A 120,493-nucleotide genomic window follows, 5' to 3' on the forward strand; every position below is an offset into this window, starting at 1 on the left:
ACTGCCCCATCTATGCGGGCCCCGAGCTCTGGGGGATGGCCTGACTGGCCACACCCCCAGCAGACCCTGGGACTAGGGCATGTGTTTCGTGCCACCTGCAGCGACACAGCACGAATAAGTTCAGTCATTTCAGCCACCCATGCAGGCTTTTCTGGCTCTGGGCTGCTCTGCCCCCCATCCCCCACAGTGGGTCTGTCTCCCTGCACCCCCACTGAAGCCCCAGCTGAAGCCCCAGCCCAAATGAGCTCCCTCTCCAAAGCCATCTCCAAGGCAATCTGCAATGACTCAGGATGAGCCAGCTGGGTCTGTATGCGCAGCTCCGTAGGAGAGAGCGCCTGGATGAACTGGTCCCGTGCTAGCTCGCTCTGCACGGAGGGGGGCATGTGAGCATATGCCCGCCGAGAGAGGCTCTCAATGTCATTAGCTAGCACCCGTAGCGGCTCTCCAGGCTACCTGCGTCTATTACTCGTTTCGGAGTGCAGCAGCCCAGGCTGTACACACTGTCCAAAGTGCTTCCTCAGTGCTTCTTAACAGATACGGAGGCAATCGGGAACTGAGCGCATGTTTGTTTACAACCTGAGCCCCAGATTCCTTGTCCCGCAGGATCGACGTCACCCCTTCGGTCTTCCCACCAGAATCCACTCGAAAGCACAGTCGACGGAGCACTCATACCCGCTTCAGCCGCCATCATTCGAGCGGTCTCCCTCAAGCGGCCTCTGTGCTCCGATGCCCTGGTGATCTCCTCAGCCAGATCCTCCGAAGTCCATGCACACGCACCTCCTTGGCAATAATCGTCCCTTACCTCCACCTTCACTTTCGGATTCCCTCTAAGCATTTTCAACCCCCGTTCTCACGTACGTTAGCTAGCCACGGTAGTCAGCTAGCTATCTGGCTAACTTTTATCTACGTTTTAATGACCTGGCTAGATCATAAAGGAACAATTGTCCAGACAGAGGCTTGAGTTTACGAATTCACGGTTTATTAACCCAACTCCACATAGGCTACTGTTTGGCCGTAGCCCACACCAAATAAATGAAAGATACCTTGTGAAGCCCAGACATAGGAGGGAGAACAATGGCTAAACATGTCCTTAAACGTCCAATGCTCGATCCCCCTGACAAACCCCTGCCAAACCCCCCACCCTCCCCGCCACTCCACCAACCACCAGGATGCCCAGCATTAGAACATTCCAGGCATTCCCGTGATTGGCAGATAGCAGGTTGGTTGGCATGTCGGACCCCATGAACACTGGGTACTGGTAAGTACAACACAACCAACTAACCGCATAACACAACACACAGCTGTCTGTGCGGGTCGCTACAATATATATATATATATATATATATATATATATATATATGTGAAATTATATAATGCATTTTGATCATTTTGATCATGTTGCAATATTATTATCAAAAGAATAGCCTAATATATTAAATATTCTGTAAATTATTGTCTTTTAGAAACAGTTTCACTTTTTCATCCCTCATCACCCTACTTACTATGACACACCCCTCATTATGGTGATTGGTGTCCTATGTGGCTCAGTTGGTAAAGCATGGTGCATACACCCCTAGGTTTGTGGCTTCGTTTCCCACAGGGGACCACTGTAACTGTTTTCCTGTTGTGAAGGAGAAGTGGACCAAAATGCGGCGTGATTATATTGATTCATGTTTAATAACAAAAAGGATAAACACGAACACTACAAAAACAACAAACGTGGAAAACCAAAACAGCCCTATCTGGTGCAAAACACAGAGACAGGAACAATCACCCACAAACACACAGTGAAACCCCTACCTAAATATAGTTCCCAATCAGAGACAATGACTAACACCTGCCTCTGATTGAGAACCATATCAGGCCAGACATAGAAATAGACAAACTAGACATGTAACATAGAATGCCCACTCAGCTCACACCCTGACCAACCAAAACATAGAAACATACAAAGCAAACTATGGTCAGGGTGTGACAACCACTTTGTAAAAAGTATAAACATTTATGCACTCACTAGTGTAAGTTGCTCTGGATAAGAGTGTCTGCTAAAATAAAAATGTATTACACTCTTTGTATACATAACCTGGTTCAAGCATTCATGATATTACCCTGAAGAAGGCACAGGGATGCTGAAACTTTGGTGTTTTACCCAATAAATTACTGGGAGCTCGGAGTGTGCGACTCTATTTTTATAGCCTATAGTTTACTCACCATTAGTCAGCACCTCCACTAACTTTTTAGGTGTGCGCCACCTCATGCTTTTCACCAAAAACATGTTTTCAAATGATTTCACATGTGGAATTTCAAATATGAAATCATGAGTTTCTTCCATAAGGGGAGTACACAAAAGTGTGTTTGTGCTCTGATGGGACATTCATTGTTTTCTTTTATTGTGTTATCGACCAAATTGGGTTAAGGACGGTCACTACTGTAGTTAAATATTCATAGAGAATGTCTGTCGTAAAAATGTTGTACCGGGAACAAACACAATATGCAATCGTACATGCATGTGTGTGTGTGTGTGTTCATCATTGACTAAATTAGGTGGAATTTTAAAAAAGACAATCTTTAGAAACTAAGTCAAATATGGGCCTCATGTGAAGCTGGATCTTTGTCCAGGATTCATCAGGCATCCCCCAGGTGACAATCCATTTGTTGGGTTGGGTATCGATCTGGAGGCCCAAGGATAAAGGACTCCTTCCACCCAGGGAGCCTGAGCAGGGGACGGACCTGAACTGGTACTCCAAGATGAAAGCCTCTTGCTGTAGGTCTATCTGAGGGAGAACAGCCTCGAGGAGATGGATGCACTGGATGGAGAGGCTGAGGCTAGCAGGCTGGAAAGGGCACCCTCAGGGGGGAACCTGCAGCCCTTACTGTCATCTATGGCCGTAGAGTCTCCTCCTGCTGTCCTCACCGATCCCTCACCTCAAAGTCATGGAACAAGGTAAAATAGAAAACTGACAGATGCTTAAGCTTACAGTGTCCATAGTAGGACAGCATGAGGCTGACAACTCCCTGAGAGGTTGACACCTGATTATGACTCTGAGGCTATTCTTGTATGGATACCATATACTGTATATACAGTGCCTTGCGAAAGTATTCGGCCCCCTTGAACTTTGCGACCTTTTGCCACATTTCAGGCTTCAAACATAAAGATATAAAACTGTATTTTTTGTGAAGAATCTATCAGTTTTGCACATCGAGAGACTGAACTTTTTTCCCATTCCTCCTTGCAAAACAGCTCGAGCTCAGTGAGGTTGGATGGAGAGCATTTGTGAACAGCAGTTTTCAGTTCTTTCCACAGATTCTCGATTGGATTCAGGTCTGGACTTTGACTTGGCCATTCTAACACCTGGATATGTTTATTTTTGAACCATTCCATTGTAGATTTTGCTTTATGTTTTGGATCATTGTCTTGTTGGAAGACAAATCTCCGTCCCAGTCTCAGGTCTTTTGCAGACTCCATCAGGTTTTCTTCAAGAATGGTCCTGTATTTGGCTCCATCCATCTTCCCATCAATTTTATCCACCTTCCCTGTCCATGCTGAAGAAAAGCAGGCCCAAACCATGATGCTGCCACCACCATGTTTGACAGTGGGGATGGTGTGTTCAGGGTGATGAGCTGTGTTGCTTTTACGCCAAACATAACGTTTTGCATTGTTGCCAAAAAGTTCAATTTTGGTTTCATCTGACCAGAGCACCTTCTTCCACATGTTTGGTGTGTCTCCCAGGTGGCTTGTGGCAAACTTTAAACAACACTTTTTATGGATATCTTTAAGAAATAGCTTTCTTCTTGCCACTCTTCCATAAAGGCCAGATTTGTGCAATATACGACTGATTGTTGTCCTATGGACAGAGTCTCCCACCTCAGCTGTAGATCTCTGCAGTTCATCCAGAGTGATCATGGGCCTCTTGGCTGCATCTCTGATCAGTCTTCTCCTTGTATGAGCTGAAAGTTTAGGGGGACAGTCAGGTCCTGGTAGATTTGCAGTGGTCTGATACTCCTTCCATTTCAATATTATCGCTTGCACAGTGCTCCTTGGGATGTTTAAAGCTTGGGAAATCTTTTTGTATCCAAATCCGGCTTTAAACTTCTTCACAACAGTATCTCGGACCTGCCTGGTGTGTTCCTTGTTCTTCATGATGCTCTCTGCGCTTTTAACGGACTTCTGAGACTATCACAGTGCAGGTGCATTTATACGGAGACTTGATTACACACAGGTGGATTGTATTTATCATCATTAGTCATTTAGGTCAACATTGGATCATTCAGAGATCCTCACTGAACTTCTGGAGAGAGTTTGCTGCACTGAAAGTAAAGGGGCTGAATAATTTTGCACGCCCAATTTTTCAGTTTTTGATTTGTTAAAAAAGTTTGAAATATCCAATAAATGTCGTTCCACTTCATGATTGTGTCCCACTTGTTGTTGATTCTTCACAAAAAAATACAGTTTTATATCTTTATGTTTGAAGCCTGAAATGTGGCAAAAGGTTGCAAAGTTCAAGGGGGCCGAATACTTTCGCAAGGCACTGTAGCTTTCTTATTGTTATTTTATTGTATAACTATTTCCTTTTTCTATTTCTTACTTTTTAACTCGTTGTTGGGAAAGGGCTCATAAGTAATCATTTCACGGTAAAGTCACCGTTTCAATTCGGCGCATGTGACAAATACAATTGTATTTTATTTGATACCAGCTAGATAAAATGTGAATTATCTGTCTCACTTCTCCGCTCACCATATCAGCGTAGCGTTTGAGAACTGGGTGAATCTCAAGCTCCATCAGCAGGTCTCCCAGCAATTTCCTCCCATGGTACCACTCCATCCTCAACCTCCTCTCAAGCTCCAGACTCGGGTTGAGGCCCAGCTCCTCTGCCTTCCTCTCCCCCACCTCACTGACCTCCTGCTGGGCCTCATGTCCTATCATCAGCCTCTCCTGTCGGAGCTTGGCCTGGATGTCCTGTATCCTGTAGGTGGCCTTCTGTAACTCACCTCCAGAGCTAGCACCCACGGCTCTTTCCCAGCCAAAGCCATAAGCTCCCTGCTAGACTTCCTCAGTCTGGCTTGGGCCTCTCTGGCTATTCCCTCCCTTCTCCTCACAACCAGGATATGCTCATCATTCCCTTCTCATCTCCCGCCGGTAGACCTCTGGGGATATCTGGATAGCCTTCAACCCACCGCACCCTGCTCTCCTACCCATGTGTCAATGCTGGTGCAGGTCTACCCACTGGTAGTCAAGTCGGGCAGCCCAAGAGCTCTTATAGAGGATATCCGGTACAAGCCATTGAACCTTGACGAAACACTCAGTCCCATCAGCATTGGTCAGTAGACCGAACTTCTCTGCCTTGATTGGACCAGGGACAAACATCAAAGCCCATCTGCATCGGAGAACAAAGAGCTAATTGGCCACCTTGGTCGGAAACGTAGGGGGTGGGCCTTAAGAGTCAAAGGTCAAAGGGACATTCCAAACAGAATTGGCAGTGCTCTTGTCTTCGTCAATGACGTACATGTTTTTGCAGAGAGGGACTATCACTTTCTCGCCAAAGGTCTCTTTCAAGGTACACAGATGTTCGACGAAAGAGAGAAGCCACGTGATGCAGTGTTTTGTGTCTGAGCCTCTGTAGCCACTGACTACCACCACCAAGGCACCTCTGTAACCTCAAAGAGGAGAACCCACAGCTGCTCCAAGCTGTTGATTCATCCTGGCGTTTCATGGTCAGGGCACACAAGACTGATTGAAGAGTGTACATATTGAAGGAGTGTTTGCGGGGTTGGACATGGTCCTGGAATGAGGCACTCTCTCTCTTGAGGCAGGTGTACAGGTTATCCATGGTTTCTGCTTTCCCGTCTAGCAGCACCTATCTGAGGCAAAATTTTCCATTACACCAATAAGACACACTGTCCAAACAACACAGTTTTTCACTTTCACAAACAAGTATTTTCAGTGTGGACCCTGTGCCATCTGTATGTTTGCCCTGACTCTAACGATATTATGCAGACAACTAAGTGAAATGGAAATGTTTTCATATGACCATTCCTGCACATTTCACAAGTAGCTAATTGATTATTATTATATTATGTGTATGTTGCTTAGCAGCTTGAGATGGATGTGCATTAGCGAAATCATTGAATCATCACATTTTGCACTTAGGGGAAAAATACACGACGGGGGTTGATGAAAGGTATTTTCACAGGACTCCTGAAAGATTCATCTGTCAAGTGGTCGTCTAGTCGAGGCACATGAAACACCGCACAATGGTGTTCAAACTTTCCATTGCTCACTCTTGAGTTTAATTGAAAGGAGCAGAGTGAAGAGAAGGGCGCTGTTTTGACAAAAGTTAACACCCAAAACAAAAACATTTGACTGATGAGATGAAAGGTTTGAGGGTGAAATTTTCCAGCTTTGCTTTAATTGCTTGTTTAATTGTAGAGAAAGTGGGGGTCTCCAAGTTTAAAGGCTTCATGAATAGCGGCCATTAGGCTTTAAAAAAAATAATAATAAAAAAGTAAGTATGTGTGTGATTGTGTGTCTTAGCCTCCGTGTGTGTCCATAGTAGGGCTGGATGCTCATCAGAACATTCGGACAGTTGTGATCTGCAATCCAGGCCTCTTGCCATTCTTCAATCCATCTCGGGAACATTCCCAGAGTGCTGCATTCCGGAACAATTGTTCTGAGACCCGAGATGTTTTTAGAACAAGAGAGACTTGGAAAAGTTCAACCACTCTCTCCTAGGAAACAACTACTGGCACAGCCATACAACCCTAAACAGTGCTTTTTTTCAAACTTGTTTAGACACTTATCCTTCATAGTTTATGGAACAGATCACATTACCTTTTGGGATTTAAGAATAACATTTGACATACATTATATTACAGAGGGTTCTATATTATTGTGCTAGTGGCTGCCAAGCCATAAATATGTCAACCTCACTCTGGCAACCATAGGCTTAAACATGCTGTCACTAAGCAATGCCATAGGGGTATGACAGCTACAAGTCACTCCTATTGCACTAGCTCTGGGCCCTGTCAACGTGTTGCGAGGCGAGTGTCACAGTCTGCAGGACATCTACAAGCTTGTCTGTTTACACAGCTCTACGTCGCTATTCGGTGTTTTAGAAGGTAAAGAAAGAGACAGGCAGGCACGGACATAGACATTAGGCTCGTGAGTAAAGGTGGCTACTTCACATAGCAGTACTGCTCCTTTGGCTATAGTAGTCGATCAAAAACAATGACTGAGTGTTGTCTTAAAAGTTGTAGGACATGAGCATTTTTAACAAGTGGTTAAAAAGTCACAGCATCAAACAAAAAAATATATTATTGAGAGTTTATAAATAAACGAGACGGTTAAGTTATAATCCTTTTTTTAAAGGCTTCTCTGGAGCATGTTGACTACCAAAAGGCTTTATAATTACAAGTCAACTCTTTTGCTTGATTGTAGGATTGGGTTGCATTTGGCACCTTCCAGTATCAGGATTGAGAAACTCTTGGGTGCGTAACAGAACTTCATCCATATCTGTCAGTGTAGTATGTGTGCCGAGAAACAGCTTGCCTAATGCTGTGTGTGCATGAAATATATATCTCACCGTAGACAATCCAATGACAATAAAAAAGGTAATGCAATGATGGTGGCGGTTGTAGCGCTAAATTGAATTAAACTGTCTACACACCGTATTTTTCCTCATCCACTACTGCAGATAGATCTTGGGCTTATTTAGGCCATATACAATGTAGTTCAAGTTTAAATCAAGTCACAATACACACGGTTTTACTCGTGACACACAACAACAATGCTACCCATTGTCCTGTGCCTTGCTATTAGCCGGGAGACACCGAGGGGTCAAGAGCAGGTCTTAGAGCAGATTTATGGCATGTAATTACTCAGGAAATATCAGTAGGGGGAGAAAACTCAACACTGTGTTACTCCCAGATAAATCTATTGCCTCTCCCTGCTGTCCAATCTATTCAGGTAATATAGAACTGTAATACGATGCTTGAAACAAAAAAAATATGGACATGAGGGGAGGGTGACTTTTTTAGTGGAACTAGGTCATCAATTTACAGCTTAACAAAACTATTTAATTGGATGCTGTCTGTATGTGTGTGTGCATCTCTGTCTGTCTGTATGCACTTCTGTGTGCCTACAATAGGGATGTGTTGTGGTCACTGTATGTGTACTGTCTGTCTCTGTCTGGTGTGCAGTGTGTGTCGGTTACCCCAATACATGTTGCTAGTTAAGGGTAGAGAGCAGATCACCAAGCCTGTACCCTCTCTCCCCATCCCTTCTTCCCCCATCTAGGCCCTCCATCCCACCCCAACATTAATATACTGTACACTTTAACATACCAAAATGTTGCTTGTCCGTTTCACTTGGGTATAGCCGGAGGATGGGGTTTTAAGTATAGAAGCATGGGAAAGGAAGCAGCCTGACAGTGGTTTAGAGCTGGGAGATTGCATAAACACAACTCCCAGTCCCACGGACTGATAAGACCCTGAATCCCTAAAGGGGTTCTCATTCGCCTCAGCCATGAAACAATGTTTCCTTGGTTAGTTGGTTTTCAGCAGCGACTCTACTTCACAGGAGACCGACTGGGCTCCAGATTTTGTGTGTGACCTTCCAGGAACAGAAGATGAATTAATCTACAGATATAAGTCAAGGTATTATCTTACCTCATTTGCACACACTGTATATATACTTTTTCTACTGTATTATTGACTGTCTGTTTGTTTATTCCATGTGTAACTCTGTGTTGTTCTATGTGTCAAACTGCTTTGCTTTATCTTGGCCAGGTTGCAGTTGTAAATGAGAACTTGTTTTCAACTAGCCTAGCAGGTTAAATAAAGGTGAAATAAATACATAAAAAATGTATCCAGTTGTGTAAAGTACTTAAGTAAAAATACTTGAAAGTACTAATTAAGTATTTTGTTGTTGTGTATATGCATTTAGTTTACTACACTACATCCCTAAAGAAAATATTTACCTTTCACTACCATACATTTTCTCTGACAACCAAAAGTACTCATTACATTTCGAATGCTCAGGCAGGACAGCAATATTGTCAAATTTACACACCTATTAATACAACACATTGTCATCCCTACTGCCTCTGATCTGGCATATTCACTAAACACAAATAGTGTGTTTATAAATGAGTGCTGGCGTGTGCCACTGTCTGTTCATAAATTTAAAAAACTAGAAAATCATGCCATCTGGTTTGCTTAATATAAAGAATATGATATATAGCTTTATATATTACTTTTTACTTTTACTTAAGTAAATCGGTTGAGTGCAGTCAAATGCTGTACTTTTTAACTAATTGTTTGGTGTTTGTAAATCTACTCGCAACTCCCAGTATAACTTTTAGCTTTAAATGACAAATCCATCCTGGTTGTACCATTGTACCAGTTTTGACAGTATACGTAGACACAAACCGTACATTAGAACATTTAGATGGTACATTTGTCTGCATTCCTCTCCACATCTGTTTTCAGTGACTCCCATGTCCCAAGAGATAAATTCATTAATTTAAAAAATATTCAGTAACCAGCTGGCCATTCACTTTTTTACCAGCTATTAGAGATGAAAATACAAATGTTTCGTGTCAAACAATACAAAGCAACTTGATATTTCAATCATATCAGAACATAAGCGGATGTTCTCTTTCCCTCTTCAGTCATCTATTTTTATAGAACTAAATGACACGACAAGCGATTATCCGTTTGAGTCACTTTTCTGCACAGAAAGAATGCTAGTATGCTAGGGCGAAGTGAGGTGATAGTCTGGCAAGGCAGGGCATGGATTAATAAGTAATTTTTCAAACTGCCACAAGTTGAGGGAAAATTATGTGTAAAAGCAGTTGCTGGCATGCATTTGCCAGACTGTAATGGAGTTATCTGTAGCCTGGTTCTGGCATAAGCCGGTTTCAAACCCTATTGCTAGTGTACCATGTGGTCTTAATGATGCCAGCCTGAGGCCTGAGACCTTTACTTTACATTTGCCTTGTATTCTATCAAATGGTGGGAAGCAACATGTTGATGGTGACGATACTCAGTAGGACACACTATCTGCACACCTGATAGGTAGTTGCAGGTGCAAACATTACGTATTGCCATTACTGAATTGTCATTGTTTGATTAACTATGGACAGTATCTATTTCTGACAGATGGAGAATCGACAGACTATTTTGACCTGCCTTATTGTGATCCTCATGGCCTTAACACGTGAGCAACAATTACACTACTTCGCTTGACTTGGTCCTCCAACCTACTTTTCAATGCCCTTTTGAGGACAGTTGAATTTTTATCCTGATACAGCAATGTCTACAGCAGTCCTCTAGTTGTCATGCTACAGCAAAACATATAAGGCCTTTAAAAGTGGGGGAGAAAGCAATACAGTGCCTTGCAAAATAAAGTATTCATCCCCCTTGGCGTTTTTCCAATTTTGTTGCATTACAACCTGTAATTTTAAATGGATTTTTATTTGGATTTCATGTAATGGACATACACAAAATAGTCCATATTGGTGACGTGAAATGAAACAAATAACTTGTTTCAACAAAAAAAATGTAAAAATGTCAAATTAGTGAGTGTATATGTATTCACCCCCTTTGCTATGAAGCCCCTAAATAAGATCTGGTGCAACCAATTACCTTCAGAAGTCACATAATTAGTTAAATAAAGTCCACCAGTGTGCAATCTAAGCGTCACATGATCTCAGTATATATACACCTGTTCTGAAAGGCCCCAGAGTCTGCAACACCACTAAGCAAGGGGCACCACCAAGCAAGCGACACCATGAAGACGAAGGAGCTCTCCAAACAGGTCAGGGACAAAGTTGTGGAAAGGTACAGATCAGGGTTGGGTTATAAAAAAATATCTGAAACTTTGAACATCCCACAGAGCACCATTAAATCCATTATTAAAAAATGGAAAGAATATGGCACCACAACAAACCTGCCAAGAGAGGGCCGCCCACCAAAACTCACGTACCAGGCAAGGAGGGCATTAATCAGAGAGGAAACAAAGAGACCAAAGATAACGCTGAAAAAGCTGCAAAGTCCCACAGCGGAGATTGGAGTATTTGTCTTTAGGACCACTTTTAAGCAGTACACTCCACAGAGTTGGGCTTTATGGAAGAGTGGCCAAAAAATGCCATTGCTTAAAGAAAAAAATAAGCAAACACCTTTGGTGTTCGCCAAAAGGCAGGTGGGAGACTCCCCAAACATATGGAAGAAGGTACTCTGGTCAGATGAGACTAAAATTGAGCTTTTTGGCCATCAAGGAAAAAGCTATATTTGGTGCAAACACAACACCTGTCATCACCTCAAGAATACCATCCCCAAAGTGAAGCATGGTGGTGGCAGTATCATGCTGTGGGGATGTTTTTCATCGGCAGAGACTGGGAAACAGGTCAGAATTGAAGGAATAGTGGATGGTGCTAAATACAGGGAAATTCTTGAGGGAAAACAGTTTCAGTCTTCCATAGATTTTAGACTGGGACGGAGGTTCACCTTCCAGCAGGACAATGACCCTAAGCATACTGCTAAAGCAACACTCGGGGAAACATTTAAATGTCTTGGAATGGCCTAGTCAAAGCCCAGACCTCAATCCAATTGAGAATCGGTGGTATGACTTAAATATTGCTGTACACCAGCGGAACCCATCCAACTTGAAGGAGCTGGAGCAGTTTTTCCTTGAAGAATGGGCAAAAATCCCAGTGGCTAGATGTGCCAAGCTTATAGAGACATACCCCAAGAGACCCCAAGAGACTTGCAGCTGTAATTGCTGCAAAAGGTGGCTCTACAAAATATTAAGCAAGGGGCACCACTCCTTGCACACACACACACATATCAAGTTCTGTTTTTTTGTCTTATTTCTTGTTTGATACACAATAAAACATGTTTTGCATCTTCAAAGTGGTAGGCATGCTGTGTAAATCAAATGATACAAAAGGCAACAAAGTAGGGAATATGCCAGGGGGGTGAATAATTTCGCAAGCCACTGTATATCTCCGAACTGTCCTATTCCAAATACAAGAGCTTTGTGGTCCAACAGTTGTTTCGCTGTCCGTTTTTATACCACATATAAATCATGGAAAAACACATTCTAACTAGTGTCTACTGATTCAGTAGTACTAAAAGAGACATGCGAGACTGTGGAATATTTCACCGCCTCCTCCTTCGCTCCGTAATGGTCTGGGATTTATATGAAACGTAATGTTATGTTGACACATCCTTAACAGACATGAAATCACCAACCCACTGCCGAAAATCTAGTTCTATTGAATGGTTGATGTTTTTTACTCTTATTTTGTAATAGATTGGGAGTTGGGATAAACGGGTCTGCTGTCACGATGTGTTTACTTTTCACCAACTCTTGTTTTTTTTCTAGGGCTTAGCGAGGGTGGCTACGTTGCACAGTGCAACAGGCTGACGTTCGACCACTACGTGCATGGTTACTGCCTCCCAAACTTCAACCAGAGCATGGAAGCTAGCAACTATCAGCACAGATGTCCCTGGCCCACCTTTAAAGGGTGCGTGTGTGTACCCCTACAACAGAGGGGTTTGGTGTACAGCCTGACCTGTCTCTAGCCTTCCTGCCTATTGTATTTTGTATTGAGGGAGTGGGGGGCCTGAGCTCACATCCCCTGGCTGATGAGTGAGAACAGAGGAAAGGGCTAAGTATAGCCACGTATGACCATTTTTAATGGCTATATCGCTAAAGATACGACCTTTAGTCAGTCATGGGAGAGTCAGACCTTTCCCGTCTCCAGGGTGTTTTTTGTGTAACTTCATGTTAGAGCTGATTCAATGTTTTGGGGTGGTAGCCTAGTGTACATGTCTAGCCACACTGCTCCACTCGTATTTCTCCGACATCACATGTTTGTTCAGAGCGAAGATGTAGTGCTAGCCCATTAATTACACTGTAATAATTCATATATTACTGTTGACATCGCCTGCAGGGCCCAAACCCTGGAGAACTAAATGGTGTGTTTGGGTGGTGTCTCTTTAACACGGGGAACAGATCAACCGGTTACACCCTGAAATTTGAGCGATTGGTTCACAGTAGTCCAGGCTGTTTAGTACATGCTACTTTTATTAGTCTGTTTTGACAGTGGCTCCGGCCCATTTCTCTCCTCTTTCTTAATGAAGTGTGCACTTGTTCACTCCCCACTAGAAGGAATGGAGTGAGTGAATGCCCACTTCAGGAGAGAAATAGGGAAATGGAACATTACGTTTTTTCTCCTTTTCACCATCAGCTCCTACATCATTTTGAAGCACTGTGTGGAACAAGTAGCCACCAGTACCAGGTGTGTGGAGCCTTCACTGAAGGATGACATCTTCCTAGAGGTGCACCAGATGTTCTTCTCACTCTGCTCGCGTGTGGAGGACCCGGCTTTCGCTGTCCTGATGTTGCTGATTCTGCCTTGTATCATCACCATTCTGCTCCTCCCCCTGCTGTGTATCCACATCACCACAACCACTGGGCTCTGAGAGCCAACCCTCTTGGTGGACAAATCTTACAAATGCACACACACACACATACAAAATACACTTTCACGTGAGACACACTAGACGTAGCCAACAGAAAGTTGGATATCTGTTTAACATTCAGAAACACACATTTTTGTACACCCATATATTGTATGCTGAATAATAGTACTTATAGTATTGTAATACCCTGTTATGTTCTTAAATAAGCCTTGAATAAAAATGTGATAGATTTATTTGAAACACATAAATATTTATTTGAAACACATAAATATTTATTTTCAGACAAAAAAATAACAATTTGTTTTACAGTAGTTTGAAAAACCCTTTTACAATAATAACAGGCTGAACCGCTATTCAAGTATCCACATAACATAAGTATCTTTCAGTATTGCTAATGCTAAAGTAATTCATAATTTATCATAAAATTAACTCACATACTTTTTTTTCTCAGACAGACAAACCCCACTTCATCAGGTATCGTTTTCAGAGCAGAAAGACTTATCTTTGTGTGTGTGTGTGTGTGTATGTGTGTCACTATATTTGTGTGTGACATGGCTTCAGGATGATTTTAACACAGGTATAGCATGTATAAACCATACTCACCTTCTTAAGAGTGACACTAAAAACATTGTCCTTCATTGAGAGATATGTCATAAGTTCTTCATTACAAGTGAGCTGCAGAAAATCCTTTAAATGCCACAAGACCGTCAATTAAAGTCAAATTCCCCTACCTAACAATAAACCCGTTATCTACTTCCCCAGAGTCTGATGAACTAGTAGATACCATTTTTATGTCTCTGCGTACAGTATTTGCGAGTCAAAGCTAACTAGCATTAGCACAATGACTGGTGCTAATGCTAACTGTTCCAGTAGACTTCCAGTCATTGTGTTAATGCTAGTTAGCATTGAGGTAACTAGCTCGTAGCTTCATTTTCAAAATCTTGAACTATCCCTTTAAAGGGGACCTCACCTTTATAACTTTATATTCATTACATGGTGCAAACTTGTAGGACAACTTGGGAATGACCCATTAATAAAAATTAAAAAACTGGACATACAATAGGATGTTGCCACAGGGTTAGCAGTGCTATCTTATTACTTATGAAGGTAGATACATAAAAGATATACAGGTAATCTAATTGCATACATTTCTGATTGTCTACAGTACTTCTTAACGCCTTCACAAATGTCCTAGTCATCCAATCAAATGAAGAAAAAAAAGGTCCCAGAGACTTCAAGTGAGAGACGGGTAAGTAGCAGCGGCTAAAAAATAACGCTATATTCCTAGATTTTGGGTGGGTGGTCTGGTCTGTGCTAGCATGGAGGTATCAGGCGACGAAACATTGTGGATTCCCAACATCTAACAAGCCAGGCCTTTTTCATGGGCCTAGAACTATTTTCTTTTCATGTCCCTGCTCCAAATCTTGAGGAATCCAGACAGAACAGAAGAAAGTGGCTACACTATACCTTTTTATTATCTTGAATAATAACCACTCTTCCAAATCGTAATTTTTTCCCCAGTGACTGAGTGATTGTTTTACTGAGTGTAGGCATATCCACCACAGGGCCACGGGGATCTATGGTAGCCCTCAACACACCAGCAAGCCCGTGTTCTCAAACAACAAAGACCTTTCCCCGTTTTTCCTTCACATCAAGTGAGGGGGAAGCTTTCTCCCCTTGCCCTCTTCCCATTTTCATGTCTGACGCCATGGTAACTGTGATACCTTTTGCCTTTGACATGCCAAATACAATGCCAGTAGCTGTCTATTACTCCAAGTCCAGAGTAAAGCACGGCCACTTTGGTCTGAGATTCTATTGACTTAAGTCCTTCCTTCAGAAGCCAAGTTGACGCTAGCATACCTCCAGTTTAACAGAGCAGCGGAAGAGACAGTGCAGACAAAGTAGAGACTATCAAAACAACATCCCTGGAAACTTACTATATAGGCCTGTACATTCAATACGTCTCACACGGTAGGGGCTAAGTAAGTTGTCTATACACAACATGCCATTGCAATCCCAGTATCTACACTCTTAGGGAAAAAAGCTGCTAAATAGTAGTACCTTGTAGGGTTCTTCGGATTGTCCCCATAGGGGGAACCCTTTGCAGAGGGTTCTATCTTGAATCTTTTATATAGTGTTCGTTATAGAACTCCCTGTATATGGTTCTACCTAGAGCATGCTGGGAAATACTGTATGATATATGGTTCTACGAAGAACCCTTGCCTTCCAAAGTACCCTTCTTGCCATCTAAAGAATTATCAAAGAACTCTTTCCTCCAAAAACGGTTCTTAGAATGTTAAAGGTTCTAGGTAGAACCCTTTCCCTTACAAACCCTTGTCTTCCAAAAAGGGATCTTCAGATCAAAACGGTTCTTAGAATGTTAAAGGTTCTAGGTAGAACCCTTTCCCTTACAAACCCTTGTCTTCCAAAAAGGGATCTTCAGATCAAAACGGTTCTTGGTAGAACCCTATCCCTCCGCAAATAACCTTTTTAGAACCTTTTTTTCTAAGAGTGTAGTGTTTGTACGACAAGAGTCAATAAGACATGTGATGTTACACTTCTCTAGTGGGGTCTATTTAAAAAAAAACAGCAGAATCAAATTATACAATACATAATTTCGTCAAATTCAGCAGATGTTTCAATATTTGAAACATGGTCTCCACTTCACGTGTATCAATTTAAACCTATGGTTCTGCAGCACTGTTCATGATAACATAGTCCATTTTAAACAGACAAACATTCTGTGTGGGGTAGAAACCTGAACCTTGGGGAAAAGAGTCCATTCCAATCACTGTACATGTTAAACACATGCCAAGTTGTATATAATCACTTCTGAACCACCTGTGTGTATAATTTTAAATATTTCCTTGAATGGTTTGTGTGCACAACAGGGACACAAAACCAATGATCAATGATCTATTTGCTTTACAAAGGTTAGTTTTACCTTATGCTATAGTACCCTTCACATCCAACAGTTGCCTACAGAACATGGAAGTACACAATGACAGTGGTGCTACACAGTGATTTTGATACCTGTGGTATAATTCCAGTGACTTTGACAAAGGTTTTGAATAATGTTAATAATTGCAAATTCCTCCAACTAACAGGCATTTAGAATGCATCCCATTTGTCAATATCGCTTCATATAACTTTGGCAACAACAAACTAAAGTAAATAGGTAGGCTAACATTTAATTCGGTAAGGTCACAAAAATACTAAAGAAAAATTTAAACATGTTCAAGGTCAGCAGATCTCAATGTGTTTACTTGTATGCATCCACAATCATTGGATTGGCCTGTTGGGCAGAATATACCTTATAAAGTAACATCTCTCCAAAACACACGTAATCCTCATGTACTGTATCTTCGTTTCCGGGAGAACTGCATTGAGAGGGGATCAACGAATGTATCTTCTCCTGTTATTGGACCAGGGAACTGGTGTGTCGGTGCAGGTGAATCACAAAGGTCAAAAGTGAACGTATCCTGTGAGGAGCACACAACTAAAAGGGAGTGCACACAGTGAAAATAATGCCGAACTTCCTGTTTGGTTAACGTGGTCATTGAATTCCACTGATAATGGCTACAGTACGAAGAAGGGTAAAAAGGCAGTTATGCTGAGGAGGGCAGTGGAGTATTGGCTCCCAGTGAAACCAGTGTGGCTGTCATACAACCAGTGTTCATTCCACCGGTGCCCCAAATAAATGGGACTCCAACACTGGGAGGGAAAACCAACCTACTGGAGTACTTGGGGTTGTTGTCATTGCACTTACGCCCGGAACCTGTAGAGAGCTTGACCGTTAAAAGCAAGAGGAAGAACCCATGTCCAGGGTTTGAGTGGGTACGAGTGTTTATGAATTATTGGTCTGTGTTTAAAAGGTGCAATGTCCATGTCACGCACTTGAGGATTCCTGACTCGCTCAGCAACAGTAGGGCAGCAGAGCTACTGACCTCTTTGAGAGGAAAAACTGTTGCAGCAGGAAAACCAGAAACAAATTATAACAGTGGGGTTATTCCTTTACATCATTTTTAGATCAAAGTACAGCAGAATTTGAATATAATATATGTATATACAGTATATATACACATAATGTTTCTCTGTTGGACGAAAATCCTACCGTCATCTGAGTGTTTTCAAGAAACAGCTCCCAGACGTAATAAGAAACATGCTCGTGATTGGAAGATGGAGAGAGCCTTGGAAGATGGAGAGAGCCGATTGGGCCTACCCGTGTGACGTGTCTACACAAGCATGTGAATCTCATTATACTCGTCCCGACCATCCTCGTCAAAGTTGGGGGAGTCCTCATTTTCCCCGTCGAGCTGTAAGAGCGAGAGATGTTGGGATGTCATCAGAATCTTCATTCATAGTGTCTCGATGCTTTGGCCAATATAGTGAAACAATAATAGAAGAATAGGCATTTAGCAGACATTTTAATCCAAAGCGATTTACAGTCATACGTGCATACATTTTACACGTGGCTGGTCCCAGGAATCTAACCCACAATTCTGTTATTGTCACACACACACACACACACACACACACACACACACACACACACACACACACACACACACACACACACACACACACACACACACACACACACACACACACACACACACACACACACACACACACACACACACACACACACACACTATTATCCTCTGTGTTTTGATCAAGTCCGTTCTCCAGGACCCCTGCGTCCTGTTTTCGTTAAGATCATGTGGTTTAGAGACTTGACTTCGAGGAGATAAACATTTTACAAATGTATTGTTAACTGAATTAAAGTACTGTGTAGCATGCACATTTCACAAATAAACAGAAATCCCCTTGCGAACACAGGACATCAGTGTTATTATTTGTAACGTGTGACCCAATGTTGCCTGGACCAGATGATTGTGCCTGAATTCAGAGAATTCCAGGAATGTCCACCTACCGCCTGAAGCTCACGCTCCTCAAAGATCCGGGAGAGGATGAGGCGGCGGAGCGGCACGGTCATGATGAGGATGAAGGGGAAGGCGAGTGAGGCCACGGTCGACTTGACCACCCACAGTAGCACAATGCAGGCCAGCTGGATGATGGTGAACATGTTCATACGCCACGTCTTCACCTGTGGCCCACGCACACACAAACATGTAAATGGGGTTATACTGCTTATGCTTATGACAAGTCTTACAATGCATCATACCTGCAGACTTTAAGTACAGCCTTACCCTTAATTGAAATAAATTGAATTCATATTTTATATTCATTTGTTTAGGAATAATGATCTGGGCAGGACAATTAACACATACTGTTCATAGAGATGTGACAGACAGACACTGAGTGTACAAAACATTAGGAACACATTCGTCGGGGCATGGACATTACAAGGTGTCGAAAGCATTCCACAGGGATGCTGGCCCATGTGGACTCCAATGCTTCTCACAATTGTGTCAATTTGTCTGGATGTCCTTCGTGTGGTGGACCATTCTTCATACACACAGGAAACTGTTGATTGTGAAAAACCCAGCAGAGTTGTGGTTCTTGACACACTCAAACCAGGGCACATGGCACCTACTACCATATTCCGTTCAAAGGGACAAATATTTTGTCTTGCCAATTCAACCTCTGAATGGCACACATGTACAATCCATGTCTCAATTGCCTCAAGGCTTAAAAATCCTTCTTTAATCAACCTGTCTCCTTCCCTTCATCTACACTGATTGAAGTGGACTTAACAAGTGACATCAATAAAGGATCATATCTTTCACCTGGATTTACCTGGTCAGTCTTTGTCATGAAAAGAGCAGGTGTTCCTAATGTTTTTTTGTACACTAGTAAATACATGTTATATCACTGTCATAATTCAACCCCATCCTGTCACCGAGTTAAGATTTGCTAACCTGCCTATGGAAATTATTATATAGCAGGGCAGCAGGTAGCCTAGTGGTTAGTGTTGGGCTAGTAACCAAAAGGTTGCTGGATCAAATCCCTGAGTTGACAAGGTAAGAATCTGTCATTCTGCCCCTGAACAAGGCAGTTAACCCACTGTTCCCTGATAGGCTGTCATTGTAAATAAGAATTTTTTCTAAACTGGCTTGCCTCGTTTAATAAAGGTAAAAAAAATAGAATCAGATGGATTGAGCTCCATCTAGTGGGTGGATCCCCTTCTGTCTTTCACTAACATTGACAGCCTGCACCTGACTAGACACGGATCAAAAACATACCTATTGCAATACCGACATTAGATCAATGTCTATGGTCAACTTCATCCTTTTATCATTTGATTGCAAAGTGAGTCCACACACACAATCCCACTCAAGTCCGACATCATGCACAAATAAACTCACAAACAAACATGCAAAACCAGGATAACAAAATAGATTGGGCACAAATCTATAACAAAAACAGAGGTCGAGTAGACTCTCCATCGTATTCTGCTATTGGGCTCACCTTGGTCACGTATATGTGGTCGGGGTGGTGCTTGGCGGGCGTGAACATGAGTGTGATGCGCTCGTAGAGCTGGATGCCGGTGATCGACGTGACGCCCATGTAGAGGAAGATCCCGAACAGCACGGCCAGTGGGATGTTACGGAGCACGTCCGTCATCACGATAGACATGCCTTAGGAAAACACAAGTCAAAGGTGAAAGGTCAAATGTGTGAGATCCAGGTCGCATGGGGATCTGTAGGTTGGATGAATTCAGATCGACTGAGCCAGTTCAGCAGTAATCTCGGTTAACCCGGAACTCAAATCTGGTTATATTATATTGTCCACGAGTGAATAGTTCTGGTGTAACACCATTCAAGAACGTCTGTTACAGTACCTTGCAAACGCATTCATTCCCCTTGGTGTTGTTCCTATTTTGTTGTATAACAACCTGTAATTTAAATTGATTTTTTATTTCGATTTCATGTAATGGACATACACAAAATAGTCCAAATTGGTGAAGTGAAATGAAAAAAATTACTTGTTTCAAAAAATGATTAAAAAAAAATTAAAAAATAAAAGTGGTGCGTGCATTACTGTATGTATTCAACCCCTTTGCTATGAAGCCCCTAAATAAGATCTGTTGCAACCAATTACCTCACATAATTAGTAAACCTGTGTGCAATCTAAGTGTCATATGATCTGTCACATGATCTCAATATATAACCTGTTCTGAAAGGCCCCAGAGTCTGCAACACCACTAAACAAGGGGCAGCACCAAGCAAGAGGCACCATGAAGACCAAGGAGCTCTCCAAACAGTTGTGGAGAAGTAGAGATCAGGGTTGGGTTATAAACAAATATCTGAAACAGCTGTAATAGCTGCAAGGGGGGGGTGAATAGTTATGCACGCTCAAGTTCTCTGTTTTTTGGTGTTATTTCTTGTTTGTTTCACAATAAAACATATTTTGCATCTTCAAAGTGGTAGGCATGTTGTGTAAATCTATTTTAATTCCAGGTTGTAAGGCAACAAAATAGGAAAAATGCCAAGGGGGGTGAATACTTCTGTAAGCCACTGCAGGTTTAACCACAGAGAACGCTATATACACAGATAAACTACACCACTGGTAATAGAACATAGTCCCTATCAACCATTGACTGTTTATTTTCCTATTTCTTAGTTTGCTGTCCATGTTACATTTCTGAGTGCAACAGTACAGTACACCTTACAAGATACTCTGGGATACACTAGTGACCATATCCCCCATGCATCCCGCAAAGAAGAGGTGTTGCTAACATTTACGACAACAAATGTCAATTAAAAAAAAGAAAAAAATGACTGCATCTTCATCTTTTGAGTTTCTAGTCATAACATCTATGCAGTCTACTCAATCACCTTTTACAGGATTACTGGCCCATATACAGCGTTCCTCACTGAGTTCCCTGAATTCCTATCGGACCTTGTAGTCATTGCAGATAATATTCACATTTTTGGTGACTTTAATATGGAAAAGTCCACAAACCCACTACAAAATGCTTTTGGAGCCTTTATCGACTGTGTTTTGTCCAACATGTCTCCGGACCTACGCATTGCAACAGTCATACCCTGGATCTATTTTTGTTCCATGGAATAAACATTGTGGCTCTAAACGTTTTTCCTCATAATCCTGGACTTTCGGACCAATATCTTATTATGTTTGCAATCGCAACAAATAATCTGATCAGACCCCAACCGAGGATTATCAAAAGCTGTGCTATAAATTCTCGGACAACCAAAAGATTCCTAGATGCCCTTCCAGACTGCCTCCACCTACCCAAAGACGTAGAGTAATCTGTTAACCACCTAACCTAAATGTAACCTTGCGTATTACCCTAGATGCAGTCACACCTTTTAAAAACAAAAAATATTTGTCACAAGAAATTAGCTCCCTGGTATAAAGAAAAATACCCAAACCCAAGCAAGCTTCCTCGGACAGGGCCACAATGTCTCCTGATCCCTCCTGTCTCAGCCTCCAGTTTTTATGCTGCCATAGTTTGTGTCGGGGGATAGGGTCAGTCTGGTGTATCTGGAGTATTTCTCCTGTCTTATCCGGTGTCCTGTGTGAATTTAAGTATGCTCTCTCTAATTCTTTTTTTTCTTCTTCTCATTCTCTCTCGGAGGACCTGAGCCCTAGGACCATGCCTCAGAACTACCTGGCCTGATGTCTCCTTGCTGCCCCCAGTCCACCTGGTCGTGCTGCTGCTCCAGTTTCAACTGTTCTGCCTGCGGCTATGGAACCCTCATCTGTTCACCGGACGTGCTACCTTGTCCCAGACCTGCTGTTTTCAACTCTCTAGAGACAGCAGGAGCGGTAGAGATACTCTGAATGATCAGCTAAGAAAAGCCAACTGACATTTTCTCCTGAGGTGCTGACACTGTTGCACCCTCTACAACCACTGTGATTATTATTATTTGACCCTGCTGGTCATCTATGAACATTTGAACATCTTGGCCATGTTCTGTTATAATCTCCACCCGGCAAAGCCAGAAGAGGACTGGCCACCACTCATAGTCTGGTTCATTTAAGTTTCTTCCTAGGTTCTGGCCTTCTATGGAGTTTTTCCAAGCCACGAAGCTTCTACACTTGCATTGCTTGCTGTTTGGGTTTTTTGGCTGGGTTTCTGGACAGCACTTTGTGACATCAGCTGATGTAAGAAGGGCTTTATAAATAAATTTGATTCCAGAAAATTGGAATGGTAATGGCGCTCCACCAAACTGGAAGACTTCAGACTATCTTGGAAATACAGTACCATGCAATATCGTAGAGCCTTCACTGCTGCACGATTAGCATATTTTTCCAACCTAATTGAGAAGAATAAAAACAATCAAAAGCATTTTTTTGATATTGTCACAAAGGTAACTAAAAATCAGCATTCCCCAAGGAGAGGATGGCCTTCACTTCAGCAGTGATGAATTCATGAACTTCTTTGATGAAAAGATCATGATCATTAGAAAGCAAATTACAGACTCCTCTTTGAATCTACATATTTCTCCAAACTTCAGTTGTTCAGAGTCTGCACAGAACTGCCAGGACCTAAGATCAATGGAGACACTCAAGTTTTTTAATCCTGTATCTCTTGACACATTCACAAATATAGTCATGGCCTCTAAACCTTCCAGCTGCCTACTGGACACTATTACAACTAAACAACTGAAAGAGCTACGTCCTGTGCTTTGGCCCTCCTATGTTGAACATAATTAACAGCTCCCTATCCTCCATATGTGTCCCAAACTCACTAAAGGTGGCAGTAATAAAGACTCTCCTGAAAAAGCCAAACCCCCCAATCCCCTCAAAAATTTTAGAAAAAGCTACTGCCGTCCCGAAGAAAAATAATGTATACGAAACGCTCCAGTATGGTTTGAGACTGCACTTGTGAAAGTGGTAAATTACCTTTTAATGGCGTCAAACCAAGGCTCTGCATCTGTCCTTCGGCTCCTAGACCTTAGTTCCGCTTTTGACACCATCAGGCACAACATTCTTTTGGAGAGATTGAAAACCCTAATTGGTCTACACCAGGTATTCCCAAACTGGGGTAATGCCGTCGAGGGTACGCCAAATTAAAATATATATTTGTGGAGGACTTAATTCTTCCTGCTGCCGAGGATATGGTTGGGACAATGCTGGGGTAAAAGGTCAACAAAAACTATACAGACAATATCTTCATCAAACAACACTGTTTCACGACGCATCAGTGACATGGCAGGAGATATTTTGAAACAATTACTGCTTTGCATACAAGCCAGTGAATTCTATGCATTACAGCTGGATGAGTCAACAGACGATGTGGGCCTGGCACAGCTCCTGGTATATGTCCGTTACGTTTATGGGGGGGACAATTAAGGAAGACATCCTCTTCTGCAAACCGCTGGAAACCAGGACAATAGGAGAGGATATTTTTCAGTACTGGACAGCTTTGTGACATAAAATGGACATGGTGGTCAATATGTGTTGGTACTGATGGCACAAAAACCATGACAGGGAGACATGGTGGAGTGGTAATGCGCGTGCAAGTGATAAATGTATCGGTCTTGACCATTATGTCTTTACTGAAGACTCATCTCTTCAATAGGTCCTATGATTGAGTTTAGTCTGACCAAGGGGTGCAACCAATGGACTGGAGTGACAAACCGCCCTTGCTGTCTCTGCCTGGCCGGCTCCCCTTTCTTCACTGGGATTCTCTCCCTCTGACCCTATTATGGGGGCTAAGTCACTGGCTTACTAGCGGTTTTCCATGGCATCCCTAGGAGGAGTGCGTCATGTCGTGCCACGCTTGTTTCGCTATACTCGACTTGAGTGGGTTGAGTCACTGACGTGATCATCCTGTCTGGTTTTGCAGCCCTTCAGGCTTGTGCGGTGGAGAAGATCTTAGTGGGCTATACTCAGCCTTATCTCAGGGTAGTATGTTGGTGGTCTATTGATATCCCTCTAGTGGTGTGGGACCGTGCTTTGGCTAAGTGGATAGGGTTATATCCTGCCTGGTTGGCCCTGTCTGGGGGTATTGTCAGACAGGACCACAGTGTCCCCCGACCCCCCCATGTCTCAGCCTTCAGTGTCTATGCTGTAATAGTCTATGTGCTGGGAGGCAAGGGTGAGTCTGTCCTATCTCATGAATTTTTCCTGTCTCATCTGGTGTCCTGTGTGAACTTAAGTATGCTATCTCTAATTCTCCCATCTCTCTATCTGTCTCTGTCAGAGGACCTGAGCCCTATGACCATGCCTCAGGACAACCTGGCGTGATGGCTCCTGGCTGTCCCCAGTCCACCTGGTTGTGCTGCTGATCCAGTTTTTGCTGTTTTGCCTGTGGCTATGGAACCTTAACCTGTTAACCAGACGTGCTATCTTGTCCCAGACATGCTATTTTTGACCCTCTCTCTCTCTTTCTCTCCCTCTACCGCACCTGCTGTCTCGACCTCTGAATGCTTGGCTATGGAAAACCAACTGACATTTAGTTCTGAGGTGCTGACCTGTTGCACCCTCTACAACCACTGTGATTATTATATGACCCTATTGGTAATTTATGAACGTTTGAACATCTTGAAAAACGATCTGGCCTTAATGGCCATGTACTCTTATAATCTCCACCCGGCACAGCCAGAAGAGGACTAGCCACCCCTCAGTGCCTGGTTCCCTTCTAGGTTTCTTCCTAGGTTCCTGCCTTCATAGGGAGTTTTTCATCGCCATGGTGCCTCTACATTTGCATTGCTTGCTGTTTGAGGTTTTAGGCTGGGTTTCTGTATAAGCACTTTGTGACATCTGCTGATGTAAAAAGGGCTTTATAAGTACATTTGAATTGATTTTGATCAATGACACCTTCCTTCACATCACACCAGGGCCTACACCCAATCCTTTCCAGAAAAACAGCATCCTCCTCACCCACGAGCACGGCAACTACCAGGCCCGTCACCCGCTGCTCCTTCACCTCCTGGATCATAGGCTTCTCGCCAGGCGCTGTGGCCTTGCTCATGACAGTAAGGGCGTTGACATGCGTGACAGAGCGCACAGTGGCGGCGGTGAGCCAGGGCAGGCCTAACAGAGGGCACATGGCGCCCAGCGTGACAATGAGCAGCAGGTCCAGGTGGAAGCCCGATCCCTTGACCAGGCGACGCTCCTTCTTGCTGACGATTAGTCTAGGATTGGAGGATGGAGGAAGAGTAAAGAGAGGGGGGGTAAGGAATGGGTAAGGAAGGTGTAAATCACACACACCTGTACACATACATTCACACATGCATCCACATGCATGTTTACACATACATGCATAAACACATATGTGCAAAATCACATGTATGTTCACACACACACACACACAAGTAAACACCCAGCACACGTATGCAGCCCAGGTCACCACATATAGAAACAAGCACTATTTTCATGTTCTTATTTGTTTAGTATTGTGCCTGTGATATAAAGTCAGTAATCTTCACTCTACTCCAATGTGATTGGTAAATGCCAGAGAAGGAACAGATGTCAGTTGGTTAATCATTATGGCCTGCAGCCAATTGATAGTTGACATTGTTGAACTTGCAGTACCTCCAACTCTGTTTATAGATTTGCTTCACAACATCATCCTACCAAAAACTGGTTTCTCGATAGCAACCCCTACACTGATATCACCATGGTTACCCAACTAGCACGTATGAGACAACATATATCCTCATCGCCCAGACGGCATCCCTAGCCGTGTCCTCAGAGCATGAGCAGACCAGCTGGCTGGTGTGTTTACGGACGTATTCAATCTCACCCTATCCCAGTCTGCTGTCCCCACATGCTTCGAGATGGCCACCATTGGTCCTGTACCAAAGAAGGCAAAGGTAACTGAACTAAATTACTATCGCCCCGTAGCACCAACTTCTGTCATCATGAAGTGCTTTGAGAGGCTGGTCAAGGATCATAACACCTCCACCTTGCTTACCACCCCAATAGGTCCACAGACGCAACACTGCCATAACACTGCACACTGCCCTATCCCATATGGACAAGAGGAATACCTATGTAAGAATGCTGTTCATTGACTATAGCTCAGCATTCAACACCATAGTACCCTCCAAGCTCATCATTAAGCTAGAGGCCCCGGGTCTCAACACCGCCCTGTGAAATTAGGTCCTGGACTTCCTGACGGGCCACTCCAGGTGGTGAAAGTAGGAAACAACATCTCCACTTCGCTGATCCTCAACACTGGGGCCCCACAAGGGTGCGTGCTCAGCCCCCTCCTTTACTCCTAGTTCACTCATGACTGCGTGGCCATGCACGCCTCCAACTCAATCATCAAGTTTGCAGATGACACACCAGTAGTAGGTTTGATTACCAACAATGACGAGACAGCCTACAAGGAGGAGGTTAGGGCACTAGGAGTGTGGTGTCAGCAAAACAACCTCTCACTCAACGTCACTAAAACAAAGAAGATGATCATGGACTTCAGGAAAAAGCAGAGGGAGCATCCCACCCCCCCCTATCCACATCGACGGGACAGCAGTGGAGAAGGTGGAAGGTTTTAAGTTCTTCGGCGTACACATCACTGACAAACTGAAATGGTCCACCCACACAGACAGTGTGGTGAAGGTACAACAGCGCCTTTTCAACCTCAGGAGGCTGAAGAAATTTGGCTTGGCACCTAAAACCCTCACAAACCTTTACAGATGCACAATTGAGAGCATCTTGTCGGGCTGCATCACCGCCTGGTACGGCAACTGCACCGCCCACAACCGCAAGGCTCTCCAGAGGGTGGTGCGGTCTGCACAACGCATCCACCAGGGGTAAACTACCTGCCCTCCAGGACACCTACAGCACCTGATGTTACAGGAAGGCCAAAAAGATCATCAAGGATAACAAGCACCCGAGCCACTGCCTGTTCACCCCGTTACCATCCAGAAGGTGAGGTCAGTACAGGTGCATCAAAGCTGGGACCGAAAGACTGAAAAACAGCCATCACTAACACAGAGAGGCTGCTGCCTACATACAGACTTGAAATCATTGGACACTTTAATAAATGGATCACTAGTCACTTTAATAATGTTTAATTATCTTGCATTACTCATCTTATATGTATATACTGTATTTTATACATTCTATTGCATCTTACCTATGCCACTCTGTCTTTGCTCATTCATTTATATATATTCTTCTTCCTTTACTTAGATTAGTGTGATTAGGTAGTTGAAGTGGAACTGTTAGATTACATGTTAGTTATTGCTGCACTGTTAGAACTAGAAGCACAAGCATTTCACTACACTCGCAATAACATCTGCTAATCATGTGTACGTGACCAATAAAATGTTATTTATTTTATCTAGTCTAACAAATGTGACTGGCATAACCATGGTAATTGACTCCCTCTTCACTTCTAAAGTGATACGTTACCATAGCAACAGGCAGCACTTACGAGGTGATCTGTGTCTCCATGAAGATGAGGATGAAGACAAGGAGGGCAGGCACCACCGAAGCCCCCATCATCCACAAGGGAAAGGGCTTCTTGTCACCGAATGGACTGATCAACCAGCCCCGCTTGTCAGGAGACGTGACAGAGAAACCAGATGGTACATTCAGCTTCTGTAAAATCACAGGCAACAGACACAAGATCAGTCAGGGCAAAATTATAACGAGCAAGAACAGGACAGTTTGTTGTGAGTGACTTTGTTTTAAATGTTCAATGTGTATCAGGGATGTAGTTATCAGGGATGTAGTGGAGACTTTAGATATGTGACTTGTTTCAGGAAACTAGGCATTTGTCGCGCGTCACTACTTCACAGGTGAGCCATTTGAACGTAAACTTTTTGGGGAGCAGAAATGCCTTCTGGAACATGCAAACTTTCATGTGCCTTAATAACAAACTTGTAAGCCATTAGTAGATACGAATACAATTGTTAAATTATGAGTCTAGATGGTTTAGCCAGGGAATAAGTCAGCAACCTTCCCGCTGGCCATGATTGGCTGAGATAATGAGTGGGCTGGACATCCTGAGAATTGATTTCGGATTGGTCTACCAAGTAGCATGCTTCTGTCTATAACACGAGCTGGTCAGTATGTGTACGTAATCCTTTCTAACCCTGATTTTTTGAAAGATATCACGTAGTAGAACTGCATAAGTGTTGCTCTCCACTTTCTGTCTGGAGGACCAAGTTTTGAAATCAGTGGAATTAGACTATGATAGCTAAGGAGACAGAGAAAATTCTGACATTTGATTGCAAATATGCAGACGGAGTCGAAAAGAGAACACACTGGTGTGTATAAAACCTGCCTCCGGATTACATCTTCAAACTAAGGGCAACCATGGCATCCGTGACAGAGATGGTGAAGCGTCCATCCATGTATATGGTAAGATAGTCTAGGTAGCTACATTTTCAGATAATTTAGATTTTCAGATTTTCTAATTTTGTCAGAAAGTCATTTTCATTTTAAGTTAAAGTCTATGTTAGCCAGCCAGCTAACGGTAGCTGGCTGTCTAACGTTACATGTTTAATCTGTGTAGAAATATTATTCATATCTAAGAGCCATTTGCATTGCTTGTTATAGCCTAATGTTAGCTAGCTAACATTGATCCTGGTTGGTTAGCTACCTGCAGATTCATGCAGGGTAGTAACGTTATGAGATGGGATTATGGTTCATTGTTTAGCTAGCAGGCTAAATGTCTAAACAAAATACTCCAGTATGCAAGTAACCATTTAAATAGAATGTTCATAATGTCACTGTGACAACTGTCGATAGACATAGCTGGTAAATTCGCTCTGGCTATCTACTCCGATTTCAGAGTACTCTCGTCTGAGTGTGCTAGAGTGCAGAATAACTGACACATTTACGAACGCTCAACACACGATGAATATGGCCGGTGTCAGTAAACGTTGGCAAATTAAATTGTTACCAGCAGCACAGTTGCAGTCACCAATGCTCTGGATAACATAAAAACAACCTAACCATCTCTGCTAGGGCGAGTAAAATGGTCAGAGTGAGCTGTTTACTCATTTGTGTCTGGAAGTAGCTAGCAAGCTAGCCAACATAAGCCAGTCAGCTTGGGTGCTTGACTGCTGTTGTTAGGGAAGAACGTTCAAATCAACCCTGCACCTCGGCCAGAGCGTCCAAAGTGCGCTCTAAACGCTCCAAGAGCAAAACGCTCTGAATTTACAAATAGACCATCTGACAGCACTATGAATTTACGAACGCCCAGAGCACACTCTGCACTCCAGATTAAATTTACGAACAGACCCGTAGTATAAACCAGCCTTCAGTCTTGAAATCTTTGGTTGTTTAGTACATGGCCTCACATAGATGGGTGGGGCTAAAGCTTAAAAGGGTGTGAACGATGCCGAATGGGTGTAGACAAAGAAGAGCTCTCAAGTATGTGTACCAAAACATTCAAGGGCCATTTTATCAACTTTCAAAGCAGAATTACTTTCCCATTGTTCCTCAAATGCAGTGTATGCTATACCATTTTCTAGTCTCTACTTTTATCCAATGTAAAAAACACAATTTCAAATTTTGCAACATAAGACCGAATCAGGCCGGTCAGTCACATATACGGATGTAGGTGTTGGCAATGGCAGTTATGGTTACCTGGGTGTACGTGTCGGGGATGGAGTAACTCAACAGTACAGAGAAGAGGATGGAGATGGGGATGCCAAAGTCTCCGATGACTCTTCTGGCCTGGGGGGATCACATGATAAAACAGAACACTCTCCAGATCATAGGGTCACTAGTATAGATTATACTGTATACGGTAGGTGTAAAATAGGAAGCCTATATTCATACTGCATTTTGTGATAACATTGTTATTGTTATTAGTAAGGGAGAAACACTTGGACCAAAACCTATACGTTGGATTGAAATGAGCCCAGAGAAAACAAATGAGGGGTTTCTGAGAAAATGGCTGCCATAGGTTACCTTCCCGCCCAGGAAGCGACTATTGCGCAATTTCCTGAGGAAGAAGGCCACAAAGAAGGTGCCAAGCATAAGGACGAGAGACAGCAAGGCTGTGTTGGGTTGGTTTAGGACCGGGCCCCCGGGGTCTGTGGGGTTGATGAAGTCCATACCGGGCAGGCTGAGAGCAGGCGGGTAGCTTCTCATCAAAGGATGCTCCTGGAATACCTGTAAGATGGAAAAAGGCTAAATACCACATCTGATGTATCAGACTGTCCTCATGTAAAACATTACCCATTGGTTTTTACCTTGATGAGCTTCGAGAAGGTCTCATAGATGAAGATGAGCGAGATGAGGAAGGCGAAGATCTCCTGGGTGAAGGGTGAGATGTATTTGACCAAGAAGCTGCCCTCGGCCGCTACTATCAACAGCACTATGAAGACGAGCCAGAAGCCAATCCACACCCGGCCAGTCAGGTACTCAAAGCCCTGGGCCTGGCAGAACTGAGGGTGGAAGAGGGAGGGAGAGACGGAGAGATAGGGAGGAAGGGAGGGAGGAAGGGAGAAAGAGAGGCAGAAAGGGAGTGAGAATGGAAGGGTTAGGGGCAAATGGGGTTTCAAATGGGCTGTGCAACATGAAGTAGCCTATTAGATACACATATCTAACGCTCTTAAGACCTCTTTTTAAAATGCTTTTAATTATCATGATTTTTGGATGATTCCTGTCCACCATCGCCCTGCTGTAAATGTGTTTATTTTCAGTCACCTTGTAGAAGGCCTCCTCAAACACCAGCAGCGGTCCTGAGAATCCGATGATGAGCAGGGGCTGTCCGGCCAACAGCGAGAACAGCACCCCCAGGGTCGCCGTGGAGATGATAAGCTCAGAGACTCCCATCATGCCCTCTGTTTTCTCTCCTGATTAATTGGAAAGGATATTGACTGAGCTGTAGTTTTTAAACTTCCTTTATCTTCTCAGTCAGTAACAGCTACTTTCAAGTTAATGAGAACACTATTGAATATTGTACAATATTAGTGAACTAATCAGTATCTAAAACCTACAGTGACATGTAGAGGTACAAGTAAATTGTGAAAAACAGCTAGCTATGTTGTCGCAAACGTTTTTTGGCAATGGGGTGTTATATTAAGCTAGCTGGTTATTTAGTTAGCTAGCACTTTATGGAGTACACATCCTCTCAGGACAGCTAGCAAACATTTCATTGTTTGTTCTGAAACGTCGGTGAATCACATTCTTGAGGTAGAAGGAAAACAAATATGTGCCGGCAAAGCTCTCTTACCCAACAGTCCTCCGAAGGTGATGGTGGGCGAGAGGGCTGCGAAGTAGATGAAGATGATGGCGGCAATGCACTGTGAGTCCAAGGCGTCCTTGATGTCACTGGCGTAGCGTGGGTAGCGTCGCCTGATGTCATGGATGAGGCCCCCGAATGGGATGCCTGACCGCTTCATGGGGTCCACCTCTTGGTCCTCCTCTTCTTGCTCGTCCTGGCTCACCTCTGCAGTGCAGTGAAACAGACAGACATCCAGTAAGCCTGTGTTTTTCAATCTACTCCTGGGGAACTCCAAAGGGCTGCAAACAAAATAAAGAAATAAATACAATTATGATCACCTTTGGTCTCCTGGTCTGTCCCGGGGGTGGCATGGGTCATGCCCTTCTTAATGTTCTCTCTCTCCTTCCTCTTGCGCAGCATCTGCTTCTGGAAGGAGGCTACCGTCTTTAGCAGGTCCTTGCCCTCCACGTCCGACGGGGGGATAACGATGCTGCAGTCCAGGAACTCATTGATGCCGTTCAGCAGGTCCTGCCGGTCATCCGCGAAGTAAGCCACCTCATGGAAGTTCTGGGGATGTTTTGAAGAGATGAGTAATTGTCTACAAGATCTCACTGACCCAGACTAAACCTCTATTTTTTTCCCCAGGACTTTTAATCTGTCTGGGAAACCAGACCTAAATGTTTGTACTATTTGTACCATTTACAGCTGAGAGGAATTATGGGAAAAGTTGTGTGCCATGTTTTTTTTCAGGTCAGCTACCTTGTCAGACATCAGGGTGGAGAAGGAGCGTCCGATCTCGTGATAGTCCATGTTGGACTGAGCGGGGCCGAGCAGGGCAAAGAGGAAACGGACTGGCACCGGCACCTCCAGGACCGACTCCAGCAGCACCGCCTCACTCAGCCTGATGAAGGCCATGGCCGGCTGCTCCAAGAACTCCACACACCCTGAGGAATGACACACAGTTAAGGATATTTGGAAACAATGCTAATGCTAATAGGTAAGGGGTAATTGGTGAGGGCTAAGGGTTAAGGGAGGCAAGCTAGGCTAATATTGCAGCCAATGGGTGTTTCCAGGGCAAGCCATTTTGCCTGAGAAATAGCACCACACATCTGCTACTACTGTCAGTGGAGAGATGAGTTGTGCCAATTAGAAATTAAATCAACGCTAACAATTGGTACACACCGCCTTAAGGCTGACATGTGAACGGACAGAGCCAATACTTACACAGGCAAATGTAGCCGTGAAAATAAATGTACAGTACATCCAAATGCATGTTTCACACACACATACAGTACCCGGAAAACGTTTGGACACACCTATTCATTCAAGGGTTTTTCAAATTTTTTAAAACTATTTTCTACATTGTAGAATAATAGTGAAGACCTCAAAAGTAACCAAAAAAAGTGTTAAACAAATCAAAATATATGTTATATTTGAGATTCTTCAAAGTAGCCACCCTTTGCCTTGATGACAGCTTTGCACACTTTTGGCATTCTCTCAACCAGCTTCACATGGAATGCTTTTCCAACAGTCTTGAAGGAGTTCCCACATATGCTGAGCACTTCTTGACTGCTTTTCCTCCCACTAAGAGCAAACCAGATGGCGTATCTCTGCAGAATGCTTTAGTAGCCATGCTGGTTAAGTGTGCCTTGAATTCTAAATAAATCACTAACACTGTCACTAACAACAGCAAAACACCTCCTCCTCCATGCTTCACAGTGGGAACCACACATGCGGAGATGTCTATTCACCTACTCTGCATTTTTGGTTGGAACCAAAAAACTCACATTTGGACATCTGACCAAAGGACAGACTTCCACCGATCCAATATCCATTGCTCATGTTTCTTGACCCAAGCAAGTATCTTCTTCTTATTGGTGTCCTTTAGTAGTGGTTTCTTTGCAGCAATTCGACCATGAGGGCCTGATTTCGGCAGGGTAGCCTAGTGTTTAGAGCATTGGACTAGTCACCAAAAGGTTCCAAGTTTGAATCCCCGAGCTGACAAGGTACAAATCTGTCGTTCTGCCCTGAACAGGCAGTTAACCCACTGTTCCTAGGCCGTCATTGAAAATAAGAATTTGTTCTTAACTCACTTGCCTAGTTAAATAAAGGTTAAAAAAATAAAATAATTCATGCAGTCTCCTCTGAAAGGTTGATGTTGAGATGTGTCTGTTTCTTGAACTCTGTGAAGGATTTATTTGGGCTGCAATTTCCGAGGTGCAGTAAACTCTAATGACATTATCCTCTGCAGCAGAGGTAACTCTGGGTCTTCCTTTTCTGCGGTGGTCCTCATGAGAGCCAGTTTCATCATAGCGCTTGATGGTTTTTGCGACTGCACTTGAAGAAACTTTTAAAGTTCTTGACATTTTCCGGATTGACTGACCTTCATGTATAAAATATATTTTGCTTAGATTTAAAAAAAAAAAAATGTAGTTACTACATGATTCTATTCTATCTGTTATTTAATTGTTTTCCTGTCTTCACTATTATTCCACAATATATAAAATAGTAAAAAATTATGAAAAACACTCATGTCCAAACTTTTGACTGGTACTGTATATATACTCCTTGGGCTTACCCACTAAGACCACGGTTGCTTCGGCGTCCTTGGGAATCTTGGCTAAGAGTTTTGTGTGTTTGGTAACCTGATGGTCGTGAGCTGTCGGCAGGGGGGGGTGATGTGATTTCTGAAGTCACAAACCAGAAAAATGTTAACAGGCGAAGCGTAAACATAAGGATGTATTTCATGCTAAGCCTGTGTAAGGCCTGTGCTAAACAAAAGCTTTGCCAGACGGTCACAGAACATCCAAAGGCTCTCTCCTTGGTATTAGTTGATCCAAACCCTACATTTGTCAATTTTACAGACTGTTATGAACTTCGAACAGTCGTACAGTGTCTATCTAGCATTCATCTGCAGACACAAATCAACACAACGTCAGTGACAAAAGTACGAAATGGTAAAATCACTTTCAAATATTTTAATACGACTGGAGTTTTAGATTTTTATGGGCTGTTTTAAATTTGCCAAAGTTTCAAGCCACAGGGAACATTAAAGTTTCACAGTTAATGCATCAAGAAGTTTTAACAAGGAGCACCTGTAAGCTGACTAAGAACATCATTCATCTCATGTGGGTGGAGTGGCTAATGGAAGTTTTTTTTTGTCTCCGATTCCAAGCAATATCTGGGGTTTTCTGTTTCCCACTGTGGCTGCATTACTGAACTCGACGCATATCTCAGATTTGTTTTTACACTCTAATATACACTGAGTGTGCACAACATTAGGAACACCTTCCTAATTTTGAGTTGCACCCCTTTTGCCCTCAGAACAGACTCAATTTATCAGAGCATGGACTCTATAGGGTGTCCAAAGCACTCCACAGGGATGCTGGCCTATGTTGACTCCACAGTTGTGGCAAGTTGGCTGGATTTCCTATGGGTGTTGGACCATGTTTTATACACAATGGAAACTGCTGAGTGTGAAAAACCACACATACACAATCCATGACTCAAGCATTAAAAATCCTTCTTTAACCTGTCTCCTCCCCTTCATCTACACTAATTGAAGTGGATTTATCAAATTATATAAAAAAGGGATTATAGATTTCACCTGGATTCACCTGGTCAGTCTGTGTCATGGAAATAGCAGGTGTTCCTAATGTTTTGTATACTCAGTGTGTGTGATATACAGTACTATACAATGGAGAAAAAAATTGAATATGACATACAGTATTGTATTTCTATTTCAAGGTGGAATTTGAGCAATATCTCTGTGCCTCAGAACGTGAAATCATCTACTCAGACCATTCTTCGTTTGTTTTCAAAGGAATTGGACAAGGCCATTGAGCCAAGAAAAGGTGTATTATGTCCATCTGAATAAATATTCAGGCTTGTAACTGAGACACAAAGACGCAGACACAAATATCCAAAAGGCTAACAGTATCGGACCAATAGCTTTAAAGGCCCAGCGCACTCAAAAACTTTGATTTTCCTCTGTTTTATATATACTGTACTTCCACACTATGAGGTTGTAATAATAATGTGAAATTGTGAAAATTATGATATTATCCTTTTAGTGTAAGAGCTGAAACGACCACCTGAAATTTCAGCCTGTTTTGGTGGGATGGAGTTTTAGCCTGCCTGGTAATATCACCAGGCAGTAAATTAGTTAATAGACTAATAAGAGAATTCTAAACCTCTCTGCAAATAACAGCTGCTTGTTTTCCATTTTCCACTCCCCACTCATACCACTCCCAGACAGTCCTAGAGAAATGTTGCTTGAACATTTAATTTTTACCCAGAAATCATTTCATATTGAGATTAAAAAACGGTTGTATTGGGCCTTTAAACATACATCTCCAGTCCAGCCTATAGATGTGCACAAGACTAAACAAAAAAGCAACACTTTGCCCATGCCCCTCATAAACAAGCTCACAAACACCTCTTTGTCATGGTCTGGTGCTTTGTTGTCATGGTGGTGGTGGTGGACCGCTGCATGGTCTTCGGCCACAAGGGGCAGCGCAGTGTTGGGAACGTGGTTGTGGTTGCGGTGGAAGCTGCCTTGAAGGCTGTTACTAGAGTGGTTGCGATGGAAGAGGCCCTCCTTTTCGTCGTTGGGGTGGCTGGAAGCAGGAGACACAGGAGGTTGTATTACAGTCGGGAGTTGCCATGCAATAAGACTGGAACTTCATGAAGGTTGCTATACAATATAAAGTGGTTATTATGCACTGCGATGTCAAAATGTATTGCGTCCATTCAAGAAGTGGATGATAGTTAATGGAGTCAGTATCAAAAGAAACAAATCCTTCATATCCTCTACATACCGTCCAACGACTCTTATTAAGGATATGTTATGAAGGCTCTTATTAAGGATATGTTATGAAGACTCATATTAAGGATATGTTATGAAGACTCATATTAAGGATATGTTATGAAGACTCTTATTAAGGATATGTTATAAAGACTCAAGGATATGTTATAAAGACTCTTTAAAAAATTGACTCAACCTATTCAAGTGGGTGACACACTGGTGGTTTTCTATGTATTCCATGGAACACACTGGATTGTGTTAGGTGTGCTCCTCTAAAACAAGACAGCAATGTGTGTGTGTGTGTGTGTGTGTGTGTGCTTGCGTGTGTGACCAGGCCCCTCACAGCACACAAGACAGTTTGATCACACTCACACTCCGGTCCAGAGGTGACATCACCTCCATCATTAGGTCCGTTTGGTCTTGTTACCCGTCTCCCGAGTTGGACACAATAGTTCAACAAAACAAAAGAACAAGGTGTGCCACCACACCGAATTGTGCTCAAGCAGCACCCAGAGAATCTTTAAACGGGAATGAGTAAGCGATGAGCTAAATTCTACAGCCACCTTGATGCATTTCTTTCCACATCATAAATTCCTATCTTGGACTGGCTCAGCCAATTCGAAGGCTTTTCCCATGGAAAGCAGCTGGTGACATGGTGGAAAATGTTGCTGAAAGGTTGCAACTGACGGGGTGTGTGCAACGAGGCCTGGTGGCGGAGTGTTGATGACCGTCTGTTGTGTGTGTGTGTGTGTGTGTGTGTGTGTGTGTGTGTGTGTGTGTGTGTGTGTGTGTGTGTGTGTGTGTGAGAGAGAGAGAGAGAGAGCGAGAGGGAGGGAGAGAGAGACATAGTTTAATATATTCAACCAAATGTGTTGGTCTGTGTGTGTAAGTGTATGCATGCGTGTGTGTGTCTGTGTGTGTGTGTGTGAGAGAGAGCCATAGTTTAATATATTCAACCAAATGTGTTTGTCTGTGTGTGTGTGTGTAAGTGTATGCATGCGTGCGTGTGTGTGTGTGTGTGGTGCTCTTATAGTGAATCTGTCTAAATGGTTGACAATGGTTCAATCTGGCCCAGAGTTTGCTCTATGGTTGGTGACAGACTGCCAGGTGACTTGTCACTGACCCCTGGTGTAACATGGCTTACAGGGAGGTTGACACTTGGCACCATAAGAGACAGACAAGGCAGGTTCCAGTTCTGGGATGAAACCACAAACCATGTTTTGACAACAATGCCTGGGATAAATATAACTGCAAGTACATTTGTCCTCAAGCTTCACTGTCAAAATGAGAAAAAACAAACAATTTCTTGTTTTCCATAAGAGACAATAGTGACGCTATTTACATATTGTCCTTTCTGACTCTGAAATGTGTAGATGGTGACCTGTACCAATTTAAACATCAAACAGCATAATAGGAACAGGTATAAAAGAACACACTAATATAACACAGCAATCGATCAACTTCAGAACACAATAGGCCTAGTAGCCATTACTTCATCCCATCATCCAAAAGGCATACATACCATTTAGATAAAAATGGATGATTGCTTGAAGCAAACCCAGGAACACACCACAACATTAGTAAGAAAACCATGGCTGCTGAGTCTCTGCAAACCATTCATGTTCCACCAGAGTACCTCAAGGCACCATGCAAGGTGAATACTGTTATGGCCAAACATGGTACCATTCTGTCCTCTTCTTTACTGGGGGGCTTGTGTCGGGATCAGGGACCAAGCTGGGCCTAGGGACCAAACTGGGCCTAGGGACCAAACTGGGCCTAGGAAAACTGAATCTGAGTACAGAGACAGATAGAAGAGAGGGTTCACACAAATTTGAAAAGTGCGTGCTTGTGTGTGTGTTTATGCATGCGTATGTTGGAATGAGGCCACATAGGCCTGTGTCCCAACTTAAGGTGACTTCCTGGGTTGTATTCAACTATTGCAAGCTACCACATTGAAGGCAACAAAACACATAGGAAAAGTCCTCCTCTATCCTTCAGTCATGTACTCATACTGCTCATCCCTCAGCCTTAAATTTAAATTGACTGCTGACACTCATCAAGTCTTTTCTCCCTATATATGGGGTGGCAGGGTAGCCTAGTGGTTAGAGCGGTGGACTAGCAAGTTCAAACCCCGAGCTGCAAGAAATGGTTTCAATTGTTTGTGATAATTTAAAACAGTGAGATCCTTCATTTAACCAGGGAAGTCACATTGAGATTGACATCTCTGTCAAGTGAGATTTTGAAAAATGTTTTAACTGGGCTATGTATTTAGTATTAATCTCCCACTACTTATTCTATCATTTGGTTGTAGGTCCAACTATAATCACTATATGCATCCCAAATGGCACCTTATTCCTTAAATAGTTCACAACTTTTGACCAGAACCACAGAGCCCTATGTGCACTAGGTAGGGCAGGGGTCTCCAACCCTGTTCCTGGAGAGCTACCCTCCTGTAGATTTTTGCTCCAACTCCAGTTGTAACAAACCCGATTCATCTTACTAACCAGCAGATTATTAGAATCAAGTGACCTATATTAGGGTTGGAGGTTACCTATATTAAGGTTGGAGGTGACCTAGATTAGGGTTGGAGGTGACCTATATTAGGGTTGGAGGTTACCTATATTTGGGTTGGAGGTGACCTATATTAGGGTTGGAGGTGACCTATATTAGGGTTGGAGGTGACCTAGATTAGGGTTGGAGGTGACCTAGATTAGGTTTGGAGGTTACCTATATTTGGGTTGGAGGTGACCTATATTTGGGTTGGAGGTGACCTATATTAGGGAACCGTTCTGTATTTTATCTAACGGATGGCATCCCTAAGTCTAAATATTGCCGTTACATTGTACAACCTTTAATGTTATGTCATAATTATGTACAATTCTGGCAAATGAATTACGGTCTTTGTTCAGAATAAATGGACTTCACACAGCTCGCAACGAGCCAGGCGGCATATTGGAATATTGAAGACTCATGTTAAAAGGAACCACCAGCTTTCATATGTTCTCATGTTCTGAGCAAGGAACTTAAACGTTAGCTTTCTTACATGGCACATATTGCACTTTTACTTTCTTCTCCAACACTTTGTTTTTGCATTATTTAAACCAAATTGAACATGTTTCATTATTTACTTGAGGCTAAATTGATTTTATTGATGTATTATATTAAGTTAAAATAAGTGTTCATTCAGTATTGTTGTAATTGTCATTATTACAAATATATATTTTTTCTTCAATCGGCCGATTAATCGGCATCGGCTTTTCGGGCCCCCAATAATCGGTACCGGTATCGGCGTTGAAAAATCATAATCGGTCGACCTCTAGTACAGTGCATTATATATACAAAAAAATATATATTTAATACATTTTAGAATAAGGTTGTAACATTGGAAAAAGTGAAGGGGTCTGAATTCTTTCCGAATGCACTGTGTTATTTCATGTGGGATAGCTCTCTGAGCTAAAGCCCGGGCAGCTGACCACTCACTGGTGTTTGAGCAGCAGGGCACGGAGCACGTTGGCCCGGTCCTCCGCTCTGATCTGGTCTGAGATGATCATGGTCTCCACCACCAGGTGAGCAATACCAGGCAAGGTGGTCTGCTCCAGGTCCAAAAGGACAGCACCTTATGTGGGATGGCAGGGTGAGAGTGAAGGGCACAGATTTACTACCTATTGTAGTGGAATTTCAAAGTTGTATCAATAGTCAATTTGTGACTGTGTGTTTGTGTGTGTGGTGAGGGCGTCACCATGTGTGATGGTCCTGCGGAGCTCCAGCAGACTACGGAAGGAAAGCGAAGCCACGTGGGGTTTTCCCCAGCGGTCTGTCTCCTCTTCCACGTCCTCCTCAAACTTGATCCAGCGGGCCGTCTCCTTCCAGCGCATTTCCTGGTTCTTATCCACTATCAGCTCATTGAGTTCCACAAACACCTATAGAGACCAAACAGACACCTAGTTATCCATGACTTCCCATATGGCTCATCTTCTCTTTTTCTTTTCTTGGTTTGTTCAAGAACTGAGAAAAAAGTTGAAAATCTATTGAATGGAAAAATGTCAAATTCAATTATATTAAAGTCTATGAAGTAAAGCAGAATGTTTTCTTCTTAAGTCTAAGGAAAAAGCTTTTGGTCTAATTGACATGTGTGCTTTGCACTGTCGGAGCCTTATTGAAATGTTTCGGCAAGGAATGTTCTTGGAGCACACAGCGAGCTAACAGAGTCGATGTTAGCTCCAACCTTCCTGGAACATTAAAGGGACCAAATAGACGGCGATCACTCCTTTGCCAGACTATGACATCATACGAATGGGACACAAGGGAGCTACTCAGATAACACTTTGATAGAAATAGTACACAAAGTTAGAAAATATGTTGCAAAGGTCACGGATTAGATTATACAGTCTCAAAATAGATCTTCTAAGTGTTATGACTGAGGGCTTCGGCCTACAGTACGTCGTGACAACTGTGAAGTGAAGTTCCCTGGCTTTAGATCTGCTAAATGTTTAGTAAGCAATTACTAGGAAGATCCTATGTTTTCAATGATTTAATATTTCCAATTAATCAATTGACCAATCAACTGGTGCCGTGGAGTCTGTTCTCTCACCTCATGGATCTTCTTGTCAGCCGTCCTCTTCTTCTTCACGCTGGACAGTTGAGAAGAGCTGTTGGTGGTCTGGAGGAGCTGGCATCGAGATGACTTCTTCACCAGGTGACGCCTCACTCCAGGGTTGTCCTCGAATCGGTGACCTTAAAGCACAACAACAGGAGCAATTATTAATGACACTGGGAGGTCAGCTGCAGAAAAGGTAAACTGTGCTCACTCGAAGGCGTAGTATCGTACACACTCAGGTTGTGTGAGGCATTTGACATGTGTTTTTATTTGTCTGCACAACACAACCGTTGTGCGGTGTCACATTTTGTTTTTGCAAATATCACAACTGTTATGTCAAATGTGTGTGTGTACCAGGCAAAAGACTGGCTGAGTACGGTCTCTATGGGGGAGCTCTGTCTTATGACAGAGAATAATAAATCAATCTGATTATAGATGTCTATTAAAAGCGCAATAAGCAGTTGAAACAAGAACAAAACGCACTCCCTGCCCCTGTTTCAGTTCAAATCTGCGGGATAGGGCTGGAGAAATGTAACCACTCTCAAATTTATGTTTTGAGGCTTTAGTGTTTATTTACATTTACTTTGCTTACAAACATTGGAGCAAAACAAGCTTATATTTTGGGTTCTGACTGGGTACTTCAATGGGTACATATCATGATGGTCGATTGCCCCTTTAAAGTTTCCATGGGAAATAAAGGTAAAATACGGCACACAGTAGGTACATGGGGTAACAGAGGAGCTGGGCAAACAGACGGGTCGTTATGTTGGGTGGTTTTTCGCCCACCACAGACCTTTAGAGAATAAAAAAAGCCTGATTCAATTTGAAGCTCTTCAGGCCACAAACCATATTTTATTGAATTTTGCGTAATTGATGCTGTCTACTCCTTAGGAGCGGGGCCTGGCGATGTAAGGTGGAACGAGGAAGAGGACGCTCTAAGGACAAGGGTGTGTGTGTGCATGTGTGTGTGTGTGTGTGGGGGTAGATGCTAGTTACACTGCCAATCAAAGGGCTGGTTTTGCAGACACTCTGGGGAGAAGGCCTGGCCAGACCACCTCTAGACCTCAGCTGTTTTGTGTTGTGTTGTAGTCACACCCACCACAGTCTAGGAAACAGGTTGTTTTGTTCCCTCTCTCATCCTCCATCCCTCTGACCCCAAGTTCATCCCTCCATCCTTCTATTCTTTCATTCTGTGGTGTTGTTCAGGCAATATAATCATCATAACAAATGCTCTATGCTAACAGGTTTGGGAGTGTGCTCCCAGGGGTAACTCGGTATTGAAGTGGAAGAGACACCCTTTGGCTGGACTCGCTCTGAGCTTTGCTAACTAAGTAAAAGTTATTCTGCTGCTCGTAAAGTGCGCAGCAAGTTCCCCAGTGTTGAATGAACACTGAAAGTGTGAACCCATATAGACACTGAACTGTGTTGAACTAATAAACTGCTTAGTAAAGCTTTATTTGCATATTTCCCAGAGTGCCTTCCTTTTCAAGTAAATTGTAGAGTTACCACCCATGACTGAATTTGTTAGTGACAGAGACATGGTTGTTGCATTCATAACTTTTCAGTCCTATGAACTTTACAAAGTGCAATCCTAAGTGAATGTTGTCATTATATTATATTGCAATCTATTTCATGAGGCCCTACACTCTAAACATAATAATGAACTCTGTAAGTGTTGAATTAACACTTATTGGAGTAAAATAACCCCTTGTGTTGGTGTTAACACTTTTCAACATGGAATTCGAACCCGGGTCCAACAACTGTCAACCCAACATCTTAGTCATTGCGTCAAAAGATCTGAACCTCTTGATGAGGTCTATAGGTGTTGGGTTAAGGTCGCTACAATATCCATGTAACTTTTGTATATACATGTGAATTCAAGTCATCATCATCATAACTTCCCAAAGTATTGCCTGTGATCTTGAGTAGCTTCTGAATGCCCCGTCTGTAGATGCTATCTGCACTCTGTGCCCCTCTAATACCCACTCTATGCCCCCCTCCTATGCCCTACATAACCCCACTTCTCTCCCTCTGTGCCCTATTTGTGCCAATGAGTATGGCCTCGACAACCCCACTTTTCTCCCTCTCTGCCCCCTTTGTTTTCGATTCTACAATTACCAGTCTGGATGGAAAAGATTTGATACAGATTAACACAGTAGTGAACATAGTGTATGCCCTCGGTAACCCCAATTATTTGCCATAGTAAGCGACCAGTGTCTGTCTCTCCAATGTCCTCTGTAGCACCCCGTGCAGCTTCACCCTCTGTAAATCCTCTAATGGCCCTTAGTGTGGAACTCATGTCATTCTGCATTCTGCATTCCACTGCTCTCTCTGTAGCCCCTCTTTTAGTGAGTAGTGTGTATATGTGGTTTACACATCTTGTATATCGTCAATTCCTGGCGGTAGCGTGACTTTCCCAATTAGGACAATTGAGATATTGATCAATCAACATCATCATCTTTCAGCTGCAAAACAGTCGACCACAAGTTTCCTCCAGTAGCTATGGTCACTAGCGAGGTTTGCAATTTGACGTGGTTGTGAATGATCAATAGGTGACTCTTCTATGGGCCCATTAGTAACCCTTGTCCCTTCTCTTTTGCATCTCTGGGAATGCTCTGTAGCTAGTTATATCCCTTAGGTAACCCGCTTGTGGCATCTATATGAACCCAGCAGAAGGTGTAATGTATATTCAGTATGTATTATCTATACAGAGGGGCAGAGAGCCATCACCAAAGTCAAGCAAAGAAACCAGATGATGAACCAGAAAACAGATGACACTTCTCTGAACACCTGTCCCCTTTCTCCCTCTTTCACTCTCTGATGAGCTCTTTGGGTCCATTTTGGTCGTCATTGGACACCAGTGCCCACACTGTCATTGCGACCAGCACCGAGGTAACCCTCACAGCACTACTGCAGAAGTGTCCAAATCCAGTGCCAGTCATAGAAACAACAGTATAGTTTGTCTGTGGGATTTCTTTCTGCTCCAGTAAAGGAGGGGCCCAGTACCGAACAGGGGCCACATGATCAATAGTTTAGCAGGGGACAGCGAGGGATAGAGAGGGTTCCAATTCACCCAGGCCAACCAAGCATTGGCAGAAATTAGCTTGTATTTATTGCTCCATACAATCAATAAAAACAACTCTGAATTCTCACTAATCAATTACCAATGTCAGGGCTTTCCACCAAAAGAGTTGAGTGCTACTCCTCCACTTTAGACATTCTCCATTCGTTAGTATGGAAAAATGTACAGTTGCTCTGAAGTACTGTAGATGAGTGAATGGGAACACTGATGTATTTCAGCAAATGGAGCCATTTATAGCCATGGGAAACAATGTAAGCTGAAATGTATGTCAATGGAAAAACAATCAAATACTAACTAGCTGTATCAATAGTCATACTTTATCTCAGGCATAATTGATTGAGAACAAGGTACTGTATGTGCTTCTAAGAATAAAACAGATTCTAATATTGGCAAATATGAGCCTTATCTGGAAACAGTATACAAAACAAAACAAAAAACAAATTCATGATTCAATTTTCCAGTCACATTTCATAGGCCTCTACGAGAGTAATTACCTGCAACATAACCTATGTACAGTGCATTCGGAAAATATTCAGACCCCTTGACTTTTTCCACATTTTGTTACATTACAGCCTTATTCTAAAATGGATTTAATAAAACATGTTCCTCATCAATCTACACCCAATACCCCATAATGACAATGCGAAAACAGGTTTTTAGATTTATTTGCAAATTTATTGCAAATAAAAAACAGAAAAACCTTATTTACATATGTATTCAGACCCTTTGCTATGAGACTCGAAATTGAGCTCAGGTGCATCCTGTTTCCATTGATCATCCATGAAATGCCCTTACAACTTGATTGGAGTCCACCTATGGTAAATTCAAATGATTGGACATGATTTGGAAAGGCACACAACTGTCTTTATAAGGTTCCACAGTTGACAGTGCATGTTTGAGCAAAAAGGTTGCAGTATCTGCTTGAGGGGGAATGTACACGGCTGTAACTATAACCAAAGAGAATTCTCTTGGGAGGTAATACGGTCGGCATTTTATGGTGAGGTATTCTAAGTCGGGTGAACAAAAGGACTTGAGTTCCTGTATGTTATCACAATCGCACCCTGAGTAGTTAATCATGAAACATACACCCCCACCCTTCTTTTTCCCGGAGAGATATTTATTCCTGTCTGCGTGATGAACTGAGAACCTAACTGGCTGTATGGACTCTGTATGGACAATAAATCCCGAGAGAGACATATTTCTGTGAAACAAAGTATGTTACAATCCCTGATGTCTCTCTGGAAGGAAATCCTCGCCCTGAGCTCGTCAACTTTATTATTCAAAGACTGAACATTAGCGAGTAATATACTCAGAAGTAGTGGGTGGTGTCTGTGCCTCCTGAGATGGACTAGAGTACCATTCCGAGTACCTCTTCTCTGCCGGAAATGTTTTGGGTCAGCCTTTGGAATCAGTCCATCAGAAAGAATATTCTCTGGTCTGCTGAAACCAAGATTGAAATCTTTGGCCTTAATGCCAAACGTCACGTCTGGAGGACACCTGGCACCATCCCTACGGTGAAGCTTGGTGGAGGCAGCATCATCCAGTGGGGATGCTTAACAGCAGCAGGGATTAGGAGACCAGTCAGGATCGAAGCAAAGTTGAACGGAGCAAAGTACAGAGAGATATTTGATGAAAATCTGCTCCAGAGCGCTCAGGACCTCAGACTGGGGCAAAGGTTCACCTTCCAACAGGACAATGACCCCAAGCACATAGCACACAAGACAAAGCAGGAGTGGCTTAGGGACAAGTGTCTGAATGTCCTTGAGTGGCCCAGCTTAAGCCCCAACTTGAACTGGATCCAACATCTCTGGAGAGACCTGAAAATAGCTGTGGAGCAACGCTTCCCATCCTACCTGACAGAGCATGAGAGGATCTGCAGAGAAGAATGGGAGAAACGCCCCAAATACAGGTGTGCCTAGCTTGTAGCGTAAAACCCAAGAAGACCAGAGGCTGTAATTGCTGCCAAAGGTTCTTCAACAAAGCACTGGGTAATGGTCTGAATACTTATGTAAATGTGATATTTCATTATTTTTTTAAAAGAAATTAGCAAACATTTCTAAAAACATATTTTTGTTTTATCATTATGGAGTATTGTTTTTAGATAGATGAGGGAATTTAAAAAAAATCCATTGTAGAATAAGGCTGTAACCTAACAAAATGGGGAAATAGTCAAGGGGTCTGAATATTTTCCGAAAGCCCTGTATGTTGCAGTATGTTGTCCCCTTACACAGTTATCCTAACCTAAATTAGGTAAGAGAATATAATGTTACCATTGCTGTATTAAAATGAGAATGATGATAATAATGTGATAACAATCCCAACCCCTGAATCCAAGTGCCGACACTCTAAACATAACAATTAACTCTGTAAGTGTTGAATTAATGCTTATTGGTTTAACATAACCGCAGTGTTGGTGTAAATAACCAGAGTTGAAACAAAGCCACACCCATCATTATCATATCTCCCAGGATGCTCTATTTGCACGTTGAGTTTCACAACTGTTTGTTTCAATATCTATGTTTTGATTGATTGATTAAACGTATGCTTCTCAAATATAAATGATAAGTATTTTCTAAACTAATCCAATTATGTTACTTGGACTTATTGCACCCATTATTGAAATGGTTGTTCCAGTTTAGATGCTTTAGGTAGTCTCATATTGCAATCTTCCTGACCTTGGCAGACATTCTGAATCCAGGTTGCGGGTGATAAAACGTTCCAAAAATTGGTTATGCCCACGCTGGCTGGCTTTCGATAGGAATTACACATATATCTGTCAGGTTTGGTAAATAACCCAACATGTTGTGTTGTTCAGATTACCCAAACATGAGTTAATTTAACCACCAATTGGGTTTTCATTCATTTAATTCATTAACTTTTAACAAACTCATACACTTCTGTAATCTTCATTAAAGCTACAAAAGTGTCAGTGTTTGACCGTAACATGTAAAAACATTTCAACAGAACTGATGAACAGAACTACACTCACATGTGGCCAAAAACAACTTCCTGAAAGTCACACCCCTACTAAGCCACGCCTCCAGTCTTCTAATCTGACCCGCTGGGTCATATCTCAATAACCCAGCATCAACAAACCAACCTTGCTATTTTTAAAAATGCCTGCAACCCAGCAGTTGGGTCATCCAAACAACCCAGTAGTTTTTTAAAAATAAGGCTTAAGAAATACACTGTAATGGGTTAAATAATTAAATGTCTATGATAACATACTCACTTAGGATCTCACTCGGGGAAGTCCATAAGACTGAAAATGGATGAATGCAACAAGCACTAAGCAGTGTGTTAAAACAATACTGTAAAGTGTCTACCCGGGTCCACACTCTCAGTGTTAATTTAAAACTTGGGAATTTGTTGTAAAGTGTTGTCCATTCTTCCATGACCACACACTGCTTCCCTTGGGGGGTGGGAGCCCTGGTACTTACGGATGTGCTCCAAGGGGTCTGGGTTCTCAGGGGACCCCGTGTGGTCATGGATGGACTCCAGCAGGTCATAGTCATCGAAATCAAAAACAAACTCCTCAAAGTCCTCCAAGCCCACCATGTTGAACTTAGAGGCGTGGTGCACAACCTCTGCTCCCTCGCTATGCTGGAGGAGCACAGGGGGACACACTGGGGTGTCCAATGTCCCCGATCTGTGAACGTTGGTGGTTGCCTTGGTGTTGGTCCCTTCTGAATAGGTGTGTTTGTCTCCAATGACCTCCTCCGAAGAGGGGGCTGGTGGTCCCTTGTTCTCTTGCCCACCGGAGTCTGTCATCTCCTGGGTCGGCGCCGGTGTCTGTGGTGCCTCCTCCCCACCCTGCTCCAGGTGGGCGCCCTGCTCATCCAGGGTTCTGGCGATCTCTCGCCTGCCGTCTCTCGCCGAGGGGTTGGTGTTAGCTGTCAGCCAAGCCTGGGCGTCTTCTGTGTTATTCGTCAGAAACAGGAACAAAAGCAAAGCTGGAATAGTGGTTGCTGGTTACCAAAACACTATGTCCACTCTGCAGACTACTATGAGCTCAGGTGGAGGTTTTTGAATGTTTTTTGGCAAGCGTTTTCTCGCTGGCTGCCCCAGAGTTGATTCTATAGGTCCTATTCTGCACTAGCTGTTGTCGCTGGAAATCCACTCTACCAAGTGAGGATACCCTATGGAGTACGAAGAATGGAAATGAGGAAAAAAGTGTGGGAGAAAAAGACTAAAAAAGACTAAAAACAGATGTTTATCTTCTCAGCGTCCTCCTAATTAGCCCCAATCCACCTCAAAAGCGGAAGAGAAATGTCACACTGCTGCTATCCTCCCATCGACGCAGACGGAGGTGTAAGTGGTGACGGTAGTAGAGTTAGTGGTACAGCCTCAGGCAGTGCAGGCTTGAGCAGGCAGAAGTGTAAAGCTCTGAAGGCCCCCCCGTGCTGGTCCTACAGCAAGAATAACAGCGGGCTCGAGCTGTCATTCCAAAAGGAAATACAGACACAAACTGATCTACTTTTTTTCAGACCTCCCTCTAACCTATTGGGCCAATTCAACCGTTTCAGTGACGCTGGCTGTCCATTGATCCTGGGATGGACACTTGGCTGGGTCGGGGCATGCTGGTGGGGTGAGGGCAGGCAGCAAGAGCAGAGTCAAGGCTGAATCAGAGGATCAAGAGGAAAGCATTGACGTGATGGCTCTCTTCTTCTCTCAGAAAACATCCACACATCTGAGAAAATCATAATTCCGCAACACAGACACACAGTCACATACAGACAAACAGTAGGCATACTGCTGTTACACAGCATTGTACTCTGCTTTGGAGCAATAGCCTGTCTCCAGCACAGGTCTCCATGGAAACTGTGATTATTTCTAGTAGTCTGCCACTATTCATCCCACAACGGGTACCTGAGCTGAACACTGACCTTTCCTCAAATGTGTTTACAGTGTGTGCGCGCGCGCGTGCGTGAGCATGTGTTTCACTTGCTTAGAGGCATTCTGAACATAAGCACCAGTTGAATCTTCAAGACATTCCTGCTCTATAACATTGTCAAGCATAGTCACGAGTAATCCATATCACAACTATGCTCTAGCATTACCGAGCAGGGTCACTGGTAACCCACATCAGCCATGTTACTCTCAGTGAATGAACAAGTACACTCTCAGTGGGGCAACGGAACTCACAGTGCCATGGGCAAGATAGGCCAAATCTCTGTGAACATTTTAAATATATATCATGAAAGCGATAGTACTAGATTCAAATGCAGTGCTACAGTACATCCTCTATGTTTTACCACTGGACGTTTTAAAGTTATGTCCTGTTAAAAAACTATATCAGGGCTTTCCCTACATAATGCCAGTTAACAATCATCAAACGTCAAACCGTAAGCCTGTACCACATCAAACTATCATTGTAAACCACAAATATACTGCTGTGTGCTGTTACTGAATGACAATATGGACTCGTCGGAGTGGAAAGTGACGGGGAGGAGGTGGAACGGATATGAGCTATACGATATATGTGCTATAGCCTGACACCTTACTGTCCTATCGCCTACATCTGATAGCCTGTCTGTTTCATAGTGGGTGCCCTGTTTCTTGTTCCATTTCCATCTGGTCTGAGCATCTGGTCAAGGCTTCCCTTGCTGGGTGGGTCATAGCAGGAAGGGCCTGGGGCAGGGTTGCTGTCAAGGAGAATCAGCAACTGATCTCCTCTGTTAATTATTGCCCAGGGATTGTGGAATGGGCCAGGGAGTGCTACCCATTTATTTGTCATAAAAATAAAGAGAGTCGCTAACCCTATATATACAGTACCTGTCAAAAATGTGGACACACCTACTCATTCAAGGGTTTCTCTTTATTTTTACGATTTTCTACGTTGTAGAATAATAGTGAAGACATCAAAACTATTAAGTAACACATATGGAATCATGTCGTAACCAAAAAAGTGTATATATTTGATATTTGAGATCCTTCAAAGTAGCCACCCTTTGCCTTGATGACAGCTTTGCACACTCTTGGCATTCTCTCAACCAGCTTCATGAGGTAGTCACCTGGAACGGATTTCAATTAACAGGTGTGCCTTGTTAAAAATGTATTTGTGGAATTTCTTTCCTTCTTAATGCGTTTGAGCCAATCAGTTGTGTTGTGACAAGGTAGGGGTGGTATACAGAAGATATCCCTATTTGGTAAAAGACCAAGTCCATATTATAGCCAGAACAGCTCAAATAAGCAAAGAGAAACGACAGTCCATCATTACTTTAAGACATTAAGGTTAGTCAATCTGGAAAATGGCAAGAACTTTGAAGGTTTCTTCAAGCGCAGTTGCAAAAACCATCAAGCGCTATGATGAAACCGGCTCTCATGAGGACGGCCAGAGGAAAGGAAGACACAAGAGTTACCTCTGCTGCAGAGGATCAGTTCATTAGAGTTACCAGCCTCAGAAATTGGAGCCCAAATAAATGCTTCACGGAGTTCAAGTAACAGACACATCTCAACATCAACTGTTCAGAGGAGACTGTGTGAGTCAGGCCTTCATGGTCAAATTGCTGCAAACCACTACTAAAAGACACCAATAATAAGAAAATACTTTCTTGGGCCAAGAAACATGAGCAATGGACATTAGACCGGTGGAAATCTGTCCTTTGGTGTGATGAGTCCAAATTTGAGATTCTTGGTTCCAACCGCCTTGAATCGATGATCTCTGCAATTGTAGTTCCCACCGTGAAGCATGGAGGAGGAGGTGTGATGGTGCTTTGCTGGTGACACTGTCTGTGATTTATTTAGAATTCCAGGCACATAACCAGCATGGCTACCAAAGCATTCTGCAGCGATACGCCATCCCATCTAGTTTGCGCTTAGTGGGACTATCATTTGTTTTTCAACAGGACAATGACAAAACACACCTCCAGGCTGTGTAAATGTTATTTGACCAAGAAGGAGAGTGATGGAGTACTGCATCAGATGACCTGGCCTCCACAATCACCCGACCTCAACCCAATTGAGATGGTTTGGGATGAGTTGGACCACAGAGTGAAAGAAAAGCAGCCAACAAGTGCACAGCATACGTGGGAACTCCTTCAAGACGGTTAGAAAAGCACTCCAGGTGAAACTGGTTGACATAATGCCAAGAGTGTGCAAAGCTGTCATCAAGGCAAAGGGTGGCTACTTTGAAGAATCTAAAATCTAAAATATATTTCGATTTGTTTAACACTTTGTTTGGTTAGTACATGATTCCACATGTGTTATTTCATAGTTTTGGTGTCTTCACTATTATTCTACAATGTAGAAAATAGTAAAAAATAAAGAAAACCCTTGAGTAGGTGTGTCCAAACTTTTGACTGGTACTGTATATAAACAACATACCTTAAATAGAATAACACACAGATAATATTATTATACAGATGTGTAATATATTTTTACATCAATAATGCCCTACAATTGCATTTTTCTCTCCACTTTACCCCTTCAGGTACATGCTCTATGGCAGGGTTCCCCCACTGGCTCCGAAGTTATTTTAATTTTGGAAATATATTCCAAAATATTCCCACGCATAATAGAGAGATATATGTGATAGTATACAAATGTAAACAAGGTTTGAAATGATGTTTAAGTATATTATTATATTATTATTATTATTATAATATTATATATGTTTGGGCTTCTTGCGGTCAATTTGCAGTCAACAAATGATTTGTAATTATGTTCCGGCCCCCTGACCTTCCATTTAAGAAAACATCTGCCCGCGGCTGAATCTAGTTGATGAACCCTGATCTACAATAATACAGTACCTCTCTCTCTCTGGAGTGCAGAACTGAGAGAGAGCTGCAAAAACAGATCACGTGACTTGTGACGTTGCTGGATGCAAGCCTCAGTCTGCTCCGTTGTCAGTGAAAGCATGATTCACAAATCTGCGAACTGTGGATAAATTAATTGTCTTATTGAAAGCGTACGTCCGAATGAGCTATTTTGCATCAGTTTTAAGTCTGGAAATGTGTACTTTTCCACCTAAAATATTTGTGTTATTTTATATCATTATTTTACGTCACCAACTACCACAACAGCAGAGATGGGTAACAACTGTATATAGAGTGCCCTCGTGAGGGAAACGTCACGATATGCCCTTATAAGGAGTTTGACGTCACTGATTTTTTTAATTTTTAAGTAGAAGTAGTGAGGATACTGAAAGCTGCAATATGTAACTTTTTGGGCAACCCCAAAAAATCCACATAGAAATGTGAGTTATAGATCTGTCATTCTCATTGAAAGCAAGTCTAAGAAAAGGTAGATCTGTTCTATGTGAGCTATTGGTCTGGAGCCCCAACCCAACCCCAGCATCAACACAGACTGGTGGTACAGTTGTGGCAATTGTGCTCCAATGTCTACAAATGAGGAATGTTTGTGCTGCAGAGAATTCTAATATGTGACTACAATTGTTACAGACATGGAGTAACTTATTGATGATGAGGAGCAGTTAGTTTGCTTTTGCGACCACAGGGATTTTGCTGCCAACAAAATCACTGGTGTCCTGGTAACATTTTCTGTATTCCAAAAAGGAATTGAAGACACAAACCTGTTCCTGCTTCGCTAAATGGACAGTTATCCAACTGGAAAGTAGCTAAACGTTACTTTAATGAATGATCACTTATCATAAACTTCTATGAGCAAACCATTAGTTGGTTTATGTTTTCACATTAGCCCAAACCACTATATGGCCTATGTTTATTTCTCACAATGTTTTTGGGATATTCTATTCAGCAATATAAGGTGACACAATGTCTATTATCTCCTCAATCATCCTTGTCATAAATACAGTGCATTCAGAAAGTATTCAGACCCCTTGACCTTTTCCACATTTCTTTACATTACGTTACAACAGAGTGGGCTGTTTTTAACCCAGCAATTTATTTTTGTGTACTGTGGCATTAGTACATCATGCTGTGTGTGGTAAGTGATTTATGATTGATATTTTATCCCTGTACTTTTATCCCTTCAATCTTCCCCCGCAGAACAACTGGGAAGGCAACTGGAGCCACCTGTTTTTGTGAGGTATGAAGGATGCTGACTGGGTTTTGTCCTCCTTGTCCGTCAAGGTGCCGATTGTGGAACCGAGAGTTTGGCTAAAAATGTATTTACTAAGTTCCAAGTCGCAAGGTATGGCCTAGGTTCATTTGAACCAGCACAAACTAAAAATGGTATGCCTTTCAGAAAACAGGGGCTAAGCCATGCATGGTCATCCCGCCTCCAGGAGCTGAGTGTGCAGGCTTTTGCTCCAGCTCTACATAAATACACCTGATTCAGCCAATCAAGGTACCCGAGAAGCAGCTGATTAGTAGAATCAGGTGTGTCTGATTAGTGCTGCTGGGGGTCAGCTCTCCAGCCCGATGGTTGGCTAGAGTGGTTGATTTGGGGACTGGTCCATTCTCTCTGTTTAAGTATGTGTGTGTGTGTGTGTGTGTGTGTGTGTGTGCCTTACTTTTCATGTCGTCCAGATCAGCGCTAGCCAGCATCTCAGCCTCAGCGTCGTCAGTGGGCACTTTCTGGTACACGGCTGTTTCCATGGTCGTCATACTGCCGATGCAGATGCGCTCCCGCAGGTCGTAACTGGTCCTCGGTGCAGGGTGGAGGGGACTCCTCCTGAACCAGCCGCAGGTGGTCACACTAGGGGGGTCCACAGAGGGGGGGCACCTGGGGAGGGGAGGACAGTGGGGTTCACTTGAGTATGTGTGAAAATCCATTGTAAAGATTCTTCCAACATTTGCTTTAGAAGTATGTCAGGTAAATATCTGTAATCCATTGCATCAACAATCATGAAGGACAAACAGCCATAAACCATTACATAGTGGTGCTTTTTATCCCAAAGTATTAGAACTCGAGTATCTACTTTCTACTTTTTCTTCTTCAAAAATTAACATGAGCTCAGCCTATACAAATAAACATCTTGACTGGCACACACACACAGTATGAATCATCTGGGAGCGGTCAGATTGTTGGATGTAGTGTGGTCCATCTTGCAACAGAGGGCGCCAGAACACAGCACAGCAGCACAATATCTTCACCACAACACTGGCTTCCTCACAGGGTGAGTCGTTGGCTGCTTTCACTCAGGCACCGATGGCATAACAGTACATGACATTGTTACTACGTCTCTTGTTCACTGCAGCAATAATAATAAATCAGTGAGATTAACCGCCCTGCAGAGGGGAGAGACAATACCTGGTTTGCGTTCATTAGGCTCCAAACGGAAGAAAAACTCATTTACAATAAAAAATGCTCATGTTTCTTTTCTGTTGCAAAAATGTTTTGCTACGTTGTGCCCTAATGAATATGTCCCTGGGCTCCACACAGTTCCACCTCCCAGGATGCTTCCATACATAATTCAAACCATTACCAAATAATTCATATTCTCATAGCTGTATGTGTTAATGAGCCAGATGCGTTTACTCATACAGTACAGATCATATCTAGGGTCCATGCCCCCACCCCGAGACATGATTGTGACAGGCACACTTTGGCCATTTGAGACACATACAGTGTGTGTCTTGCAAAAGTATTCAGACCCCTTGGATATTTTCACAGTTTCTTGTGTTGCAAAGTGGTATTAAATATTTTTTTATCAACAATTTACAGAAAATACTCTGTAATGTCAAAGTGGAAGAAAAAAAGAAAAAAATACAATTCAAATACATATATATTTTTAAATGTAATAAAATCTATTAGTTGCATAACAATTCAATTCCCTGGGTCCATACATATTAGAAACACCTTTGGCAGCAAGTCTTCTGTGAGTCTTCTTGTGTAACTCTCAAAGAGCTTTGCACACCTGGATTGTGCAATATTTGCCTAATATGCTATTCAAAATTAGTCAAGGTCTTTCAAGATGGCTTATACAGCGATTTTCAAGTCTAGCCATAGGTTGTCAAGCAGATTTAAGTCAAAACTGTAACTTGGCCTCTGTCTTCTTGGTTATTATTCACTGTCTTCTTGGTAAGCAACTCCAGTGTATATTGTCCTTGTGTTGTTGGTTATTGTCCTTCTGAAAGGTAAATTAATCTCCCAGTGTCTGGTTTAAAGCAGATTGAAGCAGGTTTTGCTCTAGGATTTTGTCTGTGCTGAGCCCCATCCTGATAAACTCCCCAGTATTTGCTGATGACAAGCATACCCATATCGTGATGCAGCCACCACCATGCTTGAAAATCAGGAGGCAGTGTCTCAGTGGTGTGTTGGATTTGCCCCAAACATATGGCTTTGAATATGGGACAAAACATTTATTCCATTTGTATATTTGTGTTCTTTGTTTCACTTCATTTAGGTCATAATTGTGGAGTCACTACAATGCTGTTGATCCATCCTCAGTTCAAATCAAATAAAATTTTATTTGTCACATACACATGGTTAGCAGATGTTAATGCGAGTGTAGCGAAATGCTTGTGCTTCTAGTTCCGACAATGCAGTAATAACCAACAAGTAATCTAGCTAACAATTCCAAAACTACTACCTTATAGACACAAGTGTAAGGGGATAAAGAATATGTACATAAAGATATATGAGTGAGTGATGGTACAGAGCGGCATAGGCAAGATACAGTAGATGGTATTGAGTGCAGTATATACATATGAGATGAGTATGTAAACAAAGTGGCATAGTTAAAGTGGCTAGTGATACATGTATTACATAAAGATGCAGTAGATGATATAGAGTACAGTATATACGTATACATATGAGATGAATAATGTAGGGTATGTAAACATTATATTAGGTAGCATTGTTTAAAGTGGCTAGTGATATATTTTACATCATTTCCCATCAATTCCCATTATTAAAGTGGCTGGAGTTGAGTCAGTGTGTTGGCAGCAGCCACTCAATGTTAGTGGTGGCTGTTTAACAGTCTGATGGCCTTGAGATAGAAGCTGTTTTTCAGTCTCTCGGTCCCAGCTTTGATGCACCTGTACTGACCTCGCCTTCTGGATGATAGCGGGGTGAACAGGCAGTGGCTCGGGTGGTTGTTGTCCTTGATGATCTTTATGGCCTTCCTGTGACATCGGGTGGTGTAGGTGTCCTGGAGGGCAGGTAGTTTGCCCCCGGTGATGCGTTGTGCAGACCTCACTACCCTCTGGAGAGCCTTACGGTTGTGGGTGGAGCAGTTGCCGTACCAGGCGGTGATACAGCCCGACAGGATGCTCTCGATTGTGCATCTGTAGAAGTTTGTGACTGCTTTTGGTGACAAGCCGAATTTCTTCAGCCTCCTGAGGTTGAAGAGGCTCTGCTGCGCCTTCTTCACAACGCTGTCTGTGTGGGTGGACCAATTCAGTTTGTCTGTGATGTGTACGCCGAGGAACTTAAAACTTACTACCCTCTCCACTACTGTTCCATCAATGTGGATAGGGGGGTGTTCCCTCTGCTGTTTCCTGAAGTTCTCTCCCATCACAGCCATTGAACTCTGTAGCTGCCCTACAATCACCAATGTAACATCCCTGAGCAGTTAAATTCCTCTCCTGCAGCTCAGTTCAGAAGGATGACAATATCTTTGAGGTGTCTTGATGGTTTAATACATAATGCACAGCATAATTATGAACTAAAACCATGAAGATTAAAGATATTCATGTCGGATAAGTTATTGTTAGCCATCAACCAATCACTTCCCTTTTTTATGAGGCATTTGAAAAGCTCCCTGGTCTTTGTAGTTGAATCTGTGCTTGAAATTAAATGCTTGACTGAGGGACCTTACAGTGCTTCCGGAATGTATTCAGACCCCTTGACTTTTCCCACATGGTTAAATTACAGCCTTATTCTAAAATGTATTCAATTGTTTTTCCCTCAATCTACACACAATATGTTGTGTATACTGTTGACAGAAATGACAATTGAATCCATTTTAATCCCACTTTGTAACACAATAAAATGTGAAGCTCTGCGGCCAGCTAGCTCCGCCCTAAAGTTCCGGACTTGTATCTGTGCTGCTGTGCTGCTTGTTACTACTTGGCTATCTGCCAAACTTTTCAGTTTATACTTTTAATACACTTAGCAACGTCTTCATTTCTTCCTCGCTCAACTTTTTTCATTTCACTTTTTCACCCCTGATGCTTTATTGTGACATGGTTCGACAGGACCTCCACCAGCTGAATAAGCTAAGTAGTAACATTAACATCAGCACTATGCCATCCAATTGCAGTCGCTGTACTCATAATATACACAGTAACTATTGCCTTATGGTGAGAATAGACGTGTTGCAAGCACAGCTTCAGAAGCAATCGTTAGGCAAGGGCAATTTAAGTGTAGGAAAGGATGAAACAGTGTTTATGCCACCAGTAAGTACAGATAGGAGTAGACATCCCCTTGCACAGTCCCTGCAGCCTAACAAGTTTCTTAATGCTTCTGCAAAGCAATGGTGTTGGCGTGCTCAACCTGTGTCGCTCATTCAGCCAACAAATTTTAATTTGGTTCCCCCCATTAAGCAACAAGTCGGAGTCAGAGGCCGCACCTTCTCAGGTCTCTCCTCCACCCATTACTGGGTCTGAGCCGCCGAAGCCTCCCACATTTGCTCAGACAAATTGAAAACCCTAGTCATTGGCAATATCCAGCCATACACTGTTTACCAGGGTGCAGTGCTACCGATGTAAAGGCTAATCTGAAGATGGTGCTGGCTAAGGCTAGAATATAGCGATATTGCTCTCTACCTCGGCACCAACAATGTTAGGATGAAACAGTCAGAAGTCACCAAGCTCAAAATAGCTTCAGCGTGTAAATCAGCTAGAAAGATGTGTCCGCATCGAGTAATTGTCTCTGGCCCCCTCCCAGTTAGGGTGGTGATGAGCTCTACAGCAGTCTCACAACTCAATCGCTGTCTGAAAACTGTTTTTTGCCCCTCCCAAAAGATAGAACTTGTAGATAATTGGCCCTCTTTCTGGGACTCACCACAAACAGGACCAAGCCTGGCCTGATGAGGAGTGACGGACTCCATCCTAGATGGAGGGGTGCTCTCATCTTATCTATCAACAAAGACCCTGGCTCTAACTCATCTCGCTCCCCAATGAGATAGGGTGCAGGCCAGGCTGGTAACCAGCCTGCCAGCTTAGGTAGTCTGCCACTCGCACAGTCAGTGATGTCAGCTTAGCTATCCCCATTGAGACTGTGTCTGTGCCTCAAACTAGGTTGAGCAAAACTAAACATGGTGATGTTCGCCATCACATCTCACAATTTTGGCTACATAATGTTAGATCCCCCACTTCCAAGGCAGTCGTAGTCAATTAACTAATATTGATGTGATTGGTCTGACTGAAACATGTCTCAAGCCTGATGAATTTACTGTGTTAAATGAGGCCTCTCCTCCTGGTTACACTAGTGACCATATCCCCCGTGCATCCTGCAAAGTCGGAGGTGTTGTAAACATTTACAACATCAAAACAAAAATCTAAACATTTCAAAAAAATAAAAAGTCTACGTTTTCATCTTTTGAGAATCTAGTCATGAAATCTATGCAGCCTACTCAATCACTTTTTATAGCTACTGTTTACAGGCCTCCTGGGCCGTATACAACATTCCTCACTGAGTTCCCTGGAATCCTATTGGACCTTGTGTAGTCATGGCAGATAATATTCTGCCAGATAATTTTTGCTGACTTGAATATTCACATTGAAAAGTCCACAGACCCACTCCAAAAGGCTTTCGGGGCCATCATCAACTCCGTGGGTTTTGTCCAACGTCTCCGGAACCTTGGATCTAGATTTGTCCTGTGGACTGGCTGACTTTTTCCTCATAGTCCTGGACTATCGGATCACCATCGTAACAAATAATCTGCTCAGACCCCAACCAAGGATCATCAAAAGATTCCTAGATGCCATTCCAGACTCCCTCCACCTACGCAAGGATGTCGGAGTACCAAAATTAGGTTAACCACTTAACTGAGGATCTAAATTTAACTTTGCGTAATACTCTAGATGCAGTCGCACCCCTAAAAACAAAAACATTTGTCACAAGAAATTTGCTCCCTGGTATACAGAAAATACCTGACCCTGAAGCAATCTTTCAGAAAATTGGAACGAAAATGGCACTCCACCAAATTGGAGGTCTTCCGACTAGCTTGGAAAGACAGAACCGTGCAATATCGAAGAGCCCTCACTGCTGCTCGATCATCCTATTTTTCCAACCTAATTGAGGAGAATAAGAACAAGCCAAAATGTATTTTTGATACTGTCGCAAAGCTAACTAAAAAGCATTATTCAACAAGAGAGGATGGCTTTTACTTCAGTAGTGATGAATTCATGAACTTCTTCAATTAACTTCATTATCATTAGAAACTTCATGATCATTAGAAAGCTAATTGCGGACTCCTCTTGGAATCTGTGTGTTTATACAAAGTTCAGTTGTTCTGAGTCAGCACAGAATTGCCATGACCTAGGATCAATGGAGACACTCACGTTTTTTAATCCTGTATCTCATGACACATTAATGAAAATAGTCATGGCCTCTAAACCCTCAAGCTGTATACTGGACTCTATTCCAACTAAACTACTGAAAGAGCTACTTCCTGTGCTTGGCACTCCTATTTTTAGTTCCGATGTACTGACCTCTTGCACCGTCTATAACCACTGTGATTATTATTTGACTCTGCTGGTAATCTATGAACTTTTGAACATCTTGAAGAACAATCTGGCCTTAATGGCCATGTACCTCCCCCCGGCACAGCCAGAAAAGGTCTGGCCACCACCCAAAGCATGGTTCCTGCCTTTCTAGAGAGTTTTTCCGAGCCACAGTGGTTCTACATCTGCATTGCTTGCTGTTTGGAGTTTTAGGCTGGGTTTCTGTATAGCACTTTGTCACATCTGCTGATGTAAAAAGGGCTTTAAAAATATGTTGATTGATTGATTGAAGAAATCCAAGGGGACTGAATACTTTTGCAAGGCACTGGAAATGCTTTGATGTTTTTAGATGTTCACTTAAAACCAGAAATCTACTGGAATCGGGCATAATGAGCATTGACTGTTTGAAGTGTACAAAATGAATAGCATTGTAGGACGAGCTGGTATTTGCATTGTTTGATGAGATTTTAAAGATCTTAAAATGTTAAGTACGGACCTCTGTCACACAAAACAAATATTGTAGGCACTGTACTATTTTAGTGCACTTCAGTTTTGCGTTTTCTTAATGTATCATTTATTATGCATATAATCTAGCTAGTAACATCCTAGTTTCACCTCGTGCCTTACGGCGAGGTGTGTTAACAAAATATGAAGTGTTGGATGGTTACTGGATATCGTAGTGAACAATACAATTGCCTGATTTGAAAATACTAATTGTTTCACACCACAGCCAATATACTGCCTATTGATTTGCTAGCTACTGAGCCCACCTGTTGTTGGACTCTTCATCACCTTCCTCATCCTCCGGTTGATCCCGAACCTCCTGTTGCTGTTCCCCCTCCTCCTCCTCCTCCTCCACCACCACCTCCTCTGCCGTGGCCAGTGTGGCCTTCTCTGACGGCAGATGTTGTTCGCTCTCCATGTGGAAGGAAGTGAAAGGGAGAGCCGGATCCAAATCCTCCTCACTCCCCAAGCTAAACTGAGAGGAGACGTAGTTGGTTACAGTGGTCCTAGTACAAGGAATCCCTAACAGCTTCATCTGAAGGTTCAATCTAAAGGCCAGTTGATTGAGTTTAAGTGCCTGGACCGTGAGTGTCAGTTCAAGTCAGGTGCTGTCCTGTTCCAGTCAGGCGAACAAGGTGTCGAACATAGGACTCCTAGCTCTCCCTCTCTCTCTAGGGCACCTGTTAGACTAGTACTTGGCAGATCTTCATCTTTCCTGTGTCAGCTACTGCCCGCTTTTTATTAAAGGTCTCATATTACACAGTAGACCAAAATTCCCAGCCAACTTCACACATCACATGTTGAGCGTGACGGACATTTTTCTCTGGATCGGCTTTGAAATTAATATACTGAATGAATATATATAACAGATTAATATACTAGACTTCGACTTGCAACACTCAAAACATTGTAGCGCACTGTATAAATAATAAAGGATACATAACAATAATACACAGCAAATTATCCAGTGTTAAATCAACACTGGGGAATTTGCTGTGCAGGCATTCTCATTGGCCGTCAGACATTATCCCAACTTTCTTTGTTAAATTACCTGTGGTTGGTTGCCAGGTTGCTCAGTGGGCGTGGCCTCTTGGTCCCGCCCCTCTGTCTCAGACTCCGCCTCCTCCTCCTCATCTACCTCATGAATGGTGGGCGTGACCTCCGAGGGCGGCATGGAGGTCTTTTTTTTCTTTCGTTTCTTCTTGCGCCGGCGGTCGCTGTCCATGCTGAGCACCCGCTTGCGTAGGCGCTGGGGTGGGGGCAGGTGGGTGGACAGGGGGTGGTGAGTGTGGTGAAAGGTGTGCCGATGATCTGTGAAAGGGAACGTAGGAGTTTAAGTGAGAATAATGGCAAAGCATGCCGGCATAGTGCATTGTGTTTGTAAGAAGTGTTATGAGCATTTACAGCCCCTTTATAACATCTTACAGGTTGTTTTCAATAAAACGTCACTATATGGTGTAGAGTGTTCAATTTCCCTGCTTTGGGGCAAGCAGACCCAGAGCTCCGCTAAAACCATTGACAACTGCGTGCCGTTTGTTAAATAAATGTTAACTATTTGGTTGTAATGTCATCACCTCATGAAGAGCAAAAGTCAGACCTACAGATTTCAGATTATTCCATGCAAAACAATTGCTCACATTTAGCTCTATCATCAGTTAAGCAGCAAGTAACTGCATGCTTATGTGTCGGTGTATGCACCTAGGGCGTGTTTGCCGTGGTGCTGTTGGTTGATGTTTACTTTGCAAGCTACAGGTAGAAATGTTGTACAGTTGGCTGAACATTTAGTGTTAAGTAGACCAAATGTACTTTTCTTCTCCAACTAGCGCAGTTAAGTAACAAGATTGTTCAATTACGATTGCTGCTGACAGGCATGATATAGGCTACATTGATTGATGGACCATGTGAAATTGGCTAGCTAGCTATTAACAGATCACTACAATCTGGCAAGTTAACAAGGATAGTTTTAGGGGATAAGCTACACTATATCCAAATATTGTTTCATTTGCTTGCCATCTATAGTGGCGATGACAGTAGTCCAACTGACAACTTTACTAGGATGAGGACTTGCCGGTATCAAGCTGTTACCAAAAGCATTATACCGGCAGGCTTAAGGAACCCCAACACTGATTTATGTTAGCAAAAACTGTTAAAAGCAGACATCCTGGGAACTTTTCCCCTGTGTTCTACAAAAGCATACCAGTATAGAAGTCTACAGATTGGTGAAAGGGCTTACACTCAAAATCCTTTTCGTTGTAGTTGCGGCCCATTTTGTCTCCGCTGCTGAACACGGACTCAGTGATGATGTCCCCGAACCTCTCCACTGATAATGCCTTCTCCCAGTCCTCCTCCTCTTCCTGCTCCTCTGTGGAACCTTCCTCATCCTCCTCCTCCTGTAGGAGAGAGAGAGAGAGAGAGAGAGAGAGAGAGAGGAGGGAGAATGAATAGGGGAGTTTGTGTATATGTTGTCAATGTCACAAACTCTGCAGTTACCAAGTGGTTTATAGTCAATCTACATCAATCGCGTTCCTACATATGTAATTACTCCAATGTATTACAATGGTTACCTAAATAAGCCAACTTTCAGTGTGTCAGTGAGTCGTCACAGACAGTGCAGTCCATTCACCATATGTGTGTATGTGCATGTGTGTAGGGTAAGTGATAGGAGAGGTAAAGGTATGTAATAGTAGCATGACCAACTGTGCCAGATAAGACAAACCAAAATACGTTAACAGACAGTATCAGTGTCCGCTCCGTAGTACTATGTATATACAAGAGGACCTGTCATTAGCCAATCTACTCACGTGCAGCGGATCGATGCAGCAGAGCGCTGAGAGAGGGTGAGGCTAGCCTAATGCACTGCTGGGCTCTCTACTAACACTTTTTCATTGTTGTCATGTTGTGTTGCTACCATGTTGTGTTGTCATGTGCTGCTGCCATGTTTATGTTGTCGTCTTAGGTCTCTCTTTATGTAGTGTTGTCTCACGTGTCGTGATGTGTGTTTTGTCTTATATTTTTATTCCATTTATTTTTAAAGCCACCATCCCCACAGGAGACCTTTTGCGTTTTGGTAGGCCATCATTGTAAATAAGAGATTGTTCCTAACTGACTTGCCTAGTTAAATAAAGGTCAAATAAAAACTGTAATAACACACTACTGTCGCTAATGGGCTTACAAAAAAAGAAGACACCTGTACCGTGTCAGATATACAGTGCCTTGCGAAAGTATTTCGGCCCCCTTGAACTTTGCGACCTTTTGCCACATTTCAGGCTTCAAACATAAAGATATAAAACTGTATTTTTTTGTGAAGAATCAACAACAAGTGGGACACAATCATGAAGTGGAACGATATTTAGGTGCATTTAGTGCAGGTGCATTTATACGGAGACTTGATTACACACAGGTGGATTGTATTTATCATCATTAGTCATTTAGATCAACATTGGATCATTCAGAGATCCTCACTGAACTTCTGGAGAGAGTTTGCTGCACTGAAAGTAAAGGGGCTGAATAATTTTGCACGCCCAATTTTTCAGTTTTTGATTTGTTAAAAAAGTTTGAAATATCCAATAAATGTCGTTCCACTTCATGATTGTGTCCCACTTGTTGTTGATTCTTCACAAAAAAATACAGTTTTATATCTTTATGTTTGAAGCCTGAAATGTGGCAGAAGGTCGCAAAGTTCAAGGGGGCCGAATACTTTCGCAAGGCACTGTAAATAATGTGGGAAATGGTTGGTGTGGCTCTAAACAATAATCATGTCATCAGTTGTTGTTTTGTGATATCATTAAGGACGGTATAACCAAATAACGGTATCTCTACAAATGTATACGTCCCAGTTATCAGATGTACATTTAAATGTTGTGGAAGTTAAATGATTAAATATGAAACTATTTGTGAGAAGATGAAATGTGATTTTAGCTTTCTAAATGAGATTGTTTTTCATGTAAAGTTTTACCCAGTCAGTAACTACGCCCACGTGAGCACAGACATTATCCCGAGAGTGTTTATGAAAGGACTCCTAACAAAATGTACATTAGACCAGACAGCGTGGTGCAGTGGCTGCACTGTTGAGAAATGGTTTAAAACTAAAGACCAGTATATGTGCAGCGCGAGCTGAATGCTACCATAAAGAAATGGTATAAAGACTTCAATACCAGAAAATGTTTATACCCTCTGAAGCTCTCTCTCTCGAAGAAGAAGAAGACTGCACAGGAACATTCAGCTTACAGCTGTTTATGCACTGTTAGCCTAGGAAACTCGATTGAAGACCAGAGTCAAATAAGGGAAAAGGGGATACCTAGTCAGTTGTACAACGAAATGCATTCCACTGAAATGTGTCTTTCGCATTTATCCCAACCCCTTTCAATCAGGGAATTGCGGGGGGCTGCCATAATAGTCATCCACGTCTTCAGCGCCCAGGGAACAGTAGGTTAACTGCCTTGCTCAGGGGCAAAATCACAGATTTTTGCCTTCTCAACTCAGGGATTCAATCCAGCAACTTTTCGGTTACTGGCCCAATGCTCTAACCACTAGGCTACCTGCAATTTCCTCTCACCGCTATAGGTATCTCTAGGGTATCTATTCTAAATAATTAGAGTGAAGGACAAGGCCCGCTTAACACAGTGGTACAGCTCTGGAAGATTCGTTCTAACAGACACTCCGAGATCAAGTTGCTACGAGTACAAAGGACATGGTGACCTCTGGTGGACACTTAGTGACTTACACAACCAGAGACTTTCTTTCAACTGACTCCCCAGAAAATGGATCGGGCGATTTCAACAGAGATGACAAAGACATACAAGCGTAAATATGTGCATTGCATTTTTAAATTTGAATGAGTGGGTGTTAGGGTGCTAAATATCCATATTTACGATGAGCGTATTATTCAACTGTATGTACGACAGTTGAATTCCTTCGTCTCTCCTTCTCCCGCTCTTTCGTTCTCCACCCCCTTTCATTGTATAACCAGCCGTCATAGCGACTTTTCATTGCATTATGCTAATATTCAATACTATGCTGTGTGTGTTTATGTATTTCTGTGTGATTATTTCATTAGTTAGTAAATAAATAATTAAGCCAATTTGTGTAAGCTGATTCATCATGGATACTAGGGTTTGTGCAGATTTATAGGATACTATGATGTTCAGAATGAGACTGAATTAGGAGCAAATGAGTGACAGATGATGGATAGTATATTGAGATATTGAATTAAATTGGGAAATAGTAACTCGTTAACTAAAATGTTCCCGCGGTGCCCCAGATTACCACTTAATTAATTGTTATATGATTCATTTATTTGCGAAATAATTGAACTTGGTATATAATTATTTGATAAATAGCCATCACTGCATTAATGGTAGTCACATCACGACATCATGTGCTTATGATCATATATTTATACAAAATCAACTAGCTGTTGTAGTTTTTGGTTCTTCATTAAATATTTGGCAGCCATCAAATAAAAAAATTTCGGTTTTCAAATAACTTGCATATATTCAAATACCTTCAAATATTAATTGTTTTTCTGATACTTGTATTTGAATATCAAAGAAATGCTATATCAACTATATTTGACTTCCTTGAGTATTTGAAATGTTGGAATTTTCAAATAAATTACAAAATACAACTATTTTCTGCCCAGGTCTGCATGTGACGATAGCTCAGATGCACATTGTCAGAGGGGTCTTTTAGAGATGAGGTAGCCTCATCCTTCAGCTCCCATTGGCCTCCAGAAGCTTTCATCTGGGCTTTGAAGTTAAGACAAGAAGGGGTGGGGGTTGTTTGTTGAGGTGAGAAGGACCAACAGGTGCCTGTTCAGGAGGACAAAAACTTACAGTTACACTGTGTTGTTACTTGTTATAAGCATATATGAGCATTGGCCACCTGTTTTACAGTTGCACCAATACCACAACCATAATTTCTTCACAACAAGAGTTCTGTATAAAACTATATTTCGATTCAAACACATCTGACAATGCACATAACTGCCCTGGTTTAAAAAGCATAATTAATATTTCATATGCTGTGGCTAGGAAAATCCAGCACAAAGAAGATCATTAAAATATTTAGAAGGTGCTGATAAGTGGAGTGACGCTGTGTGTGTGTGTGTGTGTGTGTCTTTCATCCAGACTCCATCTTTGACCTTACAGTAATACAGACGACACTACCGGTGAAGTCAGATGATATAGCATTCTCCCCATCACAGACAAGTGTTTGGCCATGTGTCTGAGCCCAGTCCGCTGTGTGTGCGCGCGCTCGCTTACTTGTGCATGCGTGTGCATTTGTGTTGGTCAGTTTCTGGGCATTTGTAATCATGACAATGTCAGTCACTATGTCACTCTTGTCGCCTCCTATCTCCTTTGCATAATCTATGCTGACATAGTCCATGCCTGGATGCCATCCATTAAAAATCTGTACTGATGCTTATGATGTCTTTATGCTACAGGCTAATGTCCAAAAAACAACCGGAGACACTCTACTAAAAGAACTGAGTAAAGTGGTGATCTCCTGGCTAAAATCCTTTGCATAGAAGAGAGAGAGAGAGAGAGAGGCGGAGAGCCATGGTGGATACACTGTTCTCCCAAGGGGGCCAAGAGGTTTATGTCAACTAAGTAAGTCAAGTCACAGACTAATAATCTCATTTCATGTGAGTTATTTTGTTAGGAAGTTACTCTCTGGCTATGAATGAGGGAGGTAATGTATGACTGTATGACATGTTTAGTACTGTATATTCAGATGAGTGGAATACAGTATTCAATCAGTATTCACTGTACTGTCAAGCTCACTGTCACAGTTAAAAATGGAATTCAAGGTTTTATCATGTTCAAACAACATTCGTCGAGTTGAGACAAGTGTCTTTATACACCTACTGTACAGGCACACAAATATTTGTTCCAAATCTCCGCTTCAACTGAGAAAATGACACAGGTAAAGAAGCAAAAGCACGATTTGAAGCATATTGCTTTTGACAACTATCTAAGCATCACATTGTACTCCCAACATAAGCATATTGGCCTGAACAGTGTTTGTCTCTCGTCTCTTCATCCTGCACATTGTATCTGGCTATTGTGTGAATGGTAATTGCCTTGCTGCTACATGTGGGCTTGAAAGAGTGCAGAAAAAAGGTTATGGATTGCATTTACATTTGTGACACTGGCGAGACAAACAAAGGACGGCGCTAGGAATTCAGGATTGGCCTACAGATGTGTTTGTTCTCTCTTCACCAGGGCTCTGAGTAAACTGCAGATAGAGTTAGAAATGTCACAAGCAGCAGGCTCTGCCAGGTGTGATTATGCTGTGATACTTAGAGGTCTTTTGTGGTTTAGTACGGTACCCTGCGTCACTACTTCATTGCTAGAGACCAGCGCAAGGGGGAGTTAGAGCACTGATTATGCATTTGTGTCCCAAAGCGCTACTGTGTCTCTGTAGTACTGTAGCCTACTCCCGACCAGTCACGTTGTACAGCGCCTTAGTGGTGCAGCGATCTAAGACACTGCATCGCAGAGCAAGCTGTGTTGCTACAGATGCTGTTTCAATACCCGTGTCACGCCCTGACCTTAGAGAGCCTGTTTATTTCTCTATTTGGTTAGGTCAGGGTGTGATTTGGGTAGGCATTCTAGTTTATTTCTTTGTTGGCCGGGTATGGTTCCCAATAAGAGGCAGCTGTCTATCGTTGTCTCTGATTGGGAATCATACTTAGGCATCCTGTTTTCCACCTGAGTTTGTGGGATTTTGTTTTTGCATAGTTGTTGTGGAGCCTGCAGAACTTTACGTTAGTTTGTATTTTGTTGTTTTTTGGTGTCATTTGAAAATAAAGTAAGATGTACACTTTCTACGCTGCGCTTTGGTCTCATTCCGACGACGGACATAACAACCCGTGCCGGTCTTGACTGGGAGACCCATGAGATGACTGTAGGTTTTTGGTTTCTCTCCCTCTAAAAACAGAAATAAATATTTATAACAAACTGGCTTTACTTACAAATTAGTAACAATGTCTCACCCCATGTTCAAGAATGGCCTTTTTCTCGCTCTTTTTACATTATCATCTCCAAAATATTGTTATTTTGGAAGCAGAGCAATTATTATTCATTTAGAATTATATAAAAGCCCCTTGGATATTCTCACAGATGTATTATTAACCCTGTTATTAGCAGGACAATATATACAGTATTGGTCATATTGGTCATGGCACCCGAGTGGCGCACAATGGCCTTGCAGTTCTTCAGCTGTATCCACTGAAATAGCAGTGAGCGAGCAAGGTTCAAGTCATGAGGGCAGGGGGCACTGGATGGGGGAAGGGGGTTGGAGGAAGGGGGAGGGTGGACCCCCACCCCCATCCTTCCCCACTGGGTAGCACAGAGCAACAATTTAAGGGGCATTGCACTAATAATGGCGCTGAAACATTCCCGCTGTTCTTAGTGCCAGTCTGCATGTTCAAACTAAAACAATGTAACTAATAATGGCGCGAAAAATGCCCCTTAGATATGATTTCGGAGGGCAGATATTATTGAATATTAAAGCATTAGACCTCTCACTAAAGGCGTCACTGAAAAGTTACAATTACAGAAATATTGGAACAATGTTGTCTAATGAAGGTCAACAAACTGTTGCTTACTGGAAAATACTCTTTCAAACACACACAGTCACGTACTACAGTGCCATTATGGCAATTAACAGGTGGCTGGACAATAGACTTGCCTAGAAGGAGGGTATGAGGATAATTCTATTGTCAAATGTATTTCTTAGTTAGGTTGGCTGTATCACAATCGGCAGTGATTAGTTCCAATATCAGTTTAATCCACCAGAAAAGACAAAACAAATAATACAACAAAAAGTATTATTATTATTATTATGTATCACATCCGACCGTGAAATGGGAGTCCCATAGGCGGCACAATTGGCCCAGCGTTTCTCTCCCTCTAAAAACAGAAATAAATGTTTTGGCCTTTACAAATATTATTTGGTCCTATATTCAGATTACAATCACTCACTTTAGTCTTTTTGAAAACCAAATAACCTCCAAAATATTGTTATATATTAAGTTGGCACAGTCGTATAGCTCGGCACCTACCATAAAGCTGAGTGACTCACTCATGCATGGCTTTGGAACAAAATAAATAAGTACTAACAATCTTTCTGATAGTCTTTAATAAATAAATGTTTTGGTTATCCTGACCTGGACACCATGTACAGTATTATAATAGCCGCTCCAGAGTGGCGCAGCTGTCTAAGATGCTGCATCACAGTGCAAAATGCGTTGCAACAGATGAAGGTTTGATACCTGTGCTGGCCGACACCTATGAAGTGGCTATTGGTTTTATTAATCAAATCAATGTAGCAAAATTTCTTAAAATCAGTCCCATATACTATGTTCTTACAAAAAAGGTTTTAAATTCTCTAGTACAGCCACTATTGAAGGCTATCAAATACTTCTCAAAGATGCCCTCTTGTGGTCAAACTAGCACTAATGGTAACAGTGGTTGGTAACAGTGCCATATAATTAATGGTAACAGTGGCATAGAATTCTGTGGCACCATGCAAGCTGTGCTGCAGTAAGCTGCAACTTTTAAAGGACGAACCACTGTAGGACACTCTATGGGCAGCAGCTAGCAGACTTCTCCATTCCCAAAGCTGCAGGCCTTTAGGTAGTCATGTAGAACCTGTAAAACATGGTTTTCCATCCAGTACCAGTTAACAATGGTCCATATTGGGCACACATTTACGATGTCCATCTAATCCAAGTTTGTTGTCACAATGCCCCCTCTCCCTGCATGTTCTAGCGTAGGCATAGTTGTGTTTCTGTACACAAACCTAACTCTACCCATGTACTTCTCTCTCATGCCTACAGAGGCTATGCCATCCCACAGGCTTCCTCGAACTCCCACCTTGAAAGAGAAGGGTTACACAGGTATGCAAACCTCTTTAGTGCTGTGAATTGTTTGGAAGTGACCACACAGCAAAATATCCAAGGTCCTGGGAGTCCGATTTGACTGGATTCCTTTGGGCTTCAGAGGTCCTGCCCCCTGATCTCCCCTTGTTACTGCGGCTGACATAGTGCTGAAGCTGGCTGGTGGCTGCTTGGATGACATCACCATGGTAACCCAGTCCCAGTTGGCCCCTGGGGATAGGGCTTGCCTACATGTGGTTTATGTTAACCCCACTGTTGCTGACCCCCACCCATCCCACCTCACCCTACCCCAGTGGGGATCAGATGTGCCATCGCTCTAGCTGAGGTAAACGTTGGAAGAGCAGACAAACTAAACGAGACAGGGCTCCACCTTAGCTTGAGATTTATTGTGTGTGTGTATGTGTGTATGTGTGTGTGTGTGTGTGTGTGTGTGTGTGATAACTGATCCTCCCACCTGCAAAAGTAACAATTCTAAGCATATTGTAGTAGAAAAATGATATGCTGCCATACATGGTGACTCATCAGTATCCACTTACTGGAGCTCATTCTGTGAGACTGCAGACTCCTTATACATTGAATCTAACACACACACACACACACACACACACATTAATAGTCCCATAGCCCCTGTATGAGTCATCACTGCTAAACCCATTTAATCAGACTGAATATCATCCATTGATTCTGCAGCAGAGAATACTAAAAGAAGAGTGGATATGCTCAGCATTTTCACCTTGAGGATATACAGTGGGGCAAAAAAGTATTTAGTCAGCCACCAATTGTGCAAGTTCTCCCACTTAAAAAGATGAGAGAGGCCTGTCATTTTCATCATAGGTACACTTCAACTATGACAGACAAAATGAAAAAAAAAATCCTGGAAATCACATTGTAGGATTTTTTATGAATTTATTTGCAAATTATGGTGGAAAATAAGTATTTGGTCATCTACAAACAAGCAAGATTTCTGGCTATCACAGACCTGTAACTTCTTCTTTAAGAGGCTCCTCTGTCCTCCACTCGTTACCTGTACTAATGGCACCTGTTTGAACTTGTTATCAGTATAAAATACACCTGTCCACAACCCCAAACAGTCACACTCCAAACTCCACTATGGCCAGGACCAAAGAACTGTCAAAGGACACCAGAAACAAAATTGTAGACCTGCACCAGACTGGGAAGACTGAATCTGCAATAGGTAAGCAGCTTGGTTTGAAGAAATCAACTGTGGGAGCAATTATTAGGAAATGGAAGACATACAAGACCACTGATAATCTCCCTCGATCTGGGGCTCCACGCAAGATCTCACCCCGTGGGGTCAAAATGATCACAAGAACGGTGAGCAAAAATCCCAGAACCACACGGCTAGTGAATGACCTGCAGAGAACTGGGACCAAAGCAACAAAGCCTACCATCAGTAACACACTACGCCGCCAGGGACTCAAATCCTGCAGTGCCAGACATGTCCCCAGCTTAAGCCAGTACATGTCCAGGCCCGTCTGAAGTTTGCTAGAGAGCATTCGGATGATCCAGAAGAAGATTGGGAGAATGTCATATGGTCAGATGAAACCAAAATAAAACTTTTTGGTAAAAACTCAACTCGTCGTGTTTGGAGGACAAAGAATGCTGAGTTGCATCCAAAGAACACCATACCTACTGTGAAGCATGGGGGTGGAAACATCATGCTTTGGGGCTGTTTTTCTGCAAAGGGACCAGGACGACTAATCCGTGTAAAGGAAAGAATGAATGGGGCCATGTATCGTGAGATTTTGAGTGAAAACCTCCTTCCATCAGCAAGGCCATTGAAGATGAAATATGGCTGGGTCTTTCAGCATGACAATGATCCCAAACACACCGCCCGGGCAACAAAGGAGTGGCTTCGTAAGAAGCATTTCAAGGTCCTGGAGTGGCCTAGCCAGTCTCCAGATCTCAACCCCATAGAACATCTTTGGAGGGAGTTGAAAGTCCGTGTTGCCCAGCAACAGCCCCAAAACATCACTGCTCTAGAGGAGATCTGCATGAAGGAATGGGCCAAAATACCAGCAACAGTGTGTGAAAACCTTGTGAAGACTTACAGAAAACGTTTCACCTCTGTCATTGCCAACAAAGGGTATATAACAAAGTATTGAGATAAACTTTTGTTATTGACCAAATACTTATTGTCCACCATCATTTGCAAATACATTTTTCTGAATTTTTTTTTCTCATTTTGTCTGTCATAGTTGAAGTGTACCTATGATGAAAATTACTGGCCTCTCTCATCTTTTTTAAGTGGGAGAACTTGCACAATTGGTAGCTGACTAAATACTTTTTTGCCCCACTGTACATAGATGGTGTTTGAGGGAAAATAACCTAGCCCTAAACTGACGTTTTGCTTTTCTGAGAGTTAAAGGCAGAGTTAAAGGCACCCCAGCTAGAACATTCTGAGAATCATGTGTTTCTTAGAGCTTGGTGAGAGTGTGGTTGTCCTATGGTTATTTTGCATACAACCTTCCCACAAATTTCTGGGAATGGTGCAGGATAGTTGCTTGGCTTTGGAACATTCTCAGCACATTTAAATAACTTGTAAAAAAATAAGATATTTCATTCCTTTAACAGATTTCTTTTTAAATGTTTACATATTTTCATGCATTATTTCCTGCAAACCCTACCACCCCTCCCCTAATTGGAATAAGCTAATTTTTTTTTTTTTTTTACCTTTATTTAACCAGGCAAGTCAGTTAAGAACACATTCTTATTTTCAATGACAGCCTGTTCAGGGGCAGAATGACAGATTTGTACCTTGACAGCTCGGGGGTTTGAACTCACAACCTTCTGGTTACTAGTCCAATGCTCTAACCACTAGGCTACACTGCCGCCCCAATAAGCAAACTAATAAGCTACAACACTTTTTTTATGGTGGTTTTGGAGCAGCGGCTTCTTCCTTGCTGCACGGCCTTTCAGGTTAAGTCAATATAGGACTCGTTTTACTGTGGATATAGATACTTTGTACTTGTTTCCTCCAGCATCTTCACAAGATCCTTTGCTGTTGTTCTGGGATTGATTTGAACTTTTCACACCAAATTACATTCACCTCTAGGAGACAGAATGCGTGTCCTTCCTGAGCGGTATGATGGCTGCGTGGTTCCATGGTGTTTATACTTGCGTACTATTGCTTATACAGATGAACGTGGTACCTTCAGGCATTTGGAAATTGGATGAACCAGACTTGTGGAGGTCTAAAAAAAAGATCTTGACTGATTTCTTTAGTTTTTTCCTATGATGTCAAGCAAAGAGGCACTGAGTATGAAGGTAGGCCTTGAAATACATCCACAGGTACACCCCCAAGTGACTCAAATGATGTCAATTAGCCTATCAGAAGCTTCTAAAGCCATGACATAATTTTAGGCACAGTCAGCTTAGTGTATGTAAACTTATGACCCACTGGAATTGTGATACAGTGAATTACAAGTGAAATAATCTGTCTGTAAACAATTGTTGGAAAAATTACTTTACAAAGTAGATGTGGTTGAAAAACAAGTTTTAAATGACTCCAACCTAAATGTATGTAAACTTCTGACTTCAACTGTATATTTTGTTTATTTTTAGTCCTGGCCTTCCGATTTCTGATGTCCATTCAGTTTGATTTCTATTTGACATATATTTTTAACAGTATATTTTACATTTGTATCTTGTTGTTATTTGTCCCACCCTTCAGCACCATTGAACCCCTCCCTTCTATCTCTTAACACCGTCTATATTGGATTTCTGTTAAGGCGAGGGGTGGGGGTGTGTCTTTTTGTCAAAGCAGCTGGTGAGCGATGTCTAATATTAAAGAAGTCTCAAGGCATTGCTCGCCTGAGGTAGAGTACCTTATGATAAGCTGTAGACCACACTATATACTAAGAGAGTTCTCATCTATATGATTCGTAGCCGTCTATTTACCACCACAGACCGATGCTGGCACTAAGACCACACTCAATCATCTCTATAAGGCCATAAGCAAACAAGAAAATGCTCATCCAGAAGCAGCGCTCCTAGTGGCCAGGGACTTTAATGCATGCAAATTTAAATCAGTTTTACCAAATTTTTACCAGCATGTCACATGTGTAACCAGAGGGAAAAAAACTGTAGACCACCTGTACTGCACACACAGAGATGTGTACAAAGCTCTCCCCCGCCCTCCATTTGGAAAATCTGACCAAAATTCTATCCTCCTGCTTACAAGCAAAAACTAAAGCAGGAAGTACCAGTGACTCGCTCAATACAGAAGTGGTCAGATGATGCGGATGCTACGCTACAGGACTGTTTTGCTAGCACAGTCTGGAATATGCTTGGGGATTCATCCAATGGCGTTGAGGAGTATACCACCTCAGTCGTCGGCAACGTTGTCCCCACAGTGACCGTACGTACATATCCCAACCAGAACCATGGATTACAGGCAACATCAGCATCAAAATAAAGGCTAGAGCTGCCGCTTTCAAGGAACGAGACACTAATTCACTCACGTCGGTAGCCATGAAGTGCTTTGGAAGGCTGGTTATGGCTCACATCAACACCCTCATGCCAGAAACCCTAGACCAACTCAAATTCGTTATACCGCCCCAAAAGATCCACAGACGACGCCATCTCAATCGCACTCCACACTGCCCTTTCCCACTTTTACAAAAGGAACACCTATGTGAGAATGCTGTTCATTGACTACAGCTCAGCGTTCAACACCATAGTGCCCACGAAGCTCATCACTAAGCTAAGGACCCTGGGACTAAACACCTCCCTCTGCAACTGGATCCTGGACTTCCTGATGGGCCGCCCCCAGATGGAAAAGGTAAGCAACAACACGTCTACCACGCTGATCCTCAACACTGGGGCCACTCAAGGGTGTGTACTTACTCCCCTGTTCACCCACGACTGCGTGTCCAACACCATCATTAAGGTTGCTGACGACACAACAGTGTTAGGCCTGACTACCGACAACGATGAGACACCCTATAGGGAGGAGGTCAGAGAAAGTATTTTGGTCTGTAAAGTATTTTCCGTTATATGTCGGACCCCAGTAAGACTAGCTGTCACCATTGGCGTAGGATAATGGGGAGCCTAATAAATCAAATGAAACAGAAGGCTGGTTGGCCAGCATAACCAGGTAGACAAGTGGTCACCAGCTGTTCGATCGCGATCGACTGGTCGATCTCCAAGGCATTCATAGACAATAGGCAAAAAATGATGTAAAGAACGCTACCTAAAGCCTTGCGTTCCTATTTTTATTTATTTATTTGCGCTATTGGTGGTAGGTGCACCCGATTCAGCTGCCATGTCTGTCTGCAGTAACGTAGCAGGCATAAAAGAAAGTTAAAGCAAAGTTCATACTGTGAGATTTCTTAACATTTTAAAACCAGGAGTAGAGAGACAAATACAAATACAGCAAAGAGATGCTGTTTTTGAGTGTGTTCATGTTTAAGATTTTACTCAGCACTGTCAACACCTTTTATGAAATACTTTTATAAGCCATAACAGGTGCATTCTTCCTACTTCCACTCGCACCACAACCAGCACTGCAGCTGTAATTAATGAGTAAGAATGTGTTTTGACTTGCTTTGTTATTAATGGCTCTTTTTTAATATTGAGCAATATTTCACTTTCTCTTTTCATTGGAGTAACAACATGAATTTGTGCATGAGGCATGAGTTTCTCTATCAGCTGGAAGACAGTGTCCCTTTTTGGTCAGTATCAGCAGATAAAAGGGAGAGCGGAGGGACGTTGAGAGGCGGACCCTCAGTCTGCTGCTCTCTCCCTCCACTGAGACTAACCATCAGATGCAGGCACCAGCAGCCCAGTAAAACTACAATAAAAAGCTAATTATTTCAGCTGCACACTCAGCTGTGCCTCACAAGTAATACAACAACTGATCTATTATCGGAGTTATTATTTGGCATACTTCAAATATATAAATTGTCCAAACAACAATGCATTGGCAGGGCAATTCAAGCAAAGCCCATATGCTGTGATGTATTGGGCGTATAGCACAAACCTCATTGCTACAGTACAGTTTTTAATAGATTAATGTTGCATATAAATATGTTTTTTAAGGTATGTAACAAAAAAATCTGTGTAGTAGATCTCGGCTTGCATTTTGAGAGAGTGATCTTGCCTCAGAAAAGGTTGGTGACCACTGAGCTAGGCCATGCTGGTCAGACCAGCTCCACCAGCATCTGACCAGCGCTGACCAACATACACCAGAACGAACTAGCTTGAAATTTATGCTGGTCTATGCTGTTTTTTACAGCAGGCTATTCCTAGATAGATATTTTGTGACTGCTGCAAAATGTCAAAGTGAAAAAACAAACTAATGACTGGTTTGTCATGAGAAGAGGCGGGTTTAGCATTTAAACTACGTCATACTGCCCAGAGAGAGAGGGAAAAGGAGCCAAGAGAAAGAGCTTGAGAGAGAGATGACTGCTCAGAAAGAGAGAGAAATTACAAAAAAGGATTTAGAAAGAGAAATGCAGAGGTGAAATGGCATTATTGTTTATAGCAGATGTGTCTATGAAAGGGCACATATTGAATTCACTCTCTCACAGCCAATCAAATGAGATGTGGCACTGACAGGGAGAGGCTAAACTCTCGATGCTAGCTGATAGATGAACAGAGAGACAAAGCCTTCGATAGCCAGCCTAGTGTGCATGGGAAATGCCACACACACACACATGCTCGGGCAGGATTCAAAATGAGTGTGTTTCTGTACGCTTCAAATTAAATGCTGTCACAAACACTGTTGCACACACTGTAATACAGCAAGTGTATCTATCTCTACATGCAAACGCATCTAAATACAGTACATCCACAGTATAATCTACAGGGGCCATACAAGTGTAAGGATACATAGCATGAGTGCCTCACCCTGCAGCTAAGCAGCTCAGTGGCTGGCTACACTGGCAGTTTGTTACCTCTGATCTCTCAGCAGTGATAACAGCTGGTGGCAGCAACATCTGCCCTTATTTCCCACCCAGCTATCTGTCAACTTGTTCTACCTGGGAAGTGGCACATACCATCGAGCATACAGTGCATTATCCTTAAGAGGTTCTGTCAGGGCCAGAGGCTAGAGGTTCATTCTGATGCAGCATGACGGATACTGACTGGAGAGCTTAAGATCTTAACCTTTGATGTCCAGAAGGCAAGCTAGTAGACTAGTATTTACCCACAGTATTTTACGGCTTGCTTACCTTCAAGGCCCACTGTGGTATTTATAGCTATTTTCAATCAGTTAAAATTAATACACATATGTATTTCATTTTTTAATGAAGGAGTGTCCCAGCTAGTACATTTGGTTCCTTGAAAGTTGTGGGACTGTACATTTTCGGATTCCCATTGGTTCTAGGAATGAAGCCATACGTTTCCTGACTGGAAAAAGTATTTTAAAATGTTCTGAGAGAATTACCAAAATGTAAATAAAATGTAACCATGTTTGAACTTTTAGGAAACGTTCTGTTAAAGTCCATATTGTATTTCAATATATGGCAAATAGAAATCAAATCAAACTTTATTTGTAACATGAGCCCAATTACAACATGCGTATACCTTACTGAAAAATGCTTACTTACAAGCCCTTAAAGTACATTTGGTTCCTTGAAAGTTGTGGGAATCTTTTAAGCCCTTGGTTCTCTCCAGACCTGACTGCACTTGACCAGAACAAAAACATCCTGTGGCGTTCTGCATTAGCATCGAACAGCCCCCGTGATATGCAACTTTTCAGGGAAGTTAGGAACAAATATAGACAAGCTAAGGCTAGCTTTTTCAAGCAGAAATTTGCATCCTGTAGCACAAACTCAAAAAGGTTCTGGGATACTGTAAAGTCCATGGAGAATAGGAGCACCTCCTCCCAGCTGCCCACTGCACTGAGGCTAGGGAACACTGTTACCACCAAAAAATCCACTATAATTGAGAATTTCAACAAGCATTTTTCTACGGCTGGCCATGCTTTCCACCCGGCTACCCCTACCCCGGTCATCAGCCCTGCGCTGCCCACAGCAACTCGCCCAAACCTCCCCCACTTCTCCTTCACCCAAATACAGATAGCTGATATTCTGAAAGAGCTGCAAAATTGGGACCCCTACAAATCAGCCGGTCTAGACAATCTGGATCTGGTCTCTTTATAAAATGATCGGTGAAATTGTTGCAACCCCTATTACTAACCTGTTCAACCTCTATTTCGTATCGTCTGAGATTCTCATAGATTGGAAACCTTCCGCGGTCATCCCCCTCTTCAAAGGGGAGACACTCTAGACCCAAACTGCTACAGACCTATATCTATTCTACCCTGTCTTCTAAGGTCTTCGAAAGCCAAGATAACAAACAGATTACCAACCATTTCGAATCCCACCGTACCTTCTCCGCTATGCAATCTGGTTTCAGAGCTGGTCATGGGTGCACCTCAGCCACGCTCAAGGTCCTAAACGATATCATAACCGCCATCAATAAGAGATATTACTGTGCAGCCATATGCATCGACATGGCAAAGGCTGTCGACTCTGTCAATCACAACATTCTTATTGGCAGACTCAACAGCCTTGGTTTCTCAAATGATTTCCTCACCTGGTTCACCAACTACTTCTCTGATAGAGTTCAGTATGTCAAATCAGAGGGCCTGTTGTCCGGACCTCTGGCAGTCTCTTTGGGGGTGCCACAGGGTTCAATTCTCGGGCCGACTCTCTTCTCTGTATACATCAATGATGTCGCTCTTGCTGCTGGTGATTCTTTGATCCACATCTACGCAGACGACACCATTCTGTATACCTCTGGCACTTCTTTGGATACTGTGTTAACTAACCTCCAGATGAGCTTCAATGCCATACAACTCTCCTTCCGTGGCCTCCAACTGCTCTTAAATGCATGTAAAACTAAATGCATGCTCTTCAACCAATCACTGCCCGCACCTGTCTGCCCATCCAGCATCACTACACATCATTACTCTGGACAGTTCTGACTTAGAATATGTGGCCACAACAAATACCTGGGTGTCTGGTTAGACTGTAAACTCTCCTTCCAGACTCACATTAAACATCTCCAATCCAAAATTAAATCTAGAATCGGCTTCCAATTTCACAACAAAGCATCCTTCATTCACTTCATGCACTTCATTTTTAGGGCCTTCCTCTGACACCGCCAGGTATAGAGGTCCTGGATGGCAGGAATGTACTGGGCCGTACACACTACCCTCTGTAGTGCGTTGCGGTCGGAAGCCGAATTGTTGCCATACCAGGCAGTGATGCAACCAGTCAGGATGCTCTCAATGGTGCAGCTGTAGAACCTTTTGAGGATCTGGGGACTCATTAAAAATCTTTTCAGCCTCCTGAGGGGGAATAGGTTTTGTCATGCCCTCTTCATGACTGTCTTGGTGTGCTTGGCCCATGATAGTTTGTAGGTGATGTGGACACCAAGGACCTTGAAGCTCTCAACCTACTCCACTACAGCCCCGTCAATGAGAATTAGGGTGTGCTCGGTTGTCCTTTTCCTGTAGTTCACAATCATCTCCTTTGTCTTGATCACGTTGAGGGAAAGGTTGTTGTCCTGGCACCACACGGCCAGGTCTCTGACCTCCTCCATATAGGCTGTCTCATCGTTGTCGGTGATCAGGCCTACCAGTGTTGTGTCATCGGCAAACGTAACAATGGTGTTGTGAATGTTGACCTGTTGAAAGGTCTTGTTCACATCGGCTACGGAGTGCATGTTCACGCAGTCGTCCAGAACAGCTGATGCTCTCACGCATGCTTCAGTGTTACTTGCCTTGAAGCAAGCATAGAAGTAATTTAGCTCGTCTGGTAGGCTCGTGTCACTGGGCAGCTTGTGGCTGTGCTTCCCTTTGCAGTCTAATAGTCTGCAAGCCCTGCCACATCCGACGAGCGTTGAATCGTTTTACATCGGCTCCAATCTTAGTCTTGTATTGACGTTTTTACTATTTGATGGTTCGTCGGAGGGCATAAGGGGATTTCTTATAAACTTCCGGATTAGAGTCCTGCTCCTTGAAAGCGGCAGCTCTACCCTTTAGCTCAGTGCGGATGTTGCCTGTAATCCATGGCTTCTTGTTGGGGTATGTACATACGGTCACTGTGGAGACGACGTCATCGATGCACTTATTGATAAAGCCAGTGACTGATGTGGTGTACTCCTCAATGCCATCGGAAGAATCCCGGAATATATTCCAGTCTGTGCTAGCAAAACAGTCCTGTAGTTTAGCATTTGCTTCATTTGACCACTTTCTTATTGACCGAGTCACTGGTGCTTCCTGCTTTAGTTTTTGTTTGTTTAGTTTTTGTCTTGGTTCGCCCTCCATTTGCCAAATGGACTTTGTACGTGTTTCTGTGTGTGGAGTAAAGGTGGTCTAGAGTTTTTTCCCTCTGGTTGCACGTTTAACATGCTGGTAGAAACGTGTTTTTCCTGCATTAAAGTCCCCCGCCACTAGGAGCGCCACCTCTGGGTGAGCGTTTTCATGTTTACTTGTGGCCGATACAGCTCATTGAGTGCGGTCTTAGTGACACCATTGGTTTGTGGTTGTATGTAGACAGCTACGAAAAATACAGATGAAAACTCTCTTGGTAAATAGTGTGGTCAACAGCTTATCATGAGATACTCTACCTCAGGCGAGCAAAACCTCAACACTTCCTTAGATTTCATGCACCAACAGTTTTTTTTACAAATATACATAGACCGCCACCCCTTGTCTTACCAAAGGCTGCTGTTCTATCCTGCCAAAAAAGCTGAAAACCTGCCAGCTATATGTTATTCATGTCGTCATTCAGCCATGACTCGGTGAAACATAAGATATTACAGTTTTTAAATGTCCTGTTGGTAGGATATACGTGATCGTAGTTAGTCTATTTTTATTATCGATTGATTGTTCGTTGGCTAATAGGACCAATAGTAAAGGTAGATTACCCTTTCGGCGACGGATCTTTACAAGGCACCCGGATATCCGTCCACGATACCTTTGTCTCTTTCTCCAGCGAATTACGGGGATGAATGCCTTGTCTGGTCTGAAGTAAATCCTTCCCGTCCGACTTGTTGAGGAAAAAGTATTCCTCCAGTATGGCAGAAAGATTATGTACAAAAGAACTTACAAATAATGCGAAAAAACATACACAATAGCACAATTGGTTACGGGATCGTAAAACAGCAGCCATCTCCTTCTACGCCATCTGAATACTTTACATAAGTATTCTGACCGTTTACTCAGTACATTGTTTAAGCACCTTTGTACCGCAATCTTTAAGTCATACCACAGATTCTGAATTGGATTGAGGTCTGGGCTTTGACTTTCCCCTTAAGCCACTCGAGGGTTGCTTTAACAGTATGCTTAGGGTCATTGTCCTGCTGGAAGGTGAACCTCCGCCTCAGTCTCAAATCTCTGGAAGACAAACAGGTTTCCCTCAAGAATGTCCCTGTATTTAATGCCATCCATCATTCCTTCAATTCCCTGCCGATGAAAAACATCCCCACAGCATGATGCTGCCAACACCATGCTTCACTGTGGGTATGCTGTTCTCGAGCTGATGAGAGGTGTTGGGTTTGCGCCACACATAGCATTTTCCTTAATGGCAAAAAACTACATTTTAGTCTCAACTGACCAGAGTACCTTCTTCCATATGTTTGGTGAGTCTGGCCACTCTTCTGTAAAACCCAGCTCTGTGGAGTGTACACCTTAAAGTGGTCCTATGGACAGATACTCCCAGCTCCGCTGTGGAGCTTTGCAGCTCCTTCAGGGTTATCATTGGTCTCTTTGTTGCCTCTCTGATTAATGCCCTTGCCTGGTCCGTGAGTTTTGGTGGACAGCCATCTCTTGGCAGGTTTGTTGTGGTGCCATATTCTTTCAATTTTTTAAATAATGGATTTAATGGTGCTCCGTGGGATGTTCAAAGTTTCAGATATTTTTTTAGAACCCAACCCTGATCTGTACTTCTCCACAACTTTTCCGTTTAAAAAATAAATACATTTTGAAATGTTATTTTTTAAATTTCACTTCACCAATTTGACTCGTTTGTGTATGTCCATTACATGAAATAGAATAAAAATCCATTTAAATTACAGGTCGTAATGCAACAAAATAAGAAAAACGCCAAGAGGGATATATACTTTTGCATGGCACTGTACATATTGTATGTGTAACATATATTGAGCTGCAGAAGTAATGTCCTCCTGAAGGAAAATAAACATCATAGATACATAAATCAATCGATCAATCTTACCTGATGCAGGTTGATCAACACATCCTTCTCAGGGGCATGGCCTCCTGCAGCCATGGGGTCCGGGGTCCGGCGGAGTGGGAGTGGGGGGCTATGTGTGGTTAGGGAGGGAGGTGGGTGGAGGTGGGAGGAGAGTAGCTAGAGCTTGGGGATCAGCCCTTCTCTTTCACAGTGGGGGTTTCAGGAAGCCTGTGGAGTGGCATAACCTGTGTAGGCAAGAGAGAGAAGTACAGGGGGACAGTTAGGTGAGAAGGGAACCTAGTTTCGCCTGTTAACAGTCACACTGACAGACACACATATACAAACACCAACCCTAGCTACAGTTGCAGACCTAACCCTAACTCCAGCCACAACCCTAACCCTGACCCTAGCCCCAGCCGCAATCCTAACCCTGACCCTAACCCCAGTCACAACCCTAACCCTGACCCTAGCTCTAGCTGCAACCCTAAACTTAGCTCCAGACGCAACCCTAACACCGATCCTGCCACAACCCTAACCCTAGCTCCTGCCGCAACCCTAAGGAGTTAGCTTTAACTGATATCATATACTGTATGTGCTAAGTAGGAGAACAACATTGATAGTTCTTTACTCTGCTATTCTATTCCACAGAATGAATAGACATCGTATACACAAAATAACCAAACACACAGACTGCAGAAATACAGCAGGTCAGGCCCTCTCAGAATAGTGGTCAGTACAAGCATCTGCTTCTGATTATCCCAATCCAGTTCCCCTCCATGCCATCACTCCTGATTAATTACAGTGGCATCCTGCCATCCCCAAAGGCATGCCCAACACCAACTGTCTCTCTATCCTCCCTTTCCTCTGAGACCAATGCCCCTGACCACCTGTCTATATGTCTACTCTCTTATATGTCCAACAAACAATCTCAGTGCCAGCATGCTTGTCAGTGCAACTTTAGGTAAGGCCATTGGTCATGTGAATTTTGCAGCCCTCTCAACCTGAAATGATGGCACGACGATTAATGCCTCTACAGCCTTGGCCCTTTAGGAATGTGCCTAATGACAGTCCTCTCTTATCACTGGTTGATAAATAGAGATACCAGGCTTTGGTGTCCTTTTAACTGTTGCAATGTTCTTTGGTGTCCCTAACATGTACTGTTTACAAGGTAGCTAAAAATAGTGTAACTACACAATTCATAAATTGTGTGATTTTGTTTATCACAATTTATTAGATTGTGTCTAATCACACATTATAAATTGATGCACATGTAATTCAAAAACAAATGGAAAGAGCAATAGGAGTGGTTATAACTTATCTGTGGCGGAAACCCACTCTCATTGTGGTATTGACACGGCACAGAGTGGCATTACAAACGCAGCAGATTAAAATAACTGGCTGCAACTGTTTGACCTTATAAACAATACTTTACAGAAACAAAAGCTCTGTGACAGGAGCATGTTGTTTCTACTAATACACACAAGAACAATAGAGGTTGATTAAAGTAAACACAGCTACAAATGACTGTTGGAACTATACAACCATCACTACCAGATGTAAACAGAGAACCCATGGAGAACACATGGAGATTTTAACATTGTTATTGGCGGCAGACTAGCTAATAGGCTTGCAAAGGAATTGTATATTAATAATGAAAGGATTCATTTAAATGTTCTCTAGATCTTCAATTCAGATCAAAATGTATATTATTATTCATCTCACTCTCTTCTCTGCCCGTTACCTCTGTCAAACCTTCATGTCAGCAGGAGTAACTTGTTTTTGGAGTTAATCACCTGAAGGGGCAGTTTGAAGGACAACGATCTGGGAAGTACTACATTCATTTCGTAAATCTGCAACAGCCGTCTGCCATACTTGACTCAACTATATTGATGCAAGCATGGTTCCTATAGGCCGACTTGTGTCACAAGTTTTCGTGCAAACTTGTGCCCCAAAACAGCTACGCTATATAGCTAGCATATTAATAGACAGACATTTATTTTAATGTTTGTTTACGTTATACAATAAACCAAAGTGCAAGTGGAAAACTGCTATCAATGTAACGACGCTTGCCAAGGGCACCTTGGGATCACCTAATAATCCTGACGTTGCCAAAATAGCCGCGGCTGACTGATTTCTGCTTGGGGAGAAGCAACAGGTGTTTCTCGTCTGTGTAAACATACCATGAACAGTAGAGCCATAATTACCCAGGCCAGGGCAGTGGGAGAGAGGGCAAGGGGGCTGAAAACAATCTTTCCCCGCACCAAAGATCCGCCTGCCTGGATGACATCCAGACCAAAAAAAATCTGGTCCAGACGCCTTGTTATGTATTTTTATGCCCAGTGCCAGTCGCGTTCGAGCTGGCTAGGATTGGTCGCTCAGAGAATAACTCGATATAACGAACAGTGTCCCCAGGAAACAGTATGGTACTTGCTGTGGGGCACTGGAACTGAGGATCCCCATTGGTTAGAAAAATGCCACATATACTGTATGTGCCACATAAAATTGATAAACAACTATATAGTGAAAATTCCACAACAGCCTATAAGAGGGCAAGGTGGAACAATTTCCATTGTTCACTATTTGTAGGGTTGCAAAGCTACCGGTAGTGAGTTACCAAAGTTAGAAGAATCTTAGGTAAAATATGTCAATCTATGGTAAGTTTGGTAATTTATTATTTATTATTATTTATTATTTAACTTTATTCATATATAGCATTAATTTTCTATATCTGTATCCATATTGTCCAGTAGTTTCTAGTGGAAACACCATATTGTTCAAGAGAAAATAGCCTAATTTATGAGAAAAAAAAGCAGCTTAACTCTCCAACTCTTCCAACCATTGATTTTTTCACAACTGCAACCAATTTGGTGGCAAATATTTACAACAAAGACATATTTCTATATTAGAATAAATAAGTGCTTGTAAAACATTTTATATAGAAATAATATTTCATGCTGAAACCCTCATATTAAACACCAATGGTTTTCATTTAGTTGATGGTTCATATTTAGGATAATGTTTAACAGCTTTGTTATTCAATTTTTATTTTAAAATCATATTTGATTATTTTATATATTTTACTTGTGATAAGGCCACAAAGAGGGCCAGAGATAGTTTCAGATACTGCCGATAACATGAAGTACCCAAAAAGAACACTATATGTGTCACACCCTGACCATAGTTTGCTTTGTATGTTTCTATGTTTTGGTTGGTCAGGGTGTGATCTGAGTGGGCATTCTATGTTGGATGTCTTGTTTGTCTATTTCTATGTCTGGCCTGATATGGTTCTCAATCAGAGGCAGGTGTTAGTCATTGTCTCTGATTGGGAACCATATTTAGGTAGCCTGGGTTTCACTGTGTGTTTGTGGGTGATTGTTCCTGTCTCTGTGTTTTGCACCAGATAGGGCTGTTTTTTGGTTTTCCACATTTATTGTTTTTGTAGTGTTCGTGTTTATCTTTTTTTTAATTAAACATGAATCAATATAACCATGCTGCATTTTGGTCCGCCTCTACTTCACCTAAAGAAAACCGTTACAGAATCCCCCACCACAACAGGACCAAGCGGCGTGGTAACGGGCAGCAGCAGGAGCAGCGCGAGAGAGACTTCTGGACATGGGAGGAGGAATTGGAAGGAAAAGGACCCTGGGCACAGCCGGGAGAATATCGCCGCCCCAAAGAAGAGCTGAAGGCGGAGAGGCGCTGGTATGAGGCAGCACGGCGGCGTGGATGGAAGCCCGAGAGTCAGCCCCAAAAATTTCTTGGGGGGAGGCACACAGGAAGTGTGGCGAAGCCAGGTAGGAGACCTGCGCCAACTTCCTGTGCTTACCGGGGGGCTGGAGAGACCGGGCAGGCAACGTGTTATGCTGTGAAGCGCACTGTGTCCCCAGTGCGGGTGCACAGCCCGGTGAGGTACATACAGCTCCGCGTATCGGCCGGGCTAGAGTGGGCATCGAGCCAAGTGCCATGATCCGGCTCTACGCATCTGGTCTCCAGTGCGTCTCCTTGGGCCGGCTTACATGGCAACAGCCTTGCGCACGGCGTCCCCGGTTCGCCTGCATAGCCCAGTGCGGGCTATTCCACCTCGCCGCACTGGCAGGGCGACCGGGACCATTCAACCGGGTAAGGTTGGGCAGGCTCGGTGCCCCCAGAGCTCCAGAAATCTTTTGGTACCCTTCTCCAGATCTGTGCCTCGACACAATCATGTCTCGGAGCTCAACGGACAATTCCTTCAACCTCATGGCTTGGTTTTTGCTCTGACACGCACTGTCAGCTGTGGGACCTTATATAGACAGGTGTGTGCCTTTCCAAATCATGTCCAATCAATTTAATTCACCACAAGATGTAGAAACATCTCAAGGATGATCACTGGAAACAGGATGCACCTGAGCTCAATTTCAAGTCTCATAGCAAAGTGTCTGAATACTTATGTAAATAAGGTATCTGTTATTCTGTTTTTTTATGTTAATACATTTGCAAAAATTGTTTTCACTTTGTCATTTTGGGGTATTGTGTGTAGATTTGCTGATGTTTTTTTCTCTAAATTTGTACAAATTCAATAAAAATGAAATGTTTAAATGTCTTGAGTCAATAAGTATTCAACCCCTTTTATGGCAAGCCTACAGTTCAGGAGTAAAGATTTGCTTAACAAGTTGCATGGACTCATTCTGTGTGCAATAATAGTGTTTAACATGATTTCTGAATGACTACCTCATCTCTTTACCCCACATATACTATTATTAGTAAGGTCCCTCAGTCCAGCAGTGAGGATGGATCAACAACATTGTAGTTACTCCACAATACTAACCTAATTGACAGAGTGAAAAGAAGGAAGCCTTTAAGGAACACAAATATTCCAAAATATGCATCCTGTTTGCAACAAGGCACTAAAGTAATACTGCAAAAAATTGGCAAAGCAATTCACATTTTGTCCTGCATAGAAAGTGTTATGTTTGGGACAAATCAAATACAAAACATTACTGAGTACCACTCTCCATATGTGACCCGTTTCAGGAAACTGTCGCATGTCACTACTTTACAGGAGAGCCATTTGAAAGTAAACTTTTTTGGGGCAGAAATGATTTCTGGTAATGTGAACTTTCATGTGCCCTAATAACATGTGTATTCCATCTGAAAATACAAATAACATTGTTAAATTACGTGCCTAGTTGATTTAGCCATGGAGAAAGTCAGCAACCTTCCCGCTAGCCATGATTGGCTGAGGTAATGAGTGGGCTGGAGATGTTGAGAGAGTTAGGATCGGTCTGCCATGTAGAACGCTTCTGTCTATAACATGAGCTGGTCAGTATGTGTAGATAATCCTTTCTAACCTGGCTTTTTTGAAAGATATCACGTAGAACTGCATAAGTGTTGCTCTCCACTTTCTGCAGGACAGAGTTTTGAAATCAGTGGAATTAGAGTATGATAGCTAAGGAGATGAAGAAAATTCTGCCGTTTGATTGGAAATATGCAGACAGCATTGAAAAGAGATTACATCTTCAAACTAAGGCCAACCATGGCATCCGTGACGGGTAAAATAGTCTAGATTCTAGTCTACATTTTAGTCTAGAAAATAGTCTACATTTTCAGATATTATACGTTTTACATTTTGTCAGAAAGTCATTTTCATTTCAAGTTAAAGTGTGATACCTGCTGGACTGTTCATTAATCACGATACTCTATTTTGTTAATTTTGTTTATCTGTCAGCCCCAGCCTCGAACTCAGGCCCTGTGTGTAGTTAACTGACCCTCTCTGCCCGTTCATCGCCATTTTACCTGTTGTTGCTCTCTTAGCTGATTAGCTGTTGTTGTCTTAGCTAGCTCTCCCAATCAACACCTGTGATTGCTTTATGCCTCGCTTTAATAGAGGTCGACCAATTATGATTTTTCAACCCCGATACCGATATCGATTATTGGAGTACCAAAAAAACAATACTGATTAATCGGACGATTTATACAAATGTATTTGTAATAATGACAATTACAACAATACTGAATTAACACTTATTTTAACTTAATATAATACATCAATAAAATCAATTTAGCCTCAAGTAGATAATGAAACATGTTCAATTTGGTTGAAATAATGCAAAAACAAAGTGTTGGAGAAGAATGTAAAAGTGCAATATGTGCTATGTAAGAAAGCTAATGTTTCAGTTCCTTGCTCAGAACATGAGAACATATGAAAGCTGGTGGTTCCTTTAAACATGAGTCTTCAATATTCCTGTGTAAGAAGTTTTAGGTTGTAGTTATTATGGGACTATTTCCCTCTATACCATTTGTATTTCATTAACCTTTGACTATTGCATGTTCTTATAGGCACTTTAGTATTGCCAGTGTAACAGTATAGCCTCCGTCCCTCTCCTCGCTCCTCCCTGAGCTCGAACCAGCAACACAACGACAACTGCCACCACATCGAAGCAGCGTTACCCATGCAGAGCAAGGGAAACAACCACCCCAAGGCTCAGAGCGAGTGAAGATTGAAACGCTATTAGCACGCGCTAACTAGCCAGCCATTTCACTTCGGTCACACCATGCTTGACGCACAACGAAGAGCTGCTGGCAAAACGCACGAAAGTGCTGTTTGAATGAATGTTTACACGCCTGCTTCTGCCTACCACCGCTCAGTCAGATACTTAGGTATGCTTGTATGCTCAGTCAAATTATATGCAACACAGGACACGCTAGATAATATCTAGCAATATCATCAGTTAACTAGTGATTATGATTGATTGTTTTTTACAAGATAAGTTTAATGCTAGCTAGCAACTTACCTTGGCTTACTGCATTTGCGTAACAGGCAGGCTCCTTGTGGAGTGCAACGAGAGAGAGGCAGGTCGTTATTGCGTTGGACTAGTTAACTGTAAGGTTGCAAGATTGGATCCCCCGAGCTGACAAGGTGAAAATCTGTCTTCCTGCCCCTGAACGAGGCAGTTAACCCCACCGTTCCTAGGCCGTCATTGAAAATAAGAAAATGTTCTTAACTGACTTGCCTAGTTAAATAAAGATTAAATAAAGGAGTAAAAAAAATATATATATATATTTTTTTTTCATCGGCAAATCGGCGCCCAAAAATACCGATTTCCGATTGATATGAAAACTTGAAATCGGCCCTAATTAAGCGGCCATTCCGATTAATCGGTCGACCTCTACTCTCTAATGTGAATATGCCTTATATACTGTTGTTTAAGATAGTTATCATTGTTATAGTTCACTGTGGCGCCCCTAGTTCCACTCAACATGCCTCAGATACCACTTTTGTCCCACCTCCCACACATGGGTGACCTCACCCAGCACAACTAGTGCGTCCAGAGATGCAATCTCTCTTATCGTCACTCAATGCCTAGGTCTACCTCCACTGTACCCGCACCCTACCATACCCTTGTCTGTACATTATGCCCTGAATCTATCCTACCATGCCCAGAAATCTGCTCCTTTTATTCTCTGTCCCCAACGCACTAGACAACCAGTTTTGATAGCCTTTAGCTGTACCCTCATCCTACTCCTCCTCTGTTCCTCGGTGATGTGGAGGTTAACCCAGGCCCTGCGTGTCCCAAGGCACTCTCATTTGTTTACTTCTGTAACCGTAAAAGCCTTGGTTTCATGCATGTTGACATCAGAAGCCGCCTCCCTAAGTTTGTTTTACTCACTGCTGCAGCACACTCAGCCAACCCTGATGTCCTTGCCGTGTCTGAATCCTGGCTTAGGAAGGCCACCAAAAATTCAGAGATTTCCATCCCCAACTACAATATTTTCCGTAAAGATAGAACTGCCAATGTGGGAGGAGTTGCAATCTACTGCAGAAATAGCCTATAAAGTTCTGTCATACTTTCCAGGTCTATGCCCAAACAGTTTGAGCTTCTAATTTTAAAAATAAGTCTCTCACTGTTGCCGCCTGTTATAGACCCCCCTCAGCTCCCAGCTGTGCCGTGGACACCATATGTGAATTGATGGCCCCCATCTATCTTCAGAGTTCGTTCCGTTAGGTGACCTAAACTGGGATATGCTTAACACCCCGGCAGTCCTACAATCTAAACTATATGCCCTCAATCTCATGCAATTATCAAGGAACCTACCAGGTTCAACCATAAATCTGTAAACATGGGCACTCTCATAGATATTATCCTGACCAACTTGCCCTCCAAATACACCTCTGCTCTTTTCAATCAGGATCTCAGCGATCACTTCCTCATTGCCTGCATCCGCAATAGGTCCGCAGTCAAACGACCACCCCTCATCATGGTCAAACGCTCCCTAAAACACTTCTGCAAGCAGGCCTTTCTAATCGACCTGGCCCGGGTATCCTGGAAGGATATTGACCTCATCCCGTCAGTAGAAGATGCCTGGTCGATCTTTAAAAGTAATTTCATCACCATCTTAAATAAGCATGCCCCTTTCAAAAAATGTAAAACTATAGATACAGATACAGATATAGCCATTGGTTCACTTAGACCTGACTGCCCTCAACCAGCACAAAAATATCCTGTGGCGGACTGAGTCCCCGCGATATGCAACTTTTCAGGGAAGTCAGGAACTAATACACGCAGTCAGTTAGGAAAGCTAAGGCTAGCTTTTTCAAACAGAAATTTGCATCCTGTAGCTCTTACTCCAAAACGTTTTGGGACACTGTAAAGTCCATGGAGAATAAGAGCACCTCCTCCCAGCTGCCCACTGCACTGAGGCTAGGAAACACTGTCACCACCGATAAATCCACGATAATCGAGAATTTCGATAAGCATTTCTCTATGCGTTCCTTCTGGCTACCCCAACCCAGGCCAACAGCTCCGTACCCCCCACAGCTACTTCCCCAAGCCTCCCCAGTTTCTCCTACACCCAGTTCCAGATAGCAGATGTTCTGAAAGAGCTGCAAAACCTGGACCTGTACAAATCAGCTGGGCTAGACAATCTGGACCCTCTCTTTCTAAAATTATCTCAGCTAACTGGTCACCATAACAACACCCACCCATAGCACGCTCTCCAGCAGGTATATCTCACTGGTCATCCCCAAAGCCAACACCTGCTTTGGCCACCTTTCCTTCCAGTTCTCTGATGCCAATGACTGGAACGAATTGCAAAAATCGCTGAAGTTGGAGACTTACCTCCCTCACTAACTTTAAGCATCAGCTATCTGAGCAGCTTACCGATCGCTGCAGCTGTACATAGCCCATCTGTAAATAGCCCACCCAATCTACCTAACTCATCCCCATATTGTTTTTATTTACTTTTTTTTGCACACACTGTATAGACTTTTTCTATTGTGTTTATCTTGGCCATGTCGCAGTTGTAAATGAGAACTTGCTCTCAACTGGCCTACCTGGTTAAATAAAGGTGAAATAAAAATAAAAATGTAAATAAAGCGATGGGTGCTTAAAACTTAAGAGGGTGTGGGTATAGACAACAAAGAGCTCTCCAGTAGGTGAACAAAAACATTAAAAGGGCCATTTTCTCAAAAGCGAGGTTACTTTTCCATTGTTCCACAACTGTAGTGTATGATATACAATTTTCTAGCTCTGAGTCTCTAGTTTTATCCAATGTAAAAAACACAATTTCTAATTTTGCTATACAAGACCGAATCGAGACGGTCAGTCAAATATTTTACAAGTATAGTGGTGGCTGCTTCATGTTATGGGTATACTTGTAATCATTAAGGACTGGGGAGTTTTTCAGGATTAAAAATAAACAGAATGGAGCTAAGCACAGACAAATTCCTAGAGGAAAACCTGGTTCAGTCTGCTGGGAGATGAATTCTACGTTCAGCAGGACATAAACCTAAAACACAAGGTCAAATCTACACTTGAGGTGCTTATCAAGAAAACAGTGAATGTTCCTGAGTGGCTGATTTTTGACTTGAATGTACTTGAAAATCTATGGCAATACCTGAAAATGATCAACAACCAATTTGAAAGAGCTTGAATATCTTTTAAGTATAATGGGCAAATGTTGCACAATCCAGGTGTGGAAAGCTCTTTGATACTTACCCAGAAAGGTGCCCCTACAAAGTATTTACTCAGGAGTATTAATAGTCAGGCTATGTAAATTAGATACTTCTGTATTTCATTTTCAATAAATTTGCTATAATTTCTAAAAACATATTTTCACTTTGTCATTATGGTGTATTGTTTGTAGATCATTGATAAAAACATATATTTAATACATTTTGAATTCAGGGGGTATGAATACTTTCTGAAGGCCACAATACCAACAAGCCTATCAAAGGGCCCGCCTACTGTATTAAGACTATGGTGTAGCTAGCTACTAGTTCCAGCCTCCACCTCTAGATGCCCTTGAGATTCCCCAGTGTCTGTGAAAGTGGGCCACTGCACTCGGAGCCCGAACAAGTATATAGTTACGCTAAAACTGTAATTGAAAGGCATGCGTGTGCATGCTCCGTCTGTTGCAGTAAGCAGTTAAAAAATCCAATCATGATGAATAGCCTGGCCATAGATATTATCCCACCCATGGAGAATCCCCCTTTACGTTTTAGTGCTGAAGCTATCTGAATGTGACACGGCTCTAAGAATGCCAGTCTTGAGCACGACTAGTTTTACTGCCTCCTTGTGCCCTTAATAGAGATGTCTCGAGGTCTGCACAATAAATACTAAGGGTCCTACCTTCCCTTCTCTCTGGTATGCCAGGGTGTCTTCCTAGTTAGCAGCCAGTGGAGTGTGTCGCCACCCTGGCCACAGCTAACCTCCACATAGAAAGGAACCTCTCTCCAGTCAACCACCTTAACCTCTCGACAGACCCGTATCATATGACAAGCCCGTCACATTACAGTATCTGGCTGACTAACAGCAGGGTCTAGGCTCTAGGGACTGTGTTTATGACTGAGTGTCCGTGGGGGGGGCAGTTATGTAGAGGGATGCATGATGAAGTGTGTGTGTGTGTGTGTGTGTGTCTTTCAGTGGTGTAAAGTACTAAAGTACTTAAGTATTTATTTTTAGGTACTGTATCTGTACTTTACTTTACTATTCATATTTTTGACTGCTTTTACTTTTACTTCACTACCATACATTCCTAAAGAAAATAATGTACTTTTTACTCCATACATTTTCCCTGACACCCAAAAGTACTCGTTACATTTTCATTGCTTAGCAGGACAGGAAAATGGTCCACTTCACTCACTGATCAAGATACCAACCCCCTGTCATCCCTACTGCCTCTGATCTGGAGGACTCACTAAACACAAATCCTTTATTTGTAAATTATGTCTGCGTGTTGTAGTGTGCCCCCTGTAAATTTAAGAAAATTTAAAATTGTGCCGTCTGATTCGCTTATTATTAACTGTTTATACTTTACTTTTGATACTGTACTTAAGTATATTTTTTCAATTATATTTACTTTTGATACTTAAGTTTATTTAAAACCAAATACTTTTAGACTTTTACTCAAGTAATATTTTTCTGAGTGACTTTCACTTTTACTTCATTTTCTTTTAAGGTATCTTATCTTTACTTTTACTCAGGTATGACAATTGGGTACTTTTTCCACCACTGTTACGGTTTTCTTCCGTCGAAGGAGAGTCGGACCAAAATGCAGCGTGGTAAGTTACATACATGTTTAATAATGAAGAATAAAACGAACAATACAAAAACAACAAACGGAATGTGAAAACCTATACAGCCTATTTTTTTATAAAAAATTATTTATTATCTTCAATACCATTCATTCTTTACAACTCATAATTTTCATACATACTCAAATAATGGTATTTTAATTTAACTAATTTAACTAAACATAAACCCCAAACAAAACCTCAGGGGAGCATCTTCCCTCCCCGTCACCCTACAAAATACCTTTCCCTATCTCCCCGTCCCTAATCTATCCCCTTACAAATCTAAATGACACCCAGCCCTAAACCCCCCTTCCACCTCTCCCGAGCAGCATGCTGCCCCCACTTCCTCTCCTCCCTCTTCATCCTCCCCCTCAAATCTCGTTCCACCCTCCTCACTATCCCTTCCACCCCCCAATCTCTCCCTGTGTTCACCATGTTCTGCCTGGCTTCCCACAGCCCCTGTTTAAAGAGACTCATGAGAAGCCAGAGCAGAAACCTGTCCCTATCCGTCCCTCTCGCTCTCCCTACACCTCTCTCTAACCTGGCCCACGTCAATACAAAATCCCCCCTTACCAAACCTAACAACACCCGTGCCCTAGCCCATACTACTCCGGCAAAGGCACAGTCCCAAAAGACATGGCGCACAGTCTCCTCCCTGCCACAAGAGGATCTTGGACAGGTGAGGGATTGCACCAAACTATACCGGTACATGATGGAACGTAGCGGCAAGCACTTATGGAGGCTCAACCAATTCAGGTCCTTGAGCCTGTTGTTCAGACCCCGCGCCTGCACTCCCTCCCAGACCACTTCCGAGATGCCCACTACAGGCGCCGGACTCCCTGCCTTTCTGACCTCCTCGTACAGGTGCCTGTGATCTAAACCTACTCGGGCAACTTCAACCTCAGGGTGCGCACGCAGCCACTTGGCCGCATGACCAAAGTGCCACGGCAGCTGTTCCGCCCGAGGACCCGTGTTAGACCACACCATTACGCTTCTCGCCTGATACGAGAAGAACACCCGCAGGAGGTAACCGGACGGGTGTATCACTGGATGAGCAAGCTCCGTTAACAAGAAAGAAACAAAAATTGTGTCCAGCTTGAGGGGGAAATGTGGTACCCCCCCTACCTCCCTCCCCGATGGGACAGATCATGCGTGCCCTGGCGACCCACTCGCACCTGCCACTCCACATGAACTGAAACACAAGCCTCACTAGAGGCCTCCTCAGACAAGCCGGCAATGGGTAGATGTACGCCAAATACAAGAGACGGAAACACATCCACCTTTAGGACCAGGACTTTGCCCATAAAAGACAAATACCTAGCCTTCCACATTGCTAGCTTCCTCTGTACCACTGCGATACGCATGTTCCAGTTTAGCGTCGCTGAGCCGGAGGTCTCAAAATGGACCCCGAGAATCCTCAGGGCCCCCTCACAGAGAGATAACCCCCCGGGCACATCCGTTCTACCTCGCCATCTTCCGAAAAACTTGACGGAAGACTTTGCATGGTTCAGAACTGCTCCCGACGCTCGGGTGAAATCCCCAAAGATGGCAAGGGACCTTGTCAGGCACGAGTCCTTGCACAGCAGCAAGGAAGTGTCGTCGGCATACTGCGTCATCTTAACACGCAGCCCACCACTTCCAGGGATCAACAAGCCTTCCACCCCTGTGTCTGCCCTAATGGCAGTCCTCTATCTTCAACCCAAGCGATGGAGTCCCTGATTAACTGTAGGTTCCATCTAATAGAGCGGCCCTCTACCCCACGTCTGATCCTCGTGGACGACGTAGGGAAGGGCTGTGCACAACCGGTCTGCTAAAACCTTTGCAAGTAGCTTGTAATCTACACACAGCATGGTCAATGGCCGCCAGTTGCCAAGGTCTGTTACTTCCCCCTTCTTATATAAAAGTGACAGCACACCAACAGCCATTGATCCCCCCGGGACCCCCGTCTCAAGGATGGCCTTCAAGACTTCGAGGACCACTGGTCCATGTATACCCCAAAACTTGAGATAAAACTCAGCCGGCAGCCCATCCATTCCAGGCACCTTCCCTTTTCCCATCCTCCTAAGAGCGCTCTCAACCTCTTCTAGTGAAATCTGGGCCTCCATCACTTCTCTAATGTCCTCCGGCAACCGCCTGGACAAGTGTTCTAAAAACACATTTCCCTGCTCTACATCTATTTCCCTTTCCTTAAATAAACCTTGGAAATGATCAGTTGTCACCCTGACCATATCCTCTGGTTCTCTAACTATACTACCATTTTCTTCCCTAACGCCATGCATTACCTTCCTACTCTGTCTGGCCCTAACCGACTTAAAGAACATAGCAGAACAAGTCTCATTGTGTTCTAGAAAGCCACTATGCGCACGCTCCAGGAAAGCTCGAGCCTTCTGCTCCTGCATCTCCCTGAGCTGCGCCTTTAGGGTTGCGGATCTCTCCCAGTCAAACGACCCGCCGAGGTTGCCTGCCTCGTACTCGAGTTCAATTAACCTTTGGATACGATCCACCTTCCTCCTCTCCTCCCTTTTTTTCCTCTTGCAATACCCTATTATAAAAGCCCTAATCCTCACCTTAACTAATTCCCACCACTCTAACACCCCCTCGCACATGGACCAGAGGCCTTCAAGCCTCCAAAAGAAACCATAAAACCCGTCAACAAAAGCCTGCTCCTCCAGCACATCCCGATCTATCTTCCAGTACCCCCTACCAAAGAGGCAGACTGGCGACCCCACCTGCAGGAGCACCCCGTCGTGATCCGAAAAGAAAACAGGCAACAGCCTCCCAGACAACTTACCCAAAGACCTGGGTACAAAAATATAGTCGAGCCACCACCTTTGGCCCATACACCACCACTAATCTAAATTTACAATCCCTTATCGTGACATCCACCCCTATAACCCTCCCCTGCATTACCACAAAAGAATCCTCCACTTTTACCTCCCTGTGCCCACACAAAATCCCTACCCCCGATGAGTGCACCCCCCCAATACCCCAAACCGACTCCCCCTTGTCCCACTCCCTCTTAAACCTAATAACATCCCCTCCATCCCTCAGGTGAACCTCCTGTAAAAAAACAAAAATCAAACCCCACACCCTCCTCTTAACAAAATCCCTTAAACCCCTTACATTTAAACTAACAAAAGTAAAATTAGACCCCATGAAAGAATGAAATAAAAACATGTAATACACTCAAATTCTAAACCCAGACAGAAAAAAAAAAACAAGAGACTCACCCGATGCTCCCCTGCTCCATATCTACCGGTGAGAACACCATCCGTACTCCCGACATCCCCCCCTCTTCCTCCATCTCACCAACCCAGGATGCATGAATAGTGTTTGGCTCCGGGGTGCCCTGCACCCTGGGTCTACCCCCACACTCCTCCCCCTCCCCAGTGCTGCAGCTGGTTTGGAAAAAAATCGGAACCCATAGGTTTCCCCCACCCCCATCACTCTCTTGACCATCCCCTCCATCTCACTGTCGGCCAATCGCACCCTCCTCTTCATTCTCTTCTTTGGTGATGGCGGCAGTGGAGAGATACCACCCTCCCCCCCTGCCAGCTCCTCCACCATACCCCTCATCTCTTCCACCAGGGCACTTTCCCCCCAGTCCACTTGCTCTTCCACCGTCTCCTTCTCCAACACTCCTCCCTCGCTTTCTTCTCTCTCATGCTCCTCCACTCGGTTGCCTTCTTCCGCCGCTTTTCCTGGTTCTCCTACTCCCGTGCCTTCTGTTTCCTTCTCTCTTCCATCCGCCGCTTCTTGCTCCTCCTCCTTCCTTGCGGCCTTCCCCTCTGGACCTGTACTCTGGTCATGAGGCGTGCTTCCTTCCCCTAGCCACCATGTCCCTTTGGGTCCTCCCTGAGGAGGGCCTGGAAGCCTCTCCTCCCATTCCAAAACCCAAGGGAGTCTTTGAGGTGCCTTGCTGAGGAGACATTATCCATGTATCTCCCCAGAAAGGCCCTCACCTCTTCGTCCTTAACGTATGGGTTGTAAATGTTGACAGTTACAACCCTAAAGTTGTTTTTCGCCAGGCTTGTTATTTCATAGTGGCTCATCGGCCTCTCACCTCCCACTGCTCTTGCCCTTCTCAGGATATCATCGTGTTTCTCCTCTGTATATAGTGCCACGTCGTATGCTCCCTCCAACGAGTTGCCTTGGAAACAAAACACGTCCTTCACCGTCAGCTTTAGAATCCCCATCAATATTATCCTTCCAAAAGTTTCCCGTCCTAAAGGCTCCAACTCCTTTTCCTTCCAAGCAAACCGAATCGTGTTGGCCAGCCCAATCCCAGGGACCGACCGTGTTGATGTATTCTATGTATGACAACCACTAGTGTGTCTCAACATGTTTATATGCCTGGCATCTGAGGAATGCCTCCATCCATAGAGAAAGCAATGTACTCTTTGGCAAACAAAACCACAAACCACTGTAAAATGTATTGCACACCCTCTCCCCTCATCGAATTAACTCAAAATAATGTTTACGACCACAAATAACAATAACTGTAGCAACCTTGTGTTTATAAAGATGGATATCGAGTTTGCCATGCAGGGCTACAGGCCTGAAGTTTGAGGGTTTGAGACCTGACTGTGTGGTACCAGGACAACAACCTCTCCCTCAATGTGAGCAAGACAAAGGAGATGATGGTGGACTACGGGAAAAAGAGGGTCAAACATGCCCCCATTCACATAGACGGGGCTGTAGTGGACCGGGTCGAGAGTTTCAACTTCCTTGGTGTTCAAATCACCAACAAACTATCATGTTCCAAACACGTATCGTGAAGAGGGCATGACAACGCCTTTTCCCCCTCAGGAGACTGAAAAAGATCTACAGCTGCACCACCGTGAGCTTCCTGACCGGTTGCATCACTGCCTGGTATGGCAACTGCTCGGCATCCAACCGTAAGGCGTTACAGAGGGTAGTGTGTACAGCACAATATTCAAGGCAGTGTTAGAGGAAGGCACAAAAAATGGTCAAAGACTCCAGTCACCCAAGTCGTAGACTGTTCTCTCTGCTACCGCACAGAAAGCAGTACCGAAGTGCCATGTCTAGGTCCAAAAGGCTCCTTAACAGCTTCTACCCCCAAGCCATAAGACTGCTGAACAATTAATCTAATGGCCACTTGGACTATTTGCATTGACACCCCATCTCCCTTTGTTTTTACATTGCTGCTACTCACTGTTTATTTTCTCTGCATAGTCACTTTACCCCTACCTACATGTACAAATTACCTCAACCACTACCTCGTGTTTACAGGCTCATTATTTAAATTTTTTTAATTTAGGAAATATTTTCTTAACTTTTATTTTCTTAAAACTGCACTGTTGGCTAAGGGCTTGTAAGTAAGCGTGTCAAAGTAAGGTGTTGTACACCTACACCAGTTGTATTTGGCATATGTGACAAATACATTTTAATTTGATATTGAACATTTTTACAGCTTTGAATGATTTTATATGTGGTATGACTGCTAGTTAGCCTATTGCAGACCATGCAAGCATATGAGGAAATGTGGCAAGGATGGAAGAAATTATACAGTTAAACCTACAAAAGAGCAAATGTGAACCAGGGAAAAAATGCACTACCCTCCCCTGTGCCCAGAAGAATTCACACAATCCTCCGCAAAGCAAACCCTCCCCCATGCCACCAACATGAAGGATTGGGATTGAGAGACAGCCTGAGCTCATTTCTGCCATGTAGAGCCCTGCTCATTTCAGCATGTTAGAACAGGCACCCCTCCCTCAGTCTATAATCTGTGTCAAATCCTTGGCCCTAGGACAATCAATAGATCTAGTAACAAGCTTTAATAGGCACAAATTGATTCCATGTTAGACTTCGATTGATTGCAGGCAGTGCATACGGCAGATTTATCCGATTAATAGGCCAAGGGTGTTAGGGAGGAAACATTTCAAGGTAGTGTGGATGGTATTTGTGTGCTACGCAAGCGTGTTAGGGAGTCGGTAAGAATGAAACATGCATGAATGTGCACCACATTTGCCATGGGGGTATCATGGTCTGGAGAATATTATTCATTATGATCTGAAATACCAAACTGATCCTAGATCAGTATTACCACTCTGAAACGTTTTATGAATACAGGTTCTGGTTGAAAAGTATTAAAGTGGCCATTACTTTGTGACAATGGCCACTGTAAGTAAGTGTCAAGGTTTATACAGAGTTTGCCTAACAAAAACGGCAGACCGACTTATAGCTGAGCATGCTATCCTGTCACTTGTGAGCACTTCAGCGGTAGGGTAGTCGAGAATACTCAGTTGAGGCAATATCTGCCCACTCTAGGCAAGCTGTAAGCCGTCCTATTTGTTGATGTATGGGTCTATATTTAGAGACTGCTGCTGCAGACACCCTAGGATGATTCACATTAGGGCTGCAAGATATGGCAAAAAATGTATTTGCGTTTTTTTTTTTAGCAAATATTTTGGTTGCAATTTTACTTGTGATTATAGGTCAAAACACCTGGGTAAACTGTTAGAATCACAGAAATGTAATTATCGGTCACGCCTAGTCCTGCTCCCCATTATTACACACACCTTGATTATTTTCCCTTTATTTAGCCCTCAGTCATCAGGCAGTATTGGTTTGTTTTCATGTTCAGTACGGTATTCCTGTTTTGTTCATCTGCCTTATTATTATTAAACTCACTTCCTGCACCTGCTTCCTGACTCACTGTGTATACGTCACAGAATACTGCCGCATTAATTATGGAAGCAGCAGAAGAAAAAGTCCTCAGACAGTTGGTGAACTCCGCCAACACCACAATCAGCTGGTGCAACTAGGTGCAGCTATGGAAGAGGTCCTCCGCGTACCTCCACTGCCCCGACGCCTTCCGAGAGGTTTCACCTTCAACTAGCGGAGGGCCTTCTACCACGAGTCGTCTCAGCGAGTCATTCCCCCAGGCTACCCAGCAGTGCACCCAGGGAGGCAATCCCCAATTGCCCCTCCAGTGATCCCTCTATTTCGCCCATCAGACAGGAGCCCCCAACACAGCGAGGTCCAAGTTTGCCACAGTCATATCCCTGCTGATCGGGCGGGAGTTGGAGTGGGCTACAGCTGTCTGGGAGGAGAAGAGGAGGAAGATCTGGGTTCCTACGAGAGGTTCATGGCTCTTATCAGGGTGGTTTTATACCATCCACCAGAGGGCAGAGGGGGAGGTGAGTGACTATTCCAACTCCAGCAGGATGGCCAAATCGCTGCTCAGTACACCCTCACCTTCCAGACCGTAGCAGCCTCCAGCAGATGGAATGAACCAGCGCTCTGCACCCTATTCAGTAGAGGACTGTGCAAGGAGGTTGGCGCACCGGGGCGACAACCTTTACTTGGACTCGCTCATCGCAATGGCCATACATCTTGGCAACCTTCTTCGGGAGCGCCGGCGCCTACCTCTCTCCTCGCCCTCCTCCTTTGGCTGTCCTGAGGCAGAGCCTGACCCCATGGAGTTAGGGGCCACACACCTCTCCGCGGTAGAGCGGCATCACCGGAGACAGCTGGGGCTCTGTCCCTATTGCGTCCTGGAGGGAGGAGCACCAGCTTCAGCTGTGTCTGGTGCGTCCCAACCCGGGATCAACAAGGGCAGAGGAGAGGCCCCGTGATCTTTCGTCTCCCAGTGTAGGCGTGAGTATTCCATAATCATCATTTCCCGCCAAAACCTTTCTGGTTTCCATTTCGCTGGCTGTCCCTCAAGTGTTGTCTCTACAGCTCTAGTGGACTCCAGTGCCATGGGGAATTTCATCGACCAGCCTCTGTCTCCACGCTCAACCTAACCTCATACCCACTGTTCTTTTCCCGTCCAAGCCCTGGATAATCAACCATTGGGATCCGGCACAATCACGCACATCACAGCACTACCTACCTTCACTGTGGTACCCATGCACCAGGAAATCCTTCCTTCCTCATCATCCCAGTACCCATAAACAAAGTCATCCTCAGAAAGTCACCACCTGGGCACCAGGATGCCAGAAGACTGACTTTCCCATACCCTGTGGTTCCACGTCAGTTGATTGCCCTCAAGCCCATCATTCTGTCCTCCCATATTGTTGGCCTCATATGTTGGGACATCCGTCAGGCTCTGGAGAGAGTACCCGCTCCTGCTACCTGCCGTCCTGAACGCATCTACGTTCCTACTGGAGTAAGAGTTTGGCTGTTGACCTGGGCACACACATCCCTCGCTGCTAGACACCCAGGTATCACCCGCACCATTCTATCCATTTCAGATAAGCACTGGTGGCCCTCCTTGGCACAGGAAATCCCCAGCTATGTCAAGTCCTGTTCAATATGTGCCCAAACCAAATCCTGCCGACATGCTCCAGCAGGAAAATTCCTTCCCCTTCCTGTGCCTCAGTGGCTTTGTCCATTGATTTCGTCACTGATCTCCCTCCGTCTGATGGTTTCACCACTATTTTGGTTGTTGTGGACAGATTCTCTAAAACCCACCATCTTATCCCTCTCTCTGGTCTCCCTAACGCTCTCCATGTCTCTGAGGCACTGTTCCAGCAGATTTGGCCTTCCGTAGGACATTATCTCCGACCGTGGCCCCCAATTTACGCCGCTGGTATGGAGAGCTTTCATGGAGAAGCTGGAGGCCATGGCCAGCCTCACCGTACTGGCCTCAGTCCAACGGTGAAGAGGACCAACCAGGAGCTGGGAGGTTCCTTAGGAGTCACTGCTAGGACCAGCAGGGGGAGTAAGCCTGGTTCCTTCCCTGGGTGGATTATGCCCATATCTCACTTTGTCATTCCTCCAATGGGCTGACTCCCTTCCAGTGCGTCCTGGGATATCAGCTGGCCCTGGCCCCGTGGACGCCAAGCCAGACCAAAGCCCCTGCGGTGGATGAGTGGTTCCAGCGCTCAGAGGAAGTTTGGAACAATGCCCACGTGAGGCTCCAGCATGCTGTCCACCACCAAAGAAAGCAGGAAGACCGTCATCCTGGTGATCATGTATGGCTCTCCACCAGGATGCTCCTGCTCCGCCTGCTCGCCCTCGGGGCTGTTCTTTTGGCCGGCATTGTTGGGGGTACTATCACACCAACTCCAGCGCTCAGGTTTTCTGACAACCATCATAACGCACACCTGCTCCCCATCATTACACACACCTGGTATACAGTGGGCACTTCGAATGCAGTTTTGTTTGGCATGACAATGAATTCAAAAGTTATGGAGGAGATGGTTGTGACAGAGTAGGAACCAAAGTGTTGGTCAGTTAAATGTTTGTTCATATTTAAATATCAACAAAAATGTAAATGCAAAGATTTCACATTATCTGTGGTTGTGAGGCTGGTTGGACGTACTGCACAATTCTCTAAAACGACGTTCGAGGCGGCTTATGGTACAGAAATTAGCGTTCAGTTCTCTGGCAACAGCTCTGGTGGACGTTCCTGCAGTCAGCATGCCATTTGCACGCTCACTCAAAACTTGAGACATCTGTTGCATTGTCTTGTGTGACAAAACTGCACATTTTAGAGTGTCCTTTTATTAGCACCGGCACAAGGTGCACCTGTGTAATGATCGTTACTTTTAATCAGCTTCTTGATACGCCACACCTGTCAGGCGGATGGATTATCTTGGCAAAGGAGAAATGCTCACTAACAGGGATGCAAAAAAAATTGTGCACAACATTTGAGAGAAAAAAGCTTTTTGTGCATATGGAACATTTCTAGGATCTTTTACTTCAGGTCATGAAACATGGGAACACTTTACACAACATTTTACATGTTGCATTTATATATATTTTTCAGTATATACAAGTACATTTTCAGACTACATTTTTTGAATATTCTTTGCCTTATCCTTTTGGATTAAGAACAAGCGTTTAAACAAACAATGCTTATATCCTCCACCACTGGTACCGGCCTTTATCAGGGCAAAAGTCTGCTAGCAAGAATTGCCCAATCTCATTGGATTTAGCCAGCTAGCTAACTAGCGATTAGCATTAGGGGCTAACACAATTATTTAAGGCACATTTGTAGTTTTCTATGACCAACTAACTAGTGTTTTGCAGAGAGCAAGTTACACAAATGAATAGTATAATCAGTAGCGATTTTAGAGTGTAAATCTTGGTGGGGCCTAAAAATAATAATGTGGGGTGCATGCCAGCAAAGCCACTACACAACGTAACAATAAACAATACATTAATTGCATTATAATGGTGACAAATGGTGCCCAAAAACTGCTAGGGCCTACATAGAGCTGTCCCAACAGCAGAGTCCCAACACCTTACCACTGCTATCAATGGAGCCTCGTCTGGCTTCGAAACAGTTAATTCAGCCTCATTTACTGCCTTTTAAAAAACATGCTTAAATAAATGTGGTCTCTACTGACAATTGAGATGAACAAACTATGTCATAAGGGAACGACAAGCGGATAAGAGGCCATCCGTAATTTTGATTAAGACATTAATGAGCAAGCTAGGACGTACGTAGTCATAACTATTTGTTCAGCACTTTTGAAATGTACAGCAACAGAATTCAGAACATGGGCCGTTCTTACAGTATTCTCCCTGTACACCAAGTCAGAACCGTAAGATAAATAAAGGGGGCACATAAGCAGACAATGAAAGCTTCTACAATATTTGATGATTACATTTCTCAAAAACAGGTTATAGGCTACATGTGCACCACCAAGTCAGAACATTAGGTGAAATTAAGAGGTGAATGTAGACCAAATTATTAGGGTGAGGCACATGGGCAACAGCTTACTAAACAACATACACTTAGTATTACTTTCTAAGCTGCAGTATACATATCTCCCTGGCATATTAAATCATTTATGCAGCAGCATACAAGACATTTTTGGACTCACCTTGTTGTGCTGTGCTCACTTGAACAGGAAGGTGGCACAGCAGTCCTTCGTGGGCAAATTTAGTCATCAAAGTCATCAAATGTAGTCATTTAATCAAAGGGAGCTCAAAAAAAAAAAAAAATTGAATCATGATGACGTTAGTGATCTTCAGGTCGTAGCTCTAGAAAGAGGCCCGAGTTCCGGATGTACAATTCCGAGTTGGATGAAAGTTCAAAATGTATTTTCCCAGTCATAGCTCATTTTTCCCGAGTTCCCAGTTGTCTTGAACTCACTAAAGTCTGATTTTGCAGTTCCGAGTTAATAGTTGTTTTAGGCACAAATCATGCTTCATTGACATTCACCAATGTTGAATGCTTATCATTTTAAACTAGGAAAAGAGACCCTTAATCTTAGACTTTGGACCAGACCTCGACTCCACTGAATAGCAGGCTAATGATTGCTTTGCAATGCTTGCAGTTAGCCACTGATTCCTTCCAAACCACTCATTGCTAAATTTGCGATTTCCAACTTGTTGTGTAATGTTTATGTCCATTGGCCGATAAGCACCGATACGTTTTATCTATAATTTCTCTACATTATTTATCTTCATACGACAAGGATTAAACAGGATTTGCCAGTAGATTGTCAACTTAATTCATGATGATGACTGCTAGCTAAGATTCTGAAAGTCAGTCCAATCAAAGCTACTGTAGATATAAAGTGATTTGATGTAATTTTATCTGTTGCCAATGACCTTGAGCCTTCTTGGATAGGCACTTCTAATGTAACTCTATGGCAGCACCCAAGGGGCTTGAATGTTCGAGCTCTACCCTTAGACTTGGTGGTGACGTAGTGTCCCCATGAATGACAGAACACTGAGCCAATCCGCAACACACCGTATTTTTTTAACACTTGCATTTTAGAGCTGCCCTACTCAAGAAAACAAAATAGAGACCATGTACATGTGGCTTTATTAACTCAATGATATAAATGTTTTAAATTGTTTGCAAACTGATATGTGACATGTATTCATGGAAAAATAATATGCAAAACAGGCAAGCCCCTAGTCAAATTAGTTGACTGTTTTGTCAATGCATGCATAACTAATCTCAAGCATGAGGAACTGCTTGCCTTAGTGACCGTGGGTGGGGCTTGGTGTGTGTGGTATTGGGAAGAGGCAAAAAGAGGAGAGACGAGAGAAAACTCCATCAAATCGAGCAATAAATCAAAAGTTTGTTTTTTTAGTTTAAAAAGTGAAAAGGTGCCATTCCAAAATAGCACAGCTATTGCTATTTCGATAAAAAACTTGATTAATCTTGCAGCCCTAGGCCTCACCCAGCTAGAACATTTGGTTCATTTGAAGTTGTGTGAAAACTACGCTTTTGGTTTCCCATTGGTCCTGGGAACGAAGCCATACATTTCCTGACCGGTAAAACAGAAAGTTATTTATACATTCTGAGAACGAAAGTGAAAATGTTGCCTGTTTTGGTAACGTACATCTTTTGGTTGCAGGGAGGTTCTGAGAACATTTTACTATGGTTCATTGAAAGTTTTCCTGGGAGGTTTTATTAACGTTCTGAGAAAAATGTTCAATAAGACTGTCAGCTTAGGTTAATTGTTTTACACTCCAAGCACAGATAGGACACATGGAAATGTATTTGAATTAATCATGCAAACACATTTAACATTTTTGGATGGCATCAGTGTAATTTGAACCTACAATGTTTTGTTGTTTATCCATGGAATTAGACCACCGCGCCACCAGGACGGAGCTAGCATGCCATTTTTTTAAACCCATACTATGCTGTTCATTTTAGTCTATTCCAACAGACCCCATTTCAAAGGACCAAGCACTCATTAAGAACAGGTGTGGCCAATTAGTGGGTGCGGCAAACACACCTGAACATACTTAACAAGATAGCGTTAGAAAGACTTTTGTTGACACTGAAAACGGAATGTATATGTTGTTAAATACCATTCTGGAACATTCTTTGAACGTTACTAATGTTTTCTTCTGTTTTTCATGGAATGTTTTCTAAATGTTCTGAGAACACAACTTTACATAGAACTCTGAGGAAACCTGCATAAAACATGCTGAAGTACTGAAAATCCCACAGAAGAACATTGTTTCTTAGCGTTCTCTGAACTATTTGAGAACATTCCCAATGTCAAACCAGTTGGAAATCGTTTCTAGAACATCACCAAAATGTAAGTTAAATGTAACCATGTTTGAACTTTTAGGAAACATTCTGTTATTAAGGTAACAAAATACCAAGAAAATATATTTTTTTGGTCAAGTTGCATGAATGGTCCAAAGCCAAGCAACTTTCCAGCATCATTCCCAGAAAGTTATAGGAAGGTTGTATGGAAAATAATCATAGGACACCCACACTCTCACCAAGCTCTATGAAACATATGGTTAATTTACCTGAGAAGTCTAGTAACCCATTTGAAATCACTGACTGCACTTCAGAGATTATGAATGTGACCCCGGCTGGGCAAAATGCCATATGGCCAGGAATTAAAACCAATTGCTCAAATTCTGCTCTCCTCACAATATAGGCTTAGCTGGTTGGAAGGTAAGACTCTGATACATAAAATATGTGTGCTTATTGTCTCTTGTAACAACATGCTGTGAAGAAATCATTAAAGGTTTCCAGCACAACATGTATCTTTTAGTGTATAGTAGACAGGGATTTAGTGGAGGGTAAACGTAAATGCTGTTTACTCAGACATGTATTTGTGAAATAGCATTTACTCACCATTTGATTTAGTTAATTATTGTTAACCCACTCATTATTGCATTCCCAGTGTTGATAAATGCTCAGAACACTAATATTCATATATTTTTTTTTTTTGTGTATTTTTACCCCTTTTTTTTGTGATATCCAATTGTTAGTTACAGTCTTGACACATCGCCACAACAGTTAAACTGGCGACCATGTCAGCGTGCATGCAGTCTGCACACCACAGGAGTCACTAAAGCACAATGGGACAAGGTCATCCCAGCCGGCCAAGCCCTCCCTTAACCCAGACGACACTGGGCCAATTGCACCTCAAGCACTGTGATGCAGTGCCTTAGACCACTGCGCCACTCAGGAGGCAGAATGCTAATATTCTTGATCTAAGTTCCAATTGCACCTGCCTCTCTGCAAACGAGTGAAATAATGATTCAGGTATGCTCATTATGTTTGCCTGCTCTTCCCAGATTCGCCTTCTTAGCAGTGCATTCATTCACCACTCTGTTCAATGGCAAACGCACAGACCGAGACATGAAATTACCTACCAACGCTGGCATGTGACAAGTAGAGAGAGACACCGCCGACAGTGGCCTTGCGCGATGCCGGACGTAAGGCATTTTTTTTAAACAACCCTCAACTCCTGCCATCCCTTGACATCCACCCCCAAAAAAAACAGAGTCTCTGAGAATGAGCGTACAAAAAAAAGTTGCTTAAATTTCAGTCAGATGGCTACCTACTGTAACTCAAGTGCTCTGGCTACGGTTAGCTAGATAGCTAAATATAACTAGCTGGCTATATGGATGAAGTTAGAAGCTGACGTTAAACGGAGACTGACCTCAGAAGGAGAAGTTGACTGAAATTAAGCTAGCTATAACTTAACAAAATATAGGCTACTATAAGTTCACATAACAAAATAACTTTGCTTTACACAGAGTAGTTTGACAGACAGTGGTGAGGCAGGATACAATGCAAACAGAAAGAGTAAGTACGCAGAGAGAAAGGTTAAAAGTACAGTAGTTCCCAAACGTGTTATCCAGCCCCATGTGGGGTCCCCTCAAACCCATTTATAACTTGTTTCTCTTCAAATGGATAGATAATACAACATTTTAGAATTAACTAAGAACCATTCTCCATTTTGTACTTTAGCAGTTTACAGTACAGAAAACTGAATTAAAGTGCAGCTCACATGAGTTACTAAGAACACAAATGTTATTTAAAAGATAACACATTTCAATATAAACATATCCACATCCTATTTTTCTGGACATTTCTAGTGTCCAGTCCAAATGAACTATTTTGTGACAGATGAGCTGATGTGCATTTTGTGTCATTTTAAAAGACATGCTTCAGAACTTTGCCAACTACAAAGCATTTCTTAAACCTCCCACTTTGGGCTGGATGTGTCCATGTGTAGGTCATAAATGCTTAATCTATAAGCAGAATTACTGTCTTGGCTAAATTAGCCATGAAATCCCTAGTTTGAAAGTGACTGTTTTTCTGGAAGCACCATTTTCCCTACATTTCCCCCATGTGGGCCATTCCCCTAACAATTTGAGTTCAACCAATGAGCTTCAGCCCCTCACCATATGAGTGACAGCTAGAAAGAGGCACATCAAGCACACACAACAGAGCAAGTGAGAGAGCAATGACGAGGTGCACATATCTTCACATATGTGACGTAGTACGCCATTTTCAGGGACCACTTTTGTCTTGAGTGTTACTTTCAGAACTACTGGCTAAAAAGTATACAAAAGTACCGGAGAATCTTTTTAACTACAGAAATATACATTAGGCCTTTCCTATAGACCTGCGTAAAAAGGAAACCAAACAATACAGTTCTAAAAATGTAATCTGTTTTGGTTTATATCGGTGGTTATTCGGCTTATCTCGATCCGTCTCTGGAATTGATAGCCACTTTTTTACCACTACATCACTGACAGTAGATATGTGTATTTAAGCAATATAAGACCTTATTTCCTAAATATAATTCTATAATTGTGATACTGTTTAAACTGCCTGAATGTTTAATGATAAGCATACTGAATTGAAATTGAGACCTCATAATACAGGCGCCATGTGGTTTTCAACAACAGGACACTACCCATCTCCCATTCTGCAAAATCAATAGGCTTCTAGGGACTAAGTCATGCACTTGGTATGTCAATTTAGCCTCTGCTATCCTAGCCTGGTCTCAAAGACTAGATGTAACATAGTAAACGTCGATCTGCCACACTCATATGTTACGTTTGGTCTGGTTACATGAAACAGAAGGTTACTTAAGACAAAAACTAAAGGCGAGTGGTTGGTCGGGGGGATGGGTAGACGTCCAACGCAAAAACATTTTTGAATCTCATCATGGACCACTTTAGTATTTTAGCTAATTAGCAACTACTTACTAGTTTTTATCCAGTTATCACGTTATGTTCTGAGAGACATATGTTTCTTAGAGCTTGGTGAGAGCGTGGTTGTCCAATGGTTATTTTCCATTTGTATACAGGCCCCTTTTTTTTCTCAACAAAAATAATGTGTTTCAGCCTAATTCTAAAACGATTGAAATAAAATTGCTCCTCATCAATCTACACACAACACCCCATAATGACAAACCAAAAACAGGTTTTTATATATTTTTTCAATATATATATATATATATATATATATAAAAAACTGACATATCACATTTACGTAAGCATACAGACCCTTTACTCAGTACTTTGTTGAAGCACCTGTGGCAGCCAGCGATAACAGCCTTGTGTTTTCTTGGGTATGATGCTACAAGTTTGGAACACCTATATTTGGGGAGTTTTCCCGTTCTTCTCTGCAGATCCTCTCAAGCACTGTCAGGTTGGATTGGGAGCTTCGCTGCACAGCTATTTTTAGGTCTCTCCAGAGATGTTCGACCAGGTTCAAGTCCAGGCTCTGGCTGGTCCACTCAAGGACATTTAGAGACTTGTCCCGAAGCCACTCCTGCGTTGTCTTGGCTGTGTGCTTAGGGTCATTGTCCTGTTGGAAGGTGAACCTTCGTCCCAGTCTGAAGTCTCTAGAGCAGGTTTTCATCAAGGATCTCTCTGTACTTTGCTTTGTTCATCTTTCCCTCGAACCTGACTAGTCTCCAAGTTCCTGCTACTGAAAAACATCCCCACAGCATGATGTTGCAACCACCATGCTACACCGTAGGGATGGTGCCAGGTTTCCTCCAGAAGTGATGCTTAGCATTCAGGCTCAATAGTTCAATCTTGGTTTCTTCAGACCAGATAAACTTTTTCTCATGGTCTGAGAGTCCTTTAGGTGCCTTTTGGCAAACTACATGCTATCATGTGCCTTTTACTGAGGAGTGGCTTCTGTCTGGCCACTCTACCATAAAGGCCTGATTGGTGGAGGGCTGCAGAGATGGTTGTCCTTCTGGAAGGTTCTCACATCTCCACAGAGGAACTCTGGAGCTCTGTCAGAATGACCATCAGGTTCTCGGTCACCTCCCTGACCAATGCTCCTCTCCCCTGATTGCTCAGTTTGGCTGGGCGGCCAGCTCTAGGAAGAGTCTTGGATGTTCAAACTTTTTCCATTTAAGAATGATGGTGGCCACTGTGTTTTTGGGGACCTTCAATGCTGCAGAAATGTTTTGGTACCCTTCCCCAGATCTCTGCCTCGACAAAATGCTCTCTCGGTGCTCTATGGACAATTCCTTCAACCTCATGGCTTGGTTTTTGCTCTGACATGCACTGTCAACTGTGGGACCTTATATAGACAGGTGTGTGCCTTTCCAAATCATGTCCAATCAATTGAATTTACCAATGATCCAAAACACCACTCCAAACTATACAATAACTATTTAGGGAAGAAGCAGTCAGTTGGTATTCTGTCTAATGGAGTGGCCAGCACAGTCACCGGATCTCAACCCTATTGAGCTGTTGTGGGGGCAGCTTGACCGTATGGTACGTAAGAAGTGCCCATCAAGCCAATCCAATTTGTGGGAGGTGCTTCAGGAAGCATGGGGTGAAATCTCTTCAGATTACCCTCAACAAATTGACAACTAGGATGCCAAAGGTCTGCAAGGCCGTAATTGCTGCAAATGGAGGATTCTTTGATGAAATCAAGTTTGAAGGACACAATTATTATTTAAATGTAAAAATCATTATTTATAACCTTGTCAATGTCTTGCCTATATTTCCAATTAATTTAATGTATATTTTCATGGAAAACAAGGACATTTCTAAGTGACCCCAAACTTTTGAATGGTAGAGCTTCCAAGGAACCAAATATGCTAGCTGTTTAGCTACTTTACAACGTAGCATGTTAGTTAACCCTTCCTCTAACCATAACCTTAAACATTTTAAGCTAACCTTAACCCCTAGCCACCTAGCTAACGTTAGCCACCTAGTCATTATCTATTGTTAGCCACAACAAATTGGAATTTGTAACATCATGTCATACCTATTTCAAATTTGTAACGTATTGTACAAAGAGCATTTCGTTACCATATCATATGAATTGTAATTCGTAACATGCGAAATGGATGATGGACATCCATGCATTTTTTTAGAATACGAAACGTAATATATTACACTAAATGGTGAGCGATAGATTAACATTCACTGTGTTACGTCTACCCCTGAGTACAGGTAGACAATCCTAACATCAATTTCATGGATTGCAATGAGACAAATTAGAAGAGTGAAGGGTGCATTGAATGAATAGTTAGGGCATTGGGGGAATAATTAATGCATTTTGTATTGACTAAAATATCACCGTACACGTTTACACCATCACTGCAAGTAAAACACTACTACCCTAACCTACTTTCAAGTCATTTGTGAATTCGCCCAATAATAAAGCTGATAGGATCCGCTTTCATCCAACAATTCAGTCCTTTGTTCTATGCGAACGAAAATCATATTGTCTACATATTGACTCAGTGGCCTAAGTAGGCTAAGCACAATTGAAAACTATTGACACAAATAAAGCCATCAAATTCAGCGCTACGCCGCCTCCGCAGCAACCCATAATATCAGCTACATCGATATCGTGAGCATCTTGCGATACACAGCGCTACCACGCGTCCTATATGGATAACCTGCATGGACCCTTTGATGTGCATTTGCAAGGTTGCATTTGAACGCTGCATGTTATCAAGTCCTTTGTCTCTGCTTTATATTAAACGCAAATAGGCTACTTTGTTGACTGGATAATGTGGTTAATGGCAGCTTGAAAGAGAAGACTCCAGAGGCTAAAACGGCTAGAGCTCTTTATTGTGCTTTCCGAATAACATTGCATCATTGTATGATATTATTGGTCAGAACCTTTTTCCTATCTGGATTGAACTCTTACCTGTGCGTTTGGAGAGCTGCCTAGGTGGAATTGGTAGCAAAGGCTTGCAGTCAAATTGCGCAGCAGTCGCGATGATGCTTCATAGTGAAAACGCGCTGCGATACAGCCAGCTGCGTGATGCTTCAACCACGTGATGCAGTGAAGCAACCTCACTCAAGCATCCAGATGTTGCCTGGCTACACAGACTCCTTGCTCCAGCTAAACGCTACGCCACGCCCACGGGTTTTAGTTATTTCTTTGCAATGAGTCTCTGAGTCTGATCTTCACTAGTTCCCACAGCCACAAATGTATAATTATTATTAACCTTTAACCCTAACTTAAGCGACAACCAATGCGTCTGGATCTGAGTACTTCCCTGACCTTTCACCTAATGCAAAAATATTCGGGGTCCTTTGACTGGTCCAAAAACTGATGTGTTGAGCCAGAACACACATGGGCAAAGCCCAGTTTGAAAATTCGTCATTGGCTTTGATACTCAGATTGGTTAGAGACGATCCAATCGCTGACGACCTAGTTTTGTACAATGCCCATCACCACATATGACTTCAATGATGGCAGTCTCAGGATGAAGTATATAGTGAACGAATTTAGTGTGTTGTCGTGCTAACCCAGATGAGCATCCACCACAGAATAGCCTACTGTTGTAGGCTAGTAGTAGCCTTGTAGAGATTGACTGTAGCCCACAATGCTGCACATTTATATTAGATTTACTGTACATGCCTTCTTTCGATTAGACAAATGTTCAATAGCACATTGGTGATACTTTCTCGAGAAGTTAAGTGTTTAGTCATCAGTTTAAGGTCTGTTATGTAACAACTGGGATGTAGGAAACATATAGGAGTTTTCTTTATTGCATCTTAATCATGTAGCAGACATGCTTAGCCAGAGCAATACGGTTGAAGTTGATGTGGGCACTTTTTCAAGGGCACAGCAACAGATTTTCCACTTAGTTAGCCCTGGGACTCAAACCAGCAACCATTTGGTTACTGGCCGAACACACTTAACCTCTAGGTTACCTGCTGTCCTGAAGGGTATCTGCTTTGATTTGAGAACCTAATATCTTACATCCAGGCAAGATGTGAATCAGGGGAGGTTGGTGGGAGGAGCTACAGGAGGACAGGCTCATTGTGATGGCTGTAATGGAGTTATTGGAACGGAGTCAAACATGTGGTTTCCATATGCTTGATGTGTTTGACTCCATGTACTCCATTTCAGCCATTACAGTGAGCCTATCTTCTTATAGTTCCTCCCAACAGCCTCCTCTGATGTGAATGGTTAATCTCAGTTGACTCAGAACTCAAATGTTGCGTAATTTAGTTTTGGTTGGTGAAGTCTCCACCCTCGCAAAAGGATACTCTGTCAAAGCCCCCGATCTTAGTGATGTAAACCCAAACACCGGACCTACTGCTGCTCGTTATCCTACCCTCTAAGATAAATGGGTTCCAAAAGGGTTCTTCAGCTGTCTCCATAGGAGAACATTTTTGGTTCCAGGTAGAACTATTTTGGGCTCCATGTAGAACCCTCTGTGTAAAGGGTTCTACATGGAACTCAAACGGGTTTTACCTGGAACCAAAAACAGCCGAAGAACCCTTTTAAGTTCTAGATAGCACCTTTTTTATAAGAGTGTACGTATTCCATCCCGTCACGACAGATTATTCTATTTATGTGCAGAATCTGTCCATGAGAGATTAGTTAATGGTTAAAATGTAGGGTTTTGGGTGCGATTCAAAGCCTTTGTTCTGTGCCCTCGAGGCAGAGCAGCCCTCAGAACAAGATTTAATAAGAAAAACTCTCCACTGAACAATATGTTTTCACACATTTGAGCTGTTTTCACAAATGTATTGTAGATTTCACAACTCATTATCACCCTGCAGGCCTCCCCAAGAAGTGACATGTGAATAGACCCTGGTTTGAACTCTGTGAGAAGAGTAGAATAGGCTTCTTCAAGAAGTGTAATGTTGATAGACCCTGGTTTAAACTCTTTATGTAGGACCAAAGCTGGTTACACCAAAATATCGAAAATGTGATTTTACGCTTATAATCCGTTTTCACAAATAACTCGTTGAAGTTACTCTTTCAATTTGATTGGGTTCAAATTCCAATGTATGGCATATAACGTTTCTAAATATCATTTTAAGATACATCACTTTCTTCAGATGCCCACACTCAAGCATCCATGATCAATTCTGCACTCTGTGATACTTTCCAAGGAAATAAATAAAGGCCACATGAGGCATGTACAAAATAATTACATTTTGTCTACACAATTTACTAACAAGAAATTCACTACATGACCAAAAGTATGTGGACACCTGCTCGTCAAACATCACATTCCAAAATCATCTCGCTTTGTGCATGGGGGCACTGTCATGCTAAAACAGGAAAGGGCCTTCTCAAAACTGTTGCAACAAAGTTGGAAGCACAGAATCATCTAGAAAGTCATTGCTTGCTGTAGCATTAAGATTTCCCTCCACTGGAACTAAGGAGCGTAGCCCAAACCATGAAAAACAGCCCCAGACCATTATTCCTTCTCCACCAAACTTTAGAGTTGGCACTATGCATTGGGGCAGGTAGCGTTCTCCTGGCATACGCAAAACCTAGATTCAAACGTCGGACTGCCAGATGGTGAAGAGTGATTCATCACTCCAAAGAACGCGTTTCCACTGCTAATGCTTGTCTATGGAGATTGCATGGCGGCCTTATTTTATACACCTGTCAGCAACAAGTGTGGCTGAAATAGACGGATCCACTAATTTGAAGGGGTGTCCACATACCTTTTGTATGTGGACCTTGAATTTAAAAAATGTATACAGTATATCACAAAAGTGAGTACACCCCTCACATTTTTGTAAATATGAGTATATCTTTTCATGTGACAACACTGAAGAAATGACACTTTGCTACAATGTAAAGTAGTGAGTGTACAGCTTGTATAACAGTGTAAATTTGCTGTCCCCTCAAAATAACTCAACACACAGCCATTCATTTCTGAACCGCTGGCAACAAAAGTGAGTACACCCCTAAGTGAAAATGTCCAAATTTGGCCCAAAGTGTCAATATTTTGTGTGGCCACCATCATTTTCCAGCACTGCCTTAACCCTCTTGGGCATGGAGTTCACCAGAGATTCACAGGTTGCCACTGGAGTCCTCTTCCACTCCTCCATGACGACATCACGGAGCTGGTGAATGTTAGAGACCTTGCACTCCTCCACCTTCCGTTTGAGGATGCCCCACAGATGCTCAATAGGGTTTAGGTCTGGAGACATGCTTGGCCAGTCCATCCCCTTTACCCTCAGCTTCTTTATTAAGGCAGTGGTCATCTTGGAGGTGTGTTTGGGGTCGTTATCATGTTGGAATACTGCCCTGCGGCCTAGTCGCCGAAGGGAGGGGATCATGCTCTGCTTCAGTATGTCACAGTACATGTTGGAATTCATGGTTCCCTCAATGAACTGTAGCTCCCCAGTGCCGGCAGCACTCATGCAGCCCCCGACCATGAAACTCCCACCACCATGCTTGACTGTAGGCAAGACACACTTCTCTGGTTGCCGCCACACACGCTTGACACCATCTGAACCAAATAAGTTTATCTTGGTCTCATCAGACCACAGGACATGGTTCCAGTAATCCATGTCCTTAGTCTGCTTGTCTTCAGCAAACTGTTTCCGGGCTTTCTTGTGCATCATCTTTAGAAGAGGCTTTCTTCTGTGACGACAGCCATGCAGACCAATTTGATGCAGTGTACAGCGTATGGTCTGAGCACTGACAGGCTGACCCCCCACCCCTTCAACCTCTGCAGCAATGCTGGCAGCACTCATAAGTCTATTTCCCAAAGACAACCCCTGGATATGACGCTGAGCACGTGCACTCAACTTCTTTGGTCGACCATGGCGAGGCCTGTTCTGAGTGGAACCTGTCCAGTTAAACCGTTGTATGGTCTTGGCCACCATGCTGCAGCTCAGTTTCAGGGTCTTGGCAATCTTCTTATAGCCCAGGCCATCTTTATGTAGAGCAACAATTCTTTTTTTCAGATCCTCAGAGAGTTCTTTGCCATGAGGTGCCATGTTGAACTTCCAGTGACCAGTCAGTATGCGGGAGTGTGAGAGCGACGACACCTAATTTAACACACCTGCTCCCCATTCACACCTGAGACCTTGTAACACTAACGAGTCACATGACACCATGGAGGGAAAATGGCTAATTGGGCCCAATTTGGACATTTTCACTTAGGGTGTACTCACTTTTGTTGCCAGCGGTTTAGACATTAATGGCTGTGTGTTGAGTTATTTTGAGGGAACAGCAAATTTACACTGTTAACCAAGCTGTACACTCACTACTTTACATCGTAGCAAAGTGTCATTTCTTCAGTGTTGTCACATGAAAAGATATACTCAAATATTTACAAAAATGTGAGGGGTGTACTCACTTTGTGATATACTGTATGTATTTTAACTTTATTTAACTATGCAAGACAATTAAGAACAAATTCCAATTTTCAATGACCGCCTAGGAACAGTGGGTTAACTGCCTTGTTCAGGGGCAGAACAACAGATTTTTACCTTGTCAGCTCAGGGATATAGGCATACTACCATCATGTCACATAAATCACAGGGCACCAACAAGTAGTAGAGCAACATAACTATCACTGGAGAGATTGTACAAAGAGATGGGATTTAAAGGGTATATAGGGCAAGGCAAGCTGTCTTTCAGAGTTAGCAATACACACTTTGCTCACTAGGTGGGGTACTGATACTAGATATAAAAAGTAGTTCAATCATTTCAGAATTCAGAGGCAATTCCTCATAATTTCCAACATTCTATAACATGGTTAACTAGTCACTGAAAGTAACACTTAAAAACATTCTTTCAATACTGAACTAATGTGAAATGAACAACCACAACTAGGCAAAAGCAAACAAGATGGGGTTGTTTGAAAAGTGTCATGCCAACATAAGAAGATGAAGGGAGTACATTTCCCTCATTATCAATGAGCTGTTGATTGATGTTCTTCCATTTGCCAACGGCAAATTGTGATCCGGCATCCTGGAATGTCAACGCCTGGATGACGGCATGATGACGGCCTACTTATAAACAGGAGGGAAAAAAACATAATTGTGATGGGTGGAAATCTGGAAGACAGATTATCTGAAGTTGCTGTGTGTCACTGCTACAAACAGAGCCCAGATGGAGGAGCAGGAGAATAGTCTCTACCAGGGTTGTGTTTAATAGGGCACACCATAAAATACACCATCACAAAACGCTTATGAACAGAAAACTAAAAGTTATTTTACTATTGGATGAGTTCAGGTGGTTTCACTGGATTTAATGGATTTAAAACTGTTTTCTCCCTTCTGGACACAACCCAGGGCAAGTGTGTAAATGAATTCCGTAAAAAACAATATCGTATTTTTTTTAATTCTTTTTTTTTTAGGTTAATAAAAGTGAGGCATACAAGCGAGATGTTCATGTTGAACTTTATTCTCGTTTCCCTGTCGAAAAGAAAACAGAAGAGAGGTCTCCTATTACGAACTTTATTGCTGAGTGCCCTTTCCCTACGAATGTGGTTTTAAACATGAATCCACAAGACTTCTGAATAAACGTTGACACTTCATCCCCCTGTCTTGCCACGACGCCAACTAAGTGAAGCTATGACGTGGGCTGTGTTTGAGCTAAAAGTTCCTAGCAGTGTCAGACAATGCAGGGTTGGGGATTGGGGACTAGCCCTGGAAGAATCCTATTGATATTCATCAAGTGCCTTACATGGAAGATACAGTAAGAATATCAAGTTGAGATTAGCCTTAATAGTTTGAACATTAAACACATAATACATGCTGTCGATAGGTTATGCATTAAAAAAAATGGATGGCTTGGCTATTACTTGAAAATGTTCCTCAGCCTGAAATGGCTCAATGCACACCTTAACCAATGCCAAACGTATACACAACTGAATCAAGTCTGAGTTTCATTTCTCAGGAGTGTAAACAATGTATTCCTCAGTAGTCCTGAGGGCTGTAACTATCCATTGTCTCCCAGTCTTCCAGATAGGGACCTAGGCACTGTGGTTGTGCCCTAGGGGCTAGGCTGTTTCTCCAGTGATTACAGACCTAGATCCCACAGGAGAGAACTGCTTAAAGACCACCAGAAGAGTAGAGAAGAGAAGTGTTAAGTGCAGGTAGTCTCTTTCACATCACACATTACAGTAGACTCCCCCAAGGCTTTGTTGCATTTTTATGTCAGTGAGGTGCAGTTTGAAAATGTCCTTTTTCCTGTTGTGATGTAAAATCGAATGGGGTATGTAAACAAATGATACTTCAGACTTGCTTGGACCAAGACGCATTTTTAACATGACTAATAAAGAATCAGAATCTGACTTGTGACTACATAAATCAAGTCCAAGAAAAAGGAAGGGATGGTCTTGTGAAGTCTCAAACATGATCCCAGAGTGTCTTTGTGTCCTTATGAAATGCATCTATTGTGCAATGAATACTACATCATAAAATTAGCTGAAGCAGTATCTTCTCATACTGAATACTGAGGCTTCAGTGTTAGAATGTCTCTGCTGCTTCCTTGGATAATTGTGAAAAGACAATATACAGTTCAGTATGTCCCAGTTTTTGTGTGTCGGTCATGCTTGGATGTTTAGGTTATGTAGTTTCAAGATGTAGATATTCGTTTTCAGATGTCATACAGGTAAAAACACATTTTTACCAGAAATGATAGATTTCAAACCAAACAGATTTCAAGCCAGCGGGCAAACTCAGACATTTTCAAAACAAAAGTGTTATTTGTTTGAAAGGTAGAAACATATTTAAAAAACCGTTGTCTTTTAATCAAGATGTTGTAATCCAAAAATGATTATGTTTGTGAGTGATTTTTTTGTGGAGGATAAGGCAGCAGATGTCTTTGCTGGAACATAACATACAGTGTGGCCAAGGCAGACATTTTGAAGGGAAGTTGGAAGAAGAAAGGCAGCAAATATGCAAATAATGAAAACATTCCTATTGGGATCCAAGTTCACGACAACTAAATATTTGAAAGGAACATTTCTGGGGCAGAAGATGAACAAACTGAAAGCAAAATGAAAACAGCCAAAACCAAGGTATCCTTCCAAGAAAACTCTGTATGAAAATTGCTCAATCATATAATATTTCCAACAGCGCCTTGCGCAGTGATTGAGACTTGTTAACAAAATAATCAAAAGAAACAAGTACTGAAAAAGTTCCGTAACAATAGGGACAGACCCAAAAAGACAGAGGACAGGCTGCACAAAGCAGAGAGCTCAACAGCAGAAGAACAACAAACACGACAATCTGACTTTACAAACAGTATCGGTATAGCCTCCACTTCCACAAAGGCCCCAAGGAGACAACCTGGAGTCAGGGGTAGATGAAACATAGTAAATGTAAATCTGTCTCACTCCATTTAGTATGATATGTTATGTTTCGTATGGTATGTATTCATTTGTGGATGCCCATCATCTATTTTGTATCATATGCTACGAATTGCAATGTGTACAATAAGTTACGTATTTGCAATACAAATATGTTACGAATTCCAATTTGTTGTGGCTAACATTAGTAAGGGGGCTAGGTGGCTAGTTTTAGCTAGGCTAGGGGTTAGGGGTTAAGGTTAGGGTTAAGGCTAAGGTTAGGATTAGAGGAGGGATTGACTAACATGCTAAGTAGTTGCAAAGTAGCTAAAAAGTATTAGGTCAAATTGCTAATTAGCTAAAATTATAAAGTTGTCTGTGATGTGACTCGAAAAATTAACCTTTGGGTTGCTAGACGTTCGTGTTATACACCTACCCATCCTCTCCGACCAACCTCCCTTTTTTCGTTTTTGGCTTTAAGGAGCTTTCTGTCTTATGTAACCATACCAAACGTAACATGTCATTCTAATTTGAATGTCACAGATTTAAATTTAAT

General features: G+C 42.8%; 1 protein-coding gene across 3 annotated transcripts; it reads right to left on the reverse strand.

The window, feature by feature from the left end:
• Window positions 1–13,840: 13,840 nt before the first annotated feature.
• Window positions 13,841–92,915, reverse strand: LOC112225302 (anion exchange protein 3). 3 transcript variants are annotated; one of them, XR_002949560.2, is made up of 25 exons: window positions 92,781–92,915; window positions 82,216–82,418; window positions 62,330–62,486; window positions 61,148–61,407; window positions 60,363–60,571; window positions 53,490–53,701; window positions 40,966–41,108; window positions 40,114–40,294; window positions 39,855–39,990; window positions 38,058–38,165; window positions 36,006–36,186; window positions 34,146–34,254; window positions 32,327–32,511; window positions 31,906–32,134; window positions 31,577–31,792; window positions 31,048–31,196; window positions 30,591–30,785; window positions 30,307–30,510; window positions 29,980–30,069; window positions 27,815–27,981; window positions 25,312–25,565; window positions 19,924–20,093; window positions 18,425–18,598; window positions 17,603–17,804; window positions 13,841–17,452 (listed from the first exon to the last, which is right to left on the reverse strand). XR_002949560.2 is itself a non-coding variant. In XM_024389117.2 (24 exons), the coding sequence occupies exons 2-24, from the start codon at window positions 82,267–82,269 to the stop codon at window positions 17,724–17,726; spliced, it is 3,864 nt and encodes a 1,287-aa protein (XP_024244885.1). In that variant the 5' UTR covers window positions 82,270–82,418; window positions 92,781–92,915; the 3' UTR covers window positions 13,841–17,723. The 3 variants fall into 3 exon arrangements, 2 of the variants coding, with proteins under 2 accessions (XP_024244885.1, XP_024244886.1); XM_024389117.2 differs by having other exon boundaries at window positions 13,841–17,804; XM_024389118.2 differs by lacking the exon at window positions 38,058–38,165 and having other exon boundaries at window positions 13,841–17,804.
• Between the last annotated feature and the right edge of the window lie 27,578 nt (window positions 92,916–120,493).

The sequence above is a fragment of the Oncorhynchus tshawytscha genome, linkage group LG26, assembly GCF_018296145.1.
Source record: "Oncorhynchus tshawytscha isolate Ot180627B linkage group LG26, Otsh_v2.0, whole genome shotgun sequence".
Lineage (NCBI taxonomy): Eukaryota > Metazoa > Chordata > Actinopteri > Salmoniformes > Salmonidae > Oncorhynchus > Oncorhynchus tshawytscha.

Coding starts and splice junctions, on each gene's coding strand:
- LOC112225302 (XM_024389117.2), bottom strand. CDS start 82,269: ATGGCTGCAGGAGGCCATGCCCCTGAGAAGGATGTGTTGATCAACCTG. Junction 20,094..25,311: donor GGTAGTTGCCGTGCTCGTGG/GTGAGGAGGATG, acceptor TGTTTTCCTAAG/GCATGTCTATCGTGATGACG. Junction 17,805..18,424: donor AGGAGCGTGAGCTTCAGGCG/GTAGGTGGACAT, acceptor TCGCTCTTACAG/CTCGACGGGGAAAATGAGGA.